Source organism: Chelonus insularis, unplaced genomic scaffold, assembly GCF_013357705.1.
Source record: "Chelonus insularis isolate UGA/USDA-ARS -01 unplaced genomic scaffold, ASM1335770v1 contig_94_pilon, whole genome shotgun sequence".
Taxonomy (NCBI): Eukaryota; Metazoa; Arthropoda; class Insecta; order Hymenoptera; family Braconidae; genus Chelonus; species Chelonus insularis.
In genome coordinates, this window is record NW_023276783.1 from 4,023,442 (window position 1) to 4,161,533 (window position 138,092).

General features: G+C 29.9%; 24 protein-coding genes and 2 long non-coding RNA genes across 42 annotated transcripts in view; 11 read left to right on the forward strand and 15 right to left on the reverse strand.

The window, feature by feature from the left end:
* Positions 1-512: 512 nt before the first annotated feature.
* On the reverse strand, positions 513-2,453 carry LOC118072920 (proton-coupled amino acid transporter-like protein CG1139). Its single transcript, XM_035093088.1, has 4 exons — positions 2,365-2,453; positions 1,268-1,892; positions 840-1,203; positions 513-754 (listed from the first exon to the last, which is right to left on the reverse strand). The coding sequence occupies exons 1-4, from the start codon at positions 2,451-2,453 to the stop codon at positions 513-515; spliced, it is 1,320 nt and encodes a 439-aa protein (XP_034948979.1).
* A 10,955-nt stretch (positions 2,454-13,408) lies between these two features.
* Positions 13,409-23,079, forward strand: LOC118072636 (ankyrin repeat and BTB/POZ domain-containing protein 2). 2 transcript variants are annotated; one of them, XM_035092656.1, is made up of 8 exons: positions 13,409-13,561; positions 14,634-14,793; positions 17,853-18,054; positions 19,237-19,485; positions 19,569-22,019; positions 22,097-22,390; positions 22,553-22,735; positions 22,808-23,079. In XM_035092656.1, the coding sequence occupies exons 2-8, from the start codon at positions 14,645-14,647 to the stop codon at positions 23,012-23,014; spliced, it is 3,735 nt and encodes a 1,244-aa protein (XP_034948547.1). In that variant the 5' UTR covers positions 13,409-13,561; positions 14,634-14,644; the 3' UTR covers positions 23,015-23,079. The 2 variants fall into 2 exon arrangements, with proteins under 2 accessions (XP_034948547.1, XP_034948548.1); XM_035092657.1 differs by having other exon boundaries at positions 22,100-22,390.
* A 103-nt stretch (positions 23,080-23,182) lies between these two features.
* Syx13 (syntaxin 13) lies at positions 23,183-25,539 on the reverse strand. Its single transcript, XM_035092749.1, has 6 exons — positions 25,364-25,539; positions 24,996-25,196; positions 24,599-24,764; positions 24,309-24,439; positions 24,094-24,227; positions 23,183-24,015 (listed from the first exon to the last, which is right to left on the reverse strand). The coding sequence occupies exons 2-6, from the start codon at positions 25,193-25,195 to the stop codon at positions 23,840-23,842; spliced, it is 807 nt and encodes a 268-aa protein (XP_034948640.1). The 5' UTR covers position 25,196; positions 25,364-25,539; the 3' UTR covers positions 23,183-23,839.
* Positions 25,540-25,939: 400 nt separating this feature from the next.
* NAT1 (N-acetyltransferase 1) lies at positions 25,940-32,546 on the forward strand. Of its 4 annotated transcripts, none has more exons than XM_035092747.1 (6): positions 25,940-26,043; positions 27,470-27,581; positions 27,763-27,979; positions 28,093-30,063; positions 30,144-30,449; positions 30,605-32,546. In XM_035092747.1, the coding sequence occupies exons 4-6, from the start codon at positions 28,132-28,134 to the stop codon at positions 30,671-30,673; spliced, it is 2,307 nt and encodes a 768-aa protein (XP_034948638.1). In that variant the 5' UTR covers positions 25,940-26,043; positions 27,470-27,581; positions 27,763-27,979; positions 28,093-28,131; the 3' UTR covers positions 30,674-32,546. The 4 variants fall into 4 exon arrangements, with proteins under 4 accessions (XP_034948638.1, XP_034948636.1, XP_034948637.1 ...); XM_035092746.1 differs by adding an exon at positions 26,118-26,240 and having other exon boundaries at positions 25,996-26,043; positions 27,470-27,979; XM_035092748.1 differs by lacking the exon at positions 25,940-26,043 and adding an exon at positions 26,050-26,240.
* Positions 32,547-33,392: 846 nt separating this feature from the next.
* LOC118072685 (V-type proton ATPase 16 kDa proteolipid subunit) lies at positions 33,393-37,849 on the reverse strand. Its single transcript, XM_035092751.1, has 3 exons — positions 37,583-37,849; positions 36,038-36,230; positions 33,393-35,947 (listed from the first exon to the last, which is right to left on the reverse strand). The coding sequence occupies exons 1-3, from the start codon at positions 37,668-37,670 to the stop codon at positions 35,728-35,730; spliced, it is 501 nt and encodes a 166-aa protein (XP_034948642.1). The 5' UTR covers positions 37,671-37,849; the 3' UTR covers positions 33,393-35,727.
* Positions 37,850-38,167: 318 nt separating this feature from the next.
* On the forward strand, positions 38,168-41,786 carry LOC118072801 (periodic tryptophan protein 2 homolog). The gene is made up of 7 exons (XM_035092917.1): positions 38,168-38,436; positions 38,581-38,693; positions 38,757-38,851; positions 38,919-39,047; positions 39,148-41,214; positions 41,300-41,519; positions 41,605-41,786. Exons 1-7 carry the CDS (start codon positions 38,419-38,421, stop codon positions 41,717-41,719), a joined length of 2,757 nt encoding a protein of 918 aa, XP_034948808.1. The 5' UTR covers positions 38,168-38,418; the 3' UTR covers positions 41,720-41,786.
* Positions 41,502-45,357, reverse strand: alka (alkaliphile). 2 transcript variants are annotated; one of them, XM_035092919.1, is made up of 9 exons: positions 44,988-45,357; positions 44,849-44,913; positions 44,679-44,778; positions 44,463-44,617; positions 43,750-43,905; positions 43,349-43,489; positions 42,360-42,589; positions 42,126-42,263; positions 41,502-42,041 (listed from the first exon to the last, which is right to left on the reverse strand). In XM_035092919.1, the coding sequence occupies exons 1-9, from the start codon at positions 45,050-45,052 to the stop codon at positions 41,778-41,780; spliced, it is 1,314 nt and encodes a 437-aa protein (XP_034948810.1). In that variant the 5' UTR covers positions 45,053-45,357; the 3' UTR covers positions 41,502-41,777. The 2 variants fall into 2 exon arrangements, with proteins under 2 accessions (XP_034948810.1, XP_034948809.1); XM_035092918.1 differs by having other exon boundaries at positions 44,849-44,922.
* A 1,145-nt stretch (positions 45,358-46,502) lies between these two features.
* Positions 46,503-49,265, reverse strand: LOC118072867 (uncharacterized). Its single transcript, XR_004691045.1, has 4 exons — positions 49,057-49,265; positions 48,712-48,859; positions 46,829-46,877; positions 46,503-46,745 (listed from the first exon to the last, which is right to left on the reverse strand). It is a non-coding gene; the product is annotated as an uncharacterized lncRNA (long non-coding RNA).
* On the forward strand, positions 46,716-51,830 carry LOC118072864 (elongation of very long chain fatty acids protein 4-like). Of its 4 annotated transcripts, none has more exons than XM_035093014.1 (7): positions 46,716-46,890; positions 50,208-50,289; positions 50,357-50,544; positions 50,626-50,706; positions 50,795-50,966; positions 51,087-51,364; positions 51,441-51,830. In XM_035093014.1, exons 2-7 carry the CDS (start codon positions 50,211-50,213, stop codon positions 51,540-51,542), a joined length of 900 nt encoding a protein of 299 aa, XP_034948905.1. In that variant the 5' UTR covers positions 46,716-46,890; positions 50,208-50,210; the 3' UTR covers positions 51,543-51,830. The 4 variants fall into 4 exon arrangements, with proteins under 4 accessions (XP_034948905.1, XP_034948904.1, XP_034948903.1 ...); XM_035093013.1 differs by lacking the exon at positions 46,716-46,890 and adding an exon at positions 49,161-49,255; XM_035093012.1 differs by lacking the exon at positions 46,716-46,890 and adding an exon at positions 49,304-49,485.
* A 570-nt stretch (positions 51,831-52,400) lies between these two features.
* On the reverse strand, positions 52,401-56,341 carry Cc2d2a (Coiled-coil and C2 domain containing 2A). Its single transcript, XM_035093008.1, has 2 exons — positions 54,332-56,341; positions 52,401-53,061 (listed from the first exon to the last, which is right to left on the reverse strand). Exons 1-2 carry the CDS (start codon positions 56,132-56,134, stop codon positions 52,525-52,527), a joined length of 2,340 nt encoding a protein of 779 aa, XP_034948899.1. The 5' UTR covers positions 56,135-56,341; the 3' UTR covers positions 52,401-52,524.
* A 187-nt stretch (positions 56,342-56,528) lies between these two features.
* Positions 56,529-72,839, reverse strand: pyd (polychaetoid). Of its 6 annotated transcripts, none has more exons than XM_035093003.1 (13): positions 72,413-72,839; positions 72,107-72,323; positions 67,958-68,030; positions 61,785-62,580; positions 60,287-61,349; positions 60,037-60,211; positions 59,154-59,363; positions 58,831-59,079; positions 58,424-58,662; positions 58,098-58,302; positions 57,590-58,002; positions 57,218-57,429; positions 56,529-57,081 (listed from the first exon to the last, which is right to left on the reverse strand). In XM_035093003.1, the coding sequence occupies exons 1-13, from the start codon at positions 72,705-72,707 to the stop codon at positions 56,867-56,869; spliced, it is 4,362 nt and encodes a 1,453-aa protein (XP_034948894.1). In that variant the 5' UTR covers positions 72,708-72,839; the 3' UTR covers positions 56,529-56,866. The 6 variants fall into 6 exon arrangements, with proteins under 6 accessions (XP_034948894.1, XP_034948893.1, XP_034948892.1 ...); XM_035093002.1 differs by having other exon boundaries at positions 58,098-58,299; positions 58,738-59,079; XM_035093001.1 differs by having other exon boundaries at positions 56,530-57,081; positions 58,738-59,079.
* Positions 64,099-64,803, forward strand: LOC118072868 (uncharacterized). Its single transcript, XR_004691046.1, has 3 exons — positions 64,099-64,235; positions 64,322-64,432; positions 64,547-64,803. It is a non-coding gene; the product is annotated as an uncharacterized lncRNA (long non-coding RNA).
* LOC118072863 (facilitated trehalose transporter Tret1-2 homolog) lies at positions 68,447-70,847 on the forward strand. The gene is made up of 2 exons (XM_035093010.1): positions 68,447-69,170; positions 69,457-70,847. Exons 1-2 carry the CDS (start codon positions 69,041-69,043, stop codon positions 70,797-70,799), a joined length of 1,473 nt encoding a protein of 490 aa, XP_034948901.1. The 5' UTR covers positions 68,447-69,040; the 3' UTR covers positions 70,800-70,847.
* Positions 72,840-72,950: 111 nt separating the features above from the next.
* Atu (Another transcription unit) lies at positions 72,951-75,366 on the forward strand. Its single transcript, XM_035093009.1, has 2 exons — positions 72,951-74,829; positions 75,071-75,366. Exons 1-2 carry the CDS (start codon positions 73,086-73,088, stop codon positions 75,241-75,243), a joined length of 1,917 nt encoding a protein of 638 aa, XP_034948900.1. The 5' UTR covers positions 72,951-73,085; the 3' UTR covers positions 75,244-75,366.
* Positions 75,367-75,391: 25 nt separating this feature from the next.
* Positions 75,392-76,848, reverse strand: Spec2 (CDC42 small effector protein Spec2). Its single transcript, XM_035093015.1, has 3 exons — positions 76,581-76,848; positions 76,222-76,501; positions 75,392-76,136 (listed from the first exon to the last, which is right to left on the reverse strand). The coding sequence occupies exons 2-3, from the start codon at positions 76,474-76,476 to the stop codon at positions 76,128-76,130; spliced, it is 264 nt and encodes an 87-aa protein (XP_034948906.1). The 5' UTR covers positions 76,477-76,501; positions 76,581-76,848; the 3' UTR covers positions 75,392-76,127.
* Positions 76,849-77,219: 371 nt separating this feature from the next.
* LOC118072716 (non-specific lipid-transfer protein-like) lies at positions 77,220-79,536 on the reverse strand. Its single transcript, XM_035092799.1, has 3 exons — positions 79,286-79,536; positions 78,379-79,192; positions 77,220-78,206 (listed from the first exon to the last, which is right to left on the reverse strand). Exons 2-3 carry the CDS (start codon positions 79,182-79,184, stop codon positions 77,393-77,395), a joined length of 1,620 nt encoding a protein of 539 aa, XP_034948690.1. The 5' UTR covers positions 79,185-79,192; positions 79,286-79,536; the 3' UTR covers positions 77,220-77,392.
* Positions 79,537-79,932: 396 nt separating this feature from the next.
* On the reverse strand, positions 79,933-80,932 carry LOC118072821 (WD repeat domain-containing protein 83). The gene has a single exon (XM_035092946.1). It carries the CDS (start codon positions 80,905-80,907, stop codon positions 80,008-80,010), a length of 900 nt encoding a protein of 299 aa, XP_034948837.1. The 5' UTR covers positions 80,908-80,932; the 3' UTR covers positions 79,933-80,007.
* Positions 80,933-81,010: 78 nt separating this feature from the next.
* On the forward strand, positions 81,011-83,246 carry KLHL18 (Kelch like family member 18). Its single transcript, XM_035092945.1, has 6 exons — positions 81,011-81,188; positions 81,285-81,415; positions 81,502-82,002; positions 82,096-82,455; positions 82,524-82,910; positions 82,985-83,246. Exons 1-6 carry the CDS (start codon positions 81,042-81,044, stop codon positions 83,217-83,219), a joined length of 1,761 nt encoding a protein of 586 aa, XP_034948836.1. The 5' UTR covers positions 81,011-81,041; the 3' UTR covers positions 83,220-83,246.
* A 1,571-nt stretch (positions 83,247-84,817) lies between these two features.
* LOC118072806 (mediator of RNA polymerase II transcription subunit 25-like) lies at positions 84,818-88,412 on the reverse strand. Of its 3 annotated transcripts, none has more exons than XM_035092925.1 (7): positions 87,833-88,412; positions 86,222-87,743; positions 85,947-86,138; positions 85,454-85,858; positions 85,320-85,379; positions 85,128-85,250; positions 84,818-85,045 (listed from the first exon to the last, which is right to left on the reverse strand). In XM_035092925.1, the coding sequence occupies exons 1-7, from the start codon at positions 88,126-88,128 to the stop codon at positions 84,899-84,901; spliced, it is 2,745 nt and encodes a 914-aa protein (XP_034948816.1). In that variant the 5' UTR covers positions 88,129-88,412; the 3' UTR covers positions 84,818-84,898. The 3 variants fall into 3 exon arrangements, with proteins under 3 accessions (XP_034948816.1, XP_034948814.1, XP_034948813.1); XM_035092923.1 differs by having other exon boundaries at positions 85,320-85,370; positions 85,454-85,870; XM_035092922.1 differs by having other exon boundaries at positions 85,454-85,870.
* Positions 88,413-88,705: 293 nt separating this feature from the next.
* Sec24CD (Secretory 24CD) lies at positions 88,706-93,437 on the forward strand. The gene is made up of 6 exons (XM_035092640.1): positions 88,706-88,828; positions 89,174-89,514; positions 89,589-92,340; positions 92,421-92,612; positions 92,690-92,874; positions 92,949-93,437. The coding sequence occupies exons 2-6, from the start codon at positions 89,191-89,193 to the stop codon at positions 93,090-93,092; spliced, it is 3,597 nt and encodes a 1,198-aa protein (XP_034948531.1). The 5' UTR covers positions 88,706-88,828; positions 89,174-89,190; the 3' UTR covers positions 93,093-93,437.
* Positions 93,438-93,907: 470 nt separating this feature from the next.
* LOC118072884 (heparan-alpha-glucosaminide N-acetyltransferase-like) lies at positions 93,908-96,603 on the forward strand. Its single transcript, XM_035093040.1, has 8 exons — positions 93,908-94,234; positions 94,295-94,428; positions 94,490-94,602; positions 94,679-94,841; positions 94,915-95,409; positions 95,489-95,833; positions 96,038-96,150; positions 96,214-96,603. The coding sequence occupies exons 1-8, from the start codon at positions 94,115-94,117 to the stop codon at positions 96,393-96,395; spliced, it is 1,665 nt and encodes a 554-aa protein (XP_034948931.1). The 5' UTR covers positions 93,908-94,114; the 3' UTR covers positions 96,396-96,603.
* A 78-nt stretch (positions 96,604-96,681) lies between these two features.
* Positions 96,682-104,388, reverse strand: LOC118072612 (uncharacterized). The gene is made up of 11 exons (XM_035092620.1): positions 104,197-104,388; positions 102,975-103,000; positions 102,792-102,871; positions 102,045-102,405; positions 101,609-101,925; positions 101,078-101,531; positions 100,878-101,003; positions 100,735-100,794; positions 100,395-100,520; positions 97,560-99,774; positions 96,682-96,920 (listed from the first exon to the last, which is right to left on the reverse strand). Exons 1-10 carry the CDS (start codon positions 104,217-104,219, stop codon positions 97,781-97,783), a joined length of 3,567 nt encoding a protein of 1,188 aa, XP_034948511.1. The 5' UTR covers positions 104,220-104,388; the 3' UTR covers positions 96,682-96,920; positions 97,560-97,780.
* Positions 104,389-104,811: 423 nt separating this feature from the next.
* LOC118072611 (uncharacterized) lies at positions 104,812-106,049 on the reverse strand. Its single transcript, XM_035092619.1, has 2 exons — positions 105,928-106,049; positions 104,812-105,864 (listed from the first exon to the last, which is right to left on the reverse strand). The coding sequence occupies exons 1-2, from the start codon at positions 105,940-105,942 to the stop codon at positions 104,893-104,895; spliced, it is 987 nt and encodes a 328-aa protein (XP_034948510.1). The 5' UTR covers positions 105,943-106,049; the 3' UTR covers positions 104,812-104,892.
* Positions 106,050-106,780: 731 nt separating this feature from the next.
* Positions 106,781-113,285, reverse strand: Ir8a (Ionotropic receptor 8a). Its single transcript, XM_035093089.1, has 15 exons — positions 113,170-113,285; positions 112,924-113,079; positions 112,479-112,849; positions 111,989-112,183; positions 111,739-111,912; positions 111,231-111,431; positions 110,941-111,162; positions 108,775-108,874; positions 108,529-108,706; positions 108,258-108,441; positions 108,072-108,193; positions 107,780-107,927; positions 107,524-107,693; positions 107,305-107,426; positions 106,781-107,094 (listed from the first exon to the last, which is right to left on the reverse strand). The coding sequence occupies exons 1-15, from the start codon at positions 113,252-113,254 to the stop codon at positions 106,805-106,807; spliced, it is 2,718 nt and encodes a 905-aa protein (XP_034948980.1). The 5' UTR covers positions 113,255-113,285; the 3' UTR covers positions 106,781-106,804.
* A 2,245-nt stretch (positions 113,286-115,530) lies between these two features.
* LOC118072678 (uncharacterized) lies at positions 115,531-135,922 on the forward strand. 2 transcript variants are annotated; one of them, XM_035092724.1, is made up of 8 exons: positions 115,539-116,442; positions 116,534-116,653; positions 130,566-131,123; positions 132,234-132,408; positions 134,693-134,754; positions 134,852-134,984; positions 135,076-135,187; positions 135,267-135,922. In XM_035092724.1, exons 2-8 carry the CDS (start codon positions 116,545-116,547, stop codon positions 135,378-135,380), a joined length of 1,263 nt encoding a protein of 420 aa, XP_034948615.1. In that variant the 5' UTR covers positions 115,539-116,442; positions 116,534-116,544; the 3' UTR covers positions 135,381-135,922. The 2 variants fall into 2 exon arrangements, with proteins under 2 accessions (XP_034948617.1, XP_034948615.1); XM_035092726.1 differs by having other exon boundaries at positions 115,531-116,653; positions 135,079-135,187.
* Positions 135,923-137,738: 1,816 nt separating this feature from the next.
* LOC118072787 (myosin-11-like) overlaps positions 137,739-138,092 on the reverse strand; it is a 5,364-nt gene continuing 5,010 nt past the window's right edge. The window contains exon 5 of the mRNA XM_035092897.1: positions 137,739-138,092. This exon is cut by the window's right edge and continues 136 nt beyond it. Coding sequence (XP_034948788.1) covers positions 138,029-138,092 — 64 coding nt within the window. The 3' untranslated portion in view covers positions 137,739-138,028.

The following is a 138,092-nucleotide window of genomic DNA, read 5'->3' on the forward strand; positions in this document are numbered from 1 at the left end:
TTCAATGAGTGATAGACTTGACCCTAGAGATCAGTAAATGGTCATTGTTTTAGTTTATAAAAGTGTATATAGAATAGAGTAATTTATGAGTCAAAACCTCATTCGTACATCTAATAACTGGTTTGCAAAATCTTGATCTATGAATAAAGATAGATATAAGTTTACATATCAACACTGAAGAATCTGATGAAATTAATTGCTAGGAATTTCAGTCATCATCTCTTTTAATTAATTTTAGACATCAAGAAGCTAGCATTTTAAGAATTATGTCTCAACTTGTAGAAAAATAATTGTACCTCATTGTTGCTGAGGAAGAAAATGATCTAATTTGTGTTGAAATGTAAGTATATTGTTGATATTATTATACACATATTATGATTTTTTGTAAACTCATCAATTCTTTTATGCTAATTAAATTTAAACCATTCTAATAGATTATAATTCTTCTGGACAAATGTAATAATCTAAATTGTGTATAATTAATAAAAAGTGCTAGTAGAATATGAAATCTATCAATGATTCATGTAGTAAAAAATTCCAATCACACTAGCTTCCACTGCTAACACCATAGCAATCAATCCAAGTATTAAAACAGTAATACTAAGCAACAGCCTCCACTTATATTTTCCAAAATCGCCTTTTTGATTAATCGCATAAACACTAATTGGAATCACAAAACCCAAAGTAGCTATACAAAGAGCTCCAACTAGATTAGTAAAAACATAAAGTTGTGGAATAGCAGCAGCTAGAGAACCTAAAAAAGAATCAATGAATCTACACTATTATATATAATTGATAATTTAATGATTAAGTATACATTTCATGACTTTTATACTCACATGTGATTAATGTGATACCCAATCGACATAAAATATTCCACAAATAAGCTGAACCCTTTAGGAAGCCATCTTCAATAGACCTTAACGCATAACCATGATGTAAAATAGTGATCGGTAAATAACACTGAAGACCATAAGTAAAATAAATCGCAAATGCTTGAATCACTAAAGCAACTATAGTGACAGGGTGCAAACGAGGAAGGTTTTGGATAAAATTCCCCATAGAACTGTCGCCCCATTTAGCGTATCCGATGCTTCCTACAAGAGCGTGAAGAATTACAAGACAAGACATTCCCCAGTTGAGAACACCACAACGTTTGGTAAAATTTGATGGATTTTTCATACTTTGTTGAATAGCTAAAGCCTATAATTAAAGATAATTAATGAGAATTTTATGATAGCTGTGAAAAAAAGAGTTTAATATTTACCAATCCTGGAGAGACTAAAGAAAAAAATGCAATGCCTAAGAACTTGGGATACTTTTTCATTTCTGGTTGAACCAAAACCCAATTACCATTGGTATCAATACTTGAAAATGTTATACCAATAAGAATTGTAATAATTACTAGAATGTTACCAATTATTGAAATTGGTGCTAGAGCATCTAGTCCTTTTACTAAATTTAATAAAAAGAAGAAAGGAAATAACGTGATACAATAATATGCTTGATTAATATAAAGTTCTGGATCAAACAATTCTTGAATTATTCCAGATATAAAAATAACATAAACAGATCCCACTCCGATGTAACAAGTGAGAATGATTGTATCAACAATCATACCAATACTCTCAACTGAAATTTTATCTTTTAAAAATCCTTTGGTTACGCTGAAAGCAACTATTTGATCATAAGAAAGTTTTGATCGTCTCATTGAAGCACACAAGTTAAGATGAGTTTTCATCAAGAGTTTAAGACATATTGTGATTAAGAGACCCATCAAAGATACTCCAACAATCCCAAAGAACATTCCAACATTAGCAAAAGCACTTGGCATTGCAAATAATCCTGTTCCTGTTGCACTTTTTACCAGATTAGCAAATGAACCAAACTCTCTGGAAAATTCAAAGTAAAACGTTATTGTTATTTACAAGCTTGATTACACTGGTGGGATAGGTTTTAGCATCTAAACTTTGAATTCTAAAGATTTGACGGGTTGATTTAAGAGGATTTCGACTTAGTGGAAAAAAAACTCTAAACTTGTGACAAAACAAAATCGATCTGTCTCTTTTTCTTCTAGTTATTTCAATAAATATTAAAGTACAGTAAAAAAATAAGATTATGTAATGAAACGATGTGTTATGTTGTCTATCATTAATAATTACAAACTTGAATTATTAAAAATAAATTTAAAATCTAATTGAATAATTGAAAAGGTTAATTGTAAGATTATATAATCTTACATAAACAATTAATTGAATTAAATAACTTAAAATAATTTTTTAAAATAATTACTGTTTTTTTTTTTATATAAAACAATCTAAAGAAAATTTTTGTAACTGATTGTATAAATTTTCAAAAACTTACGAGACATATTTTTTATTAGATCGACGATTGAAGGGATCATAGGGTTCGTCTACATTTTCATCAGTAGGATGCACTTCAGGGTCCGGCATCTTTGTTATAACCATGTGATAAATATAGTTAGTTATTACACGAGAGTGAAGTTGCCATGAAGAAAGGCGATCGTCAGCTGATAGTTTACAAAGTTATTTTAATACGGAAGCTTTACAACAAATATCCACCTACATATATATACACTAATACATGTAAAGATATAAAATATATAAACAGCACATCTTTTTTTCTACCTGATTATATAAAAATTATAGTAGATATAGCAAGGCGTTAATTCGCTCATTGAAACGCGCACGAGCGATTTCCCGGGGTTTACTAACAAGGGTAACCCATAAGAGGGAGAGGGAGAGGGGGGGGGCATGACTGGAGATCTCTCGAAGAACCCGAGGACGATCATTTCGCTTGGATAATCGAGGGAGCGAACGCGAGTCCTAGAGTTGACCGACTTACGGCTGGATTGAGGCTACGTGGATGCATCATCCCTGGGGATTTAACGCCCCACAGATCTATTTTATCTTGTTTTCTTTGTCGATCGCATATAAAACACACCTCACAATAATGATCCAGTAATCTCTATAATCGTGATCGCGTTACAGAGATTAGTCGACATATGTAGACATGATCAGTCAGAGATAACGTAAGAAAGAAGACAGAAGAGGTGGTACAAATTAGTAAACTCAACAATCAGCAAAACATCTGGATATAAATAAGAGAAAGTAAAAGAGAGATGGAAGAGAAAGTAAAAGACTAAGAGAGGCTTCCTGTGGTGTGTCGAATGTGACCAAAATCCATAGATCTCATGCAGTGTTTACACTCGAGATGATGCCTCCTAATGCTAATACGCAAGAGCGGCGTTAATGTGCGCCCCTCTTCTGGTTTTCTTAATGCTCAATCGCAATCCAATGAAAAGTGTATGAATGGCTAGCGATTATCAAGTCGAACGGGCGCCTTCAATGTGTCCGTCGAGGCGTCCGCGGCAACCCCGCTGTGTTAACCGACATCCAACGAGCCAAATGGTATAAATCGCTTTTTTTTATTCTTTTATTTTCTCTCATCTGGTTTTCATCTCTTGCTCTTTGATATCTCTCTAGTCCTGTGTCAATCTATTTTTTTGACCGCCATTTCTCGAAAATTAATGTCACTGATAGAGATAACTTTGTGCTTTTGTAGAATTGAATAGACTAGAAAAGCTGGTGATTTTTGAAAGTGAGGATCCAAAGGCACCAAACGGGAACTCTGTTGCTGACATATTGGCAGTACCGAATTGGCAGTACCCTGAGGTCATTTCAAATGGCCAAAATAAACGAGAAAATAGCTCCAGGCTTTATACATATATATATGTACATGAACATGTATATAGATTGTTGGTACAAAATGCTATGCTCCATCCAGCCGAGTCTGTTTGCCGACACGTTTGCATTCGATGCATTTTGAAGGATCGTTTTAAAGTCAGTGAAATGAGAGAAGTCCTTTACGCGCGTTACTGGACACGCCTCAAAGTAATTTGCTCTCTCGTTCACCCTTGAAGGATATAGAGGCACCCTGATGACTTTTGGCATTCAGAAGCATCAACATTAAGTTCTTATTGACGGATCTCTGGTCTTTTCTTTCAAGTCAGTAAATCGACGGGATCATTTTTTATATCGCAAATCACTCAGCAGATGTTTTTAGTTTATATACAACGTACGACATCATATATGAATTTTTTCAAATCAACTTTATAGTTGTGTTTTAAAAGTCGTGATAGAGCGCCCATTGGGTTCATACTCTGGAATAATTTAATGACGACCATATTCGTCATATTCGATGAGACTCTATGGGTGATGTTGAACGGAAGCTTTTTACTTAAATAATGCTCTTTACAATTAAACACCACGTTTGGAATTTCGCTCCTACGTAATTTCATAAAATTTATTTCCTTCATTTGTTCAATCTTTTCTTCACTTGACTCCAAAAAATTGCTGTAATCTTGAGTGAACAATTAGTAACTCGTGCAATTATTCAATAATTATCTACTTTTATTATATTTCTAAACCAGTGACTTCATGATGAACTCAGGATGATGCTAGCAGTCGGTCAGAAACATGAAGGAACTTGATAGACTGAGATTGGTCTAGAAACTGATCAGATAAATATTTAACAGACATCTATGAACAGACCACACTGCAAATCGTAGTGTTTTAATTTAAAACATTTAAAGTGTTTAATGATGTAAACATTTTCATCTTACAGACATGCTGCAATACATCACGACAATTGACACGTATAAAACTTTAATATCACAATATCATGTTATTAAGTAGAAAATAATAACATTTATGTTCTTTTCGTGTTATATTGCTGCAAAGTAAGTTTATTGCATTAGTAATGTTACATGTTTATTGCACCAATATTATAATATCAAATTTTTTAATATTAATTTGATAAAATGGATTTAAAAAGAAAAGTAAAACCTTCAAGTCTGAGTACAGTTTGGAGTTTACTCTTTTCTCTAAAAATAAATTCATGAATAATTATTGCTTAACAGGGAATCTCAGTGATTTTTATTAATTCATTTGCACGAAGTATAAATTGATATTTGTATTCAAAGTAAAAATTTATTTCATTTATGTAAATGAAGGGGAAAAAATTATTTTTAGAGTTAGATAATTTTGTAAAACTTTAACAACAAAAAGTAGATCAAAGACTCAATAAGTATTCAAGATAAATCCTCTTTCCATTATATCTTTTTTAATCGATTAAACTGATTGAATCTTATTAAATTACTTAATTTTAATCAGTAATTTCATTAAATGCCATAATAGTAAGTCAATAAATTTATCTAACAATGAAAAATTGCATAAAAAAGTCAATTGATAAAATTAGATAAATCATTTTCTCCGATTGGCAGATTAATTTTATAACTCCGGTATATAACAGCTAGAAAAAAAAGGTCAAAAAAAAAATTAAAATGGAAAAAAAAAAATTTTTTCTAGTTCGTTGGATACTTTACATGTCTGAGTTTCTCGTTTGAAGCCACACATTTTGGCGGTGACGCAATTTGCCCGCAGAAAGAGAGTGTTTGAGCGAACAAAGCTATTCTATATTTCTCATGCTATCTCACTCTCTGCATTGGACATTCGTAGGCGTGGCGTGTACGCTATTCACAAGAGTGTGAAAATGTTTTGCAATTCCGAAATTAGGCGTGGGCGGCTGCGAAAGCCCGCGTTGTTACCAAAAGCTGTTGCGGACGGCAGCGAGGCCAGCCACAAAAGCGGATTCTATACTGAATGAGAGAGGAAAACGAAGAGATATATGGATGCAATGTATTAATAATATAAATGATAAAAAAAAAACAATTTTTATATCTCACAAACGGATTGTACAAACATGGTTACGTTTATACATTCTACAGAATGCCAATCCGGATTGTATATCCACGCAAATATGACAGCATTTGCGAGAGTTGAGCAACTCATCCACTCGGATTAAATTATAGTATGAACATCATATAATATTGTACATTTACGCGTGACAACAATAGGAAAAACGACTATTATTTATTAAGCCACCAGCTATATGTACACATATATATTTATGATATAATGAGGAGTTTTAAAAACGAGGGATGCAAGTGAATACATGCACAAAGGGTGAAAGAGTAGTAAGAGGGTCCAACAACTGCTGAAGATCCCGAAGAAATGATCAGGGACGATCAAAGGATCGTCCCTCTCATGATCGCGGCGTCAAAGGAGAAAACTCTCTTTTATTTATAATTCAACCTCAAAGAATTAAATCTATGTAAAGCGAATACTCATTTTTTTTTTGTTTTCAATAAAATTCTCACGTAAATAGAGGGTTTATATTTTTATTTAACGTCTAAGTGCGTGTAGAGTCAAGTCTGCGTAAATTGTAAGTTAGGGGTTCCGCGTGGCCACAGCACCTCCCCTTGGCATTCTCGCACGACAATACTCTAAACTGCCAAGAAATTTACCCTGCAATCATGTGAAGACAAAGTCAAACATTCTCAGGATTTGACACAATAGAAAAGGCGTTTCTTTTTATCACAATAGAAATAGACTAAACCATTTAAAATACTTTCTTTTTATTGTTTATTAATAACCAATTATCTTTACATATTAAATAAATAATTTTTTATCTATATATAATAATGAATTTTATAATATTTAGTTGATAATTTAAATTGTGTTATTATTATTATTATTATTATTATTTCAATTAATTACTCTTTGTGATGTTTAGCCCACAGGGAGTTATAACCATATAAAAACATCAGAAAAATTTGATAAAAATGTTGTAGAATTAATACATGAAGAAATACAAAGGTTAGTTAATTGTATTTAATAGATACTATGATTATATAATAGTTAATGGGGGAAAAATATTAAATATTATGATTTAAATAAATTTTTTAATGACTTAATCATAATTTAAAAATAAAAAAAAACTAAAACAATTTTTAGCTAAAGTAATCACTACAGATCTTAGTGTTTTATTTTAATACATTAAAAGTTTTAATATGACGACACCCATTTGATTAACATTGTGTTGTTTTTAAAAGGTTTTTAAAGGTTTTTTTTCAAGTGATTTAAAAACACTTTTAATGTATAAAATAAAACACGAATATTTTTAGTGATAGGATCAGACAAGAAGTAGTAAATAGATAAATTTCAAAATCCTTGAAGACAAAAAAAAATTTATATGAAATTAATATTCAATCTTCTTATTAAACCAATGAACTTTTGTGTCGAAATTATGATTCAGAAAAATGTCTGCACACATTATTTTTAAAGTTCAAGAAGAATGCACGATGTAAATTATGATTATAATTAATTATAATATCATTATAAGAAACACATAATTTAAATGTGTAATTAATAATAAACCTGTGACATTTTTTAATTGCTTATCTGTAGGTTTTGTTATATTACATAATAAAAAATGGTTATCATCTCAATAAATAATTTCAATTCATAAAAATAAATTAAATTGAAAAAATCTATTTTTCAACTGAATTGAAAAGAATCGTAATATTTGGTATAATTTTGTCTAAGCATCCTGAGAATATTAATGAGATTGTATTTTTATTTTATAGTAAGTATTGAAATCTCATGCATCTCGCTTGGTCGCACAAACAGTCCAGACTATATCGGATCATTTATCGGATCAGTTTATTTCGCCGAGCACCCTATTATATGCCAACGTATCTAAACCCCTTCCTCCTACACGACCCTTTCGTCATATCTATACTCAGCTGCTCACCCTCGTTGCCTCGATAACATTCACACTATGATTATAATTCTGTAACATTAGTCAATACGCAGGACGTGCGGCCGGTCGATTTTCATTCAGTGAGTCAATGTCACTACCGCAACTGATTTTTTGTTTTTCATTTTTCACCATCATTATAACATACATGGTGACGATTATCCAATAATAACTTTTTAAGTCTTTCCAAAAGCCATTTTGATACAATAGACTACAGATACAAGGGTTAGATCTGACACACACGTTACGATTTTTATCAATTTTCAAATGCTTCAAGACACGTGTCTAAATTTTAGAATATCGCATAAATAAATTTTATTTTTATTTCATACATTGAAGATGGCCTTTGCTGATAAAAAATTTAAAAAAATTGAAAGAAAAAATTTTTTCGCTTGAAATGAAACTAAAAATTAATTATTGGTACTGTTTTATTTTAACTAAATCACTAATAAACTTAATAAATTTATAATAAAAATAATCCTACATAATAAGTTGACAATATAAATAATTAATAAAAAAAAATCTAGACACATTGTGTGCCTACATGACGAACTTTCCATCAGAGCTTTTTTCATTGACTCCATTACAACAATTTTGATTGTTGTAAATAGTAAACAATTGTAAGAAATCATGTGGAGTAATAAACAACAATATCTTGTTGGTATGGGCCTAACTTTTTAATAATTCTGATTATTTGATAAGTAAAGTTAATTCTTCATTGCCTTCTACTCCATTTATTTTAAAGTTTTTTTGTTAAAAAAACGGCTCTACCAAATTTGTTCAAATTCATTTCAGATTTTCCTCATTGTATTATCTCTTAAGTGAATTTTATTTGAAATCGATATTTTAGTGGTTTTCAAGATATTGAGAATAAAAAACAAACCTAACAACATACATCGCTTTTTTAAATCCTCTAAAATGCTTTCAACAGTCTTAAAACGTAGACATATAACAAAATTACAAATTTCAAAAATTGACCTCATTACAATAATTTCCGAATGACAAATTAAATATATACGAGTATTTTTCAATCAAAAAATTATAATTAAACAGCACTAATTACAATGATGATACATAATTAATATTAAAAAATTTCTTATATGATTGCATCTTACTTACTATTTTTTATTTACTATTTAGAATCTTTATTTTTAGGAAGAATAATTATAAAATTAAATATATTGTCGATACATATAGAATAATAACATAATTAATTATAAATAACTACGATGAAGTAGTTTGCAGATGAAAATAACGTCTGGTCAGCTTCAGTCTCAGTCATGAATTAAATATAAATAAATTAATCATCAATCGACTGTCCAATATATAAATTTAAATATTTCAAACTAATCAATAACAAAAAAAAATATTTTACTGCATTTTAATTAATAATTTATTATAAATTAAGATATTTGTCGATCTTCTAGGTGGTGTCCATCAACATCATCATCATCATCATCACTGTAAAATAAATAAAAATAAAATCTAGATCTGAATTTAACAATACAATTATCAATTTTTTATGTTAAATAAAATAATGAAGATAAATAGAGTTTTTTTATCTTTTAATTCTCTCGAGAGATCAAGATGAAAAACTCTGTTCCAATAAACAGACATCCAACATAGATAGGAAGTACGAATAAGAGGGTGTAACGAGAAAGCCTGGACTTGCGTTAGTTGGCTCGTCAAATCAGCGACACACTGACATCTCTATTATCACAGACTCGTGTAGACAGAGGTTATAGAGAAGCAAGTGCAAATTACGAAAGGAAACACGTGACATGTTGGTGCGCGTGCTTCCGAGATAACGGATCTCCGATAATAATCTATCCCAGTGTCATCCTCTGGGGCATATGTCATGTCACTTGTCTATTTTATAGAGTATAAGAGACACGCAACTATACTATCTTGAGACATCTATAACAGCTTTAGAAAACTTTACATCAAATTCTTTTCCACGTGAATACCAAGTACTTCAATGGGCTTTCTGTGACTCAAACTTATTTAGTAACTCAAGAATTGGATTATTTTGGATTCGTTAAAGCCACATCACGAAATCCGATCGAGAGATATATTAAGAATTGGTCCATAACAGTAACAACAATGTTAGGAACTTTAATAATATCTCAGCAGTCATTCGAAGAGAAAGAGATAGAAGATAAAAGGAAGGAGGATAAAAAATAGTAAGAAGTTAAAACTCGTTACTATATGCTACATGTGGTAGCAAAACAAGTAAGAAATGGTCGACATTAAGGGACTAAAATTGGCAGGGGGCACGAGTTCAAGGGGCGCCACAAGATGCTAGATATGGAGGCTACAGGGGTTCCTCTTAATTATAAAGCTTATGAATAATAATTGTCGTGTAGTTGAACTAACATTGTGACTGCATGTTTTCCCGCTACGCCCCTGTCTGTGTAATACACCGCAGGTCACCCTTTCTTCATGTTTATACTCTCGTGAGACCCAAGCTTACTTTATCCCTTATCCTTCCACCACCAATTCCTCCGTCTCCTTCTCTCTAAACTACTTCATTATTTCCTAACTATCGTTACAAAGTAACAGTTCTTAAAAGCACTTTAATAATCAAGATATTTATTTATTTTGGTTCCCACGTATTTAAGAAGTCAAGCCCTCTGGCTAGAGTTGTACATACAAGAATGACAAAAAATCCCCACGTGTTCTTAAATACGTCTATAAGAGAAATCTGACATTTTATGGACTTTTTTTCCTCAATTTAGGTAAGAATAATCACTAGGGTGCCTTTCAATACATTAAATATACGATCAATGTCTGATTGATTTGACAATAGTTTTTTTTCTCTAAATTTAAATATGTTTGAGTTGAACGAAATTTGAGGGTAAGAAAGTACACTGCTTGAGAATTGTGAGAATGAAAATTGGCAATAACTTTCATTCTTTGCTATACTAGACTTCTTGGTATATGATTTAATTTTATGTAACGCTTAAGTCCTTAGTGTGAGTTCATTCAAGAGTATTGGACTGAATAATACTTTTTATAGAATTAATTATTCCAACATATTCATTTAGCATTTAAACACACAATGATTAATTGAATTGAGGGGAAAAACTCAATTTTTATAAATATTTGAATCATTTTGTTATTTTTGCTGTAACAAGATTCAGTTTTAACTTCAAAACCTTTAATTCCTTTGATGTTCCAATAGCTGCCTATAATTTTATTCCATTTTGGGAACCATCAACCTCATTGAAGATTTTGATGTCTTGAACTGATCTAAAAATTTTATTTTTGTCATCAATGTCGTCATAAATTGTTATATCATTGTTTGAATGGCATTAATACCTTCTTGAGGTTCTAAATAAATTTCACAAGATCCATTTTTAATCTCAACTTTGTCAAAGCGGACACAATAAAATTGAAGTCAAAAATAGGCTTAGATTATGTGGATAATGACATACTTGTAATTCGAATTTCAACTTTAAAGTTGTAATTAAAGACTTAAAATTAAAAAAAAATATTTTAAATTCTATCTCAGGATGAAACATTTAAAATAAGAATATAATGATTAATAAAATTTATGTAATTTAAATTGTTTTTATAATTATTATAAATAATGGGATGTATTTTTCATGATACAATTGATTTAAAATTAAAGCTAAAGAAAAAAAAGAAAATACTTGATATATATTTGATAAAAGGTTGTAATAATACAAATAGATAAAAGACGTATTTTCCTCGTGGAACAATTTATTGGTAAACTTTGGTAGCTTGTTATAAGGTTACGTGTGTTGAGATAAGAAATATCCTGTAAGATCTTGGGCTGCTTTCTCTACTCGGCATCTCTTGGTAGAGAAGTGGTAGGGAAACCACGCGAGTTTAGCGTGTGTATGCCAAGCAATTCTCTTCCCCTTGCTTTCGAAAATACCAGGCTTACCTCTGCATCACGCTCTCATGTGGGCCGTTGGTCTGCATCAATGCTCTCGCGACATTGTCATGTACTTTGCCAAGCTTCCCCTCCTTCTAAACTCTATTTTCCCTATATGACAAACTTCCTATGATTTGGCTGTTATTCATTTTAACGTTTATAAGTAAATAAAGTTTTAAATTCTCCAACTTGTTCCAAAAATAATGAAATATTTGAGATACCAAGTTCAGACAGCAGGCGTGAGAAAGAGCTAGAGTTTCCTCTTCTAGAAACTTCCGACGTGGTAATATAATAATATAAGGAAAAGACGGTAGTATCTACGGGACTTGCAGTATATATACGTTTACTTACTCTCTCCTACAGCTTTCCTATACCACCCTTTAGTCTAAAGCTGAGACTTAAATAACGTGAGTTTGGATTTATAGTAATACTTTTATGAAATAATGTTAGTGGCGGATATTAAGGCGGACACTGGAAGCGTCTCTGGCTATGCGCCATCGAGATTTTCCTACTTCTTCCTTTTTCCTCGTAATTCAAACATTCTACCCTTCTTATTCTACCACCTTTATCGCAACTTTTGCATTATGAGATTCTAAAAATCCTAACCCGGTCATACTTGAAATATTGAAAATTCATCTCAAAAATCTTCTGAAGAACATTTTTATCTTCAACTCTTTGTTTTACTTCATAAATTTTGTAAATAGATTAAATTTTTTTTTTTTAATTAAATTCTCTATTTTCTCAACAAAGTTATTGTCATGATAAGTTAAAATTATTATATCGATAAAGAAAATTAGGACCATATGGAGTAAAATGGAGTACTCCAAAAAGTAAAAGGGTTCAGCATATTAAAAATTTTTTTAATTAATTCTTCATTTTTTATTTAATGTAATTCTTTCGTATTTATTTATTATTATTTATTTATTTTACTTTATATACTACAAAAAAGAATTTTGTTATTTTTAAAAAAATTCACTTCATAATAAATATAATCATACAACTATTTCTCATATAACAATATTAAAAAAATAGTTTTTTTTTCATAAATTCACATTTTGATAAAAAATAATAACAGCTTTATTAAACATAAAAAAAAGATTATTATAAAAAGTGTTAATTTATTTCATTCTATTTATATAATAAATTTTTTAATGATCCCAAAAATCAATTATTTTACTTACTTTATACGAATTTAATAATTAATTAAAAATCATAAAAATAATTATAGAATATGAAAAATTCGTACAAATGCTCTTCTCGTAAATCCTTACGAGAATTAATAGGCAACAAATATTTATTATCATTAAAAAAATGATAGAATATTATTTTACATTTTAAAATAAAAAATGGTAGAAAATATTTAATTATTATGCAAAATTTGTAAAAGATTTCTAGATTATCGGTGTTACAGGTAGCTCCGAGTACCCACTAGATGACTCTCAATTGCTCAGGATCACTTGAATGTCCCCTTTCGTCTTGATGTTTTTTTTTTATTTTATTTTGTTTCATCTTATGATTGCACTGCATGGACTGGACCATGAGTTAGGTCAGCACAGAAGATACTGTGAGCTCAGTGATACTTGTTTCTAATGATTAATTGTCAAACAATTATAAAAATAAAGCCAATCTTTAGTACCAATATTCAATCCTGTACTATACTTTTTAGTGGTTAACAAAAATTTTATCATTACATACTGACAATGTTTTTGAATAATTAATATTTTAAGACAATTATTTTGTTCTATAAAAATAGAAAGTTTATGTTTATTAGAGTCATCTTCATTTCATCTTATTCTTTTGCGTGCTATAGAAACTTCATAAAATGTGTGAAAAGAAAATCTCGAGAATAAAAGTGTGTTTATTCAAACAAAACAATCATAAAGAATTTATTAATTAATTATATGAATTGAATTGTTGACATGTGAAGACGACAGTTAAATTCTTCATATTTCTAGTGGTTTTTGAATATTTCAAGTAAGTTTTCAATTAAATTATAAATGAAATAATTTTTTAATATTTAAACAAAAAAATTATCATACGTTAGTCATTATTATAAGCTGGTTTTTGAGACCCACGAATAATTATTGTCGCCGGTGCAACCGGTTCAGTTCTCACCTTTTATAGTCTTTCAAAAAGTGTCCGTTACTTTATTCGCCATGACAATCATGTTATAAAACCAAAATAAATCAAGTTGCAGAGACATATTTGCAGATGCTGTGAGTTAAGACACAAATCGAGACCTAAATTTTTCCACTCCCATTCCTTATTCTTGTTATAAAGAAGACATTTGTCATTGAAACTCCTTTGTTAATCAAAAATATTTTATAGATTCATCAATTAATTTAATTTAAATTTAAAAAAAGTATCAACTTTAACAGCCTTCTTACAAGTAGTTTTGAAAAGAAGTAACAATTTTCTTCGTAGTAGAGTATACGTCCTTCCTAAGAAGTTTCTGTCCTGTATCTACTTGTGTCTTCTCAATTTCTCGTATGAGAGGGGAGTGAAAGTCAGTGGTAGTGTGCGTTTGTATACGTACAGAAGATGGGATTTAGTTTGGGCAACTTAAGGAATGCAGTGACCGCGGTCTTGAGTACAGAGTACAAAAGTAGGTATAGACTTGCAGGTACAACGAGATTATTTTGTTACATAAAGCATCATTTATATTTATAAAATATCGTATGTACACATCGAATATGAATAATTTGATGATGATAGTAAAAATCAAAACATTGATTAATTACATTCACAATCTTGATATTGTTGAATGATACTCTAAAAATTTTTTTCCATGAAGAGAAAACTTAAAAGTGGAAAAAATCACACTAATTACTTAGACAATTAGCTCATACATTCGTTAATGACCTTCGAGAATACGTGAAAGTACATTGCAATTACTTTCCTCTATCGTTTTGCCATTGTGTCTCTTGGGAATTTGTTGGAAAATGTCAGTTTGCTTTCATTTACCCTACTTAATTATTAACTATAATTATTACAGTAAGTAATTATAATTAAAATTCTTAGATATTAATATCTTCATTATTTTTAGTCACAGGAGGTATGGAAGCATCCAACGGATACCAGCAAACATTCATCAATTCATCACGTTTATCACCACAACAAATTCAAACTGTAACACCAACAGATCATCATCGTGGAATTTGTATCTCTGATTCTGGTCACGAAATCCTCCGGCCTAAGCCGCGAAGGTGAGACTCAGGATTTTTATAATGGATCTCTTTTGTATATGTTACTCCTGATGCTTTCCTGATCTTTTGGCAATTCATAAGATGTCATAGGTCAAAGGAGAGTAAAAAAAAAAATAATTAAAGGATTAAAATCAATTCACGCTCGGCTAAGAAGAGGGTCAATGGCCTTGTATACTAACTTTTTTCAATGGAGTTGTGGTTGAATCATTAATAATCGTCATCCGGACCAGGTAGACTAACAAGAACACATGACCATACTTTATAACCATTTCAACTTGGATGCAAAAGCAAAAAAGAATGAATGAGAAGTTTTATTTGACTCATTTCAAAATAATATTTTTTTCTTCGAACAATTCTTAACAAAAATGGAAAGTAAAAAAATGTAAATTGATGATATCGTCCCTGACCTAGAAAAATGTTAAAGAAGAACGGAAATAATTGCAAATGAGTACGGAAAAGTTTATTAATTAGGATATAAAGCAGCTCTATGGCAAATGTTCCTTTTACTAGCAAATTCATGAATAAAATCTCACGGCTTCAGCAATTCTCTCAATTGTTTACGTTCCCAGATATCTTTCTAACTTTCGGATAAATAATTTTATTCACCAAGTCATAAAGAAAGCCAAAAGTAAAACTCTCTTTTTCACACGATGCGACCATGAACACACGAATCGTTACGGATGTTGGCAGGGGTGATTGCAGGAAATAGGATGGACAGGAAATTACGCCCAAAAACTGCTGTCAATGTTATTTAATTTGTTTCATTCAAAAAGTCTTCAACTGATCCAACACTTTACCCAAGAACTTTGCCTATTAAATACTTACTAAAATTCTTAATTTATATTTCAAAACATCGTCAAATGTTGATAAGTCATCAGTAAATTCTATTACATTGTATTTAACACTTAAGTTGGAATACAGAATGTGATTATAGCCTATGTTATTTGATAGAAGACAAGATAGAATGGTCCAGCCTTTAATATGGTCCATTGGTTTATTTTACGAGCACGCTACTTCCTCCATCAGCTAGCCCATAAATATATTAAAAAATAACTTCTTGGAATTAAACAGAAACTTCGAGAAGTAACGATTGGTGATAATTAGCAGAGTAACAACAGAAAGTGACCCATAATCCTATCTTCTCCTCTATTAATTTGGATTTAATAGTAATTTCAACAAAGATCAAACATATAAAAATTTATATCAAAAAAATAATATAAATAAAATATAAGACAAATTTCCAGTTATGTAAACAAACACTCAATTACCGATTAACGTTGCGATAATCTTAATCTAATTTGGAAAAAACATTCAATCAGATTAAGCTTCATATTATATATTGCATTTTATGTCAAGATAAATCTATTCAACATATTATTATAGTTCCAAGCAAGCTTTAAAAGGATTGTTCAAACTTGGTAAACAAGACTTAATTCGGAATCAGTTTTTGCTTAATTAATTCTAGATTATAACTACCTTTTAATAGTTAAACTATGTCATTTTTTCTTGATTCAAAATATTAATGTAAAATAGTAAAATTGAATCGAATGAAAATTTTGAAAATAATAAAAATGGTCAATATGATGAGGGTATGAGTTCCTGGATTGACACTCGGATATCTAGATTGCTTTCTTCTATCTTTCATTTGCGTGTCAAACGAGAAAATGTATTAACCTAATATTATTAATTAGAGAAAGAAAACTGATTGAATATGTAAAATAATTTATATTTTAATATTCATGTTAAATAGTAATTCAAAAAATATGATTACTAAGGTAAAAAAAAACAACACTTGTCACAACTTAAATTAATAGTCATCAAGATTCATGAGGCGTGGTTTTTATAAAAATATCATTATCTCTTTTTTTTCAAATAATAGAAGTTGTGTTACGCTGATCCATATGACGAAAGTAATAACGTGTAAGAAGAGTAAAATACTAGATGTATAGTGGTGTATCCATTTCCTTCCCCTACTCAAGAGGAAGTGCACGTTTCACTTGATGATGTACAGGAAACCACGAACACACCAGTTCAGTCACATGTTTACAACCGAAAGGATCTCTAGAACAGAATTATATTTTTCAATTTATTCAAAGTGATGATAATGGTGATGGTGATTATAATCTAATTTAATTTGATTGAAAATTTTTTTGTTAAAAATGCAACTTTTTATGTGAAGAAAAATGTTAATGACAAGAAATAATTCTTGCCCGAATGATTGTAAGTGTTACTTTTGTCGAGAGTTTAAGGACTATAAAATAAAATTACCGAAAGTTAAAATTTATAATAAACGAATGGATAGTACAAATTTTATTTTACGTAGAGCATTACCATTTGTTAAACGTACACCGTCCAAGGAGTGGCAGGAAGCTACCAAGTGTGATAATTACGAGACCATGTCAACCCTCGAAGACAAAACGAGACTTCCTCCTTCATATTCATTAGATTTAAACTATGAGAAGAACAATCCAGTTGAATTTACTCCAACACGACCTGCACCACCAAAACCAATAGCTAAACCAAGAACCTGCACTTCAACAGAGTGGATTGAAAAAATCGAAAGAGCTGATGATAATAAAGTAGTAATTTATTGTGGTGAAAAGAATAGTCCGGCACAATCAACTTGGTCACTTAGAGAAGATGATTACCAAAATAAAAATTCAGAAAATGACATTGAAGTAGAAGTAAATGAAGAAGATGGAAAGTCAATGATTAATTATCAAATTGAAGAGATAAAAAATGATATCAGTGATGATAATAATTCTAAGAAAATAATAATTAAAGTCAGTCCAAGTAGAGAAGATGTTTTAAAGATTGAAGAAGATGAGACTAGATTGGAAGATTACTGGTCTTTACCAGGAGATACTACGGGTTTTAAGGCTGATTGGAGTTTTGTTCAACAGTGGCGGCTTCGAGGGTAGCGCTCTTTGTCTATCATTTTAAGATTAAAAAGCGTTATAGTTCTTTTATACATTTTTTATATTGATTTAAAATAATCGAACCGTCATTTTTATTATTATTTCTATCAATAATTTATTGAACTGTTCATTATTTTCCAGACCTGGTGGAAGAGTAAAAGATATTTATTGTCCTCCATATAGCAAAGATGTTTCTGATACACCGACTACTTCAGAAAATCACAACATTGTTCATATGACGTCAGAGAAAGATATAGAGATCATTGTTCCAACATCTACCGCTCAACATCCTCATCAGTTTCAGCATAATCATCTTGGCCTTCATGAATTTCAGGATCTTCAGGTAAGTTACCATTAAAATTTATGTCGTAATGCATTGCACAGAAATATTTATAATATTTTTTATTCATAATCAACAATTGAGTAAAATAAAAAAGTTGTTATAATTATTTGATAAAGTTAAATTTAAAAAAAACTTTGTTTAATTTATAGCAGTAATAAATGTAAATTTTAATCCCTTTTTTTTTATTGTGTGATTATAATTTGTAAATGAAAACTTTATTATAGTATATGATAATTATAAAAGACTTATATTATTTAATATCTATAGGTCTTTATTAAAATTATCATATGATAATGATAAGTACAGATAAAGTATTTAGACATCTAAAATTGTTCGAGAGATCCCTTGCTACTATTAAATATATTTTGTTAATTAAAAGAATCATTGAGTTATAATAATAAAACTGAAAATTAATTCATAAGTTGATCTTAAAGAAATTTATCAAATTTTGCCGGAGGCTTGAATACTAATTGTCTAAATAAATATAAAGATGTTCTACATATTTTTTAACAATCTGGAAATAAATTTATCAGAACCGGTATCAGAATATTAGAACTTCGGTCAATATAATTACGATTGACTAGTATTATATACTATAAACATGACTTAATGGAATGTTATTATGAATAACATAATAATACAATTTCCACTTACACTCCATTCATAGTTTTATTTTGAAAAAAGAATAACATATTATTTTCATCCATGTTAATCACTACATCTAGTATTATAATTTAAACACACATAAATCAGTATGACTATTCTATTTGCTTAAAAATGTCCTTATCAATCACGAGTCCATAAGCATAAGAATAGTAAAATTATAATATAATATTAAAGTGTTGCTTGTACCATGTGCTGAAAATTCAAGTCTCATTGTGAGAAAATATTTTAAAAAATTGTTATCAACATTATTATAATCATTAAAAACCCGTAACTACTTGAATGACACATTTTTATGAACTTATAATATTATAGATAATAAAAGATAATATTTAAACTAATCACATGGTTGGTTTTACCACTTTTATGAAAAAAAAAATCTATAAATATGTATTGTAGTATATAAAAATATTTATCTATTTTAAAAGTTAACATATTTATTTAAAAAAAATTGATTTGAAATGCGTTTTGTATTATATTTAATATAGTTGAAACTATGAAATACATGTATTATTTCAGAAAAGACCAATGGAATGTACAGGTAATAGCTCATCAGATGAAAATCGATCATCAGGACATGCAAGTATGTCAGATACAGGTGGTCATACAAGTAGTAGTTCTCCACCTCACCGTCATCACCGATGTCACAGTCCCCAACAATTAAATTCCGTTCCAGAAGATGATAGATTTTCTGCATCAGTAACTCAACGAAATAGTCGTAATCGATCAGGTCAAAGTCGAAATCGACATCGTGCAACACCCGCAAAGGTATTTTCCTATACAGTTCTTTCTTTATATATTTCTTATTATATAACACTTTTAATACACATTACATGGTTTGATAATTGTAGCTTCAAGTTCCTTGGTCAGGTTCTGGACTGGAAGACATCAAACTAGCAATTCAACAGCTTACAATGCGTTCCCACACTTCAACATCTACATACTCATCACTTAGTGGATCTGAAAGCTCAGAACCGGCAATGCGACGTTTAATGCGACACTCTAGTTTAGAGACAATTAACACAAATGTAACAAATGCTGATGAATTTGTATGGGTCGATTCACACAATCGATTGGTTGAACTTCAACACCTTCCTTGGACACATCATGACGTCCTGCGTGTCCTTCAGAACGGTAGAACTCTTGAACATATGAATCAGGTATCCATGGAAACAATTCCACGTCTCTCTTATCTCCTTCAACGTGCTCTCGTTCGTGTGGGACGAGAAATTCAACGATTGGCAAAGCCTCTGGGTCTCTGTAGTAAACATGAAGTCTACAGTGCATTTAAAATCGTTCTTTGTCCAGCATTAGCTGATTCATGTACCAAAGCTTGCCTACGTGCAGCAGCAATGTTTGCTGTCTCTGGAGATCAATTAAAATTATCAAAAGCTTCGAGATCAGGGCTTCATTTACCAGTAGGACGATTTCTTCGTTGGATGTGTGATGTAAAATTAGGAAGAATGATACATGAATATGCTGCAGTTTATTTAGCAGCTGGAATGGAGAATCTTCTTGAAGAAATGCTCTTGCAATGTTTACCGACTGAACCACACACAACTCTTACAGCAACTATGTTAGAACACACCATTGCTAACAATGGAGATCTCTGGGGACTTTTACAACCTTATGCTCATTTGAATGCTGGACGAATAGCATCGGGTGCCCTTGCAATGCCACGATGGCCTAGTATAAGTTCTTTAAACTCATCGAATTCATCAAGAAGTAGCAAAGAGCCATTAGGAAGTAATTTAGAGTCTTCTTTGCTTACTACATGTGTTGGGTCTATGAATGAACTTTTGGATTTAATTGCTAAAATATCTCATGCAGGTCGTTGCCCAATACCCTTATCCCATAAAGCTTTAAATGCTCTATTTTATTATATGCGATGTTCTCAATTGGAACATGGAGAAAAAAGTTCTGGCATTCAAGAATTAACTTATGAAAGAGCTTACGTCGTTTTACCACCATTAATTGAATGGTTAAGAGTTGCAACTGCTCATGCAGAATATCGTCATGGGCTTATTATTGATCATGACGATATTAGTCAAGCAGCACGACTCCTGCTTCCGGGTGTTGATTGTCCAGTTCGACCAATATGGTCGGAAGAAGTCACTATTTTTAAGCGTGCAGATGATAATGAATGCGTTCGTCGATTGACATTAGATATGGCATTTAAAATGTTAACCAGTGGCAGAGCAGAATTAATTACACAAGCTTTACCATTACTTCCTAATACAAAACTTAATACTGTAAATGATAATGGGATTACTGCGCTGATGCTGGCTTGTATTCTTAACGATGAAAATGCTGTAATATCTCTATTAGATGCTGGCGCTGATCCTAATATTGAAAGTCCTGCTCCAACAAATCAACCTTTAGGAACACCGTCCAAAAGTCTTCCATCATTAGGAAGTTCTACTACGAAGCAATCGTCTAGTCCTGGAGTATCGTTAACACCGCTTAAAAATATTCCCTATTTCAATAGTTCTCCTGGATCACCAAATTATCATGGAAATACTAATATAAGTCAGGGTAATTTTAATGCTGAAACTCAGCATTGGACTGCATTGACTTATACTGCTCTTTTGGGTCATTGTAATATTGCACGAATTTTACTTGAACGAGGAGCGGCTGTGGAAGGAGGTGCAAATGTCAGTGAAGATAAATGTACTGTAACTCCTTTGCAAGCAGCTACAGCAACAGGAAACAATGAAATGGTGGCCTTACTTTTAGCACATGGAGCTCAACCTTTTTTATCGACTTTGATGAAAGATTCCTTTTGTTATTCTGGCTCAGTACAACGTGGATGTTACAGTGCAATTTCGGTAGCAACGGCTCATGGACAACGAAGCTGTTTACATCAACTTCTTTCGCATCCTCTTAATTTTTCAGCAAAAAAAGATGAAAAAGAAGTACTGTCATTAGAAGAAATACTTGCAGAAGGCAATCCTGGTATCAGCCCATATCAACACTATCAACAACTACCAGAAAATCAGGGTAGTTATCAAGAAAACAAAGAACCGGTTTTTAACAAAACACAAAGTAAAACACTTCAAGAAGCAATGTATCATAGTGCAGAAAGTAATCATCTTGATATTACTATGGAATTAAGAGGCCTTAAAGTAGGATGGAGTCTACATTGCTGGATGCTTAGTCTTTCAACTGCTCATGAAATGAGAATCGATTCTGTTATAGATCAACTTCTTCAAGATTTTTTACAAGTTTGTCCCGATGATTATTCTACTCAATTTGTTCAAGAGTGTCTTCCATTATTATTTAATATTTTTAGATATAGTAAGGTAATATTAATACCACATTTACATAGAAAAATGAAATTTAATAATTTGAAGAATTATATCAATTTAAATTTTTTTAGAAGGAAGGAACAACATTACTATTAGCTGATATATTTTGTACTTGTTTTGGATGGGAACCAATAAAACCTATAAGAGATACAACTCTCGCTAGTGGATCCAGAATTGATCCAAAGTTCGTTAATAATCCTGAATTAAGTGATGTTCAGTTTCGAGTTGAAGGGAGAGTATTTTATGGTCATAAAATTGTGTTAGTTACTTCATCACCAAGGTTTAGAAGCATGTTGAGTTCAAAATTATGCGAAGGAAATCCACCAATTGTTCAAATTAATGATATCAGATATCATATTTTTCAAGTAAGATGTGAAATATTACTCAATCATTCAGCTTTTAGGAGTAAAATAGTTATTGATTTAATATTTTTGATATTTAATATTATTTTTGACTAATTACGAAATAGTTAATTCATCTTATTGTTGTATGTTTAAAATAAATCAAATATACTTTTTCTATAATAGATAGTTATGGAATTTCTATATCATGGTGGTTGTGCTACTCTTGAAGTCAACCAAGGAGATGTTTTAGAATTGATGGCCGCAGCAAACTTCTTCCAGCTTGATGGTTTATTGAGGTTCTGTGAAGCACAATGTTCTGCAATGGTTGATCTTGATAACGTTGTATCTATGTACATTCATGCAAAGGTTAATTTATCCTTTTAATAACAAATAAATACAATAAATCAATCGAAAATAATTAATAATTTTAATCAACAGGTTTACAATGCTGTACAATTATTGGAATATTGTCAAGGATTCCTGTTACAAAATATGGTAGCATTACTGACTTACGATGATTCAGTAAAACGCTTATTATTTGCTAAAAAATTACCAAATCATGATGTGTTGGCTGGTCTACTTCTTACTCTTCAAGCAAGAATAAAATCCAGAAAACCACAACTACAAAATAAATTAAAAAATTGAGAGACTGATATTAAATAGATTGTAAGTTAAAAATAAATTCAAGTCACGATTTGTCCGTTGTTAAATTTAACTTATGCTCGATACTTGTCAAAATTAATTAATTATTTTATCAAAAAGACAAAAACTATTTATGTACCTATATGTAAATAAATAAAAGCGAATGATAAAAAAGATTAATTCCATTTATTTTGCATCAAATAGTTTATTTAATGTTTACATAATTGCATCACTTTGATTTTACATATCCAATAATATACCTTACATCGGTTTTGCCTTTGTCCACAACAATAAAAAAAAATTTATTCTATAATAGTAACATTTAGTAATATATATACAAGTCAATTAATAGTTATTGATAGATAAATAGGGTACGATTGATTATTTTATTTTTTGGAATGCCTAAATATGGTTATTTTATACTATAATCAAGAAGCGGATCTATTACAATGTAAAAAATTGCCTTCTTAATTACACATGATATTTGAAAAAGTATTAATCAAAGTCATAATATAATCACAAAGTATCAATAATATATAATTCATTTTAACTAATTAAGAATATCTTTCAATGGTAGTAACAAATATTTAAAATCATCACATGGTTCTTTTTGTTAATGAAAAATTTAATAGAAAAAATAATGGCACATGCATAAAAAAAATATCTTCAAACAACACAAGTGATGACTTAGACATCTTACGTATGTGCATTTGAGAATTGAATTAAAAGAAAAAAAATACAAACATTCCATTAGGCGATAACATTTATGATAAGTTTGAGACAAAGTCTTGATGTGCCACATATCAAAATTGTTTAAAGAAAATAACGCTAACTAAGCTTTGTGACTAGAATAATCGTCAGAATAATGAGAGCAACAAAGGCTATTATCAACAGAATGCATAATTTTCGTCGGAATTTATTCTGATAATTGCTAGCACGTGCCAACTCTTCAGCTCCTAAGCCAACATTTCCATGAACATTTTCAATGCTATTTTCAATGGTATCTGAAAATGAATTTGATATTATAGTTAAACATTGATAGTAATTATATATTTTCGAATATAAATTCCAAGACCACTTACCAATAGCTGCACCTTGCTGATAGACTAAAGCTCCTAATTCCCGCATTATTTGATTAACATCCAGAATGTCATCTTCTATTTGTCGTATTCGATCTTCACGTTCTAAAAGGATTCCTTGTACAAATTCTAATTCTCTGTAACAATATAATAAATACATTATTGATTTCATTGAAAGAAAAAATTAATTTAACTATTTAGAAGAAAATTATACTAACCTTTGTTCAGCTTTCTTCTGATCATCTAGATGAGCTTGCATTAGTCCTTGTTGTTCACCATCACTGTCTTCTTGTTGCTCCATGGCTACCGTAGATGGCAAAATATGTCTCTTCATCTTTTGCAGAATGGACTTTAATGTGAACATAAATAAAAAATGAATTGTTTACAAATAATGAAAAAATGGAGATGAACAAAAAAATATACCTCAACCATAAGCGTAAAATCCACTTAGATATTTTGTTCATGTCTTGGATGTTTAATGAATTAACATTCGTATCAAGTGACGTACTTGTTGCATATCTGAATATCTTCGAAGAGCATCCTTAAAGTCCGTGGTTAGCTTCTCAATTTGTAGTTTCTGCTCTTTGTCGCCTTTCCTCATCAACACTGTTATCCTCGCTATATCTCGGCTGGTCTGGGTTACCACCTGATTTGTGTTACGTTGTGTTGCTCGTCTAAAATATCAAAATTGATTTTATTTCGTTAATTAATTATCACCTAGCTATCATTAGCATACTATTACATATTCTTATTTAATAATATAATATAATTTTTGAATAATAAAGTAAATCAAGTTTGAGAACATTCATTTAAATGTAAACAGCAATGATAGAAATGATCATTACATTTTGAAAATAATATAAATCAATCAATGAAAATTTAAATAATAAAAACAAGATTATTACACTCTATCCCGAAGTTCTTGGTTATCTTTATTAGTGCCTATATTCTTGCTTGCTTTGTCCAAAGTTGTCCAGCTTGCATTTATAGTATAGATATTTGATGTTATGTTTTCGCTAAGATTATACAGCTCAGTAGGACTAAAACCAACGTCAGGCACAGTCCGTTGGTCAGTAGACCCATAATTTTGCGACATGTAAGCCATTCTGAAAAATAAAATATTTAAATAAAAATATGATTAAGAATGATTAACTTACTAAAAATATCTTGTTAAATAGCTTATTCAAATTGAGTATGTTTTTGAAATATTATAATTGAATAATCACATCAATTAATTATTGTCAAGTGCTGAATCATTTATTCTTATACTAACCTTGATGTTTATAAAACTACTGAAAAGCGAAAAATATGTTCTCTTCAACTTTATTTAGCATTTGATCCTTCGAAATGACGTTGATAAATTTCTCTTGTTCCTTGTAGAATTTGATAATTCCTTATGATGACAGCAACTCCCTTAGTTTTCCTTGTCGTCAACCACTAAAAGTTAAAGTCCCGGTACAAATGATCTATTTTACCGGAATGAAAAATTACTACGTAATTCAAAACTCAAATGAAAAAAACGTATTAATCAACAAAATTAATTTATAAATTAAAATATTAATTTTAAAAATAATAAAGTAAAATTTAAATAATTTTCATTAGAAATATTAGTTTAAAAAAAATAAAAATTTATTTAGGAAATTGAAAAATAACACGGAAGTGACTAAAGTCACGTCAAAAATAACGTTACTATTTAAGTCAAATTTATGTTAAAAATAAAAATTATTTTTGATAAAAAAATTCTTTTATTAATTTTTATGTATCAGAAATATCAGAATAAAATAAATACTAATAGTTAAGAAGGTTTTTAAACAATAAAGAAATAAAACGAATAAATTATATTGAATAGTTAATGTCACGGCAGACGCTGACTTGACAAGACGTACATGGTGCGGAAGTCTCCAAGTCCGACCGACAGATTGCGAAAGCCTTTACAAACAACAACCATCGACCGTAAGTAAATCGTCGTGTGATATATAATATTTTTACTATGTTAAAAGTTTTCATTAAACATTTTATTTGTATAGTTGTTTAAAGTGTGATATAATAATTTATCGTGATAAAAACATTGGGAATTAGAGTTAGCATCAATAGGATAAATTAAACATTTAAGTGGAGCAGAATATTCTCGAGGGTCAAAGTGAGGAATCGTACGTATATCGTTTCATGCGTCATGTCGGCGCATCTTCCATCTTTTATTCCCCACGATAATATTGCATCATTTTTCATTCATTATTTTAATATTATTTATGAATATTACGGATTTATTTAATTATTTTATCGAGAAACAAACCAATGAACATTGATGTACTTGCTGATCAACACTCGCACATGAGATATTTTTGACGTTTTACTAAAAGTGACTTTTTATAACGCTTTATTATAAGGCTTCACATTTTCTTTGTATTGAATCAGCGGCATTTAATTTGCTTTATCATTAAAGGAAATTTTGAGTCAGAAAATTTTCTTCAAAGTTTTATTTTAATATTATTACAGCAAATAATTTTTTAATAGAGATTTTTTTTTTTTGTTATCTATTTATTATAAGCACTCTTTTTTAATTTTTTTCATGGCGTGTAACTAGTTGAGTAGCTTATATACTTGTCAAACAAGACTAAAAATTTTTAGATAATAATGCATTGTTCTTCCTAGTATTATTATTGATGAAAATTTACATTGACAGTTGTTATTCAAAAGTTTTCCGTGATTGTCGAATAATTTTATGTTGGCAGCACTCGTACATCACATAAAAAAAACTACGGAGCATTCATCACGGCGCAACAGTGACGTGTCTTACAAGCTATAGGAATAAAAGAGTTCAGGGTAACCCTGGAAAAATGAGCAGAAAAGATAGATTTACTGTTTTTTTTGCGTCATCTCTTGATTCACCTTCTTACATATCATATTCTTTAATGCAATACAAAGAACATTTATCTCTAATGAATGGATATAATAAATATAAATATTTATAATATTCAATCTTATTAAAAAAACAAAAAAAAAAGGAGATACTAGACTAGATTCTTTGTTCAATTCTCCACAAGGACGAAAAATTTATGAACGCACACATATTTATACATATATGTATAAATATATATTAATAAAATAATCTATAATACTAAAAGGAATCAACCTCTAAGTAGAGTCAAATGACCTCCACCGGTAGGACGAGCATCGTTGCGCGTAGACTATAGCAGGGTAAACGCCGTCGCAAGTTCATTGACCGTCTGACCATGAGCCGCGCCCCACATACGTTTTACCACCTTAAATTTCGTTTCTGCTGTTTAATTTGATTTGACATATAGAAAGAAAAATATTAACAATTTTTCATATAATTATTAAGATTTTTTATAATACTGAATGTTCATGTTCATTTCAGCTCCCTACCGGAAGTTCTGTGTGCCGTGATTTATCATTGAGGGGGTTAACACACACGCAACAACGGACAACCCCACAGGACCGGGGGGTGCTTCTCGTGTCTCGGGAGGAAGGTCAGGGCTTAACTAAATAACCTTGACTTTGTTTAAAAAAAAAAAAGAAAATAACAAAAATATCAGACAGTTAATAGTTCTAGTCGTACTTGTGTGTGCGAAAAATAAAAACAAAGAAACTAATTTGTGAGTCACATACGATTTACTCACCAACAAGACTAAAAAGTTCGATGCCTTCCAGGGACGATAATCGCTCCCTATCCACTGAGCAACGCTGGATCCCTCCTTCAACTATTAGACGCGATGCTTTCATCCCAGAAGACAGAAATGATTTCATCTTCCGTAAGGTGCGGGGTATTCTTAACAAGCTCACACCGGAAAAGTTCACAAAGCTGAGCAACGATCTGCTCAAAATCGAGCTTGATTCTTATGTAATTCTGAAAGGTGTCATTTTATTGGTATGTATTTACATTAACATTAAATTATTGTTTAATAAATATATCGTCTTTCAATAACATTAATTAAATATTGAAGAATTATTAATATTATTATAAACATTACCATTGAACAGATATTTGATAAAGCACTCGATGAGCCCAAGTACAGTTCTATGTATGCACAGTTGTGCAAGCGGTTGTCAGAAGAAGCACCAAACTTTGAAACACAAAAATCAACAGTTGATAATCCAAAAGCTCGTAACACATTCACAGTAATTTTGCTAAACAAGTGCAAGGCGGAATTTGAAAATCGTTCAAAAGCTAATGAGGCATTCGATAACCAAGATGATCTGGGTCCAGAAGAAGAAGAGCGTCGTCAGATTGCAAAACGCAAAATGCTTGGAAATATTAAATTCATCGGAGAACTTGGCAAGCTTGAAATTGTATCAGATGGTATCTTACATCGGTGTATTATGCAATTATTATCAGAGATTAGCAAGAGGGGATCCCGGGGGGACGCGACTGAAGACATTGAGTGCCTATGTCAAATTATGCGAACATGCGGCCGTATCCTTGACTCGGATAAAGGCCGACGCCTCATGGAACAATACTTTGATCGTATGAGCTCTCTGGCAGAGAGTAGTGTTCTTCCCCGACGTATCCGTTTCATGTTATGCGACGTAATTGAGTTACGACGCGATGGATGGGTACCACGTAAAGCTACAAGTACTGAAGGCCCAATGCCGATGAATCAGATCCGTAATGATCATGACGACTCTTCGAGAACGAATACAGGATTTCATAGGCGCGAAGATCGTATCGGCAGTGATTTCTTAAGAAAAATAGGCCGTCCTGGCATTGACATGGATATTGTGGGTAGTATCCCACTAACTTCTCCATCATTTGGTATGTCATCGCCATTCAGTCCAAATGGATTCCCAACTCCACCAGCTAACTACGGCCGTCACAACCAGCGTAATCAAACGCCTACATATTTTCCTAATCAAAACCGCCATCAAAATAATTTTCCAGGTAAACATAACCAACAACAACACAATCTACCACAAAATTATAATAATAACGGAAACAAAGAGCAATTACGTTTTAATAAAAGTAAAATGCTCATTGGACACCCTGAAGAGGTATCTTTAAGACCGTCAACTACATCAATGATGTTTAAGCAAGCTACCATCAAGCCTACATTGCCACTTAATTCAGATCTTTTCTCTGGACGTACACCAGAATCGCCATTACTTCGTACAGCTACTATTAAAACTCCTCCACTATTGCCCAAGGAACCACCTCCAGCAATAGTAATTAAACAAGGACCTCTTGATAAGAGAGATAAAGCACGTGATCGCAAAGACAAAGGACTGACTCGAGAAGAAATTATTAAAAAAGTTAATGCCATGATGGATGATATGTCTGTAGAAACTAATATTAAAGACGCAGTGACAACTTTCAAGGACCTAAAGGTGCCAGAACGTTTTCTACGTCATGCTATTTACACTATTTATTCGAACACGCTGGAACGTGGTGATTCAGAACGTGAATTTGCCGTTAAATTTGTCGCTGAGCTGAAAAAAGATAATGTTATAAACTCTCAACAAATGAATGAAGGATGGAAGGAACTTGTTGCAAGTATTCCTGATAAAGAAAGCACTGTACCTTGTGTAGCATCACACGTGGCGTCAATTACAGCTAAAGCAATCGTTAATAATCTGATGCAACTCCAAGATCTTGCATCTGTTACTGAAAATGGTCAGCATCATCCATTGTTCCTTCTCACTCTGCAACAACTTCATAAATCTCAAGGTAAAGCTGTGCTTACTCAAATATTCAATGAAAGCAAAGTCAATCTTATGAGCCAGCTACCCGAAGCAGAGAAAACTAAAGAAAGACTTGGCGAAATTCTTGAAGACCGAGAATTGACTTTCTTGTATCCATTATTAAGAATTCAAGGCGATATGAGTCGTCAATTAGAAAGTGACCCAAGTCCTAATGCTTTTTACAAATGGATTAAGGATAAATTGGATCTTGCACATCATTCTGACCCTGGATTTATCAATGCTCTTATGACAGTTCTTTTACAATACATCACTCGGGTTTGTAAATTTTTTTATAAATATTTTTATTTATTTATTTATTTATTTCACTTTTATATCAATTATTTATATTTAAACAGGAAACTACATTAGCACCTGGTGTTGATACAACTGTTGTGCCAGATAAAAGCCTTCAAGAGAAAGAACGAGCATTATTAGAAAAGTATACACGAGTTCTTGATTCTTTCTTAGTTACCATCGACGCACAGGTGACAGCAGTTCACTCTTTACAAGTGTTCTGTCTTTCACATGATTTCCCAAAAGGTATGCTACTAAGATGGTTTGTGGCTCTTTATGAATTGTCTATTATCGATGAAGAGGCTTTTATAAAGTGGAGAGAAGATGTTACTGATGCATATCCTGGCAAAGGAAAAGCACTGTTCCAAGTAAGTTATTGAATAGTTTAAACAATAGAGCAGAATTTACACAATTTTTTAAGAAAAAATGATCCGAAACAATTTTTTTCGAGTTCGGTAATTTTTTTCTTTCATTTAAAATTTCAAAAATAATTAAATAATAATTGATTATTTACTTTATCTAGGTGAACAGCTGGTTAACTTGGCTTGAACAAGCTACTTCAGAGGAAGAAGAAGACGAAGGAGATAATTGAATTACACGGGGTATACTTGATCGATACTCTTCTCGAATTATCATTTGAGACAGGATTTCTCACATCCACGTTCACGCTGAGCCTAAGGTTTCAGTTTTATCGATTATGTTGACATCTTGAAAAATCATGAAGATGCATTTTGTGAGTCTGTTCGACGGGGGTTTTATATAAATGTGATGAGGAAAGTACGAACAAGATTGATAATGCAATCATAACTGATCAGTGAAGAACAAAATAAAATGGTTGATTTTTTTAATGAATTAATTAAAACAAAAAAAAACAGTAGCAAAGGCAGAACGCAATGATTCGTGTGTGTAATGTGTCTGTGCGTGCATGTATGCGCGTATGCATGTGTGCGTGAACGTGAGATTGGTTTGAAGAGAAGAAAAAAAATTAAAAAACACTAGAAGAAAATAAATCAACGTGCATGCCAAACAATGTGACCGAAAATCCCCCTTAATTAGAAAAAAAAACAGAAAGTCTTAAATGTTTTAAATATTAAATAATAAAAAAACAAAATATGATTTGTAACTAAAATTAGGGCCCAGTTGATTCAGGATCGTAGCCCGTATGATGAATTAATAGATAAATAATAATAATAATAATAACAATAAATAATAATAATACTAAGAATTATTATTATTATGAATTGGTATAGACGGAAATGAAAAATTTGAAAAAATTAGTTGAGATGAATTTATGTTTTAATAATTTTTTTGTCTAGTATTTGTGCTTGTCACGTTTTTTTGTAAGTCTTTTTGTCCGCGATTCCTCATCTTAAAATGAAAGGATATTCGCTTGTTATGTGTGTATCATCTTTTACAATTAATTAGAAAATTATTATTAATAATTATTATATCCCAATTACTACGATAAAATATAAATATTTCTAATTCGAAAAAAAAAAATCCGTTAAAAAAGTTGATTTACCAATAATTAATGATAATAATTACGATAATCTGGTTAGAAAAAACGATCAAAATAAATATATACGTAAAATGAAAAAAAATTAGTTAACGAAATACCGAATATCGTGAAGTCTTATTGTTACCGTTAAAAAATCTTAATCGATAAACTATCATTTTTGTCCACGCAACACCAACACTTGCTGCGCTATAATTATTAATTGATAAATCACAAAACAATCATCATTATAGTTAATAACACTAATTATAATAATAATTAACGGGAGAAATTACATTTATTAAAAATAACGTAATCAAGACGAATATACCATTTTGAAATATGGCATCGATAATGCAATCGTTAAAAATTAAGTACATCGGTATAAATAAATAATAAAACTGGTATAATTTATTAAAATTGTAACTTCTGATTGCTCTCAAGCCGATTGAATCATATCCCTTTTTCATTCTTCCTCGATTTTTCTCATAATATTTATCTTCCTAGTTAATAAACGAAAAAACATTAAAAAAAAAAATTGACAATTTTGAAAATCTTAACATCTTCAGACCGGCTAATTTATAAGAATTAGTGCAATATTTAATCTTGCAATTTTTTAATTTATTAACCCCAATTTTTGTGCTACATTTCCATTTTTTCTTTACTTTTATCATGACAAAGTGCTCGAATGTTTTGTATAAATTTCATGGAATGAATGTTCATCGTTTTTTTCCCTCATATACTATAGACGTTTAAAAAGCTATTAAAGTAAGAAACACAATGGCCAAGTGATCCACAAAATAATTAGTTGTAATTTTATAATATTGGTTATTGACTAAACTGATAAATAATCTGATTAATTGATCAATTCAACCAATGATGTATATAATTGTTACTATGCAACTAACATCCGATAATAATCGCCGGACTGGAGTGTTAAATCATAGGAAAAAATTATTATGGAAAAAAATTATACATAAAAATTTTAAAGACTTTGTATCCAATAATAATTAACACTAAACTTCATTTCATTACTTGAATATTATATTTATCTATCAATTTCTTCTTTAACTACTATAACGACATTAATTTAGAACAATAATAATTACTATTTGCATTGAAACGAAATATTTATTTATCACAAACTATAATGATGAAATTGATAGATAAACAAAATAAAGACGAACCATATATTCATAAATGTCTTCATTTTTTAGTAAAAATATTACAGTGTAAAGGTAATCTGTCAGCCAAGTTTCTTAATAAAATAATTTTAACAAATTATTTTTTTTTTTGCACGTAAAAAAAAATATATTCAATCATTTGCATTGTTTATAATGAACACAATTCATGTATGATAACGTCAGTATTAATTCATTGACCGTAGAAACTAAAAAAAAAAAACAAATACAAAAATCAAGATATTAATGAAAAAAAGAATAATTTCAATTCTGCCAATAAGTATGTTTTTAGGATATTTACTTTATTAGTTGTGTTTAATAAATTATGTAAAAAACAAAAATATATTATAATTTTACTCCACAAGTAAACTGATTTTTTTTGTGTGAATGCAATTAATAATTCAATAAACTTATTATTTTTTATTCAAGTTAATCAATAAATTAATTAATTTGAAGCACTATTGCTTAAAATCGCTCAATAAAATATCAACGTTGTAACATTATTGTCAAACACTTATTCAATTAATTTTTTAAGCTATTATTTGAATAAATAATTAGTGAAATACAGAATGGAATTCAATTATAGCTCATTCATTGAAATACATTAATTATGTTAATAAAAAAAATAACCATGGTTGTCCAAATTAAATTTTATTAAACACGGTTGATTCTGTAACATCGAGGAGAAATATTTTAACATAAATAATTATTTATTAAATCAGTATCACTCTCTGCGCTCAACAATAAATCTACTAGTAACACTGGAAGATAGTACTTGAAGGGGTGGCGGTGGCATTCTCTCCTCCCTCTACCAGTGTTTCTCCATTTCTATTACAATTTTTATCTCCTTTTACATCACATTTAAACGCTCAATATAATCACTTAATCATTCTCTCTTTTTTTCGATCTCTCTTTTTCAAACATACATCAACACATTGAATACTGTTCACACGTACTACTTAAGGTATTGGTAAAGATTAATACCTTTATGAAATTTTATATGTGCACTTACATAGCATCAAGCATTGAAGGTGTTATATACATCACATGCACTCTATGCAGAAATAGATATATATATATATATTTGTAACGAGTATATTATTATTTATTTTTTCAAATGTTTCAATAAGTAATTTACTTTTCGAGATATACTTTTTTAGGTTTCTATAAATGAAGGGAGAGAGGGGAAGAGGAATAATAAGGACTTATATGATGTTGATGAATTAGCATGAAGACTCCGACGAGGGCACATACCACCGCTCACCGAGGCTCATTTTTATTTGCTTTTGATAATCATAAGTCAATCTGCTTGCAGGCTTTAATTTTTTTAAACATTTCTTTTTATTTAATCTCTTTCCAGATGTTTGAAAATTTTATCAGTGATGAATAAACAGATATAGAAGCAGTTTCGAGCAAGAAACCACATGATATGCAGACTTATCTTCCAGTTGTACAATAAACTATTATTATCAAACGCGATCGTAAACAAACTCTCGCCCGGAAATGCGTCTATATGTTGAGCTCAAAGGTCTTTTTGAGTAATAGTAATAAGAGATACTGCGTTGATCAAATATAAACGAGCGAGCACTAAGTTGATATCCAAAAAACTAAGATAAAATATAACAATTGATAATAAAAATTATTTTAGAATCAAACAAAGATGATTGTCAGCTCCCTTACAATCAACTCTGTGGACTCTTCTTCGAAATCTTCAAAAATTTAATAAAATTTTTGTGCCCGCTCGTAATGACTCAAATTCATATGGAATGTACAAATTGTTACAATTTTTATTTGCCGTACACACTTCTTTCTACTTGTTCTTAATTAATTAATATTATTATTATTATTAATTTTTTTTTTTACATTCCTTGATACTTTAAATTATGCATGACATAATGTAAATGGATTTGAATCAACTACTGGCCTCTGTAGTGACTCTTTACAGTATTATTAATGTAGTAAATAGTTTAATTGATACTTTGATAATACATAGTATCATGGAACACATAATTCCTTAATTTTTTCTTATCTTTATATCCAAATTCATTATGTCTGCGGCCTCTCAAATTGACTTAATACTATCATACATATCGTTTTTTAAATTGATAACTCACAAAGTCCCCGCATATGAATCTTTGTTTGTTCAAAAACATTTCTTCGTCATTATTTTTTTTTTTTTTTAATGTAATTATGCTGATATTTTTTTGTTTGTAAATACGTTAATGATTTATTCTTTTGCATAAACTGAACATTTACTCCTCTTCACTTGCATAATACAGTAATTGTGCTAAATATTTTATTAATTAATAGAACCATATTCTTCTCTGTATTTTTTACATTTAATAGAGCCGACTTATTTATTGTTTAATCAATAATTTGTGACAAACTATACTACAAATTATAGCTAAACAATTAAAGAGAAAATTCTTTTTTTTTTTTAATGAGACATGGAGGAATCGAGGTTAATGCTCTCTTGCTTTATCTGTCGCCTGTCTTTTTGAGTTTTTAATCCTTTTTTAATATTAAAAATTAAATTAAAAATGAAGTATCTACAACTGTACGTTAAATTGTCCGGCAAACAATTGTAAACTCTTTTCTTTATTTAAAAAGTCTCCCAGCAGACTGACTACATAAAAATCATGCGCAAAGTTTTAAATAAATCTTTTGTCACTGTGTAAAACAAGCGACTGAATCTATATGTATGTATGTATATATATATATTTTTTTTTTTCGTTCATTCGTTTCTGGTTTTTTTTATTAATATTTTTTTTCATTTCAATTTCATTAATACCTTTTAATCTTCGACGTGTAATATATTTAAAGATGTGTTGATGGATATGTGTATTATATTAATACACACAATGAATAAATGGAACGTCGAAATTCTTGATAATATTTATATAGTTTGAGGGAGCCTTGCTCTTGGCAATTTCTCTTCTTTTGCAGGCGACAGTTTCGTGATTCCCGCAATTAATTATTACCAGATGTTTTAGTGTAAAGATAGATGGCTACGATAAGTCCATAAAGACCCAATACTTCGGCGAAAATAAGGATCAGGATCATACCAACAAATAAACGTGGTTGTTGAGCTGTACCTCTTACACCAGCATCACCAACTATTCCAATAGCAAATCCAGCTGCTAAACCAGAAAATCCAACGGCTAATCCAGCACCCAAATGAATGAAACCCCTAAAATAATGAGTGTATTTTTATAATTTTTTGTCGTACATTATTGAGAGAACAAAAATAACTACACAGTAATATATAATTGTAACTTACGCAAACAAGGTATAATTTTGCGTAGGTGGATGTAATTGACCTGCGATAAGAATTGCTATAACTAAACCATAAATGGCAATAATACCCGCCATAACAACAGGAATAATAGACTTCATGATAAGTTCAGGTCTCATCACCGACATAGCGGCGATTCCTGTACCAGCTTTAGCTGTTCCATACGCCGCTCCAAGAGCTAAAAAAAATAAATAGGAAATATAGATTGAATGAAAAATAATAAATAAATAAAAATTTCATTAAAATAAATGATCATCTTGCAAATTGAAAGTTTTATCATAAGGCGTTTTCAAGGAATAACCCAACCCGTGGTCACATGAGGCTCACGTTGACAGTCACATGACAATCATGTAAGAACAGCTGTACAACGGGGGCGTGGCACTTGCCGTTTAAAAATCAATTTTATACTCAAATAAGTGACAAAAATTAATTTCTTAGACACTCGAAAACTCCGGGAGTTGAGTGACATTTTTTACAATACTTTTTGGCCACTCTTCAAGTTTATCTAGCTATATGTCTGTACATCTGAATGCGCAGAATCAACGAGCGCGCTGTAAATTATCAACGGAGTGTCTATTGGCTGTCCCATTTGGCTGACAGTCAAGGGAATTTTTCTTGTATTTTAGATTTCATTACTTTTTCAATTTATATTTTTTTATAATTAATTAACTCATATATTATTATTATATATGTATACATATGAATTATTGTTTAATGATGGAATCAAAAAAGATTCGTATTGATTTTCTCATAATAAAGCTGAGGAGAAACCGGCGCGCCACAAATTCACTTTTCCGCCGTTAATGATCGATCGCCGAATTTTTTGACATAAAAAGTCTTTTTATCATTAATAGATTGAGTCATAAAGATAAATGATTATTCAATAACTACATTAAGATAATATAATTCATTTCAATGATTTAAAGGCGTGGTTATTCACATGATTTTACAAATGACCGTAAAAATATTAGTATAATTGTATTTTTCAAATACATTAATGCTTTAATTATCTTGAAACCTTGAAAATTTTTATCTGTTACAATAATATTGCTAAATAAACTTTCTATTACTCATGATTAATCAATTGTTCATCTGAAAATGTAATATTTTAAACAATCAAATGTTTGTCGATGATTTTAAGTGACCTGAAATCTTTCACGTGTAAATTTGATTTACAAAGATATAAATAAAAAATAAAAACATTACAATTATAAAAAAATGATAATAAAAGATAGAAAAATAAACACGAGATGGCGTAGTAATGTTTCATTTACAAAGAGACATGAATAAAAAATAATCGATGAGTATATTTATCATTTTGGATTTCCATGTTATTTTATACATTTTACAGATCAAGAAAATGGCGTGGCACTTATTGATGAGTATATTTTAAAGAACCAATAATTGCCCTAGTTTTTTATGACATTATTAACCTTTAAAAAATCATCTATGAATTGTCTTTATTAAATAATTAATTTTTACTATACAATGTGATAATCGATTGATTAGATTGAATGGGTTAAAACTTACAAGAGAATATAATGGCGGAGGCGGCGCCCATAACACCGAAAAATGGTCCGTAGATAGGACTATCTTCTGCAAGTCCTGATGAACTCATTGTGGATTTATATTAATTGCTATTTGCACGAAAACGCTTTAAATTCCAAATTTAAAATCAAGTATATACAAGTTGCCGATTTTAATAACACGATCTCGTGTCTTCTGCTAAGAATCAATCCTCACACACCCTCTTCACTAAACTAGTAGCACTGTCAAATGAGAATCTGCTATACAGTCGCGCGGGTCATGTGATAAACGACAAGAAGAGAGAAGGAGACACTCGAGGTCGAACTGATCCTCTATGTTGCAGATGATTGGTAGACATGTCCTTAGACTCGCATAAACCACCAATCGTATTCTTCGTTTTATGTTCCTCTAAGTGACGTCAAAGATTTTGATCATTATAGCCGGAAGATGGCGTTTTAATCATCAATTTGTATTTCCGTTATCACCGCGTGACGAGAATTTTATTCATATTTTCACTTTTTCTTCATGTTTGAAGTTTCAATAAAACAATTTTTAAATTTGAAATACTTTTAAATAATATTGTTCAGTCATACGTCAAGTTTTGTTATTATTTAAAAACTATGTAAGAAATTTTAAAAATTACTTTTGAAGCACCGGATAACAATTACTAGTGACATCTTATAGTTAACCTATATACTAACGCATCACTTGTGTTAATGGAATTTTTTTAAATGTTTTGTTTGTTAAACCACGCGATCGTTTAAGAAAGATTGTTTTTAAGTATCTTATAAATATAATTCTTTTTATTACATTTATGTAATAACAATTGAATCAAAATCATGAAGTTCTCATATAAGGTATGAAATAATAATGAATTTAGAATAAATTATATGTTAAATGTATAGAAAATCAATTCTAACCTATGAATTATAAACAATAATGAACCAAACTTTTTAATCGTTGTTGAGAAATTTTAAAGTGTTATTATTTTGTAATTACAGTTTAGTAATCTTCTCGGAACAGTTTATAGAAAAGGTAATTTATTGTTTGCCAATGATGGTTCAACAGTTATCAGTCCTGTGGGTAATAGAATATCCATTTACGATCTCAAAAAGTAAGTAAACAACAAATTGATTATTTTTCAATTAATTTTAATTAAATATAATTTTTTTTACAGTAATAAATCATCAACTCTGCCAGTAGAAAGTCGATTTAATTATACAGCAATTGATTTGTCTCCTAATGGAAATATATTAATTGCTGTAAATGAAGGTAAATGAATTGAATTTGAAAGAATTGTAAAATATAATTGATAATAACAATTGAAAATTATTTTCAGAGGGCGAGGCTCATATTATTAGTATGATAAGTAAAATAATTGTACATAAATATAGATTTAAAAGGCCAGTAAGATGTGTTAAGTTTTCTCCTGACGGTAAATATTTTGCTGCATGCAAAGAAAATAATGGTAAGTTATTGAATTCTTCTTTATTGATCATTTTTTTAATATGAGTAAGTTCTCTTAAATCCATTCAGGTTTATATATCTGATTTTATATTTTATTTTAGTTTTTATATTTGATGCTCCTGGATTACAAGTAGGAAATTATAATCCATTTGTAATGAAACGTGTCTTTCATGAAGCAACAGATGAAACTACAACACTTTGTTGGTCATTTGATTCAAAATTTTTAGCTGTTGGATCTAAAGACACAGCAACAAAATTATACTCTATAGAAAAATGGGCAAACTTCAAACATTGTACTCTTGGTGGTCATTCAGATGAAATAGTTGGCAGCTTTTTTGATACAACTGACAGTTATGATCTTTTTACTATCAGTAAAAATGGCCATCTCTGTCTTTGGGAATGTTCCATTGAACCAGATGATTTAATTGCATATGAACCATCAAAGAAAAAGGAAAAACCTAACGATAGTGATAGTGAAGATGATGTAGATTTGGAGAAAGCTATTGAAAAGCCAGACGATTTTCAAATGCCAAAAAATTCTAATACATCGTCATCAGAAAGTGAACAACCGAAAAGAAACAAGGAAAACGAAGTCAAAAAATTTTTTTATAAAAAAGTTACTCGACATTTTCTGTTGGATGAAGTAAAAAAAACTGATAAACATGCTGTTTTAACAGCAGCATCGTATCATGTAAATACACGAATACTTGTAGTAGGTTTTAGTAGTGGATCCTTTTTTATTTATGAAATGCCAGATGTAAATATGATTCATTCATTGGATATTTCAAGCCAAAGTATTTCTTCTATTGCTATAAATAATTCTGGAGATTGGATAGCCTTAGGATGCTCTCAATTAGGTCAGCTTTTAGTTTGGGAATGGCAAAGTGAAACCTATGCTATGAAACAACAAGGCCATAGCAACAATATGAATAGCTTAGCTTACAGTGGAGATGGCCAGTTTATTGTTACTGGTGGAGATGACGGAAAAGTGAAGCTTTGGAATACGTTAAGTGGATTTTGTATAGTCACTTTTTCTGAACACACTTCAGCAGTTTCTAGTGTTATCTTCAGCCACAACCGTAAATTTATTGTCTCAGCATCATTGGATGGAACAGCCAGAGCTTATGATCTTACCCGATATCGTAATTTCAAAACTTTTACATCTCCAAGACCAGTACAGTTTTCTTGTGTAGCTCTTGATGCAAGTGATGAATTCCTCGCGGTTGGCGGCCAAGACTTTTTTGATATTTATCTATGGAGTGTAAAATTAGGAACTTTGTTAGAAATTATGAGTGGACATGAAGGACCAGTTGCAAGTTTAGCATTTAGTCCTAATTTAGCAAGTACTGCACTTGCTTCTGTTTCTTGGGACAAAACTTTAAAGCTATGGAATGCTATTGAGCATGGATCTACTCATGAAACAATTGAGTTGACTGCTGATGGTTTATGTGTTGTTTATAATCCAAATGGACAAGAAGTTGCTGTTTCAACACTTGATGGACAAATTACATTTTTTGAATGCAAAAATGCCACTCAAACCGGTAGTATTGAAGGCAGAAAAGATTTAGGAAGTGGAAGATCAGATACTGATTTAATCACAGCTAAGAAAAATCTTGAAGGAAAAGCATTTACAACTTTATGTTATTCCGCTGACGGATCTTGTATTTTAGCTGGTGGACAATGGAAAAACGTTTGTATTTATAACGTTAAAGAGACTATTCTTATGAAGAAATTTGAAATAACTCAAAATAGATCATTTGATGCTGTTGATGATTTTATTAATCGACGAAAAATGTCAGAGTTTGGTAATTTAAATTTAGTAGAAACAAGAGAAGAGAATGAAGGTGGGAGAGTTACTCTGAGGTTACCTGGTGTTCGAAGTGGTAATATGGCTAGCAGAAGTATGAAACCGGAAGTTAGAGTATTTTGTCTTCAATTTTCACCAACTGGTCAATCGTGGGCAGCAGCTACTACTGAAGGACTTTTGATCTACTCATTAGATGTAGGATTAGTCTTTGATCCATTTTATTTAGACTTAGGAATTACTGTTGACAGTGTAAAAAAAACATTGAAAGAGGAAGAATATGCTAAAGCTCTTATGATGGCTCTTAAACTTAATGAAAAAGATTTAATTCAAAATGTTGTTGAAAAAATACCTTTCAATAACAGTAAGTAATTTTTTATTTACATTTAAAAAATTAATTTGTTTTTTATTCTTAAAATATTCAATACTTTATTTAATTAATTTTTCAGTCGAATTTACTGTTAAAAGTATACCTCAATTATATGTTGAGCGGTTATTAAAATTTATTGCCGCAGAAATGGAAAAAACAAGGCATATTGAGTTTTATTTGGAGTTTGCTGAAGCTATTCTTTCACAAGCAGGACATAAAATAAATTCTGACATGAATATGCCAACATTACTTCTGTTACAAAAAAATATGCAGCGAAAGTATGACGACTTAAGTAAGATGTGAGTAAAATTTTATATTTTTTTTTATCAAGTTGTATTTCAAGAATATTATCTTATAGTATATTTTTTTATTTAAATATCTTAGATGTGATTTCAATCAATATACACTAGACTGGATACTTAAATCTGCTGAATTGAAAACAAAGAAAACTTCTGTCGAAGAATTAGAAGGATCGATTCAAGAAATGGATATAGATTAATTTAATTTATATTTGTAATTACTAGATAAGTATTTGTTTTTTTAAATAAAAGAATTTTTTACAAAAATGTAGCTGACTTTTTTAACAATACTATCGGCCAATATATGATAACAAAAAGGAGGAAAAGGGTTGGAAATATCAGACGACTATAGTGATCAATTCTTTTGGATAAGGTTTTCTGTTTTGAATATATTAAAACATCAGGATCTAACCAACTTGATTGTAATAAATGTTTACTTCCGGCTCGTTTTCGTTTTGGTTGTACAGTCAAAGCAGCTTCATAATCCCACACTGACATACTTTTCTCTAAAGATGCAAGTCTCTGAAACATTTTTAATTTTTTATTGAAAAATTGTATTAGAAATAATCAAAAAAGAAAGAAAGAAGAAGTAAGTAAAAATAAAACCGTCGAATAAGAGCGGGAATGATTCATCTGTAAATCCATCAATTGCTTATGCCTTGCGTCGATAACTTTCACGACTACGAATTCACCAAGAGAGGCAAACACAAATACCATACATCCTGCCATCCAAAGGTCTAGTGCCTATTCATTTAAAATCAGATAATTAGAATAACGTTTTACATAACAAATTTATTTCATTACTTATGATTATATTTATAATTAACTTATTATATTTACTTTAACATAAGCAACAGGCGGAATGTCACTCTTTAACCCAGTAAACATTGTTACAAGTGTTAACATACTTGTAACAAGAAGAGTTACACGACCTGGAATTGCATCTAATCCCAACCAAAAACTAAACCACGATAACATCACCACTAAAGTAGACGGTGCAAATGTTTGAATTAAATGGTGTCCTATTTGACGTTCGAATCTAAAGAAAGCTACAAGTCTTGAGAAATTACCTGAAATCATAATAAATAATTATTATTAATGAGTTAATTTTCATCAACATTTGAATCTTATTTTTCATTTTATGAATGATAATAAATTCTACAGTTATTTTTTTATATCATTAATTATTTGTTCTAGTACTAGATGATGATCATGAACTGTAAATGCAACTGATTGAATGGTCTATATATTTTAATATGTGCTAAACTCATAATTAAGTTTTAAATTTAACTTTTTCTCTTATTGAATAAAAAAGCTTTGAATTAATGGAATTTAACTAATCTCACATAAGTATTTATATTTTTCTACAGACAAAAATTAAATTATTAGCATCTTTTAAAATTGAAATTCATCAATAACAGAAGATTTTTTACACAACTTTAAATATTATCTTGGAAATAAAAGAATGAACATAAATCACTTTTGCATGTGTAATACAGTTCATTACCGAAATTGGACAATATTTACACAATATTCATTGTTCTACATGTAATTTGATATTCATTGTATGATAGTTAATACGATTTTAAAAGGAAAGTAATAGCCTTTGAAACGTTATCGATCAAAATTGTAAAATCATTGTCAATGAAGGAATTTTAATCAGAGAATACTACCGTATTTTCTTAATTTAACACCGTTTTTTGACCTTCATTAGCATTATAATTGTTTATAATGAACTTTGTTGTACGTAAGTGATTGTACTTTATTATACAAATGAATAAATTTATGACAATTTATTTCTTTAAATGGTAAAAAATAAAATTAAATACCATTCTTTTCCAACATGTAACAATTTATTTCTTCGAGTAATTGAGGAGTAGCAAAATTATATTGTAATAGTCGGAGTTCAGGATTCACCGTCACTCCACCAACACCCCAACGAAGTTTTAGTTTTTTTATATTATATGAAACTGAAAAAGTTTTATAATAAATTAATTTCAAGATATAATCAACTACTTTTTATTACAATTATATTTGGATCCATTCACATTTAAAAAAAAAAAATAATTATGAAATATGAAGATATTCCTTTCATTCACTTTCTACTTAACGTTAAATAAAAATTGAAAAGAAACATTTACATAATTTTAAGTATATTTTGACGTGAAATTTACCGTCTAAATATTTTTTAATAACTAGTAAAACAATAAATCACTTTCTCACAACTCACAGCTTTCAATGTAAATAGGACACACTTGTACATCCATTGGGTAAAACTGAAACTCCATCTGGCAAGCTACAATTGCATGCATTCTAGCTGAATATCTTACGGTTTTATTCTTGAAAAGAGTAACTGATGAGAATTTATGTGTTAAAGTGGCGATTTCTGAAATAAAAAGAAAAGAAATTTTATTCATAAATAGATGATGTAATAAATAATTAAGTGATGTTAAAAATATGATTCAGTTTGATGAGAAGAATGCAGTCTATCTTGTATATCAGTTTTTTGACACACAAATTTAGAATAAATTATTATAAAAAACTTGTTTCGTCTTTATCTCTCAATCTTCATCATCTATTATTTTTCTTTCACATGATCACCGACTGATACAAATAATTTATTATTTATTTATTTAAATATACTTGTTTGAGCCTAACTTGGCCTACGATAAAAAATGATTACAAATGATTACCATAAAGATTTAGGATAAAATACCGATCAAAGTAAAGTATATTAGTTTTTAAAAAGTTCAATTTATAGGTATTTCTATTCTTACACTTTTATTATTAAATTTTCAAATAGCTATGAATATTATTGAAAAAGATATAAATAAAATACTGTGTATAAAATAGAGATGTTTTTTAAATATCTACAGAACTTGAGATTTTCACACTTTCTCTAAATTCTTTACATGAAATTCTGTTCATACTTATTGTACATACCTGATACTTTGGAGTTTAAAAAATATGGATCAGGTTGCCAAAGATTATCAAAGAATTCTGGTGGTAGGGTCACATAGTCATCACCTTCTTCAAAAATATCATCCGGCAAATCCAACCTAGTTTCCTTCCAACTTTGTCTGATGAACATATCCACACTATCAAGCAATCATTTATTAATAATAATTATTTATTTATCTCTTTTATATTATTACTTACCGAAAATCCATATCTTCTACATTGATGGAATTGATATCAACGATAAATATATTAAAGTCTACAATTACTGGACCTCCTTCTGGTAAAGATGGTCTTATTTCTGAAAAAAAGCATATTATCATGAATAAGTAAAAAAAAATGAATGTAAATAAGAATGAAAAATATCAAACCTTTAACATAAGTCTCAGGCAAAACAACGTCTGGCCCGATTGTAAGATTTTTTTTACCTTTTGTACTGTAAAGACTAGAAAGTAATTTCACAGATGATGACGGAAGAAAGATTAGTCGTAAATAATTAAACATTATTACCTGGATTGAACTCGATGAAAAAAAGAAAAGAAAGAAATAACAACTCCAAAAATGATCCACCTCATCGTAACATTCGTTCATATATCAATGTGATGATATTGAAGGTTCAGCATCAACAACGAAACAAATGTCTTCTATATTAATTAATTAATAATCTAGTAATCAAATACAATTTAATTCAATTGAGATCGCTCAGGTAATAATTAAAATTTAATTGGTTATTTTTCTTTCTTAAAACGCTATGCAAAAACATTTTTAAATTCCACAGGTTTTCATCTATCATCATGAAATGTAAAAAATATGTTTAACTTCTGTCATACTTTTATTTGCAACGCAAACGTTATTATCATGAGTGACTCTTAACAAGACAAGTTTCAAGAAAAAAAAGGAATATGTTAAAGATTCATCATTGGTCATCTTATATTCTCTAGCGGTAATCAATGACAGTAAACTCATGACCTTGATATGAAACATAAGAAAAGGAAGAGTAAGACATGAGGAGAGGGAGAACATTTTCAAGAAGATGAGAATGCTGACACTCTTCTCGAGAACGGGACTTGCTGTAAAATCCGTATGCTTTTAAAATTTGTCCTCAATCTTTCGTACCACAATTGGGATTCTTCGATACAGAATAATGTGACAGAAAAGGTATGAAGATGAGAGAGAGAAAATTTCAATTTATCATTATAATTATTTATTGTTTATAATTGATATGTAAATACTTTTAATTTATAATTTGTAACAATGCATATTTCAATATTTATATCATTTGATACAATTATTTAAATAGTTTTGAGTATTTTTATTATCTAAAATTTTATTGTTTAATAATATCTTCAGAGATAGGAATGTGCTTTTGTGTACTTTTTTGAATATATGCACACAAACGTAATTATTGGTAGAATACTACGTGGAGATAAAGAAAAAAAGCTATCATATTATGATGTTGTTTCGTTTTATTAAAAATTTTTGTTTTTATCAAATATTTATAATCAACTTTCTAAATTAAACCAATATTTTACTTTCTCAAAACTGATTAGTTTAAACATTAACTAAATATTAATAACTATTCACTGATGATAGGTATCACAATCATTCCATTGGAGATCATTTTAATTCTCTAAAAAAATTTATAATTTATTTTTATTGATAACATCTGGAGAATTGTTACTGATTCAATTGGTATACTGCTATGGAAACTTTTGTAGTTGTTAATTGTTTATAATTGAAACGAATAATATTAATTATATTCACATTACTGCAAATACCTTAATTATTTTTAAGTAATAATATTCAGATTGTATAAAATTTCTAAAGTATTAGGACAGTATATAATTAAAGTTTATTAAAAAATGATATTTAATTTGGAAAATAATATTATACCTTTTTTCAACTAGATTCAAGTATTAAACTGTACAAATGATTATTATCTAATATAATAGGAAGTTTCAACAATACTTGAAAATGAAAAAGAAATTTCATTTAGCTATAAAAAAATAATATCTCTTAATTATTCTTATTGAAAGTTATGAAAAATTCATGCTAAATTGTAATAAATTATACCATCAAATGTAATGAATGAATAGTAGATAATATTCTGAAATGTTAGTAAGGAATTCAAATATTCTGTATCATTTGGATTTTGTGATAGATAAAACAGGTAGAAAATCTGCTCATTCACTTTCGTAAGCCGTGTGAACGCCCCTTGATGTATTGATTTCAGTGATGGCTGCTGACCGGTGTCTGCAAGCACGACTTCTTGAAAAAGTAAAAATAGTTTCTCGTTTATAATGGAAATGAAATAATCAATATTAAACAAATCTACAGTTAAATTTACCTACCAGTTGCAATAATTAATTATCAGTGTTGATGGATTTTTGTTAACAAAACCTATAACATTGAGGTTGGTAAATATCAACTTACTTTCTGACAATAAATCCTTCCAAATATCATTCAAAAGTTGACTTGTTTATTGATAATTTGGTATATTTATAAACCATTTAGTTAATTAACAATAAAAAAAAATTAAAATGATTGAAAATCATAGTGAAATGGAAAAGTAAATTCTCATATCCCGGTGGCGTGTGTTACACGTTTCTGCACTCTCTCTAAGCATCTCGTTGCACTTGAGAAACTTCACTTTCGCTATTTGTTTCATTGGTTTAATCGAGATTGAAAAATTTTGTCGTTTAATTCAGTCAACTATACTAGTAACGATGTAACATTTTAAATTGCTAATTTGGAATAAATAAGGTTAGAAGTTAAGTTCTAATTCGAAATTCATTGTGTTTATTAACACAATTCGTCGTTCCATTTAAGTATTGAATATTTCAAAGAATTCATAACATTGTATATATTTGTAGGGTATAAAAAATTTCAAGGATTTATAATTACAATGGATCTTGAGAGTGTGAAGCAAAAAACTAGAAAGGCTATCTCTTCTTAAGTATTAGTACTTATATGTATCCACTGATCAACAAGCAATTCTAGTAGACATTGACCTCGAAAGTAAGGTGATTTCTGCGTCTTCTGGCTTGAAAGAAAGTGCACCCACTCGTTTCTTTATGTTTGTACTCTCTATAATGTAAATTATACTATATTTTACATTTTTATAATTTGACCATTTTTTTTCTTTTTTTTTCTAGATAAGCTCCTTTTCTATTTATCCGTTTTTTTCTCTCAATGTTATTCATTTTGCAACACATCTAAGAATTATCAACTCTTACTTATTCCACGAAAGATGGTTGCATAAATTTAAAATAAATGTTTGCATTTGGTAAATAATATCTAGACTTTGTTTGAATGATGTATATGATTTACGCAAATCATATTTACGTATCACATTTTCCGTAGTGGATATATTTTTCCTTACGATTTAACATCTTGTGACCTGCATTGAGACATGCACATAATTGTCCTCAATGTACAAAATTTTTTTGATTGATTATAGTTTGAAGTATAAATTATATAAATATACTAATTTATAGAACGTTTTATAATTATCATATTGTCATAAGAAAAATGACTAATATTTTCATAGATTTTGTAGTGATTTGAAAATTATTCCTTAAGTAAATATAATACTTGACATTCAAAATGGAAATAATCATCATTATTTTTAACTTCTTTTTCAATATTTTCTATTAAAAAATTTGTTTCAATTTTACTTACATTTTTTCAATCTAATGACTGTTCAAGTTACATTTTGGCACGTGAAGAATTTCAAAGTCAAAAAAAAAAATTATGTACATATATTTACGCAGGTCACTAAAGTGTGAAATTATAAATGATTATACTACTGTTTTGCAGAAAAGACAACATGTATTTAAAATTAACATAAACCTTATCATCATTTAAGTAGTATTTGTTAAATCCCCTTTTGTTCATTTACCATATTATTTTATTTTTACATTTACGGCATTTGAAAGGCGGAAAAATTCCTTTATGTGATAATTAAGTTAATGGAATCCCTAGTGATGCTGCGCCACTGACCAAACGACATAGCCGATAAAAAAAATACTAAAATTCATGCTTTAGTTGAAAGTATGCTCCAGGCTATTTGTTGTTGGCGAATTCCATTAATATTTCATTAGATTTTCTTTACACATCTTTACTTCATTATTTTTTCTACTAGAAATTGTTAATAATCTTAGACAAAAAAAAATCAAACTTCCTTAGGTTTTTTTTTAAGAAATTTGAGGAATTTCGTTTAAATTTTCGGTACCTGTTAAATTTTGAAGTAGACTGCTTTCTCCGGAAGCTAATTTGGGACGTCGATCTCTCGTCTCCATTAACCTCTTCTTCCCAAACTCGCCAATGATATCTATACTTCTTTCTATTCCAAATATTTCTTTCAGTTTTTTTTTTTTCAACTCAACATACAAAAAAAACCAGTTAATTATTTCAATACTATAATTTGAAAATATACTGTTAATTATTTTTATCAATAATTTTTTATAATGAGATGTTTTTGAGTATTTTATATTATATAAATAAATAAAATCAATTAGAGTAATGAATTTTTTTGATGATGTAAAATTAAATAAAATAATTACGGAACTTGTTATACCTAGTCAGAATGAAATAAGAAGGGGATATTTTATAAAATTTCCGCGATAAATTTTCCATGAAAGAAAATGACAAAAGAGGAAGGGATCGAAAGAAAGGAGTAGGAATGATGAAGAATCAAAGGAGGAATCGCATTTTAACCGATCTTATCCCCACGACATTTCATTTCGGCCCCGTTACACGCTTCAGGCTCGGTTGAGGTAAAGTTATAAAGCTCACCCAACTGTTCCGCTCAGAGACGCTGGTACTTTCCTCAAACACGTCGTTCGAACATCGAACGACCAAATCTTTCCTGGTTCCCTAGTGTTTTCTCATTTCAATTGTGCACGTTATTTGTTTAATTATGTGCTTATAATTCAGTGAAATATTTGTTAATAATCTTTTTGTTCATTTATTACTTTTGTGATTAATTTTTTTTTTTAATTCAACGGTGGGTACATTTTAATTTATTTTCAACTTTCCTAAAGATACAATTTTCTATTAAAATTTTCCAAAACTAGAAAAAATGATAATGTTAAAAATATGCTGAATATTTTTTTCGTTTTTTCTTCGACTAATTGTTACAAATAATTGATTTAAAAGTGAAATTTTCGCTGGATAAAAATCAGTAGTGAAAGTTGATGCAAGTGAGAAAGGTAAAATGTGAAGACTGGATTTTTTATCGGTATGAAGACTTGATCTTGAGGATGTAGAGATTAGAATGGCTATGTATGCCAATCGAGTTGAGCGTCTAGTAGAGAAACCACGCGATATAGTCAGCCAAGATGCAATAAGTGTATATCATGATTACTGTTGAATCACACTTTCGAGTCAATTTATCTCTATTAACAGTTTGTTTTTATCAATATATTTCACGAAATTTCTATTTTATTCAATATTATTTCATTATAAATAATTCTTTTTGAGTACTTTTAAACAATAATGTTAAATAACTAAACGGTAATAAATAACTGAAAGTCGATAAAACAATGATAATGAATAATCAGTCTCTTATTATAAATAATACATTTTGTCACGCAATGATTAAAATAAATAATTGCACTAAAACCTCGTTTATTTAGATACTGAATGCTCATTTTTACCTCGTGTTATGTAGTGCTTTCCAATTATGAAATTATGAAAACAAAATTAATTAAAAATGAATTTTTACAGGTAATGACGTCGATAATTACAGCTCCTATTAATTTAGTAAGAGACGCTTATAATTATTATCTTTGGACACTTTCAATAGCAGGTAAGTTATTCTTATGAAACTTAGTGAAATAAATATTGACTGTATTAATGATTGAATGAATTTTTAGATGATAGAACAAGAGGATGGCTGCTCGTGGACTCACCAATACCAACCCTTATTTGCACGGCAATTTATCTATTTATCGTCTGGATTGGACCAAAGATCATGAAAAAAAGAAAGCCCTTTAAATTAACTTGGTTATTAATTCCGTACAATTTTTGTATGGCCGGACTGAATGCTTATATTGCTATAGCAGTACGTATTACACATTTTTTCGAAATATTTTGTTTAAATGATCTTTTCATTGATAAATTTTTCTTTATCTTCTTCTTTTAGTTGTTTATTGCTTCTTTTAAACTGAGTTATAGTTATATATGTCAACCAATAAAAAATACTTGGAAGGCTGAAGAAATGCAGGTAAAATCATTAACATACAATTATTCATTAAGTATTCGACAATAAAGTAATAATGAAATTCATGAATTTATAATTATTCACATTATAGATTGCAACTGCTGTTTGGTGGTACTATTTTAGTAAGCTCATAGAATTTTCGGATACGATTTTCTTCATTCTTCGTAAAAAAGATAATCAATTGAGCTTTTTACACGTTTATCATCATTCAACAATGTTCCTATTATGGTGGATTGGTATCAAATGGGTACCAAGTGGTTCAAGTAAGTAGCAATATTACTTTTATCCATTTTATCAATTCAAAATTTTAAATCATTTCTTAAGGTATATAAATTTGAATTACTAATTGTATTAATTCATAAACTTAAACTTTTGATCAACAGCTTTCCTACCAGCCATGATCAACAGTTTTATCCACGTACTGATGTACTCTTATTATGGATTAGCAGCATTGGGACCTCATGTTGCTAAGTATTTGTGGTGGAAAAAATATCTTACCATTTTGCAACTTATTCAGTTTACCAGTGCTGTAATTCTTGGTATTAACGCAATTAAATCAGACTGCGATTTCCCATTGTGGATGCAATATGCTCTTGTAATTTACATGATCTCATTTATTGTTTTATTTGGAAATTTCTATGCAAAGGCTTATATACAAAAAGTACGAAATATTTTTTTATAAAAAATTATATTCGTTTTATTATATTCTTTACTAATGGTTAAATTTTTTTTTCCAGGGAAAACAAGCGTACGCAAAACATACTGTAAATACAGCCAGAAGTAAAAATAATGGACACAGCAGTGTAACAAATGGCGTTGGAGTCAAAAAAATTCAATGAAAAAATTTTCTTTATTGTTATTACCATCATTATTATCATTATTATTATAAGAAAATGTTACGAATCACGCTCTCTCAATGAATAAGTCGTTTTACGATTGACCGAGTGACCGAGACATTTAAAATGATTTATTTACTGTCTAATGTAAAGAAACATTGTAGTGAGGATGAGAGAAAAGCAGAAATGGCACACAAATCGAAGTTACAAACTGTGATTGTTTGCCCTGTACATATAGACAATTGAGTTGTAGAAAAAAATGTAATAATAATTGTTGCTACCTTTTTTAAATTTTTTTCTTCTTTTTCATTCATTTTTCAAGTTAATGTTGACTGTATAATAATATTAAACTGTCAGTAAGTTTTTTTAGCTCGGTGTGAAAGAGTAATATAATTATGGTTAAATAATATAATTTATTATCATCGATATAAATTGAATTAAAAAGAAACCAAACTGCCATACATATTTCGATGGAGCACAATAATAACAATTTTTCTACATGTACTTTTATTAATATGTACAAAACAAAAGAGTAGAAATTTAGATCTGAGTGAAAGCTAATTTTTGATTGAAAAAAATCTATCAAATAAAGATTGATGATTATATAATAATTTTAGATTTTTATAAAGCAATCTTGCAATTTTATAAAGTAAATAATTTATTGTCATTTTTGGCAGAAATTCGTGTCAATTAAATCACAATGGAACATATTTTTAAATTACTTTTTATGACTTTCAAAATCTCTGAGGAATATAATGATATTATTATGTTCAATAATTCATCTTCCTATGAATTAGTAATGGTTTAAATAATATTTATTTATAAATAATACAAAAATTACATAATTAAATTTCGTACAGACTTATATGTATCAGTTAATAAACAAAATAATGGTATTTCATTATTTTCTATGACTTTATATATTTTTCAATATTCTAGGCAATAAAGAAATGTTATTATGTTTAATATTTTGTTTGCTTTTTATTCAATCACGATTTCTAAGAATCGCTATTGCAATCCAGAATGATGAAATCTTAGCAACATGGTTTTGAATATCACTAACTAAAGCGAATTCTACAGGTCCAGTTGTTTCATGAATTTTTGTAGATAGAAAGAAATTAAGTAACTCATTCTTGGTTGTATAACGAAGACTGAGAATGAATCCATAAATATAATAGGATTTATATAATTTATTAAAATCACTATTGTCAACTTGCACTTCATTTCTAGAAGAAAACTGAGTTAAAAATTTCCGAAGAACTTCTTCTGCGTGAGGATTAAATATTGTAATAAATCCCATTTTACTTCGTCGTTTTGATATTTTATCTTTGATTTTTTTCTCAAATTCAGCACGAATAATTTCATCAGTTTCTGAATTGTATTCAGACTCAAGTTTTAAGAGGTGTGCTTCATTAATTGAAGTTGTTGTTGCTCTTACTCCCATCAATTGCCAGTCTTTAGAAGATTTGACATTAAATTTTAAATTGGACGGAATGGAAACATTTTGAAGATTCTTCCATATCTGTAATAAAAAATTCAAAGTAATACTTTACTAATCTGATATTATTATCTAACAATTATAATCTTAATGATATAGTAATGTCTAGGATTATCTAAAGTAGGCGATTATACTTTTCCCACTCTTTTTTTTTATTTCAACAATCATTAAAGATATTACCATTAGTAACAGAGATCGACTGATTAGAAATATAGTCAGACTTTTTTTTGTTTTCTGCTTAAAAGTTTTTGTCGAGAGACCAACGTTTTCAAGATTACAAATTTGACATATTTTCACGTTTTCAGGTATCTGTGTGCGCTCATGGCATTCTTTCTACATAATATTTTGTTAACTAAAGAAAATATTGGCTTTAAAGAAAGCTGATAATAATATTAAAAAAAACATGTAAAAAGTTTCATCCATTATCAAGTAGATGACCACTTTTTTACAACGAAAAAACTGCAAAAATGATAGATAATATAAAGTTTAGAAAATAATTGATATACTTATTCTTGTGAATGACGTATGTACAAAAAAATGAATTTTTTCAATTGTTATTCGATAAGAACAACTCAATTGTTAATTGATAAAATAAAAATAAAATAATAATAAACGATAATAACATGTACGATAAATGGAATAAATAAAATTGATTTATTTTTTGATAATATTGTTAATAACTAATCTATATTATACATAACAATTAAATATTATTTACAACAATAGATGATTTTATATATCCATTAGTTTTTGTATGAAATTTTTGAAACGGCCTGTTTACTTTTAAAGCAATAAAAAATTTTTAAAGCTTCAAAGACAATTAGTCTATGAAGTTTGTATGAAACATTCATTGAGCACGATAAGTATCTTGAATCAATATTAAAATTTTCACATTTCATAATCGTTCATCTTTCAAAGTAGCTAATGAATAACAATGTAAAAATTAGAATAACAATTAGCACTTTGGACGTTGGCTTGATAATAGCTTCAACATAATAAGTTATACACATTGTACAATTTTCTATGCTAAAAACCTCTACCGATCTTTCAATTTTTAATTATAGAATTAATCTACCAATAATTATCCTTTATCTTATGAACTAAATTATTACAAATTAGATATCATTATCTGTTTGATTATTTATTTATTTTGTTTAACAACCCTATAATTGATACAAAGAAAAACCGATAAATTTTGAATTATAATTTTTTGCAAAAATTCTGCAGTCATATTTGAAAATTAAACAAAAGAATAATTAACGTTAATACAAAAAAAAATTCTGAAAATACTTACATGTTGATGATTAATCAATCTGACAACTCTAATCAATGAACATCTAGAATCACTCAGTTTGTAATGTTCTCCATATTCTGGATCCCAAATATTAATTTCTTTATTCTGTTCGTTGATTGTCATCACGAATGCTGCCCATTTCCTTGCCTGAGATATGCCAAGAATAACATAAACCTGTAAACTTTTATCAAGACCTCGTAATAAAGTAGCTAACAAAGCTGCTCGGCCATAGTAGTCAATTTTATTTAACTTTAATGCTTGTCGAGGATTTAAGGGGCCATAACGATTGGGTAAAGGATTCAATAACATCACAAGATTTCCAACATCATTTGGATCATCAATTCCATCGAGTTTGTAGGGTGTGATTAAACATCTCTGAATAGTCTTTGCTAAAACATCAATCGAATTTTTTTCACCAGATTCTTCTGTGCTCAATGTTTTTTTTAGCTTTATAACAATATAAATCCTAGTATGTGAAATATCTGATGTATTTTTGTATCCGAAACGAACGACGGGACTAGTGACTGGGAAAAGATTTACCCATTTCTCAAACTCTTGGTAATTACAGTGAAATTCTAGCGGGATCCAAGTTTCTCCAAGCCACTGGTAACCCCAAACTGGATGTTGGTCAAATAAAGACAATTTAATTATTTCTTTATTGTCTTTAGGCATTTCAAAGTGTAAAGTTTGATGCCAAACAGGAGTAGCACCTTCAACTGGTTTTGTTGCTTGGCTTAATTCACCCCATGTTACCAGTACAAAAGGATGAATTGTTCCAGAGTCTTCTCTGACTGGTAGTTGAACTCCTCGCAAAATTGTAATAGAAAGAACTTCATCTCGTCCAATTTCTTGTTGTAATTGTTGAACATTTATTCCAGATGATGGTTTCAGTGGTCTTTTGGCTTCAAACAAGTTACCAAATGTTATATCTTTCAAAGTGAATGTTGGTTGCTCCAATACTACAGTACTTGGAGCTTCTACTTGTCTAGGTTTCACACTTTTTATCTCTGGTGTATCTTCATATAATACCAAAAATGGATCTTGAAGTGAAAAAAACTGCACAGGATTACTTGTTATAGAACTTTTAACTTTTAATAATGATAAATTATTTTGAGGATTATTGGGATCATTAGCCAAGTTATATAAACTTTTTGAAGTTTTTAATGGACTATCTATCCCTTTTATCGATACGGATATTGTGCAGAATAATGTTCCTGAATAAACAATTCCATTTTCACTAATAGAAAAGTCAATTTCTGATTTTTTTCCATCTATATATGACACTGGAATAAATAATGGTAATATACTACAACTTCCATTACGAGTTGAAATTTTAATAGAGAAATTATTGGTATTATCTGCATTGTTTGTAATTAATAATTTATAAATTTTTCTGTTAAAAGGACTATATATTTTACACATAACTTTCTGTTTATATAAAATTATTATTGATGTTATTTCAATCCATTGAGGACCATTAATTTTCACTTCTCTTATAGCGATATCTAATAGTTTTTTAAATGGTTGTGGAACAGATTGAGTAATAATTGGCTGATAATTAGTTAATAGTTTATATGGTTTTATGACTTTAGTTGTTAATGGCCCTTCTGCAGAAACGTACAAACCATCATTGATAATTTCTGTTTTATCTTTAATTACTCTTGGACATGAATGAGTGTTGTGAAGTACTGAATCAACATTCGAAGTAATAAAATCTGGTTTACAATAATATAAACTTAATCGATTTGCTTTTTTCTCGTGTTTCGGAGAAAATCCACTAATAAAATCGCCATTACTCAACATATTCTGAATAAAAAATTATTATATATTAAACGTTCAATATGACACTAAATTTATAAAGCTGTGAAATAAATGTTGAATAGTATACCAGCTGTTACTGGCTAGTGTACTATTTTTCCTTTAGAAATACAACCAGTACAAATGTTCCCACGCAAGTTGTTTGGAAAGCTGTTACTATGACAACCTTAACTATGTTTGTATACAATTAAATTTAATTATGAATTATATTAACGAATGTTTCAATTGTAAAAAATGTTTTTATTTAAAAAATAATAAAATTGAAAAAAAATTGATTAGGTAACATGTACCAATACATGAAAAAAATTAACTAATTTATAATAATAATAATTATAATATTATACAAACTGTATAAAAAATTATTTATCAGTTTAATTAATTTAAAATATGTTAAAAATAGAGCAAGAATTTTTTTTGAATAATAAATGTTAAAGTATCGCTTTTTTAAAATTATAAACAATACTCCAAATCATTTGGTATTTCAGCCTTGCTCTCCTTATACCGGTCATAGTAGCAAACATTAATGAGTAAAAAAATGATGTATATATATGTATATATATATTTTTATCTATCTATTAATTTATCTATGGTTAGTTCTCACAGAGAACGTTAGCTAATTTCAATATTGCGGTACCATGGCACCATCACATAATAATTATTTTATTAATCTATTTTGTTCGTTATATTTTATAAAAAAGCCAATTGATTTGAATTAAATTAAAAGTGATCTAATTTAACAAATATATAATCCGATGTAGGCTCTGGCAGTTTAACATCTAACCAACTATTATTTATATCATTATTCTTATTATTAGTCTTTAAAATTAACCGATGAGCTGGTGTAGCATTATGAGGAATACACAATTTTACAGGAACATCAAATTTTAATCCACTTGGTCCACACTCAACTAAAGGACTCATTAAGGATTCACCTAAAAACAATGTTTTAATTATTTTTCGGTAAAAACATAAATTTTAATGATTAATTTATCACAATTATGAAAATTATTTATTTATAATGATTATTTTTAGTCAATTCCACCACCTTTTCTTTTATTAAAAGCTCACCATGATTTGTAGGCGGTGAAATAGAAGAGCGATGATCAACAATGTTGTTATGCGAATTATTAGCGTTTGTAGATGTCACAGTAAAGTAAATTTCTTGTTGAGTCCCAGGTGGTAATGCTCCTGACGGAATTGTCATTACTACACCCCCTGGACCCTCAAGAATACCACCTTCACTACTGAACACCCCCCGCGCCACCCCTGAATTTGTATTCCTATGGTGAGCCACCACCGGATGTTAGTAAAATTATTTCGGTCAAGTTAATAATTTTTTTTAGCATACATTTATTTGTTATCAATGTCATCCTTGTCTTCATTTCTTATTAATAGATTAAAAATTACATCTATTGTTAATAATTAATGATATGTAATTACCTAACATTATGATGAGTAATTGGTGGTTTTCTATACAATTCAAAGGCACTGCCTCTTTGTTCACGACTTCCTGCAAGATCCAGTCCACTTGGCTCTCTATTATGCCCTGTTGTATTCCCACCAGTGGAATGCATCCCGCTGACATGATTGTTACTGTGACTGTGTCCATTATGAGTACTTCGATGATTGTGACTAAGGGTCAACTGCCCCGCACTGTTGCTGTGCGAGTGACTTGCAATCGGTGGATTGGAGTGTGAGTGAGTATGACTTAAGCTATGACTGTGATTCGGTGGAGTATGGTTATGATTATGGTTCGAATTCATTAAATAATTTCCTTCGTTGCTTCTATTCGGTGGAGGAATATTGTAATAATATTGCGAATTATTACGTTGAATGGTATTTCCATTTTCAATCTTAAAAAATAAGATTATTATTTTTATTAATATAATAATTATCCAATGTATTAATTAACTGATTTTCTATAAAATTATATCATTTAATAACCTACCCCATTGTGAACATGTGAAGGAGTCATTGAATAACTTTTTGCATGCTGATATAAATTTCCTCCTCCATTACTATCATCTTGAATGATATTCTGTTGTGGTGGCCGATAATTTTTAGGCTTTGGTGGAGGAACTGGTTTGTAAGTACCTGTTCCGTTATTTCCTGATTTTCCAGGTGTTGGAGGTACTTTTATATCACTTGATCTACTGAAAGAGTAATAGAATTTAAAATAACTTCTAATATAATAACTTTGAAATAATTAATTTTGAAAAATAAAATTTTTATGTTTTCTATTAAAATTTATGATTTATCATTTCAATGTCTTACCTATATTTGACATAATCTCCACGATTTTGAGTCTCTTGAGACGGAATAGGCTGTGCTGTAGATCGAGTAAATCTATAAGGATCATGAGGTCTTTGGGTAGGATTTAAACTTCCTGTTTTAAGGTCATCAGGTACATTTGGTCCTAGACGTCCAGCTGATGTATTTAAATTACCTCCAGAATAAGTAGTATTACCATTGGTGTTGTAAGAATCATACGATGACATACTATCATAACTTCCCTGTAAAAAAAATAAAAATCAGTGACAATGATTTTTAAATATCAATAGTAATCAAGCGGGGATAAAAAAATTTACAGTATTTAGTGGTTTAGGTTGAGCACGTTCAAGAGAAGAAGTAGCATTTGCTCGGTGAGGCGTAGCATTTATATAATTTCTCATATCCAATACCGAATCTGTTTTATTAGCAAGTCGATCAACAGCTGAACGACCAATTGTTCCACGAGAAGTTTGATTGATTGGCTTGACATTTCTATCGACCCGCGGAGGCAAATCAGGAGGACCATGATGAGGAGATCGTGTTGATGGAGGTCCTGAATACTGAGGCAGCCCAGATTGATCATTGAGTGTTCCAGTCGTAGAAAAACCATACTTCATATCACCAGGAGTTCCTGCAGCTCTTTTATGTTGTTCAAAAGCCTAGACAAAAAATTAAAATTTTTTTATCTTCTGTACCTACTTTTTTTATTAAGTAAATATGAACATGAATTTACCTGATAACTTGATGTATATGGCGGTGGTGCTGAAGTATCATCTTGAGTGGCGATACTTGGATCAGAGTTACTTTTAAGTCTCGTAGGTGGCCCCAGTACTCCAGGAAGAGGAGGTGCAGGGCTCAGTTCCAAATCACTCTCCGGGGAGGAAGCGTAGGAGAGGCGTGAAGTCATCGGGAAAAGGAAGTCATCCGAGAGGGCCTCTTCCGGCTACGTAACAGGACACCACGTTATTATGATTGTTATGATAGAATATGGTTTTGAATTATTAATAAATACAAGATCAGATTTTTAATGTTATTTAAAAAAAGCTTATAATTATTGTTAGATAATAAATAAAGTAAAAAACATAAACAGTTTTAGTACATACTACTTCACACAATATAATAATATTGTGATTTATTTAATGTGCAAGTAAATGAAAGGAATGTATAATGATTATGCACACGTGCAGACATGCATGATTCATGCAAAAAAGAGAGCAAGAAAGAAAAAGAAAGAGATGAAGTATTTAAAGATAATGAAGTGTTTGAGTATTAAAGAAAAAGTCAAGCACTAAATGTAGCCGAAAAATTGCTCGTGAATGACATTCTGAGTGGAATGTGGTGATCGAACTGGTGATGATGTAACGAAAGGACTTGGTGGTCGTGGAGGTGGTAATATATTGATGTTATTGTTTTGCTCATAATAACTTGTGATGGGATGAGGAGGGGAGTGATAAGGTGGAAGATATAGATCCGACACCAATTCTATGGGCTACAAAACACCAATCCCGTTTAATTACAATTTGTTCATTCATTAAACGATCAAATTCATAGCAAGAATCCATAATCCACAAGCATATATACAATCTAAAATAATATTTTTATATTATTTGATTTACCTTAGTTTGACTCATCCATAAAGGACCTTGTTGTTGACGATCTATCAATTCTCTTAATTTCCTATACCAAGCTTCGGGCGTTGTTAACGTTATAACAGCACTGAAAACGTGTCCCCAAATTTTATCAAGCTTTTGGGACTGTTCTAATAATTTTTTACTGCTTTTGTGCGCCGATCTAAAAAAAAAAATGATGAAGTAAATATGAAAATAAATAACATGATATACTTTATTAAAAATATTAAATGCATACTTCGGTAATCCAGCACGCGTTTCCTTGATGATTTGTTTCGATTCTGCTTTCAAGAAGATGACAATAGGATAAAATTGAGCGTAATTAAGCCGATCAACTGCATTAGGTGTAATATCCAATAAAGCATGCTTTCCTCTGTCCATTACTTCTCTTATTGCACTTAATCTTATAATTCCGGATGTTTTTTTACTTTTACTTCCTTCTTCTTCACACTGATTTTCCATTTGAGGCGATGTAAATTTATCTGGAAAATCTTTTAGTAATTTTTCTCTAGCAAGATCCGCCACCGGTCCAAATAAAACAACCGGTCTAATAAAACCTGGATGACGTAATACAACTCTCTCATAAGCTGGGAATTTGCTTACGCTATCAGAAAACACCACATCATCCCAGTGATCACGGCCAAGAGACTTAGAACGTCGATGACTACCTCTTCTACGTCTAAAAAAGCTTCCTCTACTCTCACTTGCATTCATTTCTTTCTTAGTTGCATTAAACTGAGCTGTTGCGAGCTCTTCGGCTCGCGCTTTATTCGGAATAATACCTTTTTGTACTTCCTGGTTATTCCTACCAATTCTAAATACTTGCCACGATCCCACTACCCCATTGTGTAAAGTGTCAATCACATGAAAAACATCGCCACTACGGAAACTCATTTCTCCTTTCTCCGGTTGTTCGTAATGAAAATGAGTCTTGATATGAAACGAGTCGCCTCTACCAGAAGCTACTATTTGATCATATTCTTGACGTCTATGCTGAACAATCAAATCAATTTGTTCTTGAAGACTAAGTAGAAAAAGAACAGCCTCTTCCCTTGTTACGCCTTTCATATCCATATCATTAACTTTCAATATTTTGTCTCCCGGTTGCAATCCTTGCAGTGACGCTGGACTTCCCGGTTGAACGGCCGTTACGAAAACTCCTGTTTCGTTTCCACCAGTTAATCGTACGCCAACAGAACCTTCCTTCTGAAAAGTAATGAACCGTGGATCTGGCATAGGTTGTTTCATACGCTGTACAAGTGGATCTTCATCATAAAGTTGCCGTCTTGAAGAATAATAATCTGAGAACAAAAAAATTTACAATGTAAAATAGTCAGAAAAATGTTTTCTAATGAAAAAAAAATATGACAATAAATTTTTTTAGTTTATATAATGATTTCTCTAAAAGGATGCATGTTGAAAATTATGATTTCTACATAATAACACCACAATATTTATTTAAGTAGGTTAATGTATTTTCACTAAAACCTTCATAATTATTTTCACGTTATCTACAACATTTCTTTTTAACTCTCATTTATAATAAAAAATAAACAAAAATTGGCAGTATTTTAGTTATTTTAATAACCTTGACATATTGAAGAATTTATAGAAAAAAAGAGAGTTTAAAAATATCAATGGAATCATCAAGAAAAAAAACTGATAATAGAATGAATATAAAATAATTTTTTGCAAAAATAAACATTGAAAAGAAGAGTATTTTATAAAAAATTCACCTTCTAATCGTGGTGGAGGAGGTCGTGGTGGATCTACTGTCGGAGTAGCAGGTAAATCTAGTTGACTTAAAGAGACATCCATCAATGGACCTCTAGATCGTCCTCGAGGTGCTAAATTACTTTTATCTTCTACTGGTTGTCTTGTAGGCGGTGGAACATAAAGATTTTGACTGCTATAACTAGCACCTGACAGATATTCTCCACTTTCTCCTTTAGTCTGATAATTATTAGAACTTGGTTCTCTACTGACTACAACTGATAATCGATCTTTACATTGGTCCATAATCTTTTTAGCTTCTTTGAGACTCATATTATCGGCAGCAACTCCACCGATTCGAGTCACTAAATCTCCTGTTTTCGCTCCAGTTCCTTCACGAGTCACTTCTTTAACAAATAATTTACATCCTAAAACTATTCCAAAGTCATCTTTTTTATTATTTCTTGTCAAAGTTAATCTGTGAGTTTGAGGGCCAGTATTAGCTGCTGGATTAGATGTATTTCCTGCTGATCTTCTTTTAACAACCAATAAAACTGTCGAACCAGAATCTCGAAGCACTCGCACGGCTGCTCCATAATCAGCCCCTTCTAATGATACACCATTAGCTGATATAATTCTATCATTCACTTGTAATTTCCCTTCAGCTGGTCCAGCTTTTAATACATCTGAGATCGCAATCGCCGGATCGCCATTGGTAAAATGTGGATTATCTCGTCCTCCTGATACTGCTATACCAAACCCATACCCTGGAACTCTAGTTACTGTCACGTGATGTACTTCCCATCCTCGATCACCAACCTATAAGTAAAAATTGATAGAAATTTAGTTAGTGTATTAATATTAATTTAAATATTTAATTTTCAAAACCAGTTCATTCAAACTAAAACCTGTCTCTGAGTAATGCCCCAGGAATGTCTTTGTCATTCTTTCTTTCATACAAAATGAATAAAATAAAAATAGAAAAAAAGTATATTAAATCGGCTGGGGATTATTGACTCAGGTCACACAACTGCCTTTCATTAGTTTTAGGATAGATAAAAACGATGTTAAAACCTTCCTAATCTTAACTCTCTAAAAATGACTCATCTGTGAATCTTTAACAAGATATATAAATTAGTTTTGTATGCAGTTTTTTCTTTTTTTCTTCTATTTTATTTTCTGGTCAGAATTTCTATCATATCTTATTGCTAATGCAACTGGAATTCCATTCCTCTCTGTTCTTATTGAGAAAGTTGTCGATTACCTACATATTTTCCACATCAATCGGTTGGCCTTTTACTATTCCCATAAATGACAAACGAGATTTATTCATTATATTCATTGACTATTTTTTCTTTACTTATTACGATGATGATTATTGTTATTATTATAAACAATATTTCTATGTTAAAAGATGCTGCTGTACCTGACTATCGACACTCCCAATAGAATAATGCGGTGGAGGTTGTCCCTGAGAAGGAGACTGAAGGCCAAGAGGTGTTGTATTATTGCCTCCAAGTCCCCCTGCGTTATTCTCGTTTCTTTCCATGTCCACCAATAAATCATAACACGTGGCTTAAAGACTACATAACAGTTCTTAAAACTATTTTTTTAACCACTAGCATTCACTTTAATTCATTTTTATATACTTGCAATTGTTTACTTTCTTCTTTTTTTAAAAATACTAACCGAAGAAAACACTATTTAAAAGAACAAAACTCCAACACTTAACTAAGTTTTCCTTCTAACAGCTAAAAGCCGATTCAGCCGAAATTTCGAGCCTTTCTACCTGTTGCCTCGCACATTCCAAGCAACCCCCACTTATCAACATTTCTCTTCATGACAATTCCCTCTCTCCTGTAGAATTATCCAAATTCAAAAGGATTTTCTTAATAGGATAACTTCTCATTTATTTTCTTGATAATTAAAGATAAATATTATCGATAAAATTGCAACAACCAAAAAATAAAAATAATGAAGAAAATGTTGAAAAATATTAATTTGACGTAAACTAGCTTTAATACTCTGTATGAAATTCCGCAGAGGGCAGAGTCCTGACAGTGAGGAAGAACACACTTGACTGCACTCCACTGAAGAGAAACAAGGAACACGCGAGAACAGCTTTAGTATAGTAGTAGTGTAGTGTAGTAGAATCTTGATACGAGAGTGAAGGCCTGAGAGAGTATCAACCAACACCGGTTTGCCCGGTCTAACTCCACTTGGCGAGTCTCTGGTAAGAGGGCGTTCTTTCTACCTTGCATTTTACTGTACAATCGTCAGAAATTGCAACATGTTTACAAATTTCGAAGACACACCTAATATTTATCTGAAGGAATTATTTTCTAGATATACAGCATCACAAAGCAAAGAACAATTTCATACATTTATCTTATGATGATGATGATGATGATGATGATGATGATGATGCATGAACTGATTACAATGTTTTTTAATGGCACTAAAATACGAAAAAGGTGTGGTTTTAAAGATGATTTTTTCCAATATTATTATCTTAGCTAATCTGCATCAAATAAAATATCGCTATATTTCTTATTTCGAGAGCAATGAGCGTTTGGTGATCTAGAGAGTAGCAAGAGGACATTCACCAGCCTTCAATGACCTAACCAGCTGTCGTGGGGAGCATTAACATACATCGCATGTTTTACATAAGGTAATTGTCGATGATTTATTGCTTAAGCACACTACAATGTCGATTATCTATTATACTGTACATATAGAGATTTAAAATAGCACTAAAGCACAACCTTTTTTTTTTATTCTTCAGAAAAAATTCATTTGGACCCCTATCTTGGGATGTAAATAGACTTGATACCATTTCCTTTTACCACCGGAAGTCTCGGAAGTTTTTCTTCACCAAGTAACCCAGCGACTAAGTTCAAAGACACTTAAAAGTTCCCGTCAAGGTCATTAAAGAATTAATCATGAGAAAAATGCGTAACGTTGCACGTTAAATATTGTTCGAGTTTGCTCATAATTATAAATAATTCTTCTACATGCATAATTAATACTAAAATTATTATAAAGCATTTCGTGTTGTTTTTAAAAACTAGATTATTCTTAGTTATATATCATATAGAATTCAGTTTTTTATTGTATGAAAATATTGTTAGATGATTTATCTATATTCAATTAAGAATAATTACTACCAACTTACATTGGTGCTATTTTTATTGAAATAACGAGTATGATATAACTCGAAATTAAAATATATAACTATAAAAGTGCTTTGTTATTTAACTTGTTTTAATTTTTAAATAGTAAATTAAATTATATAAAAAATTTTTTAGTGTTAAACTTTCAGTAATAGATTATTTTATGTATTTCTAGAGTTGATTTAGGTCAATTCTTTTGATACATATTATTAAATAATTGATATGTTAAACAATATAAATATATATTTCTATAAATTTTAGTTAAAACTCTACATTTTTTAGAATTAGAACTTTTTAAATTCAATGGGACGACAAAATTCGTTTTTAAGAAATTGTTTTACCAAAATTTATGACAAATAAAAAAGCTATAATTATATTAAATGAAAGTGTATATTATTATATAATTTATATTTTCGAAATATCACTAGGAATTAAATTAAAAGTGAATTATAAAAAAGTAAAATAAGTTAATGCCTGTAAATGACACTTCAATTATTGGAATTATTATTATTATAAATTCTAGTTAAGATTTCTCTTCAATGATAGATTTTTTTAATTATTAATAATTGAATTATAATAAACTATCGATAAAATGGTAACATCCATGCTTATGTTAGTGTTTAAATAAGCATTTTCATCTATTCAACAACTCATAAAAGTCTAAATAGATTAGTATTAGCGGATTATTGATATATTCAATATTAGCAAGATTTTTTATTATCAATGTGTGTGGTACTGATGTATGTTTGTGTCAGTCATTAATGTCATAATATATACATATGTATATACATATATAAAAGTGGGCGTATTCTCGTTTTTATTTAATTATACTAACGAACTAAAAAGTAATCTATATTTTTACCTTGCAATTTTTTTACTACGAAAAATTTCGAAAATAAAATAATTATTATCAATATAAATTTAAATATTTAAAAGCATACCCTGCGTTTTCGTCGGTGACGTCTTGTACTAGTACTACTAGCATCCCCAAGAAGAAAACTATCTCTTGGTACATAATGTAATCCATTGGAATTTTTGACGAATAATTTTGAACTATTTTTAGATCGTAGTTTCCTTTTATGTTGTTTATCGTCGTTAATACCAAATAATTTACTTAGTATCTTCATTTTAAAATATTAATTAATATTAATGAAGAATTAAATTATTTTGTTATACACAGAAAATGATGTAATTAGTTTTTAAACGTTGATTGAAATTTATAAAATAACACAAATGTATAGATGGAAAATTCAAACGCGTCTACTTAGTGTGGTGCTCATCAAATCACTAAAGTTATACTCTGGAACGGTCTGTGAGGCACATGGCTGGGAATTATATTGTGCAGTCTACAACTCGAGTAGATTGAAAAGAGAGCATCCGTAATGGTTTACGCCTGTTGTCCACGGGGGCGGTTTCATTATATATAGTTTTATCTTACTTGTTGTTCGCTTAATCCTCAATATTGTTAATCTACTGAAGCCCCTCAAAACTCTTTCCATTAATTAGTCAATAGTTATTCAACTCTTCACTTTTACGATATTTTTATATTAATTTTGCGAACTTATAAATTTACAAGTAATTTTTATATTATATTTTAATAATAAGTGTAGTAAAATTTTGTTTAATAAATAAATAAATAAATAACTGTTAATAATCATTACAATTTTTAGTAAACGAATAAGAGACGTTATTGAAAGTGTTCTTTATGTAGAATAAAAAATTAATTTTATCATCATTAATTAATATTTTATGTTTTAAACTACTTTTAAATAAATATTAATTTAATTTTTTTTAATTATATATAATTAATAGAAAACGAGTTATTACTGAATTTGAATTTGAAATCATATATTAAAGAATAAATTTTTCTCTTTAAAACGAATTATTATTTATTATCAATACTATCATATCACATGATGAAAAAAACTCAGTCGATACTATAAAAACTTCAATTTAAAATCTTTACAATCATTAAAATATGTTGATGTGATATTTAAATCTATATGAAAATAATATTCTTTTTCAAATGGAATGGATTATCTTTCATTATAGAATTGATACTAATTTTAAATAAAATTAGACAAAAAGCAGTATTTAAAAGATAATGATTTATAATTAAGTGAAATATCTCCATTTTTAAAGATCTTAAGTACAATTACTTGTTCTATATTCAAACTTTTGTACTGTTAATTTCCCAGTGTGTATACGGAAGTGGTTAAAACCGGTTTTAAAATTGCCAATTTTGACAAATATTCATCTTTTTACGTATTAAGTCATTCGTAACTATATTCCAGCATTTGTATGAATTCATATGCATAAGTTTGTACGTATGCATGTGAACATTTTTTTCTAGCACAATAATTTTCAGAATAATACTAATGAATTTACTGATTTGTCAATCGATGGACATTGATAATGATGTAATAACATTAGGTTGCTTCAATAGCAGGTTAATGTTGTAAATAAACTACTTATTCCCTACATTTTTAACTGTATTAAATCTATAAAAATGAATGAATTTACATCATTTTCAATAAAAATCTTATACAACAATAAACAAAAGAACAAAATGATAGATAGATTTTTTGAAATCTAAGCTTGGAATGTATACTGTTATTGTATAATAAATTTGATTCTCTTATTGCCAATATTTTTTCAATAACATATTTATAGAAAACTGATTCATCTGAATACAAGAATTATCAATAACAAAGTACTATTGATATCATAATAAAATTCTATAAATCTATAGATAACATTAAAAGAATAATAGAACATTGTTAAGATGCTCTTACATATTCTAAAAAATAGTACAGCACGGAAAATGGATTTAGAAACCATACAACTTGCTAATAGTGATGAACTTAATGTCACCAGAGGTTGTGAATTTTTTCAATGAGATCTATTTAATAAACTAAAACAAAATGTTTATGTTTCGTATATACAGCGATTGATCTTTTAAGAAAATAGTCAAATATTGTTTAATAATAATAATTAATAAAATAAAATATTTGTTAACTTACGGGTTCATCAACAGGTTCATCAAGTACTTCTTCAGGAAAATTCCTCCATCTCTCGGGCTCGGTGACATCAGAGCTGAAAAAAAATATAAAAATTAAACATTATTGAACTATCTATTATAAATGACGACAGCATTAGGAATCCGCCACTTTGTTGACAATTCAATGTAGATAAGATTAGACATTTTATTAATATTTTCTTGTAAATTAAATTACACCTAAAGCAAACAATGATTGTTAGTTTAAAGATTTTGATTGGATTTTGAATTCAAACATTCATCAGATAACATTAAAAAATCATTATCATGAAAATGTCATTGAAGAAAATTGAAAAATTATATACCTAAATAGTGGCTTGAATTTTTTTTTAAGGTCAATTGTTTACAAGATAAGAGAAATATTATAGAAATGTAAAAGTTTTAAGTAATTCAAGAAATAAATAATAAATAAATGAAAAAACAAATAAAATAAAATGACCGAGTGAAAATAAATAAAAGTGTAGGCGAATAAAAAGCTCCAATAGTCGATTATCCTCAGATTAAGGAGTTACATACGTACGTATCTTGACACGAAATCTTTTAGTACTTGTGATTGGAGGACTAATCACGAGTTTGCGGCAGTGATGAAACGAAGAGGAGAGGAACATTATCGTCGGTGGGCCATTGTCGTCAGACAGTTGTATATTAGTACTTGGATGACGGGTCGAGTAAAAAGATCAAGTTGAGTGTGCTCGAGTAGATACCAAAATAATTTATTTCGCGATTTTTCTAATATCAATGATAGGTTATTAAACATTGACGTACTAAAATAAATGAACATTTTAAACATGACAGTTATGAAGAATTCCCAATTTTGTTTAATAAAATATAAATTGATAAAACAATTGGAAAATGCTCCAAATACACATATAAAAACGTACGATTAGAATTGGGTATAAATCTTTCGAGATAACGAAGAGATAGAGAGGTAGAGGTAGTAAGACAGTGAGTAAAGACAATTTTATACGAGTCGTCTTGTGCTTCAGATCAGCTCTAGCTAACGTTTTAATTTAATGTTTCGTTCATTTTTGTGTAAAATTAATTAATCATGGAAATGGAAATGCTTGGAAATAATTCCGAGTTAAAAGAAAAAGCTGCTGTTATTGAGCCTATGCTCAAAACTCCAAAACATATCAAAGAAGGGAAAAAACATTTTCAATATTTTTATACTCTTGTTGGTAAGTAGCTAATTAAATTAACACTTTTAAAAATCATCAGCCAGTTATCTTATATCTTAAAATACTGTACAAACATACCAAATCATTCTTTTTTTGTCTAATGTCAAGAGCAAAACTTTTTCTATCATTTTTTTTTATTGTTTTTGTAATCGGTCATGCACTCGTGATAATTAAAGCGGATAAAAAATTGATAAATAGTATTTGTACATTCTTTTGTTCTGTTCACTTTCCATGACCTAAATTTAATGGGAAATGTCTTTTTAATCTTCATTTGTTTTATTTACAGCGGGCTTAATGGCAATGCAGAGTGGAATGAAATTATCATGGACATCACCAAGTGGTCCGTATCTGACGTCTGATCAATCCTTTATTCCAGGAATGACAGAAAATCACATGTCTTGGGTTTGTTCCCTCATGGCACTTGGTGCAATTTTGGGAGCAGTTCCAGCTGGAAAAGTAGCTGATAAAATGGGTAGAAAAAGGACAATGATTATTTCAGCTATTCCATTTTTCATTTCATGGCTGATGATAATCTTTACACGTGATTTGATAAGTTTATATATCGCAAGGTTCATTGGTGGAATTGGTGCCGGAGCAGCTTGTGTAATAGTGCCAGTTTATATTGGTGAAATAGCAGAGCCATCAATCCGAGGTGCACTAGGATCATTTTTTCCTCTTTTATTTTCAACTGGAGTTGTTTTTGTCTACGTTGTTGGAGCAATTAGTGAATATATGACATTCAACATTGCTTGCTGCATTACGCTAGTTCCATTTTTATTAAGTTACTTCCTGCCTGAATCTCCACTATGGCTGGTACAAAAAGGCCGAATCTCACAAGCTGAAAAATCACTTCGTGTTTTACGCGGAAAAAGTTATGAATTGAAAAAAGAAATTTCAGTGCTTCAAGAAGAAGCTGATCGAGTTGAAAGCCGAAAAGGAGGAATAAGAGATTTAATTTGCACCAGAGCTGGTAGAAAAGCTCTTAGTACTTGCGTGGGACTTATGTGGTTTCAACAAATGTGTGGGATTGATGCAGTGCTCTTTTATACTGTCAAGATCTTCCAAGATGCTGGTAGTACAGTAAATCCATTTTTAGCGACTATCATTATTGGAATAATTGAAGTTGTTATGGCAGTTGTTGTGGCAATAGTTATTGATAAATTTGGAAGAAAACCTCTTTTAATTATCTCTGGTGTAGCCATGACTCTTTGTTTAAGTGTGTTGGGTTATTATTTTAAAATGAAAACTGATAAACAAGATGTTTCTTCAATTGGATGGCTTCCACTGACTTGTTTGTCTCTTTTTAACGTTGTTTTTAGTGTTGGATATGGATCAGTACCTTTTGCAGTAATAAGTGAATTATTTCCTCCAGAAACCAAAGGTGTTGCAAGCAGTTTATCAATTATGGTAAACTGGAGCTTAGTATTTATTGTAACAAAATTTTTCCCTAGTATGGTTAAAGCTACAGGACCAGCAATAACATTTTGGACTTTTGGCAGTATGGCTTTATTGTCTGCTATATTTGCTTATGTATTTGTGCCAGAAACTAAAGGAAAAACACTTCAAGAGATTCAAACAAAGTTAGCTAGAGAAAAAGTTAAAGTTAAACAAATATTGACAATAAAATAAAAGTATTAAAATTTAATAAATTAAATAAAAAATAATAAAATGTGTATATAGATTGTGTTTATAAGTATATCCAATCAAATTTTATAAAAGTATTTCAAGATACTGTCACTTACCACATGAAATTATCTTGCAATATAGTATCACCAATATTTGAATGATAAATATCATTAATTGTTACAAAATAGTCCAATTGTTCGTCTAAACCACTCTTATAAGTAGTGTACATGATGTATAGTTTAGTAAGTTATAGCAGTTATATTAACTATTTTTGTTTGACTATCGATATATTTTACACTTAATACATTTTTACTTCATATTAATTATTATTATTATCGTTATTACTATTATTATTAAATAATTCATGGCAAAATTAAAAACGCTTATTTTATAAATGAAATTCAAGTTGAAGCAACGAATTATTTAATTTTGAAGAGCGCGTGTGTAACTCATTCTAAGAATGATTCTCTTCTCAAAATAACAAGCAAATAGCATCGCGAAGTTGGCTTATAGTCACTTTAATATCTTCTTCTCTTTTCTTTATATATATCTTTTTTTAATTTTATAATGTTTTATTAAATATAAATCAATAAATTAGTTTATTATTATTATCAAAAATTGTGTTATATTGAAAAAATATATTTGATTTGATGTAATGAAAAAATCAGATGGAACAATTGATTAATAAATTTAAAAAGACACTTATTCGCATTGTCTAGCTTAATTTATTGTATAACTGAGATGATGAAGATGAAGAGATAATGATGAATTAAAGTGATTGTGATAATTCAACGTGATCGTTGACCTACTCGTTGTTAGACTGATGATCAGTCAAATGTCATTAAAGTTGATACAACAATTTGATTGTTTCCTTATAAATATTGGCTTATTATTTATTTTTTTTTTTTATACGAAAGTAGAATTATTATCTATCATTTCAGTAGAAATATTTTTTAATAAAAAGTAATTAGGGATATTATAATTTCTTTTCACTCTAGTATCAGTAGACTTTCTTGCACTTGTTTTGTATTGGCCGACTTTAAACGAGTCGAACGAGTAAACCTCACGATGAAACTACTTACTTCCTGGATTTCCGGTTTTTCAACTCCTTCCCACTTATAGCAAGTGTATATTGAGAGTTTTATTCCTTCAGCAATAGTAGCTTACGCTTTGCATTGTAATTTTTTTTAAAAATTAATTTGGCAATTGAACCGTATATTGTTTATTAATGTTTATAAATAAATTCTTATAAGATAATTAGTTCGTATTGTTTTTACTGTCAATTATGATTAATGAAAAATATGACTCACCATTCTTTGATGTATTCTGATTCTTGATTGAAAATAATATCAACATTTTTCGACTGATCTTCTTGATTATCTGATGCTAAATCTAAAGAACTTCTAGTATTGTTTGGTTTAATGTCATCATCATTGTTTTTATGATCTTCCTTATCTTTTGTTTCTTTCAGTCCTTCTTCCTCTTCATCACGTTGAGATGGTAATTCCTGTTGTTGATTATATTCTCCTAGAAATTAATTTTATACCGAGTTTTCGTGAAAATCGTATCATAAGCCATTCAAGTGTACGTTAATTAATAAGAAAAAGTTGACTTACTTGTAATGCTGTGCTGATCTACAAGAAGATCTGTGAGAACATGAGGACATTCAGCTTCCAATGCAAAGCAAAATTCACGAAAAACATCAAAACCTTTAGCCCCGATTATGTCGATAAAAAGATCAATGTCTGAGTTTGTTGAATGATCAGCGTTGCCTGCTACAGCGTCCTTGTCAACTTCATTAATAACGCCGCGTTTCACTAGGACACTTAAGAGGTCCGTTGAATTTAACTCATTTAGAAGAGACGCTTTGTGACGTGATAAAAGTATTTTTATCTCAGAAGATCCAGCCATTCTTAACGTACATCTAAGCAACAGGTGTCACACACTCGTGGTAAAAACGCTACCTCTTTACTTCTCCCTTTGCATCATTTCCCACCCGATGTACTTTTAACACGTCTTCTGCTCCTTCTCCTCTATTCTCGTAACCCCTATTTTACTCTTCTAAGCCCTCTAGTGTTTAGAAATAGCAATAAAATTTGAATTCGGAAATGCCACTCGGCGCCATCTTACGGTGAGAATTTATACTAAAATATGTTTAAAAATTCAAGCCGTAAATGTTCCTCTGTGTTACAATCTAACCTCTTTATTGATGTACATATCGTTATATGTAGTGTTATAAAATACTTACATTTCTAAAGTGTTAAATTATACATTTATAATAAAATAAAAATGTCGGAAAGTCCGCGATCTCGTACGTCACTCACTCAATCTCCAGCTAGATCATATTCTAGTCGATCTAGTACAGGATCACGTTCTAGAAGTGGTAGCCCAAGGTCTGCTCGTTCTGATAGCGTTCAATCACAGAAATCAACTCGATCTAGGTCTAGATCAAAGTCTAGGTCTAGATCGAAATCAAGGTCCAGATCAAAATCAGTATCTAGATCAAAATCGAGATCTAGGTCTAGATCACCAGCAGAAAGTGTAAAGTCTCAATCTAGTGAAAAGTCACATAGGTCACGTTCAACTTCAAAATCACCAGATAGGAAATCAAAGTCAAAATCGGCATCACCAGTTTCTAATGCTTCACATTCTCCTAGAAGTAACCGATCAGAAGGACGTACATCTCGTAGCAGTCGCAAATCAACTACTCCAGGGTCTCCAAAAAGTAATAGATCTCGTAGTGGAACTCCTGATAGTCGAAGATCTAGAAGCGGGTCTCCAAAAAGTGGTAGATCAGTATCAGGATCTCCTGCAAATACTAAAGATGATGACAGATCTTCAAGTCACAAAGCTGATGAACACATGAAATCGGATGATAGTGATGCAGAAGATGAAAAAAGAAAACGAGAAGGAAGTGGATCAGATTCTGATGCACAACAAAATACCAAAAAACTTAGGCAAAATTTAATTGATTCTGATTCTGATGATGAACCAGTAGCTAAAAAAGATAATGAAGAAAAACCAACAGCAGATGCTTTGTTTGGGGATGCTAGTGATATTAGTACAGATGATGAAAAAGATAAACAAGATGAAGAAGTTGCTAAACCACGTGAGCGAAGCCGGAGTCGAAGTAGTCGAAGTAGTAGAAGTAAAAGCCGAAGTAGAAGTAGAAGTAGAAGCAGAGGAAGATCAGAAAGTGAAGGAAGGTCAGGTCATGATGAGGTTGCAGTTGGTGATCAAGAAGAAGAAGAAAAAGAAAAAGAAGATGAACCTGAACCACCACCAGAAACAAGAATTGATGTTGAAATTCCTAAAATTACAACTGATTTAGGTAGAGAAATTCATTTTGTTAAACTACCCAACTTTTTGTCTGTTGAAACTAGACCATTCGATCATGAAACTTATGAAGATGAAATAGACGAAGAAGAAACACTTGATGAAGAAGGTCGAGCACGTCTAAAACTTAAGGTAGAAAATACAATCAGATGGAAAGAAACTTTTAATGAAGATGGAAAAATTGTTAAAGAAAGTAATGCAAGATTTGTTAGATGGTCTGATGGAAGCATGTCATTACATTTGGGTGCGGAAATTTTTGATGTTTATAAACAACCACTTCAAGGAGATCATAATCATTTGTACATTCGTCAAGGAACTGGTCTTCAAGGCCAATCAGTATTTAGAACTAAATTAACATTTAGACCTCATTCAACTGAATCATTTACCCATAGAAAAATGACAATGTCTTTAGCTGATAGGTCGCAAAAGACTTCAGGTATCAAAGTGTTGTCTCAAGTTGGTATGAATCCAGATCAAAATAGGTATGAAATGATTAAAAAAGAAGAAGAAAAATTGAGAATGGCCATGAGAGTTCAAAGTAAACCTAAAAAGGGTACTGGGAGTGGACGAGCACCAGGAAGACCAACTGGATATGGAGCTGATGCTTATCATGATGATGGTTCTGATGATGAAGGAGCTATTTCACTTGCTGCGATCAAAAATAAATACAAAAAAAATGCTGGAGCACCTTCGAAAGGTATTATAATAGTTGATACATTTAAAAAAATTTTGTTTTATTTAAGCAACTAATACTTTCTATTCAATAATTATTGTTTGAATTTATTCTTAAATGAAAAATATTCCATTAATTTATTTAATAAAAATAATCTGAAATACTTTTTAAACCAGAATACTTTGATTCAAGTGAATCAAGCTAACATAATTGTTTATGAAAATTAATTTTCAAATTAAAAATAATATTCTTACTTGTTCGATAGCATCAAATATATATTCATCTGATGAGGAAGGATCAGATTTTGAAACCACTCGACCTAAGAAAAGTTTCAAAGGAAAGGTACTTAAAGATTCAGATGAAGAATCTAATGCTACGTCTAACAGTGGATCTGAAAGTGAAGGAGGTGATGGAGCTGCTGAAGAAGGAAGTGATTAATTACAATTTACAAAATAGTTTTAATACAATAATGTAATATTAATTTTATTATCAATACAAGTTACAGTCATTTTTTCATCAATGTAAAACTATGACATTCATATTAATAAAATATGCGACACTTTTTGTAAGACAATCTTTTTTTTTCTTTTTGAACATTGTTTTGTATTATTTATTCAAGTGAATGAATGTACTTTAAACTATCACTTTTTTCCCTATTGCACTGATATTTTACGACTCTCTACAAAATTAAAAATATCTTGATGATGAAAATCTATTTTACTTAATAAGTAATTATTTATAATTGTAAAACTATACATGAGATAAGAGTCGATAATAAATAAGTATTTACGCACAAGTTAAGTATAAAGCTAAGTAAAGTTGAAAACTTTTACTGATTGTGTTTCAACTAATCATGTTATTAGTAAGCTTGTGCAATTCTTTAATGGCAGTAGATAATTGTGGTATAGAGGAGTAAAAATGCAGCTTATCACAATGTCAAAATGAATAGAAAAAAAAGTCTGCTTAATAAACAGTCTATGTTTTGTAGAAAAGGCACAAGCTTGGAACAGAATTTGCTAATTTTTATTCAAATAAAATATGCAAAAAAATAATTAAATAATAAAGCTTTTAAAATTAATAAGGGTCACAACGTAATGAAAAATTCAGGTTGTTCACCCCCCCTTTTTTTTTAGTAATAATGTAATCGATAGCACGATCTCCTTATATTGAAGCAGTCTCTCGCAATACTCACTGAATCCTAGTTTTATTTATATACATCAAATGAAAGTGCGGTTAAATCCATGTCTTAGTCAACACGAGAGAGATCTAGCCCACTATTTTTTCAATAATCAAGAGTTACTTCTATAATGTCCACAGATCTTTCAACAAGCCTACAATCATTCATTAATATTCATTAACATTAATTTGAAATGATTAAAAAGCATATTTATTATAGTATAAAATTAAGTTGTATACCTTAACCCCAAAGGACGCTTCGTAACCACCCTTTCCTTGCATTTGATGTTGAATGACCGACAAATGTGCACTTTCCATATCAAGGTCTCCACTGCCAATGTGTCCAGTGTGTTGAAAGTTCGTCGGTGCTCCAATCATACTCCGATCTATCCTTAACCTGTGTTGAGGTCTTTGTCTTTTATTTCTTGTTGTTGGTCCTTGTTGAGTTAAACAACACGTGAACCATTGGATCCAAACTTCTGTATTACTTGCCATTCTTTATTTTTTACAATGCTACTCTCTTGAATAAATAAATAATAATGAGCTACATTAAAACTTTAATTCGGTAATTAAACAATATTCAATATAAATAAACTTACTGCAACCTTGTCGTTGACCCTTTTCTCACGATAATTACAGTCTCACAAATCGCTCTCTCAAACTTTTGGCACAATAAATTCGTTAATAAATTGATTAGTCAGCGTAAAATGCATATCAAGTCATTGGTGATACTGAAGTTGTTCACAAAAGTTAGCATAGAATTAATTAACTCGAATAAATAAACACGTTTCACTACTAGAATTAAATAATCCAACCTGATTTTACTGAACTCTGCTGGGTTCTACAGCTCACCTTCATTTGTGTATTTTCCACTCCAAATACAGTTTTAGTTCAAATTATGACCACCTATGGCGCTACTGAACTATTCAATTACAAAGATTGTGAATAATAAAAAAACCATTGAAAATCCATTTTCTTTAATTACTTTTTGTTAATGACTCATATTTATTGTAACTGTAAAATTTTGTACATATAAATTTATGAGTAATATTCTAAAATTACAATTCATTGATTATATAGTTGAATTGAACCATGTGTAATTGAAAAATACATTCATAGTACAATATACATGCATATACACATGCATATTAATAAGGACTAATTACATAATGTAACAACATCTTATTCAGAGACAGAAAATTTTTTATCTATTTTCTAATTTATTTATTTGAAAAATATGATTTAAACCCACTTTTATTAAAGATAAAAAATGTACATTTAAAAGTTATATAAATTGGTTCTCTGGTTATTTTTTTACATATTATTAAAGCTCTCCAAATACCCAAAGGATAATATTATCATTTTTTAATGTTAAAATAGAATATATTTTTAACATTTTTCTATTTTTTTTTTAAAGTTTCGCTTTCAAAAGCTCAATTTTCTTAGCAGCTCGTTTTTGAAGATCGGGCAATTTCATTGCTAGTCCCATATTTCCTTTTATCTTTATTTTTCCTTGGAAAAATGCTTGTTGTGGATTTAATTTTCCAGAAATAAAATCAACAATATCTGTATCGCTTATTGTAAAGACAACATCAGGTTTTTCTTTTCCATTATACTCCACTGATCCTTTTCCAGTTTTAGCATTAATTATCCAATAACCTTCAGCACCACCAGGCCCATTGATAATTTTAAAACCATAAACTCCACGGAATTTTTCAATTAAATTGTCTTCATCTTCTTTCATTGCTACTTCAAAAATTTTGAATACCTTATCTGCTTGAAATATTTCCCGAGAAGCACTAGCATTGACTAAGTTCATTCTCAAACCATTAGAGAATCCTAATTTGTATAAAGCAACAACAACAGCTCCACCAAGACCAATGTTATGCTGGAGCGCTAATTTTGCTCCTGGAACTTGTCTTTTACCTGCTTGACCACGTAATTGCAATGATAATTCTACACATTGAGCAATTCCAGTAGCACCAAGCGGATGTCCTTTAGAAATCAATCCACCACTTGGATTAATCACATACTTTCCACCATATGTATTATTTCCTGAATCAATTAGTTTTGCAGCTTGTCCCGGTGGACAAAGTCCCAATGCTTCATAGGTTATAAGTTCATTTGCTGAAAAACAATCGTGGAGTTCAATTACATCAACATCTTGTGGCGAATAAGGTACTGCTGCAAATACTTTTTCCGCTGCATTTTTTGTCATATCATATCTGGAAATGATTACAAATATACATATATTTATCAACTCACATATTTTACAAAATTAGTAAACTGATTTAAATAATCTTTATTCTTTTATATCATTTGTTATGATTGGAAAATATATTAACAATACAAACAAGATAAAAGGAATATTATTTAAAAATACAATAAGCTATTTACCCAACAATCTTCATGTGACTTCTTTCAGCAAATGTTGATGGTAAATCAGTAGACATTTCCATAGCTAAAATTTCTACTGCTTGATTTTGAAGATTATGACGACGAACAAAATCTTCATTTGCTAAAATTACAGCAGCACTTCCATCAGACGTTGGACAACATTGAAGTTTTGTCAATGGACCAAAGACTTTAGGAGAATTTATTATTTGTTCTAAAGAATATTTATTTTGAAATTGTGAAAGCGGATTATTAACAGAATGTAGATGATTTTTATAAGCAATTTTAGCAAAGTGTTCAGGTTTTGTTCCATATTTTTGCATATGTTCAAGTGCCGCATTACCAAACATTTGAGCCGTAATTGGGCTATCTGAAAGACCAGACATATCAGCCATCATACCGACATGTTTATCCATTGGATTTGTACGATCGAGAAATTTAGATGTCAACGATCCTTTCTCCATTTTTTCGAAACCAACAGCTAAAGTACAGTCGGCTTTTCCAGATTCAATTATGTACTTGGCAATCATTAAAGCAGAAGATCCAGTCGAACAATTATTGTTAACATTAAAAATAGGACAGCCATTTAATCCAACTTCGTATAATGCTCGTTGTCCACAAGTTGAGTCTCCATAAACATAGCCAACGGCTGCAGCTTTTATTTGATCATAAGAAACTCGAGCATCTTTTAACGCTTTTGTGACAGATTCTTTCACCATTTCAGGGTAATCAAAGTCATCACGAGACCCCGGTTTTTCAAATTTCGTCATTCCTAGACCCACTACGTAAACAGTTTCTTTGCGCACCATTTTAAAGCCTAAAGAAAAACACGAGTCATAATAGAAAATAGCAGAATTAAATAAATACTATCTCAAAAACTAGACGCAACTTTCTCTTGAATTATAGTTACCTTTAAGGTTGGAGTGTTATTAGAGAAATACAAAAAAATATGAAGAAGCAGTTGAGAGATGTGATACGCAGAAAATATTTTATTAGTTACACAGCTTATAAATGAAATATATGTAGCTTCATATATCAATAATTGCCAGTAAGCATTGAACTTTGACCGGTATAACGGGTTTATAGTAATAAAAAAATAACACGTCAGGTACTCCTCATCAATGGCGAAAGTCTACTGCGATAAATTGAAGCAAGTGGTTTTATATATTAATAATGAGAACCTCTGCTAAAGTTTTTAAGTTGAAAGTGTTTGTAGATAGCGTACTTGCAAAGAACTCTTGCGCAGAATTCACTTGCGCAAAAGCCGTTTTTTTTAAATTATTATTATTCAAATTAATTAATTTTTTGTAAATACTAGTAGTAGATTACATAAGTTTTTTAATTATACGAATAATTTATCATTAAATTAAAACATACTTTTTTCCAAAAATTGTTTATATTCAATATACATACAAATTTGAATCTACACATAATCAATATACAAAACAAACTTATTTTATTACTTTACTGTACATAGTTTAAATTTTTAATTATGAATGATTGAAGTTTGAAAAAGAATTTAGTTTAGTTAGAATTAATTCAAACAAATCAGCCTCAACTGTCTTAAATAATTATCATTCAGTATAAAAATGTCATTAATATTAATTAAATTACATATTACATTATCAAAAATTATTCAGTTTGTACATTCCACATAAAAACGTTAGTACCATTGGTGGCAAGGATAGAATTTTCCTGAGGATGAACACTTAAAGATACTGTTGGATATTTGGTTTTTTCATCTCCAGAAAGTTTAGCTAAAACTTTTTGATTCGTTAAATCCCATACCCATAATTTACCATCAGCAGATCCAGATAAAACTTTGCTATCATTATAATCAACACTAGATTCTAAGCACAGGTCATCAACTGTATGTCCTTTAAATTCATTTAACAATTCACCAGTGTCTTTATCAAGAAGTCTGATTACTCCATCTGCACAACTGGCAAGAGTACACTGACCATCTCGTGTAAAACTAACGCAAGTAATAGCTTCCCCAAGACAATCAGATGTAACTTCTCCAGCTCTAATGTCATATCTTCTAATTCTACAGTCAAATGAAGCAGAAATAATTTCATGATCGCTCACTTTGATACTGGAAATAGCATCTTTTGCTTCATTTAATGTCTGAACAGGTTCTTGATTTTTAGATCGAATATCCCAACATTTGACTGAATTATCTCGAGATCCAGATATTGCCATTGATGATTCTTCATTAAAACATACAGTCATAACTCCACCTGAATGTCCACGAAATCTTCTAACTGGATTACCTGTAGCTACGTCCCATAATATAACTGATTTGTCTAAACCGCATGAAATAATTTGACTGCTGTCACAGGATGCACTGGCATCCATAACCTCACCACCATGACCACTGTAGGTTTTTAATAATGCATTTCTATGAGGATTCCATAATCTTAGTCTTCTATCAGAACTACCCGTTATACAATATGCTCCATCAGTATTGAATCGTACAACTCGTATAGCTCCTTCTTTACAGTGAAGTGAGTGAACAAATTTGAACTCCATTTTTCGGAGAATAGAATATTAGAAAGTTTGGAATAAACAGGGCAACAGCTGATTATTCATAAACAACTTTGACACCTCACGCGCTGACAATACAAAGAAACGGGTGTGTTTCATCAAGCATTTAAACGTTTATAATGGATTTTGAGGATTTTGAAATGTTTCCTATCAAAGAAAATGATCAACAACAATTTCTTTTTCACGAATCGGATATATTTTCTCAAGGATTTATGATTTTCGAAGAAATTCGAAGGCAAGGAAAATTTTGCGATGTCACAATAAAGGTAAATATATATTCTAACCTATTTTTAAAGTATATTTAATATTATTATGGGTTTAGCTCAAATTCATGGAAATAATTTTTTAAAATCATTATTCAGGTTGAAGATCAGAGTTTTAGTGCTCATAAAATTGTTCTTGCGGCTACAATTCCATATTTTCATGCAATGTTTTTAAATAATATGGCTGAAAGTAAATTGAATGATATAACATTACAAGGATTTGATCCTCTGTATGTATGCTTATTAATCGATTAATTAACATAAAACGTATATTATTCTATTATTTTTATCACTAATAATATGTATTTATTTACAGTGCACTTGAATCTTTAATAAATTTTTCATATAGCGGCAAAATAATGATAAATCAATCAAATGTACAAAGAATAATGATTGGAGCGTCATTTTTACAATTACAAAAGGTTCGTGATGCTTGTGCGAGTTTTTTAAAAAATCACTTACATCCAACTAATGTATTGGGATTTCACGAGCTTGCTAACCGATTAAATTGTACAGTACTTATTGAAGAATGCTCTAAATTTATTAATCAGTATTTTCATCAAGTATCATTATGTGATGAATTTTTACAACTATCATTTTTTGATATCAAAAATCTTATTGGTAAAGATGAGCTTTATGTTGTTTCTGAAGCTCAAGTATTTGAAGCTGTTATTCGGTGGGTTAAATATAAAAAAGATGAACGACTGCATAACTTACCACAGCTGTTAATACTTGTGCGATTACCTCTTTTAAGTCCTGAATATTTAGTTGATCATGTAGCCAAAGAAGAGTTGATAAAACAGTCTCATGAATGCAGGTATAAATCATAATTCAAGTTTTATGTATTTAATAATTAATTATTTATTTAAAAACATTTAAAAATAATAATTTTTTTCCCTCATAATTACAGAGATTTATTAGATGATGCTAAAGACTGTCTTCTAATGCCAGAACGTCGACATTTGTTAGATAGCGCAAGATTCCGTCCTCGAATTTGTGATGATTTAGTAGGACATATATTTGCAGTTGGCGGTTTAACGAAATTTGGTAATTCATTGAGTACCGTTGAAGTCTTTAATCCTATTAAAAATGTTTGGAGAATATCAGAAGCTATGACAATGGATAGAAGTCGAGTAGGAGTGGCAGTACATCAAAATAAATTATATGCTTTTGGTGGTTACAATGGTGTAGAAAGGTTATCAACCGTTGAAGTGTATTATCCAACATTAAAATATTGGAAAATTATTTCTTCTATGCAATGTAAACGAAGGTAAATAAGTAACTAATTTCAATTACTCTAGCTAATAAAACATCAACTAATGAATAAATTAATTCTAGTGCTGTTGGAACAGCATCGTTAAATGATTACATTTATGTTTGTGGTGGATATGATGGTGTCATTTCATTGAACACAGTCGAAAGATATTGTCCAGCAACAGACAAATGGCAAATGTTACGATCGATGAATAAACATCGGTCTGCTGGAGGAGTTATTGCATTTGAAGGATACATTTATGTACTTGGTGGACATGATGGACTTTCAATATTTGACTCTGTTGAGAGATATGACCCCCAAACAGGAATTTGGACACCAGTTAAATCGATGTTAAGTCGAAGATGTCGTCTTGGTGTTGCAACTCTTTATGGAAAATTATATGCCTGTGGTGGATACGATGGATCAACATTTTCACAATCAGTTGAAGTTTATGATCCACAAAAAGACACGTAGGAATAATGTTTTATTGGTATTGTCATTTTCTATTTAATTTTTTATTAAATATACATAATATTTTAACTAGATGGGAATATGTGGCGCCAATGAATATGATGCGAAGTCGAGCAGCTTTAGTTTCGAATATGGGTAAATTATGGGCTATTGGTGGATATGATGGTGTATCCAATCTATCTACTGTTGAGACATATGATCCTCGAACAAATACGTGGACATTTGCTCCTTCAATGTGCGCTCATGAAGGAGGTGTTGGTGTTGGAGTTATTAGAATGAATGATGCAGATCCGAATGTGTATTTTTAATATTTTATATGTAACCAAATAAAAATATGAATTATTAAATGACTTTCACCATATTTTTATTAAATCTTAATGCTTTCATTTAAGATCTGTTAAAGTTTTTACATTGGAATTCACGAACTTTACACTTTTCTTAGAATTTAAAAGTTACGTTAATAAATTTAAAAGATTTTTGTAGATGAAAATTAAACACCATGGCAGAAAATTATATCGATACTTAATAAGAAACATAAATTAATTTTTGATTAATTATAAAATCAAAAAATCCATTAATTTCTCATACAAATATCTTTAATTCATCACATGAAAATGAACTCTAAAAATCTTTTCATATCGTTTCAAATAATTCACTATTTGTAATTACAAATTCAATATCAAAACAGTAATAAATGTTAATTAAAAGTTTTTGCACTTAAACTTCATCTTCATCCATAATGACAACTACAATATCTCACAAGAAAATATCATCTCCAACTAAACGTACAGATTCAAAATATTTGTTAACATTATTTGAGATGTTATTTTGCAAGAAATATTCACATTGAATATTCACCGTATGAATCGGGTGCAAATTGAATTGAGAGCATAGTGTAATTATAATTTATATTAGTTGTTAATTGCAATAATTAATTTCTATTACTTACGCAACATACATATCTTTCGAACGTAGTACATAAATATAAAAAAAATTGTAAATGATATATTATAAACCTAGTGCAAGTACCAAATGAATTTATAATTACTACGTACGGAATAGCTGTCATATTCATTGGTATAACAATTACTGTAAATAAAATATTCAACGCCATGTTTTTCTTTGAAGAATAAATTCGATAAACTTTACAGACGAATGATAAAGCATTACTATAATGAGAAAAAATTAATTTTTCTAATAAAATTTTTTAAGCAACTGTAAAGAAATATTTCGTCATTTTAATCTCTATTTTATTTTAATAAAACTATTTTTAACATTCAAATGGAAATTTTTGATGTACTGCAAAAATAAATATTCATGGCTCATAAAAAATACTCAACAAGTTAAACTTGTTGTTTAATAAAAACAAATTATAATGCACGTAAGGATCTGCATATGTATACATATCTATAGATAGGTATTTTCAAATATATGTAATTGAATCCATTTCTATAATCGATAGTAAATCGTGAATATTTGTAACACAGATTAAATTATTTGTTGATTATACTAATTATTGTAGTATAGGTATTTAATATTTTTGAATTGTTGAGAAAGAAATGTTACACCCAGTTATCCTCGATAAATTTAGATGTTCCTGTGTAGATGAGAAAAATCATTAAATATGTTTTTTATAATAAACTATTATGATTTGTAACATTATTTTTTATTTATTTCTAAAAATGTAATTAGATATCCAGTTTCTAGTTTTATATTTATATCTAGTATGTATCATCGTCATTCATGTTTAAATTATTTAAATAAATAATCATACTTTTATTCACATTTTAATAATTATGATAATTAAAGTTTTATTAATTCTTATGCAAAAGAACACTACCTTGAAAGTCTCCATTTTCTTATTCATTTTTCTCTCCATAATTACTTGATAAATACAAAATTGTCATTAATTTAATACAATTAATTTATTATCAACATTATACTGATTTCATACATCTGTAAGTATCAGTTAATAAAAAAATCTTATTTAACCGAGGAAATCATAGTTGGAAACATCATCAAATTGTTGATTTGACGGATTTCCAGTATTAGTAGGTCTTGTAGGCATTTGACCTCTCTGACCAACCATTTGTTGCTGTATGCCTGTTAACACTTGTTGTGGTCTGTATTGTTGCTGAAATTTTTTAAATAAAAATTAATCTTTCTCGTAAACAATATATTATAATGTAAATATTAATAGTCTTTTCTTAATATACCTGTTGAAGAAGATGCCGAAGACCTGAACTATTTGCCATTACAGGTCTCATCATTCTTTGAGCATTTGGTTGTTGTCCGGAAATACCAGTGTTCGGGTTTAATGCTCTTTGAGCTTGTTGAGCCTAAAAAAATACACAATAAATAGCAATTCATAAAAATTCAGAATTTTTATCCGAAGAATTAATACATACTTCTATTTGCTGTTTATATTGTAACTCTTGTTGTTGAGCAACATCTAAATTCTGTTGAATCTGAAAAATAACAGATTATTGGTTGGTAATCATAACAAAAGTATTCAATAAGATTGTAAACTTGTTTCAATTACGTTAACTTCTAGTTGAGATTTATATGCTGCTTCTTGTTGGGATTTATATTGAGCTTCCTGTTGTTGCGCTGCCTCTAAAGTTTGCCTCAATTGGTGAATTTTCATAAGATTTTGATGTCTTGCCATCTCTAAATCATCAGGGAATTGTGGTCTCTGTTGTCCAATCATTCCGCCAGTAGCAGTATTAACTTGTTGAGATTGCATTACCCCAGTTTGCATATTTATTTGACCTTGAGTTACGGTATTATTTAACGATTGCTGCTGATTATTGGATGACACAACATTTGAAGCCATTTGACCACTTCCTATTGACATAGAGTTGGATTGAGACATCATCATATTTCCTTGAGATATTCCACTTGTGGGTATAGATCCTGGGATACTGTTGGGTGGTCCTCCAGTAGTCTGCGAAAATATCTATTTTTACATTCACACTTTGCCACTTTATATTAATTATCAAATTTATTGCATAACTATCCAAAAAATTTCTTACTTGGCCTTGACGCATAAGAGCATGTGTGCTCTTTTGATGTTGAATTACTTTTCTAAGACGGTCTACAAAAGCTACTTGATCATTCGGAATAAAACCAAGATATGCTCTCTTTTCTACAGTGTAGAGAAGAATTAAAACTTTAATATCACAAGCTGCAATTGATGAACCTGACGTAAAATGAACACAACCAGCCTAGAAAATATATAACAATTTATTAGTAGTAGTTAATAATTTTTATTTGAAAACATTAATTAATAAATCGAAAATTTACTTACAAATCCCGTGCTCATAACTTTAGTAAGCGAATCAAGAGCTTCACAAGGTGTAGGATGAAATATTACTGATTTGGAATTTTTTAAATAAATTCCACCGATACTTCCAATCAATTGTTTTGGCATCAATTGCATTAATAATTTCTGTGGCCAAGAGTCTGTCTTTAATTCTGGTTCTCCATCTTTTGTATTGGCTGACACGTGACAAGGAACTTGTCTTGTTTGTTTTGGTGTATCGGATGGATTTTTTGCTTTCTCCAACCACTCTAAAATACCTTGCCATATTGTTGAACGTTCTCGAGATGGTTGAACCATCTGTTGACCCGGCACAGCAGCTTGTGCAACAGTTCCTTGAGGAAGATTGTGTGCTACTTGTTGAGCAACTGATGGTGCAGCAACCGTCGGTTGTGAAACAGTAACTGTTTGTTGAACAGGAGTTGACACAGTTTGACTTACACTAGAAACAGTCAACTGAGGTGGTACATTTTGGTTTTGAGGTGGCTGTTGAGCTTGCATAGCTTGAATAGTAACTTGTTGTTGTTGTTGCTGCTGCTGTTGCTGCTGTTGTTGTTGTTGTTGTTGCAATTGTTGTTGTTGCTGTTGCTGTTGCTGTTGCTGTTGTTGTAACTGCATATTTCTTAGCTGCTGCTGTTGTTGCTGAGTTAATTGTGGTTGTTGCTGCTGCTGAGGTTGTTGAGTATTAGCGGCCATACCATTATTATCCATTCTTTGATTAAATGCCACATTCAGCCCCAAAGAAGGTGGCTGCGCTAATTGTGCTAATAATGCACTTCCTTGATTATTTGATTGAACATTAGATCCAGGAATAAATGGCGTTCGCCATCGCTGAGGTTGTGCTCGAGCACCTGGATGATAGTTCGGTGGTCCTGACAATTGAGCATTAAAGACCGGACGTCCTGGATTCATTGGAACAGACATTGAAGGTGTTACTGTTTGATGATTAACTTGTATATTCATCGGAGTTTGATTCCTAAAGGCTGGATTTTGTGTTTGAGGTTGAGGAATGCTTTGAGTATTTTGATTTGTATTTGGACTATCGTGACTTTGAAGAGGGCTAAGAGGTATTTGAGCTGCACTTGTAGATGTTGAATGAACTGCTCCACCAATTTGAGTTGGACTAACTGGACGCTCTTTTAAATTATAATTATGGAGAAGTACTAAATTTCTTGGATCTTTAGTATAATTTTTGGTTTGGGAAGTTTGTAAATCACCACCGGATAACTCAAATAATTTAAAAAATTCCGGAATTTTTCGTGGCGATACAATTGAAAGAAAAATACTCCGTTTTTGAAATAACGTTGGAAGAGTTTCTATTGTATATCCTACATATTTTTCAGTTTCTCGCACAGCAATTTGATATGGTGGTGAATTGCAAACTAATATGCAGTGTTTCTGTGTTTTTGTATTAGGGTCTCGTTCTGCTTGAAGATCTTCAAAACATACTAATGCTGTTGCTAAACCTTCAGCTATACTTGCATGTGATTCTCCTCTGCCACCAACCATTCTATAATGATATAAACAATTATTATAAAAATATTTTAATATTCTTTGTCAAGAATTGGTATGTTTAACAAATGTAATTAAAATACTTACTCAAGATTTTCTAGACGTAATAATAGTTTATGAGGATTAGAAAATGGTCCAAACGTGTCTACACATGGTCTGGGAAGACAATCAGCAGCATGATAAATTACAATACCATAACGCGTAGTACTGTTCTCGGTGACATATTCTCTATCCTCAATGGCTCCTTGATTAAAATGTTCTAATGTAGGAATTAAATAATTCGTTTTCAAATCATTGAAATATGCTCCATTAACTGCTGTTCCCTCAATTACAAATATTACATCGTTTTGGTTGCTATGCTCATTTGTGTTAACAACCACCATTGTGTATTTTTTCAATAAATATAGGATTTAATTTGAATTAAAGGAAATCTTTTCATTAACTATCAACAATCACTCAAAACAGGAATTTTGCATGACATTTTGTTGTGACTATTAAATAAAACACTTCATTATTTATATTTCAATTTTTTGTTAGTTTTTATCGAATATCAACTCATTTTGGAGTAAAAATTTATTATAAAAATATTTTTTTACAATGAAATCAGTCTTATTTTCATTAATTTTACAATTAATATACTGAAAGCTTTATAAGAAATTTATGTCACTTTCACTTAGATTTTTTTAGGTTATAACTCCGATGACGCCCTCAAGCCAATAATGTCATACGCGGCAAATTCAAATTAGCTAAATAATTTAAGAAATGATGAAATTAAATGATAAATATCATTTGAATGGAAGAGTATACAACAATTTAATTACATTATTTATATTCTATCTAATTAAAAAACTCAGTAATAAAATATTTCGATAGAAAAATCGTACTTTTATATAATTAGAGTACATAACAATTTTTTTCATGACGTGTCTGGTCAGCATGAGACAGGCGCATGCGCAATGTCACCTTACGTGGCATTAGTTAAAGTCGATGTTTCATTTAAGGAAACAAATTTCTTGTTTTAGTGTAAACATTTGTCATTATTTCTCTTGTTTGTTATGATTTAAACGTCAAATTAATCAAAAGGTACGTTAATATATTTATTGTAATTATTTCTTGGTGATTTTTTAAATTAAAATTCAAAATAACTAATGATGATTTGTAACAGCCTGTCGTCTGATGTTAACTCTTCAATATTAATATGACATGCAGTTTCTTTTGGATACATTATTATATTACTTGTGTTTTATTTATTAATTTAGATAATGTAATTATTAGTTATTATTATAATGACTAAAAAATTTATTTCCATTTTAAAATATTTTTTTATTTTTACTATAACCTACAATAAAATCATTCAATACGTTCGATTATGGAAATGAGTATTGTTAAGCCTTAAATAACAATATTATTCATTGTTATAATTTGTAGAATTTCACAAAAACAAAATGAATCAACACTATATGCAACAACAGCAGCAACCTCCTCTTTATGGAGGGCAAAATCGACCAACTTCTTATGAAGGTTTGAATGCTAATATGCCTCCAAACATGATAAAACCTCCAGGTACTGAACAATATCCACCTCAAAAACCTATGCAAACTCCAGAGATAAATTTACCTCCTCGGCAGAATTTGTATTATAATTACAATGCAAACATGCAGGAAAACGTTTCAACACTCCAAAATAGTTCATCACATGCACCACCCATTCCAACTGCAAATCTATCAAATCAAATGTCAAACATGTCTTTAAATAACGTACCTCCATCAGTAAGTATTTTCTTTATTTCTTTGTTAATTCATATAAATTAGAACTTATATTAAAATGTATTTATTATTATCAGCAAAATATTCCACCACCAACCAACAATGGTATGTCTCTTGCTTCTAACAACATAAATGGCTATACATCTGCAGATCATTCACCATCAAATCCAGCTGATCCTCTACTGACTCCTCCAGCAGCGAAACAACCACCGATTTCAAGTCTTCCGACATCTGCACCAGCTAATAATTTTAATAATTATCCCACAAGTGAGATTTCAGCTCCACCAAATCAAATGATAAATCAACGACCACCTTCAGGTCCACCTCCATCATCTGGACAGGGACTTCAACAGCCACCAATGGGTTTTCCTTCGGCTGGACCTCCAAAAGGACCAGGAAACGCATATTTAGGTCAACAAATGTCACAATCGGGTCCGCAAATTACATCACCTAATCAGCAAATGCCACCATTAGCACAACAAATGCCTCCACTAAATCAACAAATGCCACCACCAAGTCAAAAAATGCCTCCATTAAATCAACCAATGCCACCATTAAATCAGCCGATGCCACCATTAAACCAACCAAATACATCTATACAGAATCAACAAAATTTATCGGGGCCAACGATGCAACCTGGCTCATCCGGATCATTGACAGGTCGACCTCTTCAGCAACCAGGTGGCCCTGGTTCTTATAATATGTACCAACCTCCTGGACAACAAAATTTATCAGGACCTTTACCACCATCAAGTTCTTATGGACCAACTGGAGCGGTTCCACCCACTCCTAATCAATCACTTCAACGTCAAGCTATGCCAGGACAAACTATGCCTCCATTACCTGGGCAGATGCCACCTCGTCAACCTCCTGGTACTATGCCAGGTTATCAACAACCTGGAGTCTACCCTCCCAACTACCAGCAAGATTTGTATGGTGCTCAAAAGGGTCAGTATCATCCTCAAGGTTTGAATATGCCTGGAGCTCTGACTGGCGGTTATCAACCTGGCACTCAACCTCAACAAGCAAAACGGCTTGATCCTGATTCTATGCCTAGCCCTATTCAAGTTATGCAAGATGATCAGAAGGCACGCGGAGGAATTTTTGCTACAAATCAAAAGGGATTAGTACCACCATTTGTGACAAGTAAATTTATTGTTCAAGATCAAGGTAATGCCTCTCCAAGATTTATCAGATCAACCATTTACACCGTTCCAACTACTAATGATATTATGAAACAAACTGGTGTACCATTTGGATTGATTTTAAGTCCAATGGCTCAAATAAGTGAAGGAGAACAAGAACCACCAATTGTTGACATGGGTGAAGTCGGACCAGTAAGATGTACACGCTGTAAAGCTTATATGAGTCCTTTCATGCAGTTTATTGATGCTGGAAGAAGATTTCAGTGTATGTTCTGTAAAGCAAGCTCTGAAGTACCAGCTGAATATTTTCAGCATCTAGATCATACTGGACAACGAATGGATCGATTCGAAAGGCCAGAATTGATGTTAGGAACATACGAATATTTGGCTACTAAAGATTATTGTAGAGATAATACTTTCCCTAAGCCACCGGCCATTGTGTTCATCATCGATGTTTCATATAACAATGTAAAATCTGGCCTGGTTAATCTCATATGTGCAGAGATGAAAAATATCATTAAGAATCTTCCAAAAGATACCTATGAAGAGCGTACGAAAATGAAAGTCGGTTTTATTACTTATTCCAATACGGTACACTTTTATAACGTTAGTCCATGGTTGACTCAACCTCAGATGATGGTGGTTGGTGATGTTCAAGATGTCTTCATGCCTCTGCTCGATGGATTCCTTTGTGATGTTGAAGAAAGTGCTACAGTTATTGACAGTTTAATGTCACAAATACCTGTAATGTTTGGAGACACTCGAGAAACAGAATTAATTCTTGCTCCTGCTATTCAAGCAGGATTAGAGGCATTGAAAGCATCCAATTGTGCTGGAAAACTTTTGGTATTCCATTCGTCTTTACCATCAGCTGAAGCTCCTGGAAAATTGAAAAATCGTGACGATCGCAAACTTTTAGGTACAGAGAAAGAGAAAACTGTACTTGCTCCACAGAATAATGTTTATAATAATTTGGGTCAAGAATGTGTTGGTGCCGGATGCAGCGTAGATCTTTTTGTTTTTAATAATTCATATGTAGATATTGCAACTATCAGTCAAGTTTGTAGACTAACAGGAGGAGAAGTTTATAAATATACTTATTTCCAAGCAGAAACAGATGGTGATAGACTCATCACAGATATTATTAACAATATTAGTAGACCAATAGCTTTTGATGCAGTAATGAGAGTTCGAACGTCAACTGGAGTGCGGCCTACTGATTTCTTTGGTCATTTCTTCATGTCTAATACAACAGACATGGAGTTGGCCAGTATAGATTGCAATAAAGCCGTAGCAGTAGAAATTAAACATGATGATAAACTTACTGATGAAGATGGCGTTTATATTCAAGTTGCTTTACTTTATACATCATGTGGAGGCGTAAGAAGACTACGAATTAATAACTTGAGTTTACGTGCATCATCTCAAATGACAGAATTATATAGAGCGTGTGATCCAGATGCTGTTATTAATTTCTTTGCTAAACAGAGCGTCTTTAAACTCATTGAATCAACTCCCAAAAATATCAAATATAATTTGATATCTAAGTGTGCTACTATCCTCGCAGCTTATAGGAAACATTGTGCATCGCCATTTAGTGCAAGCCAACTTGTATTACCGGAATGCATGAAATTACTCCCTCTTTATGTTAATTGTTTACTAAAGAGTGATGCAATTTCTGGAGGTAAATTAATTAAATATTGGATATAGTTACAATAAAAGAAACGAAATTTTTTATTCATTATTTTTTTTATTTTTTCATAGGTGCTGATATGACAATTGACGATCGGTCTTATGTAATGCAAGCTGTAGCAACCATGCCTTTGTATACTTCAGTGGTTTATTTCTATCCTAGATTGCTTCCTCTTCATGATGTTGACCCACAGGATACAGAATTACCTCAACAACTTAGATGTTCATTTGATAAATTTGCTGATGATGGAGCTTATTTACTTGGTAATTGTTTTCTTTTTTATACCATTGATAATTAAATGAATTTAGTTTTAATCTTGAAATAACTGGTTTTTTTTTAGAAAATGGAATTCACATGTTCCTCTGGCTCGGTTTGGCTTTGCCAACTGAATGGATTCAAGCAGTATTTGGTGCACCAGTCGTCGATACAGACCGTACTTCATTGCCTGTTCTAGATAATGCATTAAATAGACGTATTAGAGACATTATTAATCGAGTGCGAATAGAGAGATATCATTGCATGAGGGTAAATGTTAATTTAATTGATTAATTTATTCGAATTACTGTACAACCATATTTTATCATATTTTTTTCTTTTAGTTAACCTTTGTGAGACAGCGAGATAAACTTGAAATGGTTTTACGTCACTTCCTGGTAGAAGATCGAGAAAATGATGGTAGTCCAAGTTATGTTGACTTTCTCTGTCATATGCACAAAGAGATTAAAACACTTTTAAACCAATAAAATTGAAGAAATAATTGTTTAAAAAGTGAAATCCAAGTGAAAGAAATGTGAAAAATTTTATTTTTAAATTTATTCAATATTTTTCAGAAATCTGTACACATGTATTTATCTTATTTACATAATTTATGTGTGTACTAAATGGTATGAAAATAATTACTATTTGAATGAAGTAAAATAATAAAAACAATTACGGTAAGTGCACTCAGTCACAGTGATACGCTCATAAATAATTGTTGAACGTAAACAAATGATTGAATTGTATTATTACAAACAATTTTATTTTAGAAGGTATACATATATAAATAAATTAGCCTTTTGTTATTACTTATAAGACTCAGTTAATTAATTTAAAAATCAAGGAAAAAATGTAAAAAAAAAAATAATACATAAATTTATATATCAAAATATTTGGAGTAAATTTATTTCTGTGTAACATGAATAATCATTTATAAATTCATTTAATAGTTTTATAGGAATAAAATTTTGATTTCCTTTCAACATTTATTTGTAGATTTAATCATTATAAAACTAATATTGTTAATAAATAAATTTTCGCTTTTATTGTGCAATAAAATTATGTACTTAGAAGATCTTTTATATGGAACAATGTGAAAATTGATACTTTGTTAAGCATATTCTACTTAGTAACCGTACATAAATAACAATGTTATAATTAAGGTTGAATAATTTTTTTGAAATAACTGACATAGAAAACATAAAAAAATGAAAGCTTTTAAACATGTAGTAAAAATTTAAAAATAACAAAAAAATTTTAATTTATAAAACACCTGAGTACTCCCACTTTTTCTTCATTAAAACTTTCTCATTCACCAAAGATAATTTTTATGCACTCGTTGACTTGATTACTGACTTTCTACATCATTCAAACTCAAGTGTTTGCCAGTAACCGTAGAAGTATGTCAAGAAACAGCCAGATGATAACAAACCGTATATCTTATTGAAAGTATTTCAATCAATTTACGAAATAAAGAGAAAAAAAAAACAATCAAATTAGAAAGAAAATGGAATTTAAAAATTGCGAAAGTCAAAAACTTGAATTAGATCAAGCATGTGTTGTGTTTATAAATAAAAACAGTGATTTTAATTCTTGGATTTACGCTTTAGCATCTGATTGCGTTTTGGTAAGAATTAATATAAAAAAATATTATGATTAATATAAATAATAATTTTTTTTTATCTAGTGTCCATTTCGAAAAATCGCTTATCTCAAAAATGACCAAAACACAAGTATTATATTTAATAGTCAGAAATCATGGATTTGGTGGATAATTAATGGAACTAATTCCCCAGATTATAAATCTCCAATAGATAAGAGGTATTTTATTACCTCTAATAAGATTATTTATTTAATAATAACATATTTATGATTATTACAGTGATGTAAAATGTGAAATAAAAGCCAAGTTAGGAGAATATGGAATTTATCAAGTATTATATGATAGCACATGTAATTTAAAAACAATTAAACAACCATCGAATTCGTATATACGTAAGCGATATTTTTCTTAATTATAATTGCAATTAGTAATAGAAACTTTGAATAATTACTCGACAATTATTTTTAGCCTTGGTTATCCTTATTGGAGTTCTTGTGTTGTTTTTTTCTTTAATATCGTTGGGAAAAATAATTTTTAAGCGTTGGAGGAAAAATTTATCATCCAAAAATGATATTGAAGTGATAGAAAAACCATCAAAGAAGCGAATTCAATCAGTTGATACATTTCGAGGGTAGAATATGTTTTTAATTATTAATAATGTTCATTTCAGTAATTTTAAATGTTTTATTTAAAAATTGTTTTAGAATGAGCATCCTAACAATGATTTTTGTGAATAATGGTGCTGGTGGCTATGAAATACTAGAACATGCAACTTGGAATGGACTTTATGTTGGAGATTTAGTCTTTCCTTGTTTTCTGTGGATAATGGGAGTGTGTATACCAATTGCACTTAATTCACAGTTATCTAGAGGAGTTTCAAAATTATCAATTATTAAAAATATAATTAAACGAAGCTGTATTCTTTTCTTTCTTGGTCTTTGTCTCAACACGTTAGGAACTGATTCAAATTTAGAACACATACGAATTTTTGGTGTTTTACAAAGATTTGGAGTTGCTTATTTAATTGTTGCATTGTCTTATACTTTGCTGAATTCTCGAATATCAACCAAATTTGAGCACGGAGTCTTTTCTTATCTGAATGACATTATTTCACTTTTATCTCAATGGATATTCATAATTTGTATTCTTATTGTGCATTGTGTTATCACATTTTGTTTAAAAGTTCCTGGATGTCCAACGTAATAATAATTTTTTGTGAAAATTTTTAAAAATATTTCTATGTTATTTTGTTTTTTACTGCTTAATATTAATTTTCAGGGGTTATTTAGGACCTGGAGGATTACATGAAGAAGGAAAATATTTTAATTGCACAGGAGGATCCGCAGGATATATTGATCGATTGATTTTAGGTAATAATCATCTTTATCAATATTCATCAATTAGCTCTGTTTATCAGGCAGGACCATTTGATCCTGAAGGGATCCTTGGATGTTTTACAACGATTATTCAAGCATTTCTTGGAGTCCAAGCAGGAACGATACTTCGTGTCTATAAAGATTGGCGAAGCAGAACTATGCGTTGGTTAATTTTAGCTGTCATTTATGCTTGTATTGGAGTAATACTACATTTTAGCAGTTATGTTCCAGTCAATAAAAATTTATGGTAAAATTACAGTTATAATTATTATTGATTATAAAAGTAAATGCTGTTCATTCTTTGAAAATTTGATTACTTATTAACTAAATATTATTTATTCACTAATTAAATGATTTTATTAGAATTTATTCATAGTTACAGCTAACTCATCATTATCATTGGATATAATTTAAATAATTATTCGTTATTACAATTTTATCTTTATTTCAGGTCAATTTCTTTTGTGTTTATAACAACATCTTTCGCGTTAGCAGTTTTTACTGCATGCTACCTATTAATAGATGTTGTTCAACTATGGAACGGTGGACCATTTCGCATACCAGGTAAAACAAATAAATTATTAAAAATGAAACAAAAATTTTAATTATGACTACTATGGATTTTAGGAATGAACGCTTTAGTAATGTATATTGGTCATCAAATGTGTTATCAAATATTTCCATTCCATTGGAAATATGGTTTAATGAATTCACATACATGGAAGACAATTGCAGCTTTGTGGGATACTGGTTGCTGGACTGTAATTGCTTATGTTCTACATCATAAACGAATATATGTCAGTTTATAATTACATGGAATTTTTTCGATTATCTATTCAATCAATAGACTGAAAATTCACAATTATAATTTCTATAATTATTTTATTCTTTCATAGTTTATATAAATTTTTAATTATTGAGTAATTGATAAAATTTTGAATATATCGAATTATTTATCAACGAATCATTAGTATAAAAAAGAGCATAAAATTGAAGCTTCATAAATAATTTATTTTACAATGCAAAATAACAACAAAAAAAGATATTATCCACATTAAATAAATACTTAGTTAAAATGATGATTAATATTTTGAATAATCCTTTGTATATATTTTATTTAACAAAAAAAGTTTTTATCATTTTATACTTTTCAAAAATGTGATTAATTTTATGTATAATATAATAAAATAGAAAATAATAAAGAAAAATATAGAAGGAAGAGTGAGAGAAACACGCACACACACTCAATGTCATTTGTTGGTTTATATCAGTAAAATTGTATATATATATCCAGTAAAATGGCCACTTTGCTCAATAATCAGTCGTATCAGGACCTGAAAAATTGATAATAAAGATTAACTCCAATTATTTAACAGCTCCTATAAAATAATATATTTAAATAATAATTGCATCGCGTCGTATCTGGTAATTAATTAGGTTTATTGAGTTATACTTTAAAGTTAAATCATCATAAAAAATTAAAACGATATTTAATGAGTAAATTAAATTTTTTAAATTATTAATTCAATGAATTTGCATCAGTATAATGACACGAGTAAGGAATTAATATATGTTTATGATTTCCATGCAAACCGTAAAAAATTTTATATCAAAAAATAATTATTGTAACGCGATGTTATAGCCATTCTCATAATTATTATACTTAAAAAGCTGGTGTATTTTATTCTATTTTTAATCACTGAGTTTTTGAATATTTACTTCAACATGCTTTCTGCACATGTGTATACGTATGATATAATCACTTGAAATATATAAAAAAATATACTAGAGAAACATGGAAACAAAATCCTTGAGGAGAATAGTCCAAACAAATTATAATGGACGTTGAGAAGAAGGCATATAGGTCGATGACGACGACGACGACGAGATTGCAACTAATTCTTCGGCGTGAAAAGAGAGAAAGTTTTTTTTTCTTAAGAAAATATGTAAAAAAAAAACAAACAAATATGTACCAATGTTTGGTAAAAAAGGTCACACAGGCGCTCGGAATACCTCTCAGCTCTTCCCTCATCATTAAAATTGTAGTGAAGAAGAATAGCAAGAAGAATAAGTTGAGATTGGCATGGAATATTTCTTGAGCATTTGAGAGAGAACTAAAATGATAATTGTGTAGTTTGTCACTGTTTAATTTCATTGATTCCACATAAAATTTGTGTTATCCATCTCTGAATCATCAGCAACGGTCGTATCTAACGCAGGATGAAATCGGATGAACTACAGGTTTACTAATGCGACCTTCAAGAATTTTCGGTACATTTTTACCACTTTTCACTCTTGGACACAGAATATTTGTTTTGTATGACCAATATGCTAATTTTTTATCAGTTGAAACTGAGTTATGTTTGGATGGTTGTACGGAATATTGTGACTGTTTTGCTTCTTTCCAAGTTTGGAAATATTTATCATTATTTTCAGATTCAGTTTGACCATTGAAAGAATTTAAAAATTTTTTCCAAGTTGGTTTTTGAATTGAAGAATTATTCAGAGCATTATTGGAATCTTTCGAACAATCGTAACTAAATCTACTAGATTTTCTTAAAGGTAAATTTAATTGACTTCTTCTTTCAGATTTACTTTCAAGGGTAGTGACTTCAGTGTTAGACAATGTAGTTAAATCATCGGTAAGAAGTCTGAATAATCGAGAATGAGTTTGGGTTCGCGTATAGGTATTTAATTTTCTTGAAGGAGTGCACTCTGAATCAGTATCTACTTCTGATATCAATCTACTCATATCAGATGTTACTCCACTGTCTTCATCATCAGTTTCATCACGAGAACTTTGTACTGTCAATAAACTTGGATTCCTTTTATTATCATCTATATTTTTATCTTCGTCAACATTTTGTACTTCATTTAAAGTTACTTCAAACTCTGGTATTATTTTCATTTCGTTATTTTGTTCTTTATTAACTTCTTGATTGTTACTTTCTTGTACTTCTTCCTTAATTATACATTCTTGTAAATTGCTAATGGTAAATGGAGACGATTGTTTTCTGACAATAGTTTCACTAATCCAAAAATCATTAGATGACTCGTCGGGACACCAAGATTTTGGTCTCATTGGTGTTTTTTTCATCAAAGTAAAGTTTGCACATGTATCAGAATCATAATTAATTTTTAAATTAACACAGACATCATTTTTATCATTGTGATTTATTTCAGGTGTATTTTGATGAGTTTCAGATTGATGGGATTGGATTTTTTTATTTACAACATTAACAGTTGTAATTTCTTCATCATCTGTAGACACTGAAAATTTAAATTTCATTGGCAAACTTATATTTACTGTCGTATCGACATTATTATTAGACTGTTCAAATGAATCATTGTTTTTATAATCATTTGTTTCCATAGTTGTATACGGTTCTTCCTCTTCTGTATATGATTCACAATCAGTGATATTTTGTTTATCCTTAACCTCTGGTACTTGTAATTCATCTCGGCTTCCTTTAGTAGAATTTAAACCTGTTGAATATGCAAGATAAGAATCTGAATCATCATCAGAACTAGTAGATTCTACTTCAACTTCAATTTCATCATCATTTGGAGGATTGCCAGAGTTTAAAGAATCAGAAGAATCTGAAGATTCGTCTGTACTTGATACTTGAGATTCTGTTATAATATTATCGTCATTTGTCAATCTGTCTGTATCATCCGGATTTATTTTTTTATTATAATCATTCTCTTCATGAAGAATATTCATCGAATATGTATTATCTTTATTGATAAAGTCTGAACATTGACTAGAATTAGTAGTAGGTTGACTAGAAACTTGGACGACTGCTTCAACCCATGCTGGTGAGTCTAAAGAATTATTAGAATTTGTTTCCTGTTCTTGAACTAAATTTTGATTGTTTGACGAAATAAAACCATGACAAAATGAATAGTGTGCAGGTGAAACAGAATGATCAGTGATAGTAGAAGAAGAAGGCATATTAATATCTTGATAATGGCAATAAGCAATTGAATTGGTGATATTTGGCACGTTGATGTTATTCTGATGAAGTTGGTGATAATTTGATTGGTTATATTGATAGGGTATTGGATAATATGCCCAATAAATAGGCTGTGAATAATGAGGAATGAATACACCCTGCTGATTGCCCAGTGGCATCATGCTACTTGACACTTGACAGGTGAAATCTGCTTGACCAATTTCTTGCTTTGCTATAACAAACACATTGCATACAAAAAACAATATCAAAGCCTTCAATGCGTTCGATTCTCTCTCACTAATGCTTCTCTTTGATCACATTTCTATTATAAACATTATATATAATATTTAATATTATTAATATTAATATTATTGCTGTTATAACTTCTTATATACTTTGATACATTAATCAAGTCCTTCTTTTAATGTTTATCTCGTCGCCGTCGAATTGGAAGCGACGAGGCAAGGAGCAAGAGAGGACGAACGACGGGGCCAAACGCTTATCCTGCTTTCAAAGGAAATTTATAAATTATTAAATAATTAATTTTATTATTGTGATTATTATTTTTAATGTTATCATAATTAATTAAATCTTCAGTCAAATTTCCTATGAACACAAGATTATTATTGTTCTAAGCAGTATTTAATTCTATTTTTTACCTATTTTTTAATTTTATAATAATTTCTTCTTATTTTGAATAAATGAATTTGAGGCAAAATGAATCGCATTATTAATCAGTGAAAAAGGAAAAAAAATATTAATAATTATGTCAATGTAATTTGCCGTTGTTGATTATTTTTTAATTTATTATTAATAAGTTATTCTTACGTTTCGATTTGATATAGGACTTACCTACGTCCTCTGGCGACGTCATAGCTTGGAGTATCCTAAAAGACCTTGATGGTATTGCACTTCCAGTGTACTTCTTAGGCTCAGGTACTTGTTGTTCACTTGGTGGTAGATTCATTTGTGTTTCTTCTGTGATCAAATATATTAAATTTGTTATTATTTTAATATTAACTGTTAATCTATACACGACATGCTATACAATTAGATATTATTAAGTAAATATCTTGATGATAAATTGAAATTCACTGCAAGCATTTTTTTTTAAAATCAATAATATAGATATTCGTAATAAAGCATTTGCAAATTGCACACACAAAACAATTATAATTGTTCAAGTTCTAACCGAACGTTCGCGAATTCCTGTTTTGTCTCTTCATGGTACTGTTCATTGCTCGAGGTGCTGCTAATTCATATTGAAATTCAATTAATGCAAACATGAATTTAAATATCTTTTGAATGTGTCATAGAAGCTTAAATTGTTCTCACCATTGGTATTTGTTAAAACTTCATTGGAATCTGTCATATTTTGAAGGTATCGAAATGCCCGTGATGGAATTGCTGCGCCACGATATCTTGGGTCTTCTTCTTGATGTAGATAAGTATCCCCATCCACTTAAAAATTTAGAAAATTTTTAGTGATCAATGAAGCATAAATTTCATTTTTTTTATTTTAAAATAATTCTCACCTTGTTCTTTAAATTTATTCATTAACATTTTGTCATCTTCAGTTAATTGAAGTTTACGAAGTTGCTCAGTGTCAATATCATCTCTATCAGTGTCTGTAATTTTTTGTAGAACTCTGAAAGATTTTGATTGAACTGGTCCAGATTCTTGCTGATTCATGATTGGTGTTTTTTGTACATTTTTATTAACTTGATTTTGAGTAGAATTTCCCGGGAAATCATTTCGTTGAATATATATAGTATTATTACTGTTTTCCACGACAATAGGAACAATGTAAGTTCCAGGACTATTTGGTTGAGGAGTTTTTGATGGAGTTGATATAACTCGTGGTGTTGATGGAGTTTGAGGTTGCTGAATAGGCTGACCCCAACGTTGTTGATGATGAGGGGAAGATTGTTTAAATTGGTGGTGACCTTGTTCATTATTTGCTGCAAAAACAGATGGTCGATCTTCCACCTGATTTAAAATTGGATTATAGTTTAATAACAAATGTTTAATGTAAATTGTTTCATTTATACTTGTAAACAACTTACACGAAGAGGAATTATACGCTCATTACTTGTAGATTTAGTTTGAGTTTTTTGTGGCGATGGTTGTTGGATGTAAATAGTTTGAGTATTATTTGAATCGTTTCTAGATGGGTATGAAGATGATTCATTAGCTATACTTCTTTTAGCCCACTCTGGAAGCTCCTCCTGTTGTTTATTCTTTTGCATCCAAGGTGTTGGTGCTTTAGTTAATGTTACTTGAGTTGGAGTAGAAGGAGTATCTGGAGAGTTCAGTTGCGACGAAGGACTCTGATCAATTTTTACCATTGGTCTAGGTGGTTCAGATTCAATATCTCTGGTTACTAAAAAAAAATGATTTATCTATTTTTGAAATATGTTTTTAAGAATAATTGTTATGTTATAAATTTTTTTTTTCAATCTAAAAAAATGTAAATCAATAATGTAAAGTTTCTTTTAATACCATTTGATGGGGCTCGAACAACATTTGGAGTTCGATTAACTTGTAGAGTAGAAGGATTCGTTGGGAAAACTGGCACAGCGACCTGAGGCTGTACAAAAAGATTGTTGCCAGTGGAAACTGGTCGTGATTGTTCTGTAGCCAGTGGAGATTTTGGTGGTCCTTCAATACCCTCATCATTGGCATTTTTAGCAACTCTTCTTGCCATCCTAGGACTTCTTATCTGTGACAAATCCAATTTACCACCCATACCTGGTGTGTAAGTGAAAGGTTTTTTGTCCTTGGTCATCATCGCATTTTGAATTGCTGCTGGCGGCTCATAAGAATCATTATTGTAGACTTGTGATCTCCTTGGCATAGACGGCTGAAAATAAATAATTATTTTAACTGTTATGTATTTTATTTTAAATTAAATAAACATCTTGTTTCTTGTCTTTTCTGGCAATTAAATAACGTTATGAATGTTTTTAGAATCAAAATTTGGCACTACCTACCCAATAATTTATTACTACACCCATGTTTATAGTAAAATGGTAAAAAGAGTGAAAAGGCGTTAAATTAGTTTCTCAAAAAAATTCAATAATCAAAGTATTTAGATCAAAAGGAATTAGTTTTTCTCAGATACAAATTATGGGAAAACTTACCAAAAAATATTTATGCTGTGATTCAGAGAAAGAGAGAGAGAGAAGAGAAAGCGATGATGTTCAAAGATAGAACGTCAAACTTGAAATACCAGGACTTGTTTCTTACCTCAACTGTGTTAATCCTCATCGCTGGCACTTGACCAGCTACAGGTGGGGGTGGTGGTGGAGGTGGGACAGAACAAAATCCTGCAAATGATGCCAGGTATCATATGTTAAACCATATTGTGTACTAATTTAATATACTCAAACTAAAATAATTATTCCATAATAAATAGTAGATTCATTTTACCTGAAGGACTAGCAGGATTGGAAGTTCTGTGAAACAAAGAAAAAATACTCGTTATAAAGGGTTATAATTAAAATCTAATAAATGCTTATAATAAAAGAAGACCATTCTTTGTATAGTTGAGAATAAAATAGTATATAGTTGTTGACCGAAAAAATTTTAAGAGGAAAATTTTTACAAAATTAGAACGTCATAGAGCAATGACGCATGGATTATAAAATCATTTTAGCACACTTCTAGTTCATCCAAACGTTAAAGAAACCGAGTCCGTGATGAAAATGATAGTCGTCAGGCTGAAAGTAAGTGTTAGACTAACACAAGGTGGACCAGACATTTGTGATCTATCTCAAGATTGTTCAACGATTAAACTTTAACTTTAACCCACAAATGACTCTGCAGTTTCTCAACTTGGATTAAAACCTTTCGTCTACTTCTCTTGTTGATCGTTTTGACCATGTAGAGAAATCTCTTTAAGCTATTTAATGAAAGTAAACGAGGACATTAGTAATAACCAAACAATTTTCTAGGTCATTTTATCAGTAATACGACAATGGATCATATACCGTTGGATAATTAATTTTAAGTAAATTTTTTATGTTCTTCAGAAAACTTGAAATGCATGGAGTTTGGTTTTACTCATCTTCGGGAAGCCAGCCAACAAAGTCTATCGTGTAGAAATGTATTTAGGTAGATACTCTAAGCACAACTAATTTTAGCGACTGCTGACCCAAGCCTCGAGCACGCCCGTATAAAATGCTTCCGATTATTTTATTTTTAGCAATTCCATCGACTGATCCAGCCTTATTCTTCGTTTAATGAACAGAAGAACGTGAAGAAGAAAAGACAGAAAAAAACTTATTTGCTTGTTATGTATACTCTCAAAATAATTTAAATTTTGTATCAAGTACAAGTAGAAAATTCTTAAGTTTTCATTTTTATGAGGTCTTGGGCACGTGAAGACACTTGACCAGTTGTTTAAAAATAACCTTGCTATGGTTGCAAGACTTGGACAAAAAAAAAGACACGTGGCAATGAACAATTTTATTGTATCGAATTTATACTCTTGATTTTATTGAAGGCCACTAGCATATTCATTTTAGTATCAGTATATAATATATAATGTAAGGTATAGATATTAGGGATGTTTGTTGAATAAGTATTGTTTGAATTAATCGGGTTGTTAATAGACAAGCAGTATCTTAAACAAAATATTTCTTTTTCTTACCCGACAAATGTTGCAGAACTCATGGTATCCAAAATTTAAAGTTGAAAGAAAAATGGTTTAATACTTGTTTTATTAACTTCAATGGATTGAATTGTTTTCACGTTATGTGATTCGTTTTTTTTTTGTTAAATTAGTGTGTATTGAATGAAGATAAAATGAAAATCATCGGACGATGCCGATACTTGAGCGCATCCGTCGCAACTGCGGATAAATCGCCGACGACCTAAAGAGAAGCAACGACTTTAGAAAGAGAAGTGATGCCAAGAAGTGCGACAGAGAGAAAAACGATGAGGTGTCCAGTATGAATAGAGAAAATTTTGTAGTCAAGAAAAACTAAGTAATAAATCATGTCAAATTCATTATTTTTTAATGGAATATAATGATATAATAAACTTTCAATTTCTTAAATTTTATATTTTTAAAATGATTCTTTTCCTAATTATAGTTTTAACATTGAAAATTGATCTCGACCTACATTTGACGTAGAAACTTAAGATAAACAATTCTAAAGTACCTTGAACAGATTGATAGATGTATTGGGCTGTGATGAAACATATATGTATATTTGGGATTTACACAGAGAAGACAAGTCATCAAACTCAAACGATTTTTATTAATTCCATCAGATAAAAAAATGAAACTCCACAAATTACAATAAACAAGCTTAAATTCAATATTTTTTTTTTACTAAAATTTTTATTTTCTATCTTTTTTAGGTGTACCAAAAGACCTAGATTTCGAATAGGCATAAACTTTATCATCAGGATCATAAGAATATGAACATTGTTCAGAACTTTCATGTGTGTGAGGATCTAAACAGACTTGACATGTCATTGAATCCTTAAGGACTGTACGACAATTCACTGAATCACTTTTTTCTTCAATTTCTTCCTCTGATTCAGGTTTGTATGGTTTTTCGTCAGTACGTCTATAAGACTGGCTCTTTTCTTTCTTTGGGCTTTTGCTTTTACTAGGGTATCCAAAACTTTTAGATGTACTAAATTTGTAGACTTTATCTTTTGGTTCATATGCTGAAGTACATTTTTCATATTTTCCACCAGTTTTAGTATTTTTACACTGCATACAAGTCATTCCATCTTTTTCAATTTCTTCACAATCATCATCTTCTATACTTCTACTAGTTTTTTCGAATTCTGAAGCATACTCGGAGGAATAATTATTGGGATTTTCATTATCATCATCTTCCTCATCACCACTATCTTTTTCATTTTTTTTGTCTTCTTTTTGTGGTAAGTTAATAAAGTATTCATCACTTTCTTCAGTTTCTAATCTTCGTCTAGCAGGTTGCTTCTTATCATTTGACTTAGTTGAGATCTCATCAATGTCCGGTTCTGGTTTGCTTTTCTGATATGAAAGCAACTTTTTACGAGGATGTGAAACATAAGCGCATTGTTCATAGTTTCCATTGTTCTCTGGTTCTTTACAGACAAGACAAATCATACCATTTTTGATAACTTTCTCACAATTTTTAAGAGTTTCTTGATTTGCTGTCTCTTCTAACAATTTGTCGTTTTTGAAATAATCATCAGAAAATAGATAACCTTTTCCTTCTCGTGCGTTAGAATCGTCTTCGGATGAAGTTAATTGTGATATTGTTAATCCTAACACTGAAGAAGTCGTTCCTAGGACGAAGAATATGAAGAAAGTCTGCAGAAAATGATGGAATCTTTTAAATTATGTCGTTATTTGATGGTAATAACAGTCACTGACCTTGTAAGGAGCCATCTGGTACTATCCAATAAAGATTTATCAAATAAATCACGTTACGGATTGATGAACAACAATGCTTTCTCATAAAATGAATTTTCCAGGCTAGCGGATTGATTTTATATTGACTTGGATGATGAAGAAGTTAATTCCCCACTATAGTAAAAGTTGTGGACAAATTCTAACCACGAATCACGTAATTGTAATAAAAAAAAGATATGTATTGCGTACTTTCTTTATCAATTATTGGTTAATTATTGTTCATTGTAAAAATAACAATTATTTTTTCGTGTGTTTTTGAATGAAATTGTTGATAAATATTCAATTATTTAAATATTTTAATATTCAACACATCAGTGAAACAAAATAAAACAATACAAAGTGAAAGTGGAAACAATATCAATGGCAATACATCACCAGGTGTCATTGTTTTAAAAAATCAAAGACCTGACAATATACCCTTTATGTACGAGTCTGATGTTTGATACGCTTCAGAAGATAACTAGTCTTCAATATTAATCACATTTGCTATCAATTAAGTTGTCTAAAAGTGTAAAATTATTTGAAAGTATCTGCAAAGAGAATCTAAAGCTCCGAATTGGATTTTTACTGTGGTGAAGAAATCGATTTCACTGCAGATAACCTGCAAAAACTTAGTCCATTGCTCCCCAAGCGGAAGCTAGATGAAATCTCGATTGCGAGAACATTGAAAGTGATAGTTTTTCTTTTCTCATTGCATTGTTAATTCCTTTTTTCAAATTTAAAAACCACAAAATCGTCATAAGTACACTTGAAATCACTATACTGAATCCATAAAATTGATACAAAAAAATAAACTCTTTCTTAGATTATTTTAACTGTCCAACTAATCAAAATATGTTTAATCCTTGAAAGGTAATCCTTGTGGATACACTGGGATATGAGAGATGCGAGGTTTCAATGACCGCTGACGTCCAATAAAAGCTACAGTTGGTGCAGGTTTCAATTGGCGTAATTTCTCTTTGGAGAGCATTGCTTCAAATTTCTTAGAATTACTTCGAGTTTCTGAATGACCCGAATTTTGTCCTTTTATATCTTGAACTGCATCTTTTCGGCGGTGATATAAAACTTCCCCAGCTAAAGTCAACATTGCTATCACCAATCCGAATAATGTTGCAATAAATACACCGCCTTTAAAAATACAAAATATTTAATTGTAATTTCATTCGTCTTCAACTACTAATTTCATGAAAAGCAAAACAACTATTAAATTTTCCATTTTTTCTATTCTTTACTGATAAAAAAATATTCCATAATGTGTTTAGAATTGTATAATAAATGGATATAAAATTAAGAAATTTATCAACTAATCTTACATTTATTGTTAAAAAAAAATCTTACCTAAACTTTCTAAAGTTATTCCTTCACTTTCATCAACAGCTGAACATTTCCCTTTCAGTGACGAATTCCAATATTTTCCCGAAAGTGTTTCAAAAAATCGGTTTTTTTGAAGATCTAAAATCCTGAAAATAAGTTGTGTATATCAGAAAATATTGTTCAAAAGTTATTTTAAAGTAAAAGAAATATATCATTAACAACAATAATGAAAACAGTTTTTACGTTCGGCTTATTTCTTCTTGTAAATGACTGCCTTGTTGAACAGCAACAGCATAAGGTTGTTCAGCGAACACTTCGCCTATTTCAGTAAGATTACAATCTCTCGTAACTTCATATTTTATTTCAGCTGAATCATGGATAAATGCAAATTCTGCATTTTCGCTTTCGAGTACCTATAAAATAATTTATTTCATTATTTTAGTAAATTTATTATAGATGATTATTATTATTAATTTGTTTATGTCTATGAATTAATTACCTTTCTAAAGCCTTCAGCTGTACTATTTACTGGACCAACGCTATTAATTGTTTGTAAAATATGACCATACTGTTCTTTAATTGGATAATCCCATACTCTATATTCCACTTGATCACTTGTACTATTTAGTGTTATTTCTTTCCATACTCTAAATAAAAATTAATCATTATTTGTCTATTTCCATTTATAAAAACATACAACATAGTTTATTTAGTTAATAATAAAATAATTTGTTAATTACTAATTCATATTATATCAATAATTTTGTAATGAAAAAAAAATTATTCCTTACTTGTATAATTTATCTTCAGCGTTTCTCATATTTAGAAAATACTGATAAGTGCTAGAATTAGCAACAACAGTATAATTTATTTTTGATTGTCTAGCCAATTGTTCAAGTGACTGAACTTGAGCCTAAAAAAAATTTTAATGGATAAAAAATTATTTCCTCAATTATAACAAAGTGTCATTTTATTACCTGCATCCTTTCAACCGTTAGAAAAGCTGCTAAATTAGCTGTGAACGTAGCAAGCATCAAAACAACAAAAAGCCAATAAGCTGCTACTAATGTTCGACTTGACAGAGCTTTTGGAGCTTCTCCACCACCTTGAGGAGTAAAAGAAGTTAATGCAAACCAAAAACTTTCTTTCAATGTGAATTCCCTGTAAATTAACAATGAACAAGAATAATTGTGATTTACACTAATGAAGTCAATGGTAAATGAATTATTTAAAAAAACCACACTTTACCTGCAAGGATAAGGATAACTTCGTTTGTTATTTCTCGAGCTGTATGGTGAATATTTATCTAGAATCCAAATCATTATTGCTGTCAAGGTCAAAGCACCAACAATGCTAAGCCAGACTTCAAGTTTTAGAACCGTCATAAATTTGAAAAGTGATGTCTTTCTCACCGGTTTTCTCATTACTGTATGAATTATTTATTCAATTATTATTTAACCTTAGTATCATAATTATTAAATAATTTAAAATTACCTATTATTATACCGGATTGTTCATAATAAGGTGCCACAAAGTCGATAACTTCTTCACGTTCTGAGGTCATAGTCAGCGATGCAATGACAATATCGGTTTGCTTGTGGTAAGAAAATATATGTAGTTGAATCAACTACTTAATATACTTGGTCTAACTAAATGGTTTAGTTGGATTTACCATGTTATTTAGTTGATTACTGATATTTTTATTAGGAAAGTATGAATACTATGGAGTTAGTTTAGACCTTTACCGTTACGTAATGTCTAAAATTCATTCCGATTCAGTTTAGTTGCCTCAACTATATTGGATAGTTGGCTTAACAATGCTACATGGTAAATGTTACCACACCACGTAGTTAAAATTACAAAGTTTGGTCAAAGTCTCCACAAGATGTATACGGAAATCATGAAATATGAGTAGGTATTTGAAAGTATTTTCTTCATTGATGATAGTATAAAATATTGAATAAAATTTACTATTATTTATTAATTCAAAAACACTTTAATATTTAAAATTTTGTTAATGTTAAATTTGATAATTTATTGCAATGTTTGAAATAGTAATAATTATTAATTAACCTAGATTGTAATATTCTTTTAATTATTCAATCTCATAGTTTTAAAAAATTGTATTATGTATGAACTTGACTAAACAATGAGATTATTCATTAATTATGAGTGAGGAATATCTTTAAATTCTATTTTAAAATGATTTTTTAATATGCTTTTGTTTAAATAAGATCATAAATCTATTTTAAAATATATTTGAAATGCAAACCAGAGTTGCATAAAATTGAAAATTTAATGAAATAAAATTTATCATGAACATTGAGAAGAAAGCATTACATCATATTTTAAATTGAATAAATATGCAAATAATATAAATGATTTTATAATAAGCACATTATTATTCGTTTTAAAAGCTTTGTTATTAATTGTTTAATTAATCTAAAAATTTTAAAGGTATGAATTTTAAATAAATATTGGTAGTTACAATTCTCGTACACGTAAAAGTTGAATTTCAGGTTTGTTAATAACATTTAAAAATTGTTAAAATACATATAGAAACTTTAAAATGGATCAGGATTTTATGAAAATTGAAATTTGAAAAAAGCTCTCATGATATTTGTATTGATTAAATAATTATCAAGCTGTAAAAAGAATTGTATCTATTTTTTTTATGGTATATGTAATCAATATTCGATCGTCAATATAATTATGCCAATAATCGTTCTTGAAAGTTTTAATAATAGTTTAAAGATTTGTCATCATTCTGTGGTATAATGAATATTACAATGTAGCATGGTAAAATTTACTGTGCCATATAGTAAAATTTATCAAACTCAGTCAAATTCAAGTCAGAATGTATCCGGAGAACATAATTATTTGTGGATATTTTTTTTCATCAGTAAATTTACTACACCGTTCAATAAATTTTACAGCACTATATGTAGTTGAAATTTCAAATAAAACTTTTAAAATTCACTCAATTGTTTAGTAAAATTCACAATGTCGTCTTGGGTTGGATCAGGATAACATGAAAATCATAAAACCTGTCTTAAAAATCTGAAGAATAAACTTATTAATTGATTTAGCTGTCATGAATAAAAATGAAATTATGTGAAGAAAGTCTTGGAAAATTTTTATCAATTCAATCTTGTTATATTTTCCATTTTCATTTCCTTCCTTATTTTTATATAGGCAATATTCGTGAATAGTATAAAATTAACTCGTATAGGTGATGCGTGACTGCATATCCACATATATAAATTATAAACCATGTAGTTAAAATTACTACAATCAGTTAGGTAAAATATACTCAACAGTTAGGTAAAATTCACGATGTCGTCTTGAAATGTATTAGGATCACATGAAGCAGTTAGAGGTATAGAGTAGGGAGAAGAGGATAGGAACTGTTGTAGGTAGGGAATTATTTGTCGATGAAATAACCTCATTTAATTCTCAAAAAGTCCAATGCAGATATTGTCATTCAATCAATAAAACGAAGGTCTTTACTTTTTAATGAAATCGGAAAATTATTACTTTGTTAATAACATATCATTAAGTGAAATTCTATACATGGTGACCTACACTTACGTCACATATGTGCGTGACAATACTTTCTAAGTCAAAAAATAAATTTCTTTTCATTTTTATTGTACTTACTCCTCGGACCAAATCTCCAACGAGTCCGTTCCATTTTCCATCAGGTGTTTTTGAACCAAAACTATTGTCTTCAGGAATCACGAGTTCATAATCAAATTTCATTGACTCAGCAAGTTTTTTAATAAAATCAATGCAATATCCTTCCCAAATGTATTTGCCTTGATCATCTTTCATAAGTTCACCAGTTACTGGGTCTTTTTTTATAGTTGACCATGGTAATGCCTGAATGTTTTTTAAATTTTTAACTGGTTTTAAATTTATAGTTTTTTCATATAAATACTTGTACTCACGTAAGCTGTTCCTACGCGGAAAAAGCGTCTTTCTGGTGTGATTATTTTTCCTGGAGCAATTGCAAGATCACTGGAAGTTGTCCAATTTGCTAATTTTTCTAATCCACTTTTTTCCATAAGTTCAACATCAAAATGAGCTTGATAAGACATCAAATTCGTTGATGGTACATATTTTAATATATTTGGTTCCATTGCAGCAGTCTGTTTACAAATTATTCATTGATGTTGTAATTATTTTAGTTTTTAAAAGATAAATAGAACAAAAAATAATATGACCGTAGAATTGAAAATATTTTCTACTAATGAACGTCATATCAGAATTAAATTTACAAATCAAAATATTTAAGATACATTTATTTTCAATTGAAAGTATATTACTTATTTCATCGTAACATACTTTGAGAAAAAAATAAAGTAACATCTACTATGTTGCCATAATTTGTTGAAAACTTATTTTGTGATAAAATCTTAATAAATAGTTATATTAATAAAGAAATAAAATATTTACTGCATTAATGGTATTTTTGAAGCTTTTTATTATTGGATCATCATCTGCATTATTAGAAACGCTAATACATTGGCTTGTTTTTGGCTCTAATTTTACGCCATCATTTTCAGTATCCATTTTTTTTAAAACTTTTACCAACAATATCATAAACTGTTCAAGGTATGTGTGATGAACCTAAAGCAAAATCATTATTCATTTAAAATATAAATTATACATACAATTAATTTAAAAAATGTAACACAAAAAATACCTGAAAATCTGAAGGACAGTCACAAGTAGTTGTGAGCCCCAATAACTTACAGCAAACTCTTTGGTTCATTGTTATTACATTTATACTAACATTTAATGAACTAGGGTCTTTTATATACGAAAATTTGTTGTAATTCATATCTGTGAATACTAAATTCCAAATACCATTCCTTGTAACTATGCCTCCTTGCACTGCCTGGTAATTTGAAAAATGATTATTGCGAATAATGTTTTTACATTCATAGTACGTATGAAATATTTGTAAAGTTATTTTTTTCTTATTAAAAAATTAATAATAGGAGATAATTTTCACAAATCATTTAATTAATTATTAATAGATTTTCCAACAAGACTTTTCATCAATGTTGAAATAAAAATCATAAAAAAAACCATTGTATTAAAATCTAAATAAAAAGTTCCCCATTATTTTTAGCAAATACTATTTCTGAAAACCCTAACGAACCCCATTTCACTGTAAATATGATAATTACAATTTTGAAAAGTCTCTCCATGCTTTCAGTTGACGCATATAATGCATAATACGATGGCGAAGGTCTCATGGCACGTATTTTACCAATGGATTCTGGAGATAAATCATCAATCACAACTAATCTGAATGTTGGAATCCCAATGAGGTAATATAAAGCTGCATTGAGTTCTCTTTCAGACTCAAATATCAAAGCCACATCAGTCGCATTTTTTTTTACTAAAAAATCACCGGTAACTTGAATATACGGTATTATACCAGCACCAAGTTTTATATAATTTATGGAATTATTTAAAGTATATTCGCGAAGCTTGTCCCATCCAGTGTATGTCATATCAAGAGTTACAGTCACACCATTAGCAAGAATTGAACAAACTATGATAAAATATAAAGTTACTTATTTGCATGTTTATATTCATAGAAAATTATTAAAAAAATTTAAATCTTACCTTCACTTAAAGTTTCATTTACATTGTCTCGGTCAAGTTCCACTTGCTTAAGATCTACTTTGATCACATCATTTCCTCCAGCAGCTTTTTCAGCTACCGAAAGTGATTCTGTCAACACATTCAGAACTTCCCTTTCGCTATTTTCAATTACAACCACTGAAAAAATTATAAATAATGAAATAAAAAATATAATTAGAAAATATCAAAAAATTAATTTTTTACTTAAAATTATTAAAAATTCCTTACATAGAATGACAGACGTTTGTGCATTAATAGAGTAAAAAAAATAAATAGTTAAAAAAGGTAGCCAAAAAATTCTGTTGATGCACATTGTGCTAATATTAAAGAATAAACTAGTGCAAAAGTTGTCTGTCATATGAAGGTACAATTCGTATTTGAACTACCGGAGTCCAGTGAAGGAACTCACGCCTGCGCTTATACCAAAGTATGTTGGACTACAGGTATAAATAATTAATTAGCACATCGAATTATTGTTTCTTTTTCGGGTAGGCAACATGCCATTGTCATAAAAATCAAGAGTTATATTGATTGGATATCAAACCATACACTGAGGAAAAAACCAGTAATTGACTGAATGAAAATTAGTTAATAAAAAATACATAAATATTTTAATTTATGATTTAAATACTTATAATAAATAGATTGATTTAATTGTTGACAATGTTTCAATTAAATAAATAGCTGTTAAAGTCTAAAAAATATTTATTAAAAATATGATATAAATAAATTTATGAATGTTACTATTATCGATAAATAGTTTCTTAAAATAGATAAAATTGTTAATAATAATTTATATCGATTTTACAATATATAAAGAGGTATTTTGTGCATATTCAAAAGTATTTAATAACCTGAAGGTTAGGTACACTATCATTTTTTTGGCGCAGAAAGATAAAAACTAGGTTAGCTTATTACATGTTTGAAATTATGTCCCATAAGGATCCATTAGTGTTAAAACTTTAACTGTAGATCGATCTTTGATGAAATTACTGATGTACATTTTACATATACATGGTATGCGTGACCATTACGCATATCAGTGACAATCGCGAAAGTTTTGTGGTATTACGAGGCAAATATTACAATATGATTTTAAAAAAAAAAGTGTAATGGATGATATTTCTTTTAGATGGAATATGACAGATAAAAAAAAAAGAAAAAATTCCAAAGAACTTTTATTATGTTCCACTTGGAACATTCTCACGGGTTTATAAATTAATAATAGGTACTATGACAGTCAGAATTATTGTTACTTTTTCCTTCTTCATCATAAGCTTATTTACCGTTTCTGTTGCAGGTACATCTTCATGCATAAGTAATAGAATAACATTAAATTAGGAAATCACTGGAATTATGTAAATGTATTTTTTTTGTTATGAGAAATGAAAGATAGTATTTGAAAGAGTATAAGGAAGTAAAATTGTTTTATGGGGGATGTGACGGCTGTTTCTCTTCACATCGGTGAGCAATATAACATTGCGAGATTGATTAATTTCTATGCTTGAGGAAGCATCAGCCAGAGGTGGTAATGCACCATTGCCCCAAGGTGAATACAATAATTTATAAGATCAAAGAGAAAGACGGGATACATTGTAGAAAGATAAATAAGAGAAAAAGATAAAGGATAAACGAGATTGTGCCGCAGATGTTTCAGTAAAGGCAGGTGATCCGAGATGCTTCGGTAACTTCCAAGTATTTTTAAATGCTCCACCGCGCGCGATTTGTTCGCAAGACTCTTCAAACAATCTTATACAATATACAATCTAATCCTGATTATCAACTAACGTCGCCCAATCATATTCAAATATTTATTAGCACTTTTCATCCTTCAAATAACGACTTTTTCAACGATTTTATTGATCATTTTTATCTGCAGAAATTTATCGGAAAATAAAGGTCAACTTTTTTTATACTCATTTGATTAAGTTGATTAGTCATCCGATGGATGTCGCTCTATTATGACTTGAGCGCCAATAATTCAATTCCCACAATACACATGCAATATATTTGACTTTTGTTTATTTGATAGGTTAATTAATTTGTCACTTATTTAATCTAACACACTCATATATCAAATAATTAAATAAATCAAACAAAATACAAGAGAAAGAAAAAAAGCAAAATAAACGGACAAATAAATAAAAACAAAATTTATCTTAATGTTAAAAAGTTGTAAACTTTTTTAATTGAAAAAAAAAATGGGGATTTTTGGACATTTAATGTACCACTGCATATTCGAAAAGAAAAGAAAGAATGGAATTTTATTGAAAAGAGAATCGTGCGTGGTGTAATACGGGAAGTACATGAGTGTGTGTGTGATTCACCGGAGACGCAATACATATGTGTAATATATCTTTTATACATTCATACATATTTCCATGCAGACTCGGTTATTTTCGTGAATCCTCGTCACTCATCGTGAAAATGGTTAAGCCTCTTTGCCGAGGGCGCGCGCGCGTTTCCCATTCATTTGAAAGAAAATAAGAGAAAGAGCATTATAAAGTTAATATGTGGAAGAGAAATAGTTCGAACAGAGCAAGAAGTTAGAGGGGAACACCGGTCGAACGTCCAGTGTGCAAGAAAGAGAACAACACTAATGAATATATACGTATAGTATTGGTGAGAGCGAGAACGGTGAGATGTTAACGAGCAAGAGAAGGCAAACCCAAAATGCTAAAGGGAGAGAAGACTTCAAACGGCAGATGCTCTACTCAGTTGGCTCGTTGACGTGTACTTGTACGGATCTCCCCTCATATAATCTCATACTCGATCACTTAATACACGTTAGATGTCACAACTAAACCTTAAATTATTTATTTCTCATACTAAGTCTTTTTTAACGCCAAACTAGTGAATTAATTAAAATTGCGCATATTCATTGACATTATTTGACAAAAGAAGTCATTATTATTAGTGATTAAAGACATTCATTGGAGTTTATAGGTAAAGGATTGGGAAGTGATTAAAGAAGATTGAGTGAAAAAAAAAAAAAAATAAAATAAAAGACAAAAGTAGAAAGAGAAAAAAAGGGTCGAGTGGCAGAGATGTGGCAATGGCGCTCGTGTCCGGCGAGCGATGGAGTGGTTGCTCTATGGCACGGGGCTTAGTTTGCACGTAGTTCGTGCCTGAAGGGAGGAATATCACACGATAAATTCACCGAGGTGGTGTTGTGTCTTGGGAGGGCCCTTCTAAGGGCCACTTCCTTTTTTTTGGATAAAAAGTTAACATCAATCGGATAAACAACTGTTTCGTTATGATGTTCATTACTGTAATTGATAATTGATTGTTCATATTGAAGATTGACAAGTTTGCTATTTAGATTTAATATCATTTCTACAAAAAAAAAAAAAGATAAAATTCTGCATGTGAACAAGCATTGGAAGCGGCTGCTGATCAGTGTGTGCGCGAGTGTGTTATTAATTCTTGTTTGATGGCCACGAGGTTGAAGGACTGGCGAAGAGAGGATGGAGACTAGACTCAGAGACTGGTGTATTTAAGGTGTGCGAGTGAATAAAATAATTCTTTTATTTTGTGTTTATTTTTATGACAAAAGTTTATGAATATCTGATCTTGTGTTTCCATCAAAAAGATAGCAAATAAATGACAGAAGTACACATGCCTATTACTGGAAGAATTCTCGTTGCTGGTGGTGCAGCTAGGTGTCTACACTCCGCTGCTGGCATGCTCAGGTTCCTTGCCAGACTTTCAGGTGAGTCTGAAAAATCATTTAAAACAATAAAACTGATCATTTCAATGAGTTAATATATCAAAGGAATGGCTGTGAATTTTCTTGAGTCAATGACATTCCTTGTTTGAAAGCCTGATGTTATAGTCTGAAAAATTGGGTGTGACTTTAATGTGAAGAGAAAAGTTCTAAAAGTTGTTATATTTTTTCAGGTATATCTTTGATCAAGATAATGTTCTATTTTTTCATGATAATTATCTAATGCTGAAATACTAATTAGAATGTTTTTTGAAAAGTGCAATTGTATGGTAAATGAAAGGCCTGACCGAGGATAATCTGGCTGACGTTTCGCGGAGACTCGCGTGGTGTCTCACGAATACACATATACACTTTTACACGTAAAAAGAGAGAATGAGAGACAGTCACGTGACCTGTACGGTTTTAGAGGTGCTCAACTTGTGAAGTGACTTATTCCAATGGGATTCTCGACATTAATTTAAACGTTATAAGTAAAAAAAAATTCACATATCTCAATAGCTTAATATCAGATTGATTATTTGATTGAGATTTTATTGAAAAAATTCAACAGATTATAAAAGCCAATTGTGAAATGATATTTATACAAATACGGTAGTATATAATGAGGGTGAAAATGGAGAAGGATTTAAAAGTTGGAACGAAAAAGAAAGTGGCGATTTTTCGCGTTAAAACGTCTGGACTTGTGGCGGCTTTTATCTTTAGACGAGACAGCGAGAAAGAGTATCTTTTTATTCCAAACGAAAATAGCAATCGTTCTATGGAGTATGAAACGATGTGGTGGCACTTGTACGACAAAATGTATTTTCGCCTGTGTCTTATTTCTCTTCTTTTAAATCTCCAGACAGACAAAAATTGTATCGACAGCTTTTATTCTATTTTACTTCTCTCATCCGCAATATTTTTTTTCTTCCAACTCATCCTTACATTTTATCAAATGATTTTCAGCTGTTATATTTACCCGTTATTTAATCCAATGGTGTAATAATAATGTGCATTGAGAATCTATGTTTTTTACGTTACTCGAATTGTTCTACCTAATGTCTAGAATTATTTTTGTCGTTGCAGGAGTTTGAGAAGGAGAAACTAAATAGCATTGTAGGATGTCTATCCTTTCATGGGCACTTGTGAGATTTCGCAAACCTCAAGTGTTCTGTTTCTTTTTTTTTTTAACTCAACCCTTCAAATAATTCCAGTATTCATATTAATTTAATTTAACATAAACAAATAAATTAGTGAGAAATAATATCTGTACATTAATTTGTCTTGATAATAATCTTGTCTCAAAAAACATAAACGAGTCATCATCAATACTTAATCTATACTGGCTTGGCAAATTGACTTTTTATAACACCCAGTAGGATCACATTGATACTCACTAACGTTTGAGTAATCTAATCTTTGAGATTCCACACCTACTTCAGGTCGATTTCGGAGTTTTAAACAGCTTTAAAAAGATGAGATGGTCTAGGTAGATTATTGTATAAACTTGGAGATGTCTTTGGTGTGACTATTGGTTTTTCCGGGTGGCCTACCGATCGAATTCTTTCTTCAAATTTTTTTTCTCTTCTTCTCATACTTATATGCTTCTTATCCTCGAGCCATTAATTATTGGACCCTTAGCGCCTATCTTCTAAGCGATGAAGCATTAAGAATTTTGATAGCTTCTTTTTTTCAATAATGAATCGTTATAAGTTTTTTTCTGGAAGTAAATTAACAAAATTTATTAAATATTTTTCTATTCAATTTGTAGTTTCATATAACGTAAATATTTGAAAAACATTTCAGTTGATTTAGGAAATAAATTACACATAATAATTCTTTAAAATATACTGAAAAAGCTAAATGGTTTAACAGACCAATTGGGTAAAGAATAAAAATTCGCAGATTGGAGCATTCACGAAACGACCAAATACGCATGTCGTTGCCCTTATTTTAGGATTTAAATAAAGTCTGGCTATTTATGTTGCCTGACAGGGTGTCCAGAGTATGAGCAAGATAGCAAAAGGATGAATGAAAGTGAGAAAAAACAGAGAAAGAAGTACTTCTTAGTTTCCATAACACGCCGGTGAATCTTACGGTCGTCTTGTCGCTGGAAAATGACGTCAGCTTCAATGTCTTATTCAAAGTTTGATCCTTGTCAGAGTGTAACATACTAGTGTCAAGTGTGTTGTATATAACAAGGATTTAAAAGACTCAAACAAAAAGTGGGAAAATATTTTAGACACTTTCCCGAATAGATTATAAAGAAGCCGACGTTAAGCGAGTGAGAAAAAAATTAAGTGTGCGAGGAATGCTATTCTGCTCACTTGAATTTTTCAATTTGGAAAACGTGCTTGGGTTAGTGCAGTGCCGCTTCCCAAATATCCACCACAGGGAGTCGGTGAGCACTGTGAGATGAAAGTGAGAGTGAGAAAAGTGAAAAAAAGAAAAAAATTTCTCGATTCTAAGAAATTATTTTTGCATTACAAATTAGAGAATTCTAGGATTATAAAATGAAAGTCCCTTGATGTCACCGAAAAAAAAATCTACTCCCACATGACACATAATTGAATAGATTTTATCCTTAAATAAACCTTTGAGTAAATATCATTTTTGAAGTGAGGTTGAGATAAGAGAAAAAAAAACAACCCGTTTACCTTGAAAATGTCATAATAAAAAAAAACATGATTAACTGATCACTGTATATCCGAATAGGTATATAATTCATAATAAAAATCCGCAAAAGAAATAATTAATAAAAGTAGGCTTTTGATGTTGATCATAATTGTCGGTATTAGTTGGTCATTGTTAAAGAAGTTCTAACGAGGCAGCCACAGATATATTATCCAAGATATAGTTTGAATGACCGTGAGTTTGAAGGTGGGCTTAAAACTGAGATCATCAACATCAGCAGCGAAACAAGAAGAGAAATACAAATGTAAAAAAGGAGGAGAAATATACGAACCAGGTGTTTCACTTATACCAGTAAAAATATATAGAGAACACGCTTGAAACGGTCACCTAATCGAGATTCAGGAGCCTCAATCTCTTGGCACCCCTTAGACTTCTACACTCTGTCGGGTCTCTTGATGAAATCCCTATTGGGCGTGGTTTCTAATGCTTTAATATACGTCTTCATTTGTGCAACAAATATAAATATTTTATCGATAAATTTTTCAATACCTGAATACCAGAATAATAAATTACTCGGTCGTTTGAAAATATTTTTGGTTCGGCATTGTTGTATTATGTAGATGTGTATGAAGCGCGAAATTGGCGTTAAGTAAATAAATCGTTGATTTTTAAATCTCTATCAATACGTAAACTTAAATAGAATTCATGAAAAGACTTCTTAGAAGGCATTTGAAAAATTGACATTTTTTCGCCCATTTAAATATTTCTAATACTCATTCAATGAAGTTTTTCAACTTTTCTATTTAAATTATAGAAAAATTGATTGTGAATAATTTAGATGAATACTATTTTAACTATATAAAAAGTTTAAATAAACTAATAATCCTTTTTTAAGTATTTAAAATTTTTTAAACACAAAAAGACAAGTTTATATATAATGAAAAATCTTATTTGAATTCATTTTATAAGATGTATAAAAACAAATTGATTTTACATAAAACTATCAAACCAGCTGTGTTTAATTAAGCTTTAAAAAATAGCCTTCATAAAACATGGTTTAAATAAATTCAGAATAGTATCTTTTTCATTATAAAAAATCAATAAAATACTTGAGAAATCATTAAAAGTACATTATTCTTTTAGTTTAATGACAGAATAAAAAAGTTAATTAATGAAAAGAGATCAAAATTCAATTCTAAATCAATTAGCATTACAATAAATTTTATGTTGATTATTCTTCTAGAGTTAAAGTCTTTTCATTTTGTTAAACTTGGATTTTTTGATCAAATTATTTAAATCGAAATACTTTTCCTCATGAGTGATTTTGAACAATCTATTGATGAAACTATTTAAAAAATAAAAAAAATTCTTTTATTTTTAAAACAAGATATTCATTAAAGTAGTTGTGATGATAAATATGAGTTATTAAGACTAATGAGGAATCATTGAAAAAATGGTAAATTCCAGGAAAAGGTGCAAAGTTGTATCTTTGGACACCCAGAAGTAGAGTCTCTGGTGCTGGCAAAGAGGCTTCAAGCCTTGTAATATTATACGAAAGCCTCCCGGCTGACTAAACTACACTTTTGTGTCTCATTCGTCCACTGTTGTCCTGCTGTTATTTCATTTCAGTCAAGCTGTTAGTATCGGTTATGGCTGCTAGTATAAAATCTCCAGTATAACACCGGGCGTATTTAGAGCAGCGTTCGTATGTTTACCATTGACCGCCCGTCATCACCAACTTGCTCGTATTCTCCATAAATGGAAAAGGATAACAAAAAAAAAGAGTATATGATTGACCAAATAGAAAAAGAATAACAACGATTTGAAAGAAAAAAAAAACAAGATGCAAGAAATATTATGAGTGATTGAAGCAACTTTTAGTATTATATTAGAATACACAACAAAAGCCCACCCAATTGGATATCGGTGTGACATCAAAGAGAACATTCTTGGTATTTGCTAAATGTCAAACTACCTACCCCTCGCAAATGGACTGGTGAATAATAGCGGAAAAACGTGAGCGTGCAAACAAATAGTCGTCTATCAGAAGCCCATCATCAATTCAACCCAAAATCATCCTCATTATTTTTCTACTGTCATATACACAATAATGTGTCTATATATATAGATATATTATATGTATACGAACATCCATCATTTGTGTATTTTCCCACTAATAGATGAACCGTACACCATCATTTATTCCGACTGGTGAGGTCTTTTGATGGAGGGGAGTTATGCAAATTTAAATAGGTAAACACCAATGTGCTTCTGTTGTGGCAGGTACTTTCCTGCCTGCACGAGAATTGACGCGATGTCCGTTGGGTGTATTATGAAGCAAGTGGGTCGCCATATGATTTATGACCTCGAGCGATGATTTTTTGCACATTTCTATCACGCTCATCCTTTTTAAAGTCATGTTCTATATTTTCTAAATCAATATTTCGTTAGAAACTACTTTTTTTAGCAATCTTTTATGCTTATCATTTTAAATTCACAGTCTATTTAAAGATCAATCAGCATTTATATCCCTTCAGGTATTACTATTTTTAAAAATAGATGAAATTAATTATTTATGTATTATTAAAAAATAATTAAAAGATTAATGAAACTCTAGGGAAAATTACCCAAAAAATTTTTCTAAATTAATTCAACTATTTGGAGTAATATATGATTCGTTTTTCGATTTTTATATAAAAAATTTGTTGCAAACAGGGAATTATGCGATGTATTTTGGCATGCTTAAAATTGCACTATAGATTTAAATTATCATTATATTGAACTTGCATGAGAATAAGTGTGACAACTGCACGAATTTTCGTGTGAAGGCATTATAAATCTTCAACAATTGTTACTCCTAAAATTTAATGATTCACTGTTTCTATGCATGCCAAATGCTACATTTTATTCAAAAATTTTCATGATAAAACAACATTTATTATTTAATATTAAAATAAATCAGTTTCTTTTAAATGTTTTCAGTTAGTAAAAAAAAAGCCTACTTTAAATAAAAATTCAATTTGCATATACTTTACAGAAAAAATTCTTAGAGAATCGATTCAACTTTTCTTATTAATTATTTCAGTCATACTAACAGTAAAAATTAAAATGGAATTTAAAATAGTGAAGTTGTATTAATATAAAAAGGTTATTATAAACGATGACATAATAAAATATTTAATGCAAAATATTCTTGCTCTAAAATTCACTTAAAAACTGAAAATAGTTCTCTCTCAACTCATACTTTAAATAGTTGTTTTTTCTGTTGAATAAAATTTAATTCTTCAAATATAATAATGTTTAAAGATATTATAGTTTAATTATAAAAATGATTAAATTGAATTAAAGTAAATTATTTAAATTCTATTTTCATTAACTTGACTAATACATGTAAAAATACCAGCAGAGGGTAAATCTTATTATGTAACAGTATTTAACCCTTAAATATAATCACTAATTCATTCAAAGCTAATGAGGACATAAAGAGTGTATTATACGGTTTATCTTTATCCCTTTGTATAAGTAGAAACAAGTTTGTACTAAACAGTTGGATTCTTGAAAAGGATAACTCTCACCTATTTTTATGTCCCTCTACTGCTTTTAACGATCCTTTTACTCATTTCTCTCTTTTGCTTTCTCCCTCTTCCCTCATTCTTGAGAACAAGGAAAATTATTCCGCCTCGTTCCGCTGGCTGCTCCAAAGCACCAGGCTGCTCCCTCTAATTTAACACGCCGTCCAATTATCCTTGGCGCGGCATCGCGCCCGCACTATTGTCGTCCTGTTGACCGACCTCCTGCTAAAATATACAAGACTATTCTCACTCTACTTAATTCAATTTCTCAGTCTAAACCAACACATTGTTGTCGAAAATAGGAGAAATAATAACAAGATCACCCATCCAGTGTCTACAAAACTACTCATTGAAATTGAAATATATGAGAAGACCAACACAAATATCATACCTTTTGTGGTCACTTTGAGATATAATAAAAGTCAGGTCATTTTTCATGATTGAACATTATGAGGATTACTATTTACAATAAATTAATTTTTGGTTATTACATTATTAAATATTTAATATTTAATTTTTCTGATTGTTTTATTTTAAAGTTAATATAAAATTACAAGATATCAAGATTTGCTTGAAATTAAATTTTAACAGAAACATCATTCAAGTTGTATTTTCAAATCTTTTGAATAAAACTTTATAATCAGTTTGAAATAATGATTATAACTTGAATAATGCTAAACGTCACTCTTATTATTATCATTTTAATATATTCAATCATCGTTTTATTATTAAAGATATTTTTTTATTATTGGGATCCTTCATTAGCTATAAAATTAGTTCATCCTTGACAAAACGTTGGGCTAGTTTTACTGAATACTGAAAACTTTACTATTCTATAACAGATAATCCCTAATATTCCTAAAGACTTGATCTTCCTGGGGACCTCTAGGGTTAAACCTACATCATAATTTGTGTCCCTAGAAAATTTTATTGGCATAAATTGAAGTATATGCAATGTATTTTAACAACTGAAATATATTACAGCAACAATGTCTGTAATGAAAAATTTTTATATTAAAAATTTTCGGGTATTATACTCTGAGCATATAACCAGCTGTCTCAAGTATTAGCCATAAGTTTTAACTTAGGCTATAATTTTCGTAATTAATAGTCAATAAATTATCACAAAAAGTCAAAGAATTCTTTTAGATAAAATTTTTTTTAATATTCTCATTTTATAGTCAAATCATTAAAAAACAACATATTTTTATCTATTGCAAAACAATAACTATTTTAATTGACTAAAATATTTCGTTAATATAGAAGTCTTCACGGGTCAGCACTTTTTATTGTTCAATTAGTATCTGTTTTTTATTCTTTAAAATATTGTTTAGTAATATTTAAAGTTGGAACATTTATAATTATAATAATATATTAATTTTTTCATTATTAATGAACAAATTGGAGTTCACTTATAGTTAAGATCAATGTTATAAAAACGTAACATTTATCTTTGATTTTTTCTTTATAATGTTTATTTACCTAAATCTCAATTTTTATAAGAAAAATATAAATAATTTGAGTCAAATATTTATCTACAAGGTAGAAGCAGAATATGTTGGTTAGCATAAATATAATCGAAATAAGATTGTAGGTACATAAAAGGGGGAGGAGGAGAATCCAAAATGGTTTCATAAACGATCCACTTTAGCGAATAATTCTTTAAGATATAAAATTACAACTGCAGATACGGACGATTAGCCAGATTGAATTACCTCGCATTAACCTCACATGCATGACTAGACGATCAAACCCCCAAGAGCCTGCGCCGAAAAATAGTCGGTAGCTCATGAAGGGGAAGAAAAAATGAAAGAGCAGAGAGAGAGATTGGTCCAAACTCAATTACCTCAGTAATTCTGCTCAAATCATTGAATTCATAGGTGAAGAATTTGTCGGTTGTTGGACATTTTAGTGAGTAAATTTTTCACGATTATCGAAAGAAAGAATCATTCATGTGTAAGTACATTCGTCTATACTTTGGCATATTTCAAATGAGGACAATGAAGGATAATAAAAGTAATATACATTGCTTAACAAAACGAAATAAGAGGATTTTAACCCTGAAAATATTTAGAAAAATTCTTTGAGTATACATTAATCCAATAAGATATAAAAAAAAGAGGACATTATATTAATGTAAATTTAAAAAAGTCATAGAATTAAATTTTTTTTATAAATAATTTAGAAAAAAGAAGCTTTTTAGTAAAATAATTATAAAATAGAAGTAAACTGAACATAAAAATTTAAGAGTATTAATCAGTAATTTTTAACCCTTTTCTCCATGTAGTATAGTTTCAAAAAAAATGTTTAAACTCTGTTCAAATTTAATATTAATTTATAAAATCGAGAAAAATTCAAAGTACTCATAAATAAAAAATTGCATCTTTTAAACTATTTGACAACTTTATTGCAAAAAAAAAAAACTACAACCAATTATTATTTTATTGAAAAACAATTCCCTAAACTCAAAAATTGTTATTAAAATTTTTAATTATTTAAAAAAAAACACCTAAATTAGAATCATTTAATGTTGAGAATCTCTTTCAATCTAAAATTCAATTTTTTATTAATATTACATTTTTAAAAATGCATCAATAAAGATAAACACTTGTAAAATACAGCTGTTCGTACATGAAAGTTGAAGAATATTCGAGTCATCTTGCTCCGAGATATATTTCCACCTGAGTTGGATGAAACTTTGGTTGGATAATGACCTAAATGTATAAGAGAGCAGCACTGTAACCATTCGTGCAATTGATGAATGTTGAGGGTGCATATACATAATAACAAAGTGGACAGCAAGTCAAAGAAGTAGATCGACAGAGCTCTATTCGCTCAGAGTCGTTAGTTTTGTGGTAAGAAGGAGAATAATCGGTCGGCGTCTCTCGATTCGGGTTCGAGCACGGGCAAAAACCATAATAATCGTCGTCCAAGGAACCATCTGCGGCTTCCGAGGCAGACCATGTGTTGTTGAGCCCGCGTGTGCTGGTCACAGACAGCTCAATGTGGTTTGCAAGCTTCTAATAACGCCATCGGAGCCCATACACATATCTTCTACTCCTCCTTTCTGCTTTATACATTGTATGTTGTATATTATGTTATGTTACATTTTTTTCTTTCTCAATGACGATACACGACGTCCAATGTATCTAATGATATAACACGATCTCTTGACAAAGTAATCTTGATCTCCACTTGGATAAAGAAGAGACAGCTTTGACATTTTTCTTTAAAATCTTCAATGTCCTCTTCAAACGCTCTTAATACTTCCTCGATTATATTTAAGATATTTTTTTTCAAGTATTCTTTCTACTCAGGTGGCCTTTATCAGTCGGTGAAGCTTTTTTCTCCCGTGAGACACACCGTTAATCTCAAATCCTAGAAATTTCATTCTAATATTGACAATTATATCTTCAATTCGTTAGACTATCGAGGTCAATGAATCTCTAATTTATTGATCATTTTTCTCAGAATTGTTCATTATTGAAAAAATATTTATCTTTATCATAGTGAATGGATTTACTTAAGAAGATTAAAAATTTTTAAATTTATCTTTAATAAAATTCAAGCATCAAAAACTTAATCAGGATAAATTTATATTTGTTTAAAATAAATTCTATGTTTTTTATAAATATTTTAAGCTTTATTTAACATTTAATTCTATTTCAAAATCAACATTTAACTCCTTATTTAATTAATACTATCATTTTTTAAATTTTATTATCTAATTAATAAATTATGTTTTAAAGAAATTAAAATATAATTTATTGATTGGAAATGACAGATTTTTTATAACAATTATTATCCAAGTAAATTAATATTCAAGATTTAAACTCTAGTGAATTTAGACATTAGAACAGATGCTATAACTTATCGTGTATATCACTGGTGAAAGATTGAGAAAGTGAAAGAATAATTTCGAAAGAATTAGTAAACCCAAATGATAATAAGGATGAACCTTGCGTTGTGAATGAATCGAGTGTTGTTGGCACGCGTCTACCCTCACTTCTCCACTTTCTATGCACTTTCTATATGCACTTGGACGTAGTGTTCGTGGTCCAAAAAAGACCTGGGTATCGCACATGTTCGTCCTGATGCGGACAGGGTGTGCGCCTTTCGAGCCGCAGCTGCCGAACGCACTTCTACACCATTATCTTTCCTTTTAGCTTTGGCGAAGCCCTCAATTTTCTTATAGTCCCATACGCCAACGCTTAACTTATGTCGTTTAGCTTGCAGGCGTATTAAAAAAAGAAAAAAAAACTCGACGTAAAAATATTATAAAAAAAACTAGCAAAATATGATGAAAAAAAAAAAACTAGAAAGAAAGCCAAAACAATCAAAATTTGAAGCATTCAAACAAACTTGAAAAAATGTTTTGATAGGCTTTTAGAATTCTATTAATTAAATTAAATGACCTGAAAGAAGTTTGCTGAGGCTGAGAATAAATTGCCAATAACGAAAAGGAAGTCGATGACTCAGAAGAGGAGGTGAGCTCGTAGGTAGAAGGCGTGAGTCGTAGGTTGTATAGTGTGAGCACCAACGTATATACAAGAGTTACAGTGCTAAAGAGTCCTTCTTGATATTTTATTACTTAAACATATACACTAGAATCATATCATTGATGATGAGCAAGATGAAGAAACCACCCAGAAGCGATCATCAATATGTCTTGAAGGATCATTGAGCTAGTGATAGCTGAGGAAGTGTATTGACATGACAGCAGTGTCTTGTACATGTAGTAGATGAAAAGGAAGCTGAAGTGCGCGTGCCAAACTCGAATTACTTAGTGATACTCGTTGGCCTGATGTTAGGGATCATTTATCGCTTGGTAAAGAAAGATAGAAAGATAGGACCCACCAACAAGAGAGTGCAGAGAAACAGGTAAAATTTGTGCTTGTTTCACTCACTCATTCTCTTTTTCTTCCTCAATCTAACTTTGGCAGCTGTGGCTCCTGAATGCAGACAAGGTATGTAGTAGGAGAGGAAGAGCATGTGCAGATAGATCTTCTTATTTTTCAAAGCCACGTGCTATCTATCGCTTCTTTTCTACCACTTCTCTACCTTCGACCCCTTGCATCAGCAGGCCCCCCTGAAGATTATGAAAATGTTGAGGTACTGAATGCCTGTTTTATATTATTCTTATTCTTCATTGTCGTCATAAATAGGTTCACATCGTGTGTTCATCAGACAAGCCAAGTGTTGGCACGTGCCATGTCAGTTTTTTCTTATTTTTATAGACTGCTTAAAAGATGACACCAGTTGGTACTGCTTCATAAATATATAGCAGTACATAGTATTGATATTAAACTCAACTGGGAATTTAATTTGTTTATTCTTTTATTTAGATTCGTTTATTTCTTTCTTATTAATAAATTCAGAATTTGATTATGGAAATTATAAAAAAACTTTTCATTTAATTTTAAATTATAAAATATTTATTTTAATTATAAAACTTTATTATACGAACAAATTTATAATAAATTTTTATGTTAAATCAAATTGTATCAAAATTTGGTATTTAATCATTTAAATCAAAATACATTGATTAAAATCTATCTTGTCATAAGAGAAATATTCATTCTCGATCAATAAAAGATTGGATAAGAAAAATAAATATTTATCACTCTAGTACAATTGGTAAGAGTTAGGAATCTCATTCAATAATCTTGATGAAAATCAAGATGAAAAATTGAAAAGATGAATTTCCATGTATATTTAGTAACTAAATAGAAATGCAGATTATTAAAAACTCCAACTTAAATTTGAAATATGAAAATGATAATTGAATAGCATGAGGGAACTAATAGAATTTAACCAACTGGTGGTTCCAACAATAGAAATAAGGGATGTTGTAAAAGAGTAACCAAACCCTTGATCCCTCAAGCCTTCAAACACAATAGTTAGGTTATTCTACGCTATCTTTACATCCGGAAGCTTGAAAGACTTATTCAGTTGTGTGTGCTGCTACGAATGTCGAAAAACGTGAGTAGACCAACAAAATCTTTATACACATATCTGGAAAGAGCTAGAACGGCTGCATCCGACTTGAGCATACATAACACATCTGATATAAATCCAAAGAGGGTCAGTTTTTTTTTCTGTTTAACATGAACTAATACATTCAAGGGTCTATTAAGGCTTTCCACTATGTGCTGTCAGCGATGCCAGCAGCTGGCCTTCTTCTTCATCCACCCCCGAATATATAAATCTCTAGCCACGTGCCAAAGAAATTCTGATTCTCATTATATCTCCTAAATTGATCAATTATTAATTCATTTTAAAAATTTATACTTACTGAAAATGATATTAAAAAAAAAAAACTAATAAAGACGACAATATTTTCACACTGAAAGATTATTTTAACTGACTAAGTAGTAAGTTGGAATCATAGAGATAATCATCTGATTAGCGGAAGTTACGCGCGAACTCGCGTAATTACAAAATAAGTCGAAATAAAGCGGTATGTTATAGAGAAGAATAAAACGAAAAAAGAGACTAAGAGAAAGAGAGAGGGTTACATACAGGAGGGAAATGGCCAATTATTAATAAGACCAAGAGTGCACGTGGGACGATGACGACGCATGTTCCAACTCGTGTGTCACCTACTTACAGTCATGACAAATTCCATTGCAGAGTTTTCTCTTTGTATGTTTTACCTATGCCTAGTGGTTATCTTGTTGATAAAATACTCGATAAGATTACTTGATATAGATAAACTGTATATGGTCACATTGTTGGGTTTTTAAGCTGAACTGTCAGGTGTTAAAATTAGTTATACTTAATTTTCTTTCTCATAATAGTATGTAATCAAAAGGTCGTGTTTATCTATATATATTATACGTGACAATTTTGTTAAATATTCAATAGATTTTTCCCAAATTACCATAGTCTTCAAAGAAGCTATGAACAGGACATTTTATTATTGTCAAAACATTTAATTGTATGTATTCTTTTTATACCTTTATTCTAAATAAAAGTAATATCTTCAATAACTTTGTTATCAAAAACTTGTCCCAATTTCAATTTTATAATGTCAAGCTTATAAGACTTGAAGATTAGTTTTAACTTAAACTTCTTATCCAGTTACTTTAAGAACAATACATATAACATAATAGCATCTTTTATAAATCTAATTGGTCTGTATTTTTTAATTGAGATAAAATGTCAAACAGTTATAAACTTACGATTAAAATTGGTACAAACATGAAAAAAAACATTTTCAACATGACTATATTTTATAAAGTTGTAAATATTTATTTCTAAGTATGTCGTTGAGAATCATACATTTAGCTGTGAGAGTGATCCAAATTTTTATTGGAATTATACTGTACGATGATTTCAACTTCGTTAGGCTGAATAGAAGTTAGCTATGAACGTTTCACTTCATTGATCTCTATCATGATTACAATATTTTTTTCCATGAACTTGCAAATTGTGTTTCATTTATCACGTGCAAGTTATTTGATTAAACTTGATTTATAATGTAGATATTAAAAAAAAATAGTTGATGAATTTTCCATATCTGTTTGATGGAATAAACAGATTTGCATCATCATATATGATTCATCCAGTTTTTTATTAATATGTTACAAAATATCAGGCTTTCATATGTGAAAATCTCTCGCATGTCACATATTGCATCCCCTTTGATCATAGATAGATCACGCATCTGCCCAGCAGCAGCTCTTCTAACCGATGGTGTTTTATTACAGGGAGACGACGACACGTGCGTCGGAGTTATGGAGCACCTGGTATAACTACATCAGGAGCATTGATCCATGGTCCTGATCAATTACCTTCATTATCACCACCATTAGAGATTCAAGAAAAAAATCAGCTGAAACTGGACAACCCACAGCTTACTCTAGATCCCAGAAGAGGCAGTGATGACTCTCTAGATGATGTAAGGCTTCGTCAATGTTATCTAATATGTCGGAGACAAGCCCAGGAGTCTCGTCATCAACAAGTGACAGAGTCCAAGTCTGAGGATCGTCTCCAAAACGTTGAAATGCCGGAAGACAGTCTTTCAAGGATAACTGGCTTAAGAAATTCAACGACAACAACTACCATTACAACCACAAGACATTCACATCAAAGAGGTCAAGAGGAACATCTTAGTGATAATTCTAGAGTGGCAAATAGAACGTCATCATGTCGTCAAGAACAATCCTCAGGGTCTACGGGAGTCGCTAGGTTTCACAGAAGACGTAGGATACCATCATACCTTGCGACCTTACTCGTTCTCTCTTATACATTCTTTGGAATAGCAGGTTTGTGGTTTATATTCATTATTATTTTTTTGCTTTATCATTATTAACTTCTGGGTTTCGTTTTTGGCATCATGCACTTTTTTACAAGAATTTTGAACGATCGTTAAATTTCAACAGGTGACAGATAGCACAGGCAGATGCGACCTATACGAATTTTGATGGTACAACAAACGAGCAAACGGTTCCTTCGTTGATGGCGCACGCACTTTTTTATGTTATTTCTTTCCTTCTTTGCTCGTTCTACAAGACTCTCTTTCAAGCAGTTCTCGAATATCGTGGGCTCTATTGTAGTGAGGGGAGAAATTTCTAAAGCTATTATTTCATGCTCGAATTTGGGTGTAACGTACACTTCCTATCGAATTCTTCAACAGTAGAATTAATCCATTAATTTTGATCGGCTTTAAAAATCTTCATTAATTTAATCATATATTTATGATTCTGCCATGATTTTTCAATCAAAAATATCATTTCAAACTTTTGGATTCCATATTCTTTATATTATCTTTAAAAATTTCCATACAATACATATCATTCAATTATAATTGCAGTAGTTTATTTTTAATTATATTTATTATTCGAGACTTGAAAGAGATTTTTAAAATAAAAATTAAAGTCATTCTTATTTGATATTGTAATAAATTAATATTGCTTATAAAAAAAAAAGATATCAAATATTTCAATTCGAAAAGGTACTTAAATTACAGCATATAACATGGATATATATACACTATTAGGAGTTATTGATTATAATAATAATAATTTTAAATATTGACAAATTTTCTGTGGACAATAATTGACACATTAATCTTGATTTATTAAAAAAGTAAAAATAATTTATAATTAAATTCTTAGTTTTCAGATATAAATAAAATTTTATACATGCGAGACATTTCATGAAATCTAAATTTGCAATTATAATATATTTTTATTTAAAAATGACAGGAAGTTAAAAATATAGATTTATGAATAAACTAGGTCGTTAGTTAATTCACTTACGCCTACTGGTAAATAGTATAGTATAAAAGATTTAGAACGGAACTAGATGATAATAATAAATATCAAATTTATAAGAATTTTTTTGCAAATTTCTAATTCTTTGACTATTTTTAGATGCATGTTCGTCGAGGTCTACGCCTAAGCCACGTCCACCAACGTCAACACCACGGCCAAGTACCGTCACATACCAGCAAACTGTATGTCCACCAGATTACGCAGAATGGTATTGTTTAAATGGAGCTACTTGTTTTACTGTGAAAATACAAGAATCTCTACTTTATAATTGTTTGTAAGTATTAGTAGATAAAAAAGGAAAAAATAACAATTTACTTATATGACTAAAGTGAGCATTATTTAAATGACTTACGAGACTTTTATACTTGAGAAAAAATGGTTACACAGCTGCATAATTATGAGAAAATAATTCAAAGTAAAGGAAAGAGGCACTTGGACCTATTTAAAATGTCTGAGAGACATTAAAATGCAGATTGCAGGGCCTCTGACCTTTGATTCAATGCATAACATCTAAAGTCTAGACTGCGCCAATGCAGTAGTTATCTACGTCACGCTATAGGGGGTTGGTCCTGGCCGGTCGATTTTCACCCTAGTCACTTTGATATACATTTCAAGAAATACCAATAAAACGGTTAGGCCTGATTTTTCAGAGCTTAAAATAATTCTTAATTGAAGGTATATTTATAAGTTTTTGTTTCTTTTTTGAGGTCGAATGATTTTAGTTTGTTCATCTTTATACTTTACCCTTACCTTCTTCTCGGTGCGAAACGAAAGAGTTTGGCGGATCGACTCCGACAAAGCAAACAGCGTGGGAAACTGGAAGCTCGAGCGAGCACAACCACTCTTGTGATTCCCCGCTCTTTTATTATTATCCTTCGTGTCTTTCTTTCTCTCTCACTCTGTCCTACCTCTAGACTCTTTCATTTTGACTCTGCGGTAGATCTCTCTTCGACAACTCTCAATTACTTTGTTCATTCTCTTGAAGAATAAACGAAATGAGAAAAACATGATAATAATAATGAGTTAATTCTACGAAAAATCTATTGTTAATAACTTATTTTAATTTTTCACTTGAAGTCGCTGTTGATGAAAGTGTATGGATAAGAGACTTTAAAAATATATATATGAGAGCAAGGAAATAATAATAAAAAATAAATAATAAAAAGCGTGAAGAATTGTACGGTGAGACTTGGCATAGATTTTTCACCAATGAGTTTTTAAGAATAAGGGATTTTTCTCTTTTGATTTCACATTATTTATTTTACCAAGGGCGAGGATAATCCTAAGGTTTCGTGGCCAAACACGTTCAACTAAATTCTATGCGGGTTTTAACATCACGAATGTAACATATACATGTATACATATATGTATTATATAATAAAATATATATTAAAATTGAAATAAAATAAAAATCCATGTAAGTATACATAGGTGTATAGAGACGATCGTTAAAATACTTACGTTCTACTTATCTCATTTTCTCGCTCTCATTACTAGACTCTCATGTGCCGACTGAGAGGCCGACACGCTTTGAATTCTTAGGTACTATATTCAAAGAGAAAATGGTATTTAAATTTTTCTTTCACACTTGGGGGTCCACAAATTAGTTTTGTCAGGTTGTATACACCATAACAAATATACGGAAAAATTGGATTTATTTTCTTCATTCAAATAAAAATTATTTCACACGGTCAAGAAGCTTCTTTAAAAAAAAATAGCTGATAAATATACTCCAAGATATATTGTTGTTGGAGTTGATTATTTTTTGTAACTATTTTTAATATTCTCAACTTTACAATTCGTGGTATGGAAATCTTATTAATCAAAATTTTTTATCAGTATGTATTTGATTGAATAAATATGTAACATTTTTTATCAAGATAGCAACTTTATTTTTTATCACTTCATGATTCAGATCAATTTAAATGATCTCATAATGCGCGGATGTAAAAATAACAATGACTTTTGATAATCATCAATTTTATAATATTTATTATTATATTTTTAGATAAATCTACTTTATGATGAACAAAAAAAAGCTTTATAACGTTACTTTAAATAGGTTCATTTTATAAAATGAAATATCGAAATTTTTCGTGTATTTTAACAGTTAATTACTTGTGTACTTTAAATTCAGAGCTGATATATATTTTTTTTCATAAAAAATTGTATTTACAAGGATATAATAAAAGAATAATTCGTACATATTGTATGTGTAGGAGCACGTGTTGAGTTAACAATTAATTTATTAATGTAATCATAAAGGTTTAATTAATTGATGAAACCGTTAATGTGAGAAAAATTGTCGTGGGAATGGTATCAATTATAGCTACTCAATTATTCTTCTCGTACTGCAAAAAAGTGAAAAAAATCATGATGAGATATCAACCTGACGTTAATTAGCCCCTTGATCCATTATTTCCGCCAAGTATTTTCGAGGAATAAATTCAAAAAACATACTTATGATTGAGTCATTATATTTTAAATGATTTTTATCGTACCTCGTTAAGATAAACTTAATTTTTAAGTAACTTTAAAAAATTTTTTTTCTTTTTCAGATGTGCTCATGGATTTGTAGGTCAAAGGTGTGAATTCAAGGACTTGGATGGCTCCTACTTGCGTAAGTACATGTGCACTTATCTAATAAAATCTTTTTACTCCTACTCATAAACTCAATTGAATAGTCAAACTTATTATCTCTGGTTATTTTTTAACAGCTTTCAGACGAAGGGTAATGCTGGAAACTGCCAGTATTGCGGGTGGTGCCACAATAGCAGTATTTCTTGTCGTTATTATCTGTATAGCAGCTTACATTCATTATAAACGCAAGCAAAAAGAATTACGAACGAGGTAAATGATTATTTAAAAAAAATTTTATGCCATAATTATTTGTAATATTTTTAAAATTAATGTTGGATGTATTTTTTTTCATTTAATGTAGCAGTACCTGCGTTGATACAGTTGATGGTCCTGGTCGCACTCCAGAGTTAAGGCCATTTAGTAACCGCAATCGGTTCCTTAAGAATTTTATGGCCAAGAATTCAAATTGTTCAGTGAGCATTTTATTTATTTTTCTTCTTTTTTATTACATCATTTTTGGAGGTATCAATTTTCTTTTTTTTTCTTTTTTAGTTAACAATGTGTCCATCAATACAACCAACGAGAATGCCTGGTTGGAATGATTATTCACAGGTAGAACTGACGAGACTAGCATCGATCAACGAAGCCAAACGTTCGAGTCAGTAATCAATCATTTAAGACTATTTATATTGCATAATTAATATTATAATATAATTATATAAGTTAAAGAAATGATAAAAATTATTTGTTAAGAAAAGAAGCAAAAACTCTTCTTTCCTGTATAAAATTACAAGAGTGAAAGAGTATATTCTTTTTGTAAAAAAGAAAAACAAAATATCTTCTTGGTAGAAGAATAGACTAAAATATTTCTACTCTTTGAGGAAAAAGATGTAGAAAATGGGAGAAAGATAAGGGAGTGGATAAAAAAAAATTGTCGACGCAATTTTCAATAGCTTGCCCGTTTTTTTTTTCTCTCGACTACTGTACATGTTCCTTTCCCATTTTGAGTCCGTCGTTTCACGCTCAATGAGCCTCATAAGTGCCTTCCAAAGTGTCCGAGGAAGTTAACGAGCGAGCGCAAGAAAATTGCCTGTGTCTCTAGGTCTCATTTATAAGAGCAACAAAACATATTTTCAAAGGTTTCCAAAATAGTAAAAAAATTGTATATTTGTAGATAGAAAACTAATAACTCATGACCCTCTATTATATTTTTTCTCTCAATTATTTTCCATTATATCATAATATGGCACATCACAAAACAATAGTCTTTTCTTCAATATTGACTGAATCTATTTTGGCATAATATTAGTAATAATTCATACAAATTTAATTGTCCTCATACAGTATTTATTCTCTTTTTGCTTGAGACTGTTAATGAAATAACAGAAAAAATAGGAAAAATAAATCAATACGGTACAGAGAAATAGAAGTAAAAATATAAAAATTATAAGTAAATTAATAAACAATTTATTTAAAAACAAAGTATGTACCGTAAAAAATTATAAATATTATATAGATGATAATAAAAAACGATGTAGTGTATTAATAATTTAATAATCTACTCAATGTTATAATTGGTTCCTAATTTATTCTTATTATTATATTATTATCTTTATAATTATTAATATTATTATTACTGCTATTATTATTCTTATAATTATTATTATCATTGCTATTAATATTATTATTCATAATTGTCATTATTATTGTAACAATAATTATAAATATTATTATGATTAATCATTGCCTATTAATCATAGTTAAGGATAAATACGATTGAAATTCGTAGAAAAATTAATAAGTAGAAACAAAAGCCAGTGGAAAATTAGAATAATTGTTTACAAAAAATTCAAAGCTTTGTAAAAAAAAAAAAATTATAATAGTACCAGTGGTGGCCTTTAAGTTTTATAATTCTAGAAGCGCTTCTTTCTTCCTATTAATATTAAAAACAATAGTTATAATATAATGCATTGCGATTAGATTGTAAAAATGCAAAAAAACGAAGATAAATTAACAAAATAGACTTCAAAAACTAGTTATAATATTTTTTTAGTACATCAGACAGCGTAGCGATACGTCATAAAGCTCAAGAGAGAGGAGAGAGAGCAATATTTAATTAAAAATATCATAGAATTTATTTAATTTAATGATTATTTAATTATTTAATTTAATAAATCAATAAACAATTTCTTTCTAAATATTTAAATATTATCTTTATTAATTATTGCCTAATTTCAAAAGTGATTTAAAAATGTTGTATTCGTCAATATTTCAAGTGCAGACAATAAATTTTATTACTCATTAAAGTAATTTAAAATTCCATTTTTTGCTCTCTCATTGTCTTCTTGATGACTTTGCATTCGCAATTATGACCAGCGGATGGTGGGTACCCCGTCCGACAATTGAAACTCCGTATTCACATGTATTACGGTATTTTTTTCTGTCCATTAATGAAGAAACAAAAAATACAAATAAATAAAATAATGTACCAAAGACGCGTTATTGAACTGATTCAAACACAAAATACATTATACAGTAAAATAGAACATTTAGAGAGAGAGAGAGAGAGAAAACAATGAAAAAAGTACTATAGCATGTTTAAAATGTTAAAAAAAAATGAGTAGAAAATAAAAAATAATAAATAATCCAAAGTAACTCATGTGTCACCTGATTAACAATTTGGAAGTTGAATAATCCGAAGAAGCCACCTATATTCCCGTATGCAATGTCGTATATACATTGTGAATTATTTTTGTAAAAAAAAACCATAGTGAATGTATGTATAAAAAATTAGATAAAAAAATTTTTAAAAAATTATTATACACGAAATAAAAAATAAAAATTTTGTTTAATAATTGATATATTAATCTAACGTACTTTACGCATTGAAACATAAAAATATTTTGATTATCATGATCATAACAATTATTACTATCAGTATTATTATTAATTTGGTTTTATTATAAATTAATAATACAATTAGTTCAAGAACTTATAAAAGAAATTAAACATCTTATTGGCGTATCTTTTTACAAAAAAAAAAAAGTTTATAAACAAAAAATTTCGAATCTTTGGATTTAATATATAAAAGCTAGATTATCTTTTTTTACATTTTTATTCTTCTTAGATCCTTTCTTGTATATTTCATCAGATCAGGAAAGGTTCACCGAACTCTCAATTATTTCATGAGCGATAGACCGAAAATACTTGAATATTCATAAGTAATAACTCTTTCAAATACGGAAGATAGTTCATTTAAGGCATTTTCTGCTTGATATCATTCTTTATCCATTATTTTTACAAAATTTCATTAATTACATCTTTCTCTTTTTTTTAAATTGTTTCCAGAAATTTACGTTACGTAATTCGAAAAATATA

Excerpts from the sequence above, each read along its gene's own strand:
- LOC118072920 (XM_035093088.1), bottom strand. The coding sequence starts at position 2,453 with ATGCCGGACCCTGAAGTGCATCCTACTGATGAAAATGTAGACGAACCC. Across the intron at positions 1,893-2,364 it reads TCTAATAAAAAATATGTCTC|AGAGTTTGGTTCATTTGCTA; the intron begins GTAAGTTTTTGA and ends TGAATTTTCCAG. Across the intron at positions 755-839 it reads GGGTATCACATTAATCACAT|GTTCTCTAGCTGCTGCTATT; the intron begins GTGAGTATAAAA and ends ATTCTTTTTTAG.
- LOC118072678 (XM_035092724.1), top strand. The coding sequence starts at position 116,545 with ATGACAGAAGTACACATGCCTATTACTGGAAGAATTCTCGTTGCTGGT. Across the intron at positions 116,654-130,565 it reads GTTCCTTGCCAGACTTTCAG|GGAGACGACGACACGTGCGT; the intron begins GTGAGTCTGAAA and ends GTTTTATTACAG. Across the intron at positions 132,409-134,692 it reads TCTCTACTTTATAATTGTTT|ATGTGCTCATGGATTTGTAG; the intron begins GTAAGTATTAGT and ends TTTCTTTTTCAG.
- LOC118072801 (XM_035092917.1), top strand. Across the intron at positions 38,694-38,756 it reads TCCATTTACGATCTCAAAAA|TAATAAATCATCAACTCTGC; the intron begins GTAAGTAAACAA and ends TTTTTTTTACAG. Across the intron at positions 41,520-41,604 it reads TATGACGACTTAAGTAAGAT|ATGTGATTTCAATCAATATA; the intron begins GTGAGTAAAATT and ends TAAATATCTTAG.
- LOC118072884 (XM_035093040.1), top strand. The coding sequence starts at position 94,115 with ATGGAATTTAAAAATTGCGAAAGTCAAAAACTTGAATTAGATCAAGCA. Across the intron at positions 94,842-94,914 it reads TCAGTTGATACATTTCGAGG|AATGAGCATCCTAACAATGA; the intron begins GTAGAATATGTT and ends AAATTGTTTTAG. Across the intron at positions 95,410-95,488 it reads AAAGTTCCTGGATGTCCAAC|GGGTTATTTAGGACCTGGAG; the intron begins GTAATAATAATT and ends ATTAATTTTCAG.
- pyd (XM_035093001.1), bottom strand. The coding sequence starts at position 72,707 with ATGGCTGGATCTTCTGAGATAAAAATACTTTTATCACGTCACAAAGCG. Across the intron at positions 72,324-72,412 it reads AGATCAGCACAGCATTACAA|GAGAATATAATCAACAACAG; the intron begins GTAAGTCAACTT and ends ATTAATTTCTAG. Across the intron at positions 59,080-59,153 it reads CATATACATCAAGTTATCAG|GCTTTTGAACAACATAAAAG; the intron begins GTAAATTCATGT and ends TTTTTTGTCTAG.
- LOC118072864 (XM_035093011.1), top strand. Across the intron at positions 50,707-50,794 it reads GGAAGGCTGAAGAAATGCAG|ATTGCAACTGCTGTTTGGTG; the intron begins GTAAAATCATTA and ends TTCACATTATAG. Across the intron at positions 50,967-51,086 it reads ATGGGTACCAAGTGGTTCAA|CTTTCCTACCAGCCATGATC; the intron begins GTAAGTAGCAAT and ends TTTGATCAACAG.
- Cc2d2a (XM_035093008.1), bottom strand. The coding sequence starts at position 56,134 with ATGTTGAGTAATGGCGATTTTATTAGTGGATTTTCTCCGAAACACGAG. Across the intron at positions 53,062-54,331 it reads GATTGATTAATCATCAACAT|ATATGGAAGAATCTTCAAAA; the intron begins GTAAGTATTTTC and ends TTTTTATTACAG.
- LOC118072612 (XM_035092620.1), bottom strand. The coding sequence starts at position 104,219 with ATGAGTTCTGCAACATTTGTCGG. Across the intron at positions 102,872-102,974 it reads CAATCCTGCTAGTCCTTCAG|GATTTTGTTCTGTCCCACCT; the intron begins GTAAAATGAATC and ends CATCATTTGCAG. Across the intron at positions 100,521-100,734 it reads CAGGAATTCGCGAACGTTCG|AAGAAACACAAATGAATCTA; the intron begins GTTAGAACTTGA and ends ATTTGATCACAG.
- NAT1 (XM_035092745.1), top strand. The coding sequence starts at position 27,752 with ATGCCTTCCAGGGACGATAATCGCTCCCTATCCACTGAGCAACGCTGG. Across the intron at positions 27,980-28,092 it reads TGAAAGGTGTCATTTTATTG|ATATTTGATAAAGCACTCGA; the intron begins GTATGTATTTAC and ends ACCATTGAACAG. Across the intron at positions 30,064-30,143 it reads TTTTACAATACATCACTCGG|GAAACTACATTAGCACCTGG; the intron begins GTTTGTAAATTT and ends ATATTTAAACAG.
- Ir8a (XM_035093089.1), bottom strand. The coding sequence starts at position 113,254 with ATGTGCATCAACAGAATTTTTTGGCTACCTTTTTTAACTATTTATTTT. Across the intron at positions 107,694-107,779 it reads CAGCTGAAGGCTTTAGAAAG|GTACTCGAAAGCGAAAATGC; the intron begins GTAATTAATTCA and ends ATTATTTTATAG. Across the intron at positions 107,095-107,304 it reads AATAACTTTAGAAAGTTTAG|GCGGTGTATTTATTGCAACA; the intron begins GTAAGATTTTTT and ends GTATTTTTAAAG.
- LOC118072636 (XM_035092656.1), top strand. The coding sequence starts at position 14,645 with ATGGAAGCATCCAACGGATACCAGCAAACATTCATCAATTCATCACGT. Across the intron at positions 22,391-22,552 it reads TCAGATATCATATTTTTCAA|ATAGTTATGGAATTTCTATA; the intron begins GTAAGATGTGAA and ends TTTCTATAATAG. Across the intron at positions 22,736-22,807 it reads CTATGTACATTCATGCAAAG|GTTTACAATGCTGTACAATT; the intron begins GTTAATTTATCC and ends TTTAATCAACAG.
- KLHL18 (XM_035092945.1), top strand. The coding sequence starts at position 81,042 with ATGGATTTTGAGGATTTTGAAATGTTTCCTATCAAAGAAAATGATCAA. Across the intron at positions 82,003-82,095 it reads AAACAGTCTCATGAATGCAG|AGATTTATTAGATGATGCTA; the intron begins GTATAAATCATA and ends TCATAATTACAG. Across the intron at positions 82,456-82,523 it reads TCTATGCAATGTAAACGAAG|TGCTGTTGGAACAGCATCGT; the intron begins GTAAATAAGTAA and ends AATTAATTCTAG.
- Sec24CD (XM_035092640.1), top strand. The coding sequence starts at position 89,191 with ATGAATCAACACTATATGCAACAACAGCAGCAACCTCCTCTTTATGGA. Across the intron at positions 92,613-92,689 it reads TGATGGAGCTTATTTACTTG|AAAATGGAATTCACATGTTC; the intron begins GTAATTGTTTTC and ends GTTTTTTTTTAG. Across the intron at positions 92,875-92,948 it reads AGAGATATCATTGCATGAGG|TTAACCTTTGTGAGACAGCG; the intron begins GTAAATGTTAAT and ends TTTTTCTTTTAG.
- LOC118072821 (XM_035092946.1), bottom strand. The coding sequence starts at position 80,907 with ATGGAGTTCAAATTTGTTCACTCACTTCACTGTAAAGAAGGAGCTATA.
- LOC118072806 (XM_035092922.1), bottom strand. The coding sequence starts at position 88,128 with ATGGTGGTTGTTAACACAAATGAGCATAGCAACCAAAACGATGTAATA. Across the intron at positions 87,744-87,832 it reads TTACGTCTAGAAAATCTTGA|AATGGTTGGTGGCAGAGGAG; the intron begins GTAAGTATTTTA and ends ATATCATTATAG. Across the intron at positions 85,380-85,453 it reads AATCTCAACTAGAAGTTAAC|ATTCAACAGAATTTAGATGT; the intron begins GTAATTGAAACA and ends GTTATTTTTCAG.
- LOC118072863 (XM_035093010.1), top strand. The coding sequence starts at position 69,041 with ATGGAAATGGAAATGCTTGGAAATAATTCCGAGTTAAAAGAAAAAGCT. Across the intron at positions 69,171-69,456 it reads ATATTTTTATACTCTTGTTG|CGGGCTTAATGGCAATGCAG; the intron begins GTAAGTAGCTAA and ends TTTTATTTACAG.
- LOC118072685 (XM_035092751.1), bottom strand. The coding sequence starts at position 37,670 with ATGAGTTCATCAGGACTTGCAGAAGATAGTCCTATCTACGGACCATTT. Across the intron at positions 36,231-37,582 it reads CTCCGCCATTATATTCTCTT|CTCTTGGAGCGGCGTATGGA; the intron begins GTAAGTTTTAAC and ends TATTTTTTTTAG. Across the intron at positions 35,948-36,037 it reads CAAAATTATACCTTGTTTGC|GGGTTTCATTCATTTGGGTG; the intron begins GTAAGTTACAAT and ends TCATTATTTTAG.
- Syx13 (XM_035092749.1), bottom strand. The coding sequence starts at position 25,195 with ATGGCTTACATGTCGCAAAATTATGGGTCTACTGACCAACGGACTGTG. Across the intron at positions 24,765-24,995 it reads CAAGAACTTCGGGATAGAGT|ACGAGCAACACAACGTAACA; the intron begins GTAATAATCTTG and ends TTGATATTTTAG. Across the intron at positions 24,440-24,598 it reads GATATTCAGATATGCAACAA|TCCATTCTGCAAAAGATGAA; the intron begins GTACGTCACTTG and ends TTCACATTAAAG.
- LOC118072716 (XM_035092799.1), bottom strand. The coding sequence starts at position 79,184 with ATGGTGCGCAAAGAAACTGTTTACGTAGTGGGTCTAGGAATGACGAAA. Across the intron at positions 78,207-78,378 it reads AGTCACATGAAGATTGTTGG|ATATGATATGACAAAAAATG; the intron begins GTAAATAGCTTA and ends AATCATTTCCAG.
- Atu (XM_035093009.1), top strand. The coding sequence starts at position 73,086 with ATGTCGGAAAGTCCGCGATCTCGTACGTCACTCACTCAATCTCCAGCT. Across the intron at positions 74,830-75,070 it reads TGCTGGAGCACCTTCGAAAG|CATCAAATATATATTCATCT; the intron begins GTATTATAATAG and ends CTTGTTCGATAG.
- alka (XM_035092918.1), bottom strand. The coding sequence starts at position 45,052 with ATGAGGTGGATCATTTTTGGAGTTGTTATTTCTTTCTTTTCTTTTTTT. Across the intron at positions 42,590-43,348 it reads TTACATGTTGGAAAAGAATG|GTAATTTCTCAAGACTTGTA; the intron begins GTATTTAATTTT and ends TTATGATTTCAG. Across the intron at positions 42,264-42,359 it reads CGCCTGTTGCTTATGTTAAA|GCACTAGACCTTTGGATGGC; the intron begins GTAAATATAATA and ends TTAAATGAATAG.
- Spec2 (XM_035093015.1), bottom strand. The coding sequence starts at position 76,476 with ATGGCAAGTAATACAGAAGTTTGGATCCAATGGTTCACGTGTTGTTTA.